This window comes from Amblyomma maculatum, chromosome 3, assembly GCF_055883805.1.
Source record: "Amblyomma maculatum isolate TAMU_Amacu chromosome 3, ASM5588380v1, whole genome shotgun sequence".
In the NCBI taxonomy this organism is placed as follows: domain Eukaryota; kingdom Metazoa; phylum Arthropoda; class Arachnida; order Ixodida; family Ixodidae; genus Amblyomma; species Amblyomma maculatum.
In genome coordinates, this window is record NC_139346.1 from 141,377,257 (window position 1) to 141,505,538 (window position 128,282).

Below are 128,282 nucleotides of genomic sequence, written 5' to 3' on the forward strand. Positions count from 1 at the left end.
AACTGCCACCATCGGCATGGGAGACCTTCGATCGAACAAAATTCACGCGCCAAACAAAGGAACACCACAAGGATAAGTCATCTCACCTATCCTCTTCAATATAGCTATGATAGGTCTAGCACGAAACCTAGAGAAGATTGAAGGCATCAGGCACGCCATGTATGCAGACGACATAACAGTCTGGACGAACACCGGTTCCCTCGGGGAGAAGGAAGAAAAACTACAGGAAGCGGCCTCCTGTGTACAGAAATATCTCGGAGAAAGAGGACTCGCATGCTCGACCGAGAAATCGGAACTGCTTCGAGTGTGGAGAGGCAAACAAAACCGGGCCGTCCCAACCAGTGAGAACCTGAAACTCAACATCTACCTGGAAGGAATGCCCATCCCTGAAAAGACAAAAATAAGAATATTAGGTATGTGGGTTCAATCGAACCAACGCAGTAGTCACACTTTTACCATGCTCAAAACAACAACGCTACAAGTGACACGCATGATCACCCGCATCACCAACAGGCGGCATGGCATGCGCGAAGAGGACACACTAAAACTAGTTAGAAACCTGGTAGTGAGCCGAATTATGTACAGCCTGCCCTACCAGTGCCTCAACAAGAGTGAAATACAACAAGCGGATGCCCTGCTACGCAAAGCGTATAAGACGGCGCTCCGATTACCGCGCAACACGTCCACAGAAAAGGTCATGGAGCTTGGATTGCAACACATTGGAAGAACTACGCGAGGCGCAGCTTGAGTCGCAAAAACTCAGGCTGCTGCAGACAACGACTGGAAGAGCGCTCTTACAAAGACTCGGATACTGTGAGCAGATGCGAGAAATAGCGAGGACGGTAACGATCCCCGACGAACTTCGCAAGTCCCTCAAGGTAGCTCCAATTCCGAGAAACATGGACCCTAACCTCCACCAAGGTAGAAGAGAAGCAAGGGCCGATTTTATTCAAAAAACATACGCTCCTCAAGACACGACTGTGTATGCAGACGCGTCCTCGAGAGGAGGACAGAACAAAATTGCAGTGGCCACGGTGGTCAATTCGTCTCTACGCGAAGTGACCAGCGCCTCTATCCGACACTGCACAGCAGCAGAGGCCGAGGAAGTAGCCATTTCTCTAGCGGTGGCGGAGGGCTATAGAGCTGGGCGGTCGCTAACGATACTCACGGACTTTCAAACAGCCTGTCGAAATTTCATGAATGGTAGGATTGGTTGTCACGCGCTTCGTATACTCCTCGAAGCGAGCGACAGAATTAAAAACCACGAAGAAAACAAGACCAGACACAATAATATATAGGTACCGGGGCACATGGGGGTGGCAGGGAACCAAGAGGCTGACAGGATAGCTCGAGCATACACTACTTTCCGAGCATCCGACGGGTCCGCGGAGCTTTTGCCAGCACCCAAGGCATACTCGGCCATACTAGAAAACTATAGAGGAAGAAGAATGCGATATCCCCCACCGCACAGTTCTCTCACCAGAGAGGCAACTGTCATATGGAGACAATTACAGACGGGTTCATACCGAAACCTACACATACTAAACAAAATGCACCCTACCATATACGCTGACAGATGTCCGTGGTGCGATGAAACACCAACACTATATCATATCACATGGGCATGTCAAAACATAGATGTGGTCCCCAAAATTCGAAACCCGAGTGCGGAGCAATGGGAGACTCTGCTGTCCAGCGACCGCTGCGAAGACCAGCAAGGTCTGGTACAGCGAACCGAACGGGCGACAGCAGCCAGCGGAGCCCTGGACTGAGGGCAACTGACCATTGTGAAAAAGTGGACGAAGTCGACGGAGAAGACTCTTGTGGATACAACAAGCAGACATCTCTGAAGACGTCCAAAAACCGCCAAATAATATAGGGCTAAATAAAGTTTTTCCTCCTCCTCCTCCTCCTCGTGTGCTCCGGTAGCTGCGCGCGCTCCTGCCCCATCATTCGCCGCTGAGTGTACCCCCCCCTCCTTCTGCGAGGCTCCGGTGGCCAAAGCACCGGCTCGAACGGGGGGGCTGAAAGGGGGGCGGAACTGGTTACGAGGCCGACGCCGACGCCGCCGCGAAACCCAGGAACGGCCGCCAAAGAGCTGCGCTCTAAAAAACTGTGTTGAAATAGCCAGCACAAGTAGAAGGGACTGTATTTGTCAGCTATGACGCGATGCGCAACGATAAAAATAAAATAAATTGTGAGAAGTGGACGCGCTATGCAAATAGAATGGTACCAGCACTGCGAGCTGTGGGCCACTTATTTTAAGCAATTAAGCAGTGTGGGGCCCCGCAGACACTTTTGCCGTTTTCAAACTGCGTGCGGCTTTTTTCTATTTGTGTTTGTGTTTGCTCGGGCAGCGCGAGTGCGCATGAGCGAACTGCCCATTGGATGGGGCGGCATGTTATCGGCGTGGAGGTGAGTGTAGATAAGCGCGTTGGAAGCAAGGTACGCGGCTTTTGCCTGGCTGGAGGCTAGCGAGGAGCGGCGTGCGAACATCACGGGCCAGCGGGATGTAGGTACTTGCCAGACGAAGAGAGAAGCAGTGCCTGCAGGAATGGCTTAGGCGTATTAGCGTGAGTTGTTGCCACGCGAGGAGCAATGCTTCTTGCACCGCCGTTGGCACCTGGGCCCTATCGCTCGCTCTATTCGCACTCAATGTGTTTTGTCTTGCCGCGGTGAAGCCCTGATCCCCGTGCTGTTTTTTTTTTTCGGGGTACATTGTCGCGCTCCTCGACAGCATGTTTCTAGCGCAGTGGCGCTCGATGTTCTTTCTTTTCATTCGATGCTTTTTATTTTATCCGGAATAAACCGGTGTTTTTAAGAAATACTGGATTTGCCACTCGTCGGGCGACATCATGGCTCGCGGACCCGTTTTCTTGAAGGTGAGGCCTTCATCTGGTGCCCAACGCGGTTTTCATTCGAGCCTTGCTCTGCCCCGCGAGTTCCGCTACTCGTTTAGCCTCAGCAAAAGGACGTCAGGAGCGTTCACACGGGGAGTGAACATGAGTCTAGTTCACTGCGGAGCCGGCGGTGGCAAAGTTCAATTTTCAGATTTATATGTCGGTAATGTAACTTCGATGCTCGAAAAGCTTCAGCTGTTTTCGAACCTTATTGAATCCAAGTCCCGATTTCTGGAGGCGCTAGAGAGCAGACGTCTACCTCGCATGGAAGTACCAGCTACAAAGCTATCGTGAGAAAATTCCCCTTTACTTCGCAACGCAGCACACTCGTACCGCGATGACCACCTTCAGTTTAACTTGCCAGTACCTCAGTACAAAGGCTACGCTGATAAAAACCTGTCTGCGATTTAATTGCTCAGCTTAATGACTATCAACAGGCAATTGCAATATCTGATGATGCGTTACTCACACCGGTACTTCCGGCTGCATTAGTAAGCTCTGCAGCAATTTGGAGGAGGTCACGACGTCATTTCAGTTCGAAGCAGGACTTTGTGGAACGCTATAGGGTAGAATTTCTGCCAGCGGGCTTCAACTTCCGTATAAAAGACGAGCTTCGCGCCCGACCTCAGGGTGAGAATGAGAATCTGCGGCAGTTTTTTCGCAGTTTCCAGGAGTTGCATGACCGGGCTGATCCCGGAGTGCCTGAGGCAGACAAGGTGGCCCGAGCTTTCTCTTAATGCCACCCAAAGTTCCAGCCCTACTTACAACCCCAGCCGTACGAGGACTTCGAGGAGCTGTCTAGAGAGGCATCCCTCGTTGAGGCTGTGCTTTTGTACAGGCCACAGCAATGGCAAGAAAACGCATGAAAAACTGTGTCGCGTAGTGACATGACCCCGTATGAGAAAGGATGTCCTGACGCAAGTCAGTACTTGTCATATTTGTCAGACAGCAAAGCCGAGGGGAGGGAACCCACCGGTCCCCATACAACCCGTAGAGAGCCGATACTCACGGGAAATCGTTACCTGCGACGTAATGGGTCCATATCCCAGATCAGCGAAAGGGAATCACTACCTGTTAGTAACCACTGATTACGTATCGAAACGGGTAGAATTGTACCCGCTGCGTAGGCTAGACTTTAAGATAATCTGGGATAAGCTGCTAGACACATTTACCCGCTTTGGCTTCCCAGCTCAGCTTAACATAGCTACGTATTTCACGGGTAGGATATTTGGCGACACCATGCCTGCAGCACAAAAAGACGCCCTACCACCCTCAAGCAAACATTATAGACACAGTGATCCGAAATCTCAAGACTACGATGGTGGCATTCACGAAGCGGCACAAGGACTTGGACGCTCGTATCCAGGAGATGCCCTTCGCCTAAGCCCAGCGGCTATCCTTCTATTCTTCTTTGTCGCTAACTCAAGTTTCCTATTGAGCATGCTCTGAATGCGTCGGATTTACCGACTCTGGGTCATTTTAATTTTGCGCATGATCTTTCCAGTCGCTTAGCCGAACCCCTGAAGGAAGCTAGGGAGAACTCGGACCTCGCCCGCTTGGAGCACTGCAACCAGTACAACAAGGGAAGGCGACCCTTTTAATTCACAGTCGGCGACCAAGTTCATCGCCGCATGCATCCACTCAGTGGTACAGCGAAAGGGTTTGCTGTTTCTCTCGCTCCGCGATGGACTGGCCCTTGCATAACAAAGCGCATGTCTCAGCTTTCGTACTTCATTCGTCATATGTAGGGTAGTCGAAAAACCAGACCAGTCAACGTGGTCGATCTCCGAGCGTACCACGGGCGTCCATCAACCACATAGAAATACTTCACCTACCAGAGACTACAGCTACCCGTACCCGGCGAATGCCTTCAAGCGGGCAACACAGTTTTTGTACTTCTCCCCTCTCCTTCTTTCTTTCGTTATTTGACAACTCGGGATGTGTCCTGCCTTGAGAGGGGGGGAGTGTAGGGCCCCGCAGCCTTTTTTGCCATTCTTAAACTGCGCGCGGTTTTTTCTATTTGTGTTGGTGTTTGCTCGGGCAGCGCGAGTGCGCTAGAGCGAACTGCCCATTCGAGGGGGCGGCACGTTATCGGAATGTAGGCGAGTGTAGATAAGCGTGTCAGACATGCGGCTTTTGCCCGGTTGGAGGCCACCGAGGGGTGGCGCGCAAGCATCAAGGGCCAGCGGACTGTACACGGCTGATGGAGTGAAGACTTGCCAGACGAAGAGAGAAGCATTGCCTGCAGGAGTGGCTTAGACGTATTTGAACGAGTTGCTGCCACGCAAGGACCAGTGTTTCTTGCACCGCTGTTAGCGCCGCGGCCCTATCGCTCGCTCTATTCGCACCCAGTGTGTTTATCTTGCCGCGGTAAAGCCATAGCCCCATTCTGTTTTATTCTTGGGGGTCCATAGTCGCGCTCCTCGACTGCATGTTTCCAGCACAGTGGCACTCGATGTTCTTTCTTTTTTGAATGCTTTTTACTTTATCCGGAATAAACTGGTGTTTTTTAGAAAGAATGGATATATCACTCATCGGGCAAGACCATGGCTCACGGACACGTTTTCGTGAAGGCGAGGCCTTCAGCAGATATAGTGTTTCTTAGTATGTTTTCGTTTCTATTCCAGCACTTCTCAGAAAGAAACTGGAATAATACCGTTTTTGCACCGCCTTAAAATCAGCATTTCTCATAGATACTAGCTATTCAAGGAGCTTTATATCAATCTTTACTGACCGCACGTTATCATTGCTGCATCAAATTTTTGCTAATCATACAGAGATTTCATGTAACGAGTAAGTGTTCATTTTGATAATTTTAGGGCCACACAGCCAAGGGCGACGCTGCGTATGGTGACTTCGTCCCCTGCTTATTCGGGTGCCGTCGGCGTCATTAGAATCAGGTCCTCATACATGGCACACATATGAATATTTATGTAGTTGTAGGGTATTGTAGATTGTTATACGCATCTGCATGATAATACCCTAAGATTCTAATTGCAAAAATTCGTTTTAAGTGTTTTCTGGGCTAGAAACATACCATAAATAACAATTAGCCTGTGTTTTTCGGAATTGTGAGAAAACTATAAAATTTGGCTTCGTCGAAAAGTTGTCGAGACCTTATCGAAACATTTACTTGATCTGCGAACTGAGGCTTCCCACCCTCTAACCTTGTTCAGTGCTCTTTCATACCGTATAGCCATCTTCTTCCTCTCGTTCTACCTGAACTATAAAATCTTGCTAGATATTTTATGAACCCTTTGATATAAACGGACTATGTTTCGGATACCTAGGTAGACTTTGCTTAAGTATGTCCTGAGTTCGCAACATGTAATTAAAGGCCAGCTCTGGCAATTTTTCGATGCCCGCAGATATCAAAGAAATTTGCATCAGACTTTCCCCTCAACGTCAACATTATTTGTTCCGAAAAGCACAGTTGAAGATACTATAGTTTTCCCTCAAAGTAATTTTAAAGATAGTGCTCCGGGACTCGCGCTACCATATAGGAAAATTTTACGGCCAAATATGTGTGTGACGACGTCACAGTCGTGCGAAGGTTTTCGAGTAGACGACGGCGACAATGAAACGGTACTACTGGGCGCGGCTTCTACGGTGTGGCGCCGCCTGTACGATCCTATTAGATGCTAATGGCATGGGGCAGGGCGACGGTGGCGCTATTCGTAAACAGCCTGGCACGATGCAGGCACGGCAGACAGCTTGCTTGCAAACGGCACAGAACTTGGAATCACTGTCTTGTAGTTTCAGCTCTTACTTTAATGCATTCCTTTGCAGTCGTGAGTGGTAACTAGGGTTGGGCTGTTGGCTGCCCGATTTATTCTACGAAAAATAACCCGTCGATTTGCCACCGATTTCTAGGAAGAAAAACAGCTTCGCGACAAATTGAATCGTGCGATCGGGCGCCCCCTCTACAACAGCTGAGAATGTATGTATGCTCGGAACATTTCACGCGGGCCTGCTACCAACACAGGATGGTTCTGTTAGAAGAGTTTGGCCTCACGAGTACAAAGCGATTATTGAAATGGAATGCTGTGTCAACGATCTTTTCGCACACGATATAAACTAAACCGCCTGCCGCAGTCCGCCGGTGCCGACACAGCGGATTGTTTGCGAGCCACTGTCAGAAAGAAAGGCATGCTAAAATATTTTGATCGCTTAAATAATACGTGATTGGATAAATGAATGTAAAAAAAAATCCTTACTGAGGATCGCTGATCTGCAACGAGATTCTGGGGATAACTGCGATACATGCGAATTTCTGCCCGCAGCTCACAGCGGCCGATATGTCGCTCAGCTCATCTGATCTCGTACTCTAGCTCCGCTGCTAAGGCGTTGTCGAGATTACATCTTTATTTTCCTCTCAGATAGTTAGGTTGACAATAAGACTGTTCCACGAACAGACCATTTACTATAATTCTTATCAATTCCGAAGCGCCGTCCGCTGCGGCTTCGGTGCGAAACAGCTTAGGCCTAGCGACGACTAGGCGCAGCGCGCTGCCAGAGCGCCGTTGTCCGCCGCACTGGCGGGCAGCACCGTTGCGGTGCGGCAAGTGTTGCGAATAAGCGAATTTGTCGTTTACGTTCTTGATGCGGCTGGGGTCGGTCATATATTGATTTACCGCTTAACATTTATTACGCCGAGCAAATGATCCTAAGAAGACGGAGGCTGCGCCGTCGGGCGCGTACTCTCGAAGGTTCTATCCGTCGATCGACATACTATAGCCAATGTCTATATGACTTGTTGCTCTTGAAACTTGGTTTAGTGTCCACCGTGCACGTAGTTGAAACTGCATGGCCAGCCTGTGCGCTTAAAATGTTTTCATCCGGCTCGGCGCACCTTCTATACCCTTCCTTAAACAAACAGCGGCACCGCCGCTGAGTTTCGTAATAGACAGTCGTGATCAGCAGGTTGGTTACGTATGGCGTATTAAGGCCGATCTACATGGAGCGATGTTCCCGCGGCAAACCTTGCGAGCTGCCGCCCGGCGGCCATTCGCACCGATCAAGCCGGACCAGATATTTTCGCCAGAGGCCGGGCGAACGGCCGCGCTTGGGCGTGACCACCGTGAGATGGCAGCACTTGCTTCCGCTCCGCGCCGGCTGCAGTTCCTAAGCAGGGGACACATGTGCGAAAGCTTGACCGGCATGCCGCAGCGGACGTCTCTTGCGAACTGCCGCACAGTGCCAACAGGGACACATGGAGAACCGTGCTTCCGGCGAGCGAACTCCCTCAAGCTCCGCCCACAACCGGCGGTGTCACATGGTGTCACCGCGCAGTGGGGTCGGGAGACTGTCTGGCTTGATGAACTTCACATGACTTCACGCTCGTACAAAAGACAAAACAACGATGTTATCAGAAGGATTGCCTGCTGTACTCGTGCAACAACAGCATGCCTGCATACGTACGAGGCTTTCGGCCACGGTGCCACCCGCGGGGCGCCGGGCGACGAAATGCACCGATTCATACCTGCCCTAGTGGTCGCTAGGCCTAGCCAGTTTCGCATCGCATAGGGAGAGACCGCGCTTCAGAACGGGCCAACGCTGTAATAAAGGATCGCATTTCCTCACCGATGTACGGAGACGGCTATCAATTATAATAACAAAAACCTAAGTGCGCTTTGCGCGGCGCATTCAGCAGCGGAGGTGGTGGTGGTGAAAACGTTTAATAAAAATAGTTACATAAAGGTTGCTCTGGGGTCAGACTTAGTGCCCTTCCCCTCAGAAACACTAGGTGGAGTCCCTAGCACGGGACCCCAGTGGCTTCCGCTGCCGCCATTGCTCGTTTGACCAAGGCCTTTTGGGCTTCCAGGTCGGAGCGAGTATACGTTTGGCGATCGACCGGGCAGCAGCAGTAGTTCTGTGAGAAAACTCGCTTGTGTCGCAGTTATCACTCGTAACAGCATTTCAGTGTTGGCCAGTGATCTTCACAATTTGCTCGTCTTGACAGTCCTGTGTCCAGCGACTTTTTATTTGCACGATGAAAATATACTAAAGCTATTTCCGATGCCAGCGGACAGCGCACTCGGGTGTCAGGGTCACCGGGTCGCCCGCTCGGCAGCTCAGCACCTCGACGGCAGAGCCGAGAGGTGTGCTCCACGGCTCCACCGCACAGCCCTCCTACGTCACCGTGACCTTGCGGCTGTTTGCGCTGTCATTGGCTGCCGCCAACGTGCTGGACGCAGGCGAAGGGCTGCGATCTGCCGCTAAAGGGTGCTAAAGTTTGTTGTTCCCGTAAATAATAAGCCAAATGTCAATACTGAATCGTTCTTGAGGATCGCTGAGCCGTACCGAGTGGTTGATATAGAAGCAACAGCTGCTATGCAAGCAAGTTTCTGCTCACAGCCAGCTGCCGCTGTTGCGGCACGACTGCGGCACGCCACCTCAGCTAAAAAGTGGAGCCGAAATTAATCATATTTTGCTTTTATTCTTCGATAATGGAATTAACAGTTAAGCGGTTTTATGAGCAGACCATTTATTACAGCACGAAGGAATTTCATACTGCCGTTTCATGTGCCATCGATGCGAAACCAAATAGGCCTAGCGACGACTAGGAAGCAGCGCTGCGCCAGCGGGTGGCACCGGTTTGGTAAGGTCGCGCCATAAGGTGCTGTAAGCGTTGTGACTTTGCCTAGCCTGATGATACAGCTGAAACTGGACCTTTATCGACGTTCCGCTCAACAACACTCGCTCAAACCCTGCTACGGCCGTAGCAAACGCTGTTGCTACGGCGTCGGACGTACACTCGGAGGTAGTATACAAGCGCTGTCGGGTGCAATTTTAGACCCTGCCTATTTTATGTGTTGCTCTTGAAACGTCATTTAGTGTGAAAAGTGCGTTGTTGAAGCGCACCCAGCTGGTGCATTTTCTCACTCGGGCGTCGATGCTGCCGACGCCAGCCGCCAGTTTTTCGCAGCATGTGGTCGGCACGGCGACTGTGCACCGCCGTTCCGCCGAGCAGCATGAAGTTCGCGGGGAAAGTTCACTCCATGTAGGAGGTCCTTAAGACATCAACAGGAATGTGTAAAAAGTGTTTTCGCTCCGAGCGCAATCATTTTCCTATCATATAGAGGCCTATTTTTGTGTACGTTCCAATTTTTATCCTTGCAATTATTTGCCAAATCCACTAATTTTGTTCGTCTAGCAGCGCGTAGCAAAAATGATATCAAATTGAACAGACGCCATCCGATGGGAATGACATAAATGTTTCATGTGGCAGGCATATTGCTGTGTAGACAATAACATACTATCAACCAGGCGGATTTCGGGTCGCTATTGGGGAAAAAAAGAGGGGAGGGATTTGTAATATCGATCGCTCGCCATCATAATGCCGGCCACTTGCATCGGGTTTGTGAGTGCTAACAATTCTATGGAGTTCATGCTTCATACGCAGTAATTTAGCCGCATTCATGATCGCTCTGTCGTTCTGCCCTCATTGGCCTTGCATCCCAAATGTTGCTTGCTTTTTTTTTTATTGCATTTGGATGACTATAGCCCTAGCTGTCCCTGTCCGATAAAATCGAGGGCGCCTCACAAAAGTCACAAATATGTTTCACATGGTGCTGTACGTGACAGCGATTGACGTTCGCAGTCCTCGGCACAACGGCAGCGGTGGGTGCGGCGCAACTGCACGCCTATGTAGTCATCATCTGTCGTCACGCAAGGTACTGCTCTCCGGACCCCTTGCAGGAATTTCAATTTTGATTCAAGTTTATTGCTTATTTAAGATTATTGCTTGCGTATACTAAAAAAAGATGTGATCGCGTAATGCGATGACCAACCTTTCAGCAATAAATCAATCATTACCTCAGTATCTTCGAAAAATCGCCATAGTTGCCCTTTAAGGCTTGACTTAACGCATTGGAAGCGTTTTAAAGTGACCGTGAGGCAACTAAACAACACTATAAGGTAATTTTATGCAGATATTTATAGAAGGAGGAGGAAGATGAGGAGAAAGGCAGGGAGGTTAACCAGTAAAGGAACTGGTTTGCTATCCTGCACTGGGGAGAGGGGTAGGTGGATGTAAATGATGTGGGTGAGAGAGGGATGGGTGAAGACAGTACAGTCACATCACAGACATGTCACATCACATCATATCACAGCCATGTTAAGTAACATAAAGGTTATAGCCTTTCGATGAGTCATGTGCTTTTCATAAAGCGGAGCAGTGCCTGGGAGGCCTTCACCGCAGACGATCGCCGTTGCCAGGGGCCTAGGATCTTAATTTCAGTCAGTGGGCGTCCATCTAGACGCTCCAACATAGACACTGTCTTTCTTCGCTGTATATTGGGCACTCACAAAGAATGTGGCCTATAGTCTCGTCGCACCTGCAGTTTGTACATGCAGGGCTATCTGCCATACCTATCACAAAAGAATAAAAGTTTGTAAGTGCTACACCAACCACCAGGCGGCATAGCAGTTTCTTCACATCGGGGTAGGCCAGGTGGAACCCGGAGCTTCAGGTCAGGGTCCAGGGATTTTAAGCGGCAGTTCGCAAACTGGCCAGAATTCCACAAGGAGAGCGTGTGTTCCTGCGCAAGTGCGCGAAGAGATTTATAGAAATTGTCGAACCTTCTGATGCGTACTAAAATTTTCTTTGCGAAGTTTGTCCTGCCCTCGCAAAAAAATATTAGACTCCTACAGAAAATGAACGGAACGCGATTTATAAATTAACAGCAATAAACTAGAAGCCCGCCGAGCGAGATCTGCAATTGTATAGATTTTCATCGTGATGTTACACAATGCGAGGAAATGTGTTGAAAATATGTTGCAGAATCTGTTCAAGATATATGAGTATTTGTCGCTTTCTTGAATGTCACGCAGAAGACATATACATTACTCGCTTTGATATCTTGAGCAGGAAATTAAGAGTAAATATTACGATGATTAGTTAGGTTTATATTAGTTTGAACATTTAATGATATGTTCATAGGATATGTTCATTAGAGGGGCTATCAGGCGAATTCTGGAGTCATGGTGCATTAAATAGCCGCGAAACTCTGTTTGAAAGGCATCTCAGTGACAATTATTTCCCATCTGTGATGATCACTTCTACAACGAAACTACTGTAACTGTTCCGGCGACTACCACGAAAAGGAATATACGCACTGATCAATGTCCTTTTATAACTCTTTGTGAAATGAAATCCGCGCTTTATATGCAGCCTTCATTGTGTCTGAGGTCGTTTCGTACAATATTTCCGTCGTCTTGATATTCATGGCATATATCCATTAGGTGGAGTTTCTTTTTTGCATTTAGAATTTCTTTACTCTTGTCCATGTGTCAGGAAATATTTTCGATTTTTAGCCCCAGAAACCTGACCCATTTATCATTTTACTGTTTTATTGTTTGGTATTTTTGTGTGTTTTGTGCTACTTCTGTCCGCGCCGTAACACAGATGTATAGAGATGGCACAGAAGTAAAGAAGTATATCGCAAATGTAGTGCGTGCATGGTTTTATCGAAATTAAAATATCACGTATTATTGTGGCCATAGTTGAGCCGTTTTTCCCCTGCCAGCATATTTTGTGAAAAACGCGAGTTTAGAACCTAGAAAGAGAGCCAAATATACACGTAATAAGGTATTAGGTTTTTATTTGCACGCATAAACACAGTCAAACACTCACAAGGTTTGGACTACACGTTAGAATTTGCGGTAGCCTGCCAGGTAAGATACACCGGTTGACACACGTCTTATCCTATGAAGCATAAATAAATGTAGAAAAAAATATGGTCTTGGTAAGAAGACTGAAAATCAATAATCCGATTTACTAGAAAGTACACGTGTGCAAAACGTGACATTTTGCCTCTTATACAGCTACTGTGGAGTACAAAGTCCAGCATGTGGTTCAGAACGCCTGCTACGTTGTTGAGAAGATGCCCAATGCAGGAGGTATATCAGCAAGATCAAATGAAAAGACACTGAGTAAGTATTTCAATGTGAACGTGCTGCAATAAAATCGGCTTGGAGAGAGCATTTTAATAAATGAGTCAGGCTTGAATCATGAATCCAGCGCAAACATTGCGAATGGGTGGTAGATCAGCTGAATTACAAGTAGGGGGATTTATTCAGGAACTAGTGGAGGCAATTCAAAGAAACATTACTATCTGCAGTTCAGGTGCGTGCCGGGAGCGAGGTAGCTACTCTACCTTCCCCCTCCTCTCAATCAAACAGTTAATTATTCATTAACTATATATGTTGTCATGCACCATTAGTAGTAAACACAGCTGTGCTCTTGTTTCATTTCGCTCACCTAGATTTTGCTCTGCTGCCCAAAGCAGCAGCCAATAGACTTCAGGCGAAATGAAGGTCTTCGGTCAAGCTTCTTCCACTCTCCCAGTTCTTACAACGTAGATTGTACTGTACTAGCAGAAGTCTCTCCGCTGCTTTGAATTAGCGTTCGCAAAAGCCGGACAAAAGTTTCATATATGAACCGTTTGTCCACTTCAGGCCAATCATTATACCTCATCGACGTGTGCTACATTTTTATTCCGGCTTATGCGCCTTAAAAACTGTAGCACAGTTTTGTTTTTCGTATCCGCGCGAGCTGACTTTCTGCCTTGAATGCGCTGTGGCTTCATCCTGGCAAATGAGGTTTCCGGTGAAGTTCCGCCATGAACGTCGTCTCGTATATCCTTCTCCCAGCGACGCTGCCAATATATTTTTCAACGTAAAGTAGTGTGCAACCTTCACTTCTGCCTCTTAGTTCCACTTCTCGTCTCTCCGCAGTACTGGGGTGTATCTCTGGCGCTTTGAATTCGTTCTTGCTCTGCGTTAATGTAGGTTCAGAGCACGATTTGCAAGAAGGATCGGATCGAGCAGGCTGAGACGAAACTAGATGGTGCGCACTACGAGGTTGACGGTCTTTAAAGTCTAGACAAAGCATTGCCATGCGTTAGGCCAAAGAACAAGACATGATAGATGCCATATGGAGTTTAATGTCTGGTAACCATAGTTCGGGGTCTCAGTCCCACGCCAGTGCCACCTTCGTCGTTCTGCCTTTGATCATAATACCTGCCTTTAGACACGTGATATTAAGGGTCACAGTTTTTGTTAGGCATTCACAGGAAGACACAACAACTCATTTCATATCGGTTTAAGGCTTTACTCTCCGTGTTTTATCAAACTGAGCTTTTGCACACCACACATATAGATATTGTGTTGTACCCTAAAACTCTACATATATATCTGCATGTTTAAGGATAAAACCGCTAACTTTCAAAAGCCCCTGCAAGAACGCCTGAGACAAATTACCGATGTTTCAACAGGAGGACATGCGTTTGTCAGGGTTACCTCTCAAGGCTTTTCCTGCACGGCGGAATGGTGCAGCGAGAAGCATGTGCGGTCTGCGACCTAGCTGTTGCGTCCGTATTGTCCCGGCTCATGTGCATCAACATGACACACTAATAAAGAAGTTCCGGTAAGATCTGTGCTCCCGTAGAATACACCACTCTACGAATGCATGAATGATGACCCACTTCCATGTCTTGAAACCATAAACAAACCCTAGGGTTTGAAAAATTTACTTTTAATCATACGCGTCTTTCGTGGTGCTGCCTACCACGGCAAGTGACAGAATGGGGTAGCTGAAGAATAACAAATTATTAGAGCTGCTCACGTCCACCTATCTATCTAGGGCTCTATTAGTAACTTAAACAGGGTTGTTTACAATAAGAACGCCGAGAAATGTTTGCGGGAAACACAGTCTGCGCAATTAGCTGAGTGTCGGCTACGCTGCCTGTCATCATTTTTGCCAAGCATGCAGCGCTTGCCTGCTCTCGCTTTCTTGTTGCTGGCCGCTGGCTTTTTGCTCCGCGTCTCCCCCAAGAATTTGTCCTTACTGCATCCGCCAGCATTCGATGTCTTGCGGAGTAGATGAATAATTAGACCAGCCTGCATCAATCTTAGAAACACGTTTAGCATTGAAAAAGCCGATTATTTGCATTCAGTTTTGTCGCTGGCCTTTTTTGAGATGGGATGGGAATATAAAAACACAATTTAGTAAATATCGTAAAAAAAAGGGAAGCTAGTGTGAGAGTGTGATCGAGTTCTATCTTACCCTGCATGTAGTTTTCCATTAAGCATCAGCGGTACTTTTTCCTGTCAGACCATGCGCAAAGTTAACAATCGCGAACTACACTGGTATAGCAAGCTTCAGTGGTGTCCATGGGGGACAAAGAATACATCACTATTTTACAAGTATGCTGCGTGGTCGCCTCTGCACGATATGTACTCTGCCGTGAAATTTCGCTTTGCGCATTTTATTCAATGGCTATATCCTTTCGATGCAGATGTCGTCGTGGGTTTGCTTCCATGTGCTTGACTGCAACGCGCACTACTAAGAGAGATACCGCCAGTGATGACAGGGTGCTTTACAAGTAAAAAAAGTAGTCCACCGATGCGCGATGATGTCTACGTGTGCTAATTCCCTTGTTATATATTCTTGATTTGCCGAGGCTAGTACTTTGAATGGATAGAAAACTCTTTCCGCATGTAATTTATTACGTCTTTTTTTTCTGGTTCGGTAATTAACGAGAAGTGGTATATATGAGGACTAGAGTCACGAAAGCGCACGTGGGTTGTGAAGGAAACTGTAGTGGAGAAATCCGTATTAAGTTCTGCCATCCGAGTTTGCGTAACGTGCACTGACACTGCAGAGCGCAAGACAGCATCATTTAGCTTTCCAACTTTCGTGGAAATAAAGTAAGCTTGATCAGGGTTTGGAATAGCAACCATGAATGCTACTAAGCCATATCGGTAAGCATTTTTTTTTTTCATATTTGGTATCGATCGCAGCCCTCCCAGGAAACAGTGGTAGTACCTCAGTGTGTAAGGAAAAAAAAAACGATATTGCTGTACAAACAATAGGCAACTTATACCACATTTCGTTTTAGTGCGCTAGCATTTCGAGACTGACTCACCGATTTCACCCGTATGGCTGCCTGACGCCTGCTTGACCTGCAATAAAATAAACTAACATAAAACATCTTATCGTCGAGATGGAATATCGAACCCACTGACAGCTTTGCTGGCCATGCAAGTGCGCCGCGCCGCCTCTTCTTTCATTTTTAAATCAGCATCTACACAAGAAGGCGTCATCCGTATTTGACTGGCGAAAACAAAAGTTTACATTATTTCGCTGCTTTAAGGTGTTCATGGTAAGGCCGCCATTCAGGTGCCGATTTCTCAAATTCGATTATTTCATCATCTTGGAATAGCTTCCCCAGAATACTCTCTCACTGGCCGAGCGTGAAGATATGCGTCACACATCTTCATCCCACTTCGCTATACACTATGAAAACCCAAAGTCACATGAAGATTGCATGAACCAGAGCATTCTTTTTGAATAGGAAGGCACGGTCAAGCGAAAAATTCAACTACTCCTAGGGAGGGCTATAAAAAGTGTGTTCCATCGCTTCAAGAACACATGCTCATTAGTTGTTTTTTTCGAACATAAAACAGGGCAGCTAGCACTGTGAACAATAATCCCCTTTCTTGCTGGCCCTTGGTTTCCTGCTGGCAAGGTTTCCACTCCGTGGCCGTAAGAGAAAACATTTAGCTGCAGGAAATTTGACCATTTTTTTTAGTTCGAGGTTCTTTTTTCAAGGTCACTCGCATGGATGGAAGTTGATGAAGACAGCAACATATCCAAAGCATTGCGCGACGAAGTGGCACCAAACCACGCGGAATGTTAGGCTACGCTGATGGCATAGCTTAAAAATTTGGAGGACGCTTAAGTTTCGCCTTTAAGCATGGAACGCGATAGCGTTACCGTGCCCCGTTCGCACCGTCTACTCAATTGCTTGTCGCGCTTTTGAGAGACACGAACACGTAGTTCACATGATACAACACTCGTTAACTTTTTAACCTTGCCGAAACGCGCGGGTCTCAAGTTGCAGTCGTAGTTCGTCGGCAACATCGTTGCCGATCCGAGCCGGCGCGATGAAGATCTCGGAGGCCATACCCAGTCTATCTTATTCCGTGCGCCACACACATGATGGCGCTACGTGCACGCCAAGCGAAGAGGAGGTACCGCAGAAAAGTTATTTGCCACTCTCTTAAGTGCGTGTTCTGTAATTCTGTAATTTACATGCTCATAATTATTATTATACGCCACAATACACTTATCTAAGGGACATTTCTGAGAAATCACCGCAATCAATAGACGCGTCCATTTAAACCATCTAGCTGGCGTGGTGGAGTGGTTAGCGTGCTCGTCTCGCACCCCGAAGGCCCACGTTAGATTCCTTAGGTCGGCGATTTTTCCTACTCGTTTTTATTTATTAATGCTTCTGAGATTTTTCGCTCACGGCCAAGGCCGGACGACGCGGGACGACGGCCGCCGACGACGACACCGACTTTTCTGAGACATGGAGTCCTTAACGCTTTCGCGTTAAAAACAGGGCCAGTGTGGATGCCGAACGTCAGACATCCATGCGAAACTGTGAGACTCCCGAGTTTGGTTTTTTATGTCACCGCCTTCATCAACTTCTCTCCGTACACTTCACCTTCAAAATTTAGACTAGAGACGAACCCGAAAAGCTAGCGCAACTATCTCGCATTTCACCTAAAACCTTTAAATCAAGCGTCATTTTTGAAGCGAAAGCTTTACTACATCACCTCGCGCCAAGGTCAGCGACGGCTCACATTTGGCATTCAATGTGTCAGAGGGCAAAGCGTGGCTTTAAGCAATGACCATACACTACCCATATGGTGTCGCAGCGTATCTCGTGGCGTGATACGTGACGTCAAGCACGCGGCGTATATAACGCCTGTGCATCGCCGTAGACGTCAGTTCACCAAAGATAATGATAATGCATAAAGAAAAATATGTCTCCACCTAGAATCGACCACTATCCTTCCGATCCCCGGAGGAGCTCGCACGTCACTGTTTCACGCCGGGCTCGTGAGAAAAGCCGCGTATATCTCGTTGTCTAGCATGAGGATGATTGTAGCGACAATAATGACGCTATAGTTCATCATATTGATAATGATGTAGTAGCAACGATGAGGATGACGATGCATTTAGTTTATAATGATGACCCCACCGGGGTGGTGCTGTGGTTGCGGCACTCGACTACTGATACCAAGGGCGTGGGATCACATTCCGGTCTCGGCGACCGCTTTTCAATGGAAGCGAAAAGCAAGGCCTCCGTTTGCTGTGCGATGTCAATGCATGACAGGAAACACCACGTGGTCGAAATTTCCAGAGTCTTCCACTATAGCGTCTCTCATAGCTTGAGTCACTTTGGATCGTTAAACCCCACAAATAAACCAAATCAGTTTATAATGATGATAGTAGCGATAGTGATGGAAATGATGAGTAGCAAGAAAGGACACCAAGCGTAACGAACCTTCGCTTCGTCTGGGTGTAGCAGGGGTAAACCACGGCAATTCTTATTGCATTTTGTTTTATTGCTATTGTGGCAACGAACCAAAATCAGACCGTACCTACTTCAGACACAGTAACTTCAGCTCCGGTGCCACATCGCAGTACTTTAAAACCAACACTCTTTATGTCTTTGGTATTCAATTCCTAAATTTTGAGAAGTAGTCAGGGGTATTCTGCTCATCCAGCCTTGTTTAATTATGTAGGCACCGGCAACTACAGCATTGTGATGGCGCCAGGAAAAATGAGTTTATTGAGCAGCCAGCCATTTTGTCACTGTTACTTAACTGCTCCCTGAGCTGCAGGCTCAGCAGTTGTCGAGGCAGATTATTGGCACGGCTTTGTCCACGCGTGGTGTAATTTTGTGTTCCATGCAAAAGTCCCACATTGCTTCTCCGCCTCACCGTCTGCACATTGCCTACAAACCACAAACAGAGGAAAGAATGAAGGTTCCACGCGATACAGGTGTTGCAGATTCGTGGCAGAATCGGCAAACAGAACGAAGAGGACCAAGACGAGGTTTTGGGAGCGCGCGTGAGAGAGATATATTCAGCGCCATGTTGGCAGATTTACAAACGTAAGGACAGCCGGGATTAAACGCAGCGTAGAGGCGTCCTGGTGTTCGCCCTGTTTCTTCTATAATTTGGTGGCGAAACCCGGGAAGGTAATGTTAGCTCTTCCAACAATCCTTCCTGGAGTTTGCGAAAAGAGCGCCAACCATCCTCCAGGAAGATACCAGGAGCTCCACCGGCGAACCCAACCGGAGAGGGAAGAAAGGGGCCTCAATGAGACATCGTGGAACGCATAAAAAGGAAGCGCGTCATTCAGCGAGAATTGCAGACCCGGCTGTGCCATGAAGCAAGTAAGCTAGTCAAATCGAACGTACAGACTATTCTTGACTTAAAGCTCATTCACGCCAGGCCAAAAACCTGCAACGATGGTCTGCGTGTGGTGAATGAGAAAATGCATGCTCTGAAAGTCAACGTTTGTGTAGAAGACGTCGTAGCAGCACATGAGTACGAGGAGACAGCCACACGGATAATGAGGCTTCTCAGCTGACATCGACGATCTTCAGGCGCCTACTCCCGGTGCTGACAGCCGTCATTTTACGAAGCCAGAAGATGCGCTCCCTGCAGCAGCTGCGTCGTCTACGAACGCAGTTTCACTGGAAATTTTCACACAACCACCTTTCAACTTAAGCATCGATTCTGCCATTGAGCTTAAAGAGAAGCAAGTCGTAAGTGCTACCGCTTTTACGTCGATGCCAGATTTTCATTTATTCGAGTCAACCTCAAAGGCATCCACGGAGGTAGCACAGTACAATGAGGCATCACAGGAATTCATTGATAAGAGCGATTTTAAGTGGTCCCAGTGCGATGTCAGCATTCACAGAGGAGTGGCTACAATGCGGTTGAAACCACCTTTGGGCCAGACGTATTGCAATTGCAAACCTACTTAGATGGGGCTCTCTGACACCAAAGAAAGCATTGAGCACATTAGACGCATTGAACGGTATGCAGACGCCTCTGTCCAGCGTACAAACGAGATTGTTTTCGGACTGCCATCGGAAGACATTGAAAGAGCGCAACATCTTGGTCCTCTACCTGATGACTTTGTGCAAGAGAAATAAAGCCAACAGCAGAGAGGCGCCTTCGAAGAACTCAGAAGTGGAACTTTTGAAAATAACGGGTGCGGAAGAAAGATGCTTCGACAGTGATCCAAGCAGACACGCCGACTTTTGTACAGCTTGCGAAAGAGGCCGAGGTGGCAAACGAAATTCTTGTCCCCAGTGTTATTGCACAAATGAAAGAACGAAGTCGAGCAATGCTGCAAGCTCTTATGCAGTGCGCAAGGAAGACGAAGGAAGGCAACGAATTACCGAATAGTCTGGTAAAGTGGAGGCGAGGGTTTCACAAGCACAAAAATAAAGCAACGCCAGTGCACTGAAAACGAACACAGTGGAAACCCTGAGCGTTGTGTCAAAGTGTTGTGCTGTGTTGCGCTAGAGTGTGTGCAATAGTTTTGTCAGCGTTGATATTATAGATGCGCGTCTAGAACTTCGACCTGAAATTCCCGCCTTAAGATAACAAGTTTATGCATGTGAAGAGAATCGATAGTGATTCTGCTTGTACCGGGGAGCAGGGCCTAAACAAGCAGATGCCATCCCACTAGCTCGCAGCGAACTTTTTTCGCCAAAATACCACGTTTCCAGCAATTAGAGCAAGTGATATCACTGCCGCTGCCTGCAGATGTTGTGCTCTGGTTGTCACCCAAGAGACCAGGAACCTGGGGACATCGTGCAACATTGATCGGTGTCTTATGGTTACGATAAGGCGCAAGCGTATCAGGGATTATATCAAACTGTTACAACTATCAGGCGGACCACGACGCTAAACTGATGAACGAGAGCGATCAACGATATATTGTGCTCACTGAGAGCCGACGAATCAGTGCAGTCGGTTGGTGAGTGTACAACAGAATGATGTTCGGAAGAAGTCGGGAAGAGTGTGGGCTGCGGTGTGCAAATCGGACCTGCTCTGCAATGCCCTACGCATCCATCCTTGTTCTGCACTGTTGGCGCTACTAATGTGGAAGTTGGAAACCCCTGTTCCTTGATTATCTGAAGCCATCAGTGACAAGCGAGATTTTAGTACCGACTTCACCCTGGTGGTCATCAGATACCATTGATGTGACAGAGTTCCAGCTTCGAACTGTCTAAAATCAGGGCGTGGAGCGTGCTGCAGATTCGTGGCGTAATCTGCAAACAGAACGAAGAGGACGAAGACGAGGTTTTGGGAGCGCGCATGAGAGATATATATAGCGCCATGTTGGCAGATTGACAAAAGTAAGGACAGCCGGGATTAAACGCAGTGTACAGGCGTCCTGGTGTCCGCCCTGCTTCTGCTATATTTTGTTCTTTGTCTTGCGCAGATTCATTGAATGCACTTTCGTCTTTATTATTTGCTTCTGGGTTAGTTTCGTTGGTTGCTCTAAGGGTATAACAACAGGTTCAAACTCTGCCACAAAACATGACGAAAGAGATTTAAGAAGGCTGTCGAACAGCGCCCGCGACTGCTCTTAACGACAGCTACAGCTCTCGCTACGGAGTCTCCTAAGCGAATGATGCTGGCCCGTACCACGTGGAGAGGTATACGCCCTCAGTAATACATCAGGGACTCACTTTCTGTGCCCCAAACATTACACACACGCAGGAGGTCCATATAGCACTCGCCGCTGCGAAACCTATCTCTAAGGTTTTCAATACCGACTCCTGGGGAGCTTGCCGGAATCTAAAACAAGGACGCATTTCTCAAAGTGTCACCAAACGTCTACGTAGTTGCGAGTACCAGGGTCACCGGGAACGCGTGTCGTTATCTGGACCACAGGATATGCGCGATTAGAAAGAAACGAGGCTGTAGATGCCTCAGAACACGCGCTCAGCCACCGGGTGTCACCTCGACAATCGCCGCCTGAGTTATTTGAACCTGCCCCGGTGTAATCTAAAATACATTGTTCAAATATATCAAACCCATTAACACTTCTTTTTGGGCGAGTTGTTTCGGCGCTTGTGCCTCGTCTCTTGTCCTTAGTGGTCGTGTGTGTTTGCGCTCTTTCAAAGTTTTCCAAAAATATCAAACCCAGCACAGCCTTTTTCATCCCCATGCGAAAGGGCTAACCAAGCGCAAGGAGTGTTAGTTCCTTCGATTATGTGCCACCAGGGTACTGTGCCCTACCCGGCTTTTAACGGAGAGTGCCATCATTGTCGGTGCGCGTTCTCGGACAAGTACCACATGGTATGGGCGTGCCCATCTTATCCCGCTTACTCCCCTTTCCCCTCAACTGTCTGAGAGAGCTGGGAGGCTACCCTGCTCGGCTGCTGTATACCATAGAAAGCTAAAGAAATATAGTGGCTAGGGCCCGAGCTGCCGCGGAAACCACAGGGCTTCCGCACTAGGGACCCCTCCCAGAGTTTGTAAGGGGCTAGCGATTAAAGCCAGTCCCCGCTCTATAAATAGCCATGAATAACTGCTTTCCACCACCACCACCAGTATGCTTGGCTAACAAACGACAACTAATGGGTGGTGCCCAATCTGAACGAGCCGCAAAGCACGCGGGGTAATTACGACTTCCGAGTCCATCGGTGAGACGCGCATCTGCTGCGCTGTGCTTGAAACTCGGCATTGACAAGCTTAAATTCGATTTTTCACTGGTCTTATAAGCTGGAATGAAGTCGTATAAAAGGTCATAATGATCTACCTACCTAGTATGACTCTATTTAACGTTTCGTATTTGAAGAAAACTAGTGCAGATCGTTTGCCATTATAAAACGTGTGTCGTCTGTTGGGCTGAAGTTTAGCATGCATCATTCATTCGGCTGACATTCGTTTGTCATTGATGATATCATGCAATCGCTACATATATTTCTACAATAAACTAGGGTAAACATTTTAAGAGGTATGTAGCTAGCAGGTTAGAATAATTAGACTGCCGGCAGCCCATTATACGTAGGAGCGCACTGTCGCTCAAGTTGTAGCTGCGACGGTGAACTGAAAGCATGTAAATCCTATAAGGACTTTGACCACTTTTTTTGCAGCCTTTACAAAGTTTTCTCGTGCTATGCTGAACTGACCGAGAGAGTCAGAGCAGTTAGGATGTCTTGGCTTGCGGTGTACTGTAGCTGCCTGCACGTACGGCCAGTACACCGCGTTTTAGTTACTCAGCTGAAAGTGTGACATGCGATTCTAAGAGTTTGTTGTGCTCATCCTCCAGAAGATCTAGATTTACTTATCAGTGCTTCAAAACCTTAGAAGTGCGCACAATCTTTGCTATTTTAACCTACACTCTCTTGACAAACCAACTGATGTTTTTCACATATATGCTACAGTTCTTTTATTCAAATACTGTAGGAGGTAAAATGTCAAAGAACGGTACTATGGTTGGCATTAAACTGTCAATCAATAAAAACGTTAGAGGAATCATGAAATAAATTAAAATCTTTCACTAGCATTTGATTCTTGCTTTAGTTATATTGCAAAAATGGAGTGCATGATGTACGAGTTGCATTTTTAGCACTGAGGTATTCATTTTGCATGCACGCATCATACTCAAGTATGTATGCAGCTAGGACTACACGGCCAAAAACCTCTGCTAATGCATATTGAGTGCCTGGATGGGCTAGTGATGTAGCTATCCCGGCAGTGAGAGAGACCTACTTGCCAAGGCTGCACTGCAGAGGAGAAAACTCCATTGATAAAAAACAAACAGGCATAGTGTGTGTGACATTTTATGCAATTCACATACAACTGTGGAAGCTGTCCTAGTTTGTAATTACCACACTTGATTTCCCAATACTGACTGCTGCATTATATCGGTCGAAAAAGGGAATCACTAAAACAAAATCTTTGTTTTAATGGCATCTCTTCAAACCTCCAGAAGCTTCAGGATGTGAAAGCATTGTTTCTTCCAATCAAAGCGGGGAGGGCCGGTAACTATTTTGCGGTTATGTACCTTGTGCTTGGGGTCTGTTTGGACAGAAAAACTATATTGTGTGCATTCAGATGTTTCCAGTAGGCACATAGGCTGTAATTGTATACATACTGAAATATGGGAACGTATAACGTCTGCACTATATGCAATGTGTTACAAGTAAAGGAAGCACGTATGAAAGCCAGGCATAACGTCAACTTCTTTTGGGGTTCTTCATGATGAAAGCATCAGTTGAAAGCAAGGTCTGAAAGCTTAGCACAGCTTTGCTGCTGGCACCAAGAGCAACAGCCAGGTACAAGAAAATAGCCAAAAGTAAAAGTGCCTCATCTTTATTATACAGCCATGAAAGAGCAAAGGTTCTTGGAGTGGGAAACCTTTCTCGTACTGTAATTACACCTCATATTACCTTCCCTAGTAGAACTTTTTCAACAAAATTTTACCACCATGTAATTAATCATCTCCAAGCAAGGCTGCGAGTAAGGAATAGTAAATTGTGACAAAACGCCTATTACGGGTTATAGAAATGAGCTTCAATAGACCTGTGGATCAGTAATAGTAAGCACCCTCACGGACATATAAAAGCTGTTAGCTAGGCCAGCCTCGGCTTACCTTGATGAATTCTGCACCTCCTGAAATTGCCAATGGCTAATAGCACCTTAGTTTCCTTCTGAAGGCCACGCAGGACACCTCTCGAATGAAAATAACGAAAACATCATGTATGCAGCACCTTGTATTGTATCATAAATAGCCTATGTAGACATTCATTTAATTATCGCATACACGTTTGGCAGCACCTACGTCATTATAAAACTGCTTTGGTGAACAGAAAACCATTGTTTTATACCATGTATATCTCAGCTCTCAGCTTTTCTATGTGCCATACAATGAAAGATGCAAAATAGGTGGACAATGTTCTTGCTGTCCTGAAGTGGAGATTTCCATGACTCTGACCCAGAGTATAGAAGAATGCTCGTAATATTGTCACGAAGACAGGGATATATGGGAATCGGCCACAGGGGCAGATACACACAGTCAAGACAGAGGTTCACGGGAAACGGTAACACAAAGACACAGGCTCAAGAGTCCACAGTCCCAGCTAGCCGAAGCACGCGAGAGTCTCCATCTTCTTCGTCTTTCAAGCGCTACCTCAAATCGTCAGGTGGCATTGTTCCCCCCTTCGAAAAAAAAACCGCAAGCTCAAAGAAAAAACTGATCCGGATGGCAAATACGACTTTCAGCTGGTGAAATACGGCTTCATGCGAAGCACATGCACTAGGTCAGGCGAGCACTGACGACTAGAACTCGGTACAGTTCCGTCTGGAATAACCTCGTACGTAACTTCTGAGAGGCGACGCAACACTCTGCAGGGTCCGAAGTAACGATTGTGAAGTTTTCCTGACAGGCCTGGGCGCCGGACAGGTGTCCACACCCAGACATTGTCACCAGGCTGGAACACAACATATCCATGTTGGTCGTTATATCGGCGTGCATCTGTTCCTTGCTGTTTTGTAATGTGATTACGGGCGAGTTGGCGAGCTCCCTCAGCGTAGTTGGTGAATTCTTCTGCGTCAGCGGTAAGCAGCTGGTCGTCAGCCGCACATGGCAGCATAGCGTCGAGCATGGTCTGTACATCGCGTCCGTATACTAGGCGAAACGGAGTGAATCGAGTTGTTTCTTGGACGGCCGTGTTATATGCAATAGTGACATAAGGCAATATCTCGTCCCATGTTTTATGCCGCACATCTACGTACATGGCGAGCATGTCCGCTATTGTTTTGTTTAGTCGCTCAGTAAGGCCATTAGACTGAGGATGGTAAGCAGTAGTCATTCGGTGATGTGTCTAGCTTAGTTGGAAAACTTCTTCGAGAAGACGCGCTGTAAATGCCTTGCCACGATCAGTGATGACGTATGAAGGGGCACCATGGCCTAGGACAATCTGCGTCATGCAAAATTGTGCCACTTCGGAGGATGTTGCACGTGGCACCGCCATAGTTTCTGCGTAACGTGTCAGATAATCTGTAGCCACGATAATCCACTTATTGCCAGCTGACGATAGAGGAAAAGGGCCGAGAAAGTCCATACCAATTTGGTCGAATGGTACTAGCGGTGGGGGAATAGGCTGCAGGAAACCCTTTGGCTTCAATGGCGGTGTCTTGCATCGCTGGCACTCGCGGCAACCTCTAACATATCGATGAACGGTGGCGGTATGTTTGGGCCAGTAGTAGGCCTGGCGCACTCCGGTAAGAGTGCGTGCAAAGCCCAAGTATCCATCGGTGGGTTCACCATGGCAAGCATGAAGGATTTTATTGCGGTGATCTGCAGGGATGACTAGAAGATAGGCTCGATCACTGTTGCCGGCGCTTTTCTTGTAGACGATTCCGTCGCGCGTACAAAAGGATGACAAGTTCTTAGCAAACAGTCTAGATACTGTAGAATAGAAACCCTCCAGATGATCAATCACAGTTTTGAGGTCTGGATCAGCCCGTTGCCGGGCCTTTAAATCAGATGAACTGATAATACCAAGAAAATGGGCGTCTTCAGCCGTACTGTCATGGGCCACCTCCACGGGTGATCGAGACAGTGTGTCAGCATCTTCATGTTTACGTCCAGATTTATAAACGATAAAGTAATCAAATTCCTGCATACGAAAACGCCACCGTGCAAGACGTCCTGATGGATCTCAGAGACGAGCCAGTCAACACAGAGCATGATGGTCTGTCACAACTTTAAATTTACGGCCGTAGAGGTAAGGTCGGAATTTCATTGTGGCCCAAACGACGGCGAAACACTCCTTTTCAGAAGTTGAATAGTTTGATTCTGCCCGAGAAAGCGTGCGGCTGGCAAACGCGATCACTTTTTCTTCGCCTTGCTGGTGTTGGACCAGAACAGCACCCAGATCGACGTTGCTGGCGTTGGTGTGAATTTCGGTGGCAGCGTCCTCATTGAAGTGTGCAAGAACGGGAGGGTTGTGCAGCCGTTGTCGCAGCTCGGTGAATGCCTCCTGCTGCTCGGAAGACCAGACATACGGGACGTCATCACGTGTCAGGCACGTCAAAGGTTCTGCAATCTTGGCAAAATCGGCAATGAAACGGCGATAGTACGCGCACAGGTTTAAGAAACGTCGGACTGCTTTCTTCGTGGTAGGGATGGGAAAATTAGCTACAGCGGCTGTTTTATCAGGATCAGGCCGGACACCGTCAGCGCTAACCACATGACCGAGAAATTTCAGCTGCTGATATCCAAAGTGACATTTTTCCGGTTTGAGTGTCAAATCGGCCGAATGAAGAGCGTCCAATACCGTTCGCAGCCGCTTAAGATGTTGGTCAAACGTTTCTGAAAACACGATGTCGTCGTCCAAATAAACCAAACAGGTTTGCCATTGAAGACCAGCAAGTACGGTGTTCATCATTCTCTGGAACGTCGCTGGCGCTGAACACAGACCGAAAGGTAATACTTTAAATTCATATAAGCCATCGGGTGTCACAAAGGCAGTCTTTTCCTGATCGCGCTCATCCACTTCTATCTGCCAATAACCGCTTTTTAAATCAATGGAGGAAAAGAACTTGGCGCTGCGAAGACGATCGAGCGAATCGTCGATACGGGGCAACGGCTATACATCTTTTTTTGTGATGTCATTCAGTTTCCTGTAATCAACGCAAAAACGCAGCGCGCATTCCTTTTTCTTAACCAACACTACTGGCGACGACCACGGACTTTTAGACGGCTGAATAACATCATCATTAAGCATTTCCTGGACTTGTGTCCGAATTGCCTCACGTTCTTTGGCCGAAATACGGTACAGCTGCTGTCGAATAGGTCGGGCATCATCAGACGTTAAGATGCGATGCTTGCTGATAGAAGTTTGCCGGACTTTCGATGATGAGGCAAAACATGGGGCGTACTCCAGCAGTAAGGCACGCAGGTCGCGTTGTTGACAGACAGAAAGGTCGCTGCTGACATCGATGTGGTCTAGAACACTAGGAGCATCAATAATGTCAGACGCAAAACATTCAGAAACTTCGTTTAACAGTTCGCCGAAAGCGATGGCAGTAGAGCGATATAGGTGGGAGATTCATTCGTGAAGTTCATGACGAGGAGCTCAGAGTGACCATTACTGAGAATAATTAAGCTTCGAGCTGCACAGATGCCATGAGAAAATAAAAGCGAACGGTTGCCTTCAGCAATTATCGGCCCGTCACGAAGCCCGTCGCACACAACACTCTCAAACACACTGGAGCGGGGAGGCACTGAAACACACTCGCCTGAAACTCGTAGGGCGCACGTATGTTGGCCGTCGGTGGGGCTGGCAGCCGCTTTCTCCGTTGAGAACGAGACCGTTCGCTGTCGGAGATCGATTATGGCGCCACATTCTCGCAGGAAATCCACACCGAGAATCAAATCACGAGAACATTCCCAGAGAACGACGTAGCTGACAAAGAACGTTGACGTACGAATCTGGATTCTAGCCGTGAACTGTCCAATAGGAGTAATTACATGATCCTCAGCCGTGCGTATCTGCGTGCTACACCATGGTGTCATAACCTTCGTAAGATAAGCTGCGAGTTTCCCACTCAAAATCGAAAAGTCTGCCCCGGTTCCACTAAAGCGCTGACGTAATGATCATCGATGCACACAGGGATGTCCAGCGATAGCCGGTCTCGTGAACCAAATGCTGTCGTGTCAGCTCCAAAATCCATATCTGTTCTAATTGGGGGGACTTCTTTGCGCTGACGTTTAGCGGCCCCGCCCCCGGAGGTCGCTCTACTCAGTTTTCTCGGTGGGGGCTTGGCGAGCGACCAGGCGGTGCTCGCGGGAAGTCACCAGTTGTTGAAGGGAGTGGCCGACATGGGGATAGAGACCTGGATTGTCAGCGCGCCATCCGGAGGCTCTCTTGTGCGAGGTTGTCTCCAATGTCACGAGGTAGTTGACCGAACATGCGTCTAGGTGCGTTGGTGTAAAAATCCTCCGGTCCGAGTTCCCGATAAGGTCACCACCGGAAAATGTGACCAGGTTCCCCACGGCGGTACTGAGGCCATGATGTTAATGTGCCTTCTCGGTTCTCATACCATGTCAAAGCATGGTCTTCCAGGCAGAAAATGGCGTTCCGTAGCTTTAAGTTTTCATCCCACTGATTAAAGGATGCGACTCGTTCGAACTGAGTTAGCCAATCCTCAACGTCTTCATGCGCAATGCTATGGAAAAATTTCGGCACTCGGGTGTTTTGAAGGTAAACAGGAGTACCTTGCATGACCGACGTAGTGCTTTACGTGGCTGGCCGGAGGCTCGTTGTTGAAGTGGTCTCCAAGGGCCCGTGTTTGGGAGGAAGGCCCAGGTTCCTCCGGCTGACGCAATGAACTGGCGTGTCCAAAGGCAAAAGCTCGGTGTCGTTGATTCGCAGAGGGGTGTGCGACATTGAGATGACAAATACCCCACACCTCCACCAAAACTGTCACGAAGAAGGGATTTATGGGTATCGGCAACAGGGGCAGAGACACACAGTCAAGAAAGAGGTTCACGGGAAACGGTAACACAAAGACACAGGCTCAAGAGTCCACTGTCCTAGCCGAAGCGCGCGAGTCTCCAACTACTTCTTTCAAGCGCTACCTCAAACCGTCAAGTGGCAATATCAATCCTTGCAACCGTCCTTAACAGTCTCCTTAACTGTTCGCTAGATGGAGTTAAATCAGCAAATAATTGCTTACACAACAATGTATAAATCTTACAACTGCTAACGTTGACGCGCTGGCCTAGTCAGGCAACGAGACCAACCATCGGCAGCCAATTGGTCAGCGCTGGCCGTGGTTCTAAAAACTTGCATTTAGAAGAAATGGCCGAGGAAAAAATTGTTCAGTACTTATAATATCATATAACGCTGTAGGAGGCCAAACGACACAATTTGCAAACCTTTTAAAGACGCCGAACAACGGCGTGCTGCTACCATCATCATGCGAAAACAGCTGTAGCGCCTAGCCAAAGTAGCTCGAGCGAGGACTTGGAGCTCCTGAACGAGAGAAAACAGCCTAATGTACAAAATTTCCTAGCTTTCACAGTGCTATCCAACACTTACCATTAACAAAATACTCGAAATAAAGCCTCGTGTTTCCCGTGCAGTTCGCCGTCGACGGTCAGCAGGCGGATCGCAGCGGCCACTTGTTTTCGCTGTTCACAACTCGATGGCACTCAGAACATCTGTATCGCGTTCTAGTTGAGTTGTCGTAGTTGGAAGCCGAACACAATACCACATTTCTAGCAAATTGAGCGCAAATATGTTGAGAACAAAGGTTGACACCGCATGCCTGCAAGCAATGCCATAGCAATGCCAGCAGAAACCAAACCACAAATACGATCCGGAAGTCAAAATTTACGTGATAAAGCCTCGCCGTGACGCAATGTCCGCAATAACTTGGACACTACCTACTTGAACTGCCTAGTTGTAGCAGAAAGGAAACCGCACCAGCGGTGCGGAACGATATGCTGCCTCATATTTTTTATAACGTTGTTTTTTGTCTCAGGGCATAATGGAATACCTAAAAAAATAAAGGGGGTGTTAAATGAAAGAAAAAAGGTTAGTTGTTCGAACAAAGTTCAAGAGAGAGCGATGATAAGGTCCTTGAGTACATGCAATGTATGAAGATGGGTTGTTCGGCGAAAGGACCACTGCCGTCAGGTGCCGAATTCTTGTCGGCTTCAGTGCCGGGCAAACCCACAACAAGTGGTGAATATCTGCCTCGTGATCTGGTGACTTGCAGACAGGACATCCTAGACGTTGATATAAATATCGATACTGCGGCCATGTTTGCCTCACCGCAGGTGTGAGGGCAACCCCGACCCGGATCCTCCGTAGCGCAACCTCCTCAGCGCGGGTAAGACGGCTGGGGAGGGTTATCGCACACGGGGGGATAAGAGCACGTGTGCGGCGCCGGAGGTGCTCCTTTCTTGTGAGAAGCAGAGTGGCATCATCCATAGTGAGGAAGCGTGTCAATGATGAAGGTAGAGTCGCCTGGCGGGTTGCAGAATCTGCAGAGGTTTGAGAACTGAGTAGGTCACGTGGGACCCACTCAATTCGAATGGTTTGCGAGATCCGAGCCGCCAGATGATGTATATTCTGGCAGATTTCTGTGCTGCGACTGACGCGTCGGAGGGCGTTGGTACGGATGACAATTTTAGCTTTAGGTAGTAAGGTCGTGACGGAGGGAGAGTGAAGGGCCACTTGGAAAGCAACCAGCTCAGCACAGAAAGAAGAAGGAGACTCAGCAAATTTATATCTGGATGTGCTATTAAGCGCCGTCTTACAAGGACAATGAATTGCAGTTGTTGTTTCACATCCGTCAATGCTGGCATCTACATATGCAATTATTGAGCCTTGGGGCAGCTTGGTGTCTTGCTCTGCTATCCTTTCACGAAGGGATGATGCCGCATAAAATGTCGTTGGTCTATGAACGTCAGTAGGTTTGTTTTCGCTCAGCTGAACAAAATTCCGTGCGGGAAGAACTGGCGACGTCGCGGGAATATGGTGTGCGATGTAGCATAGGCCTGAAGTGCTCGCGGTGAGTGCAAAAGAGTCGCTTTAAGGCTACGAGCATCACGGCGTTGCTGTACTAATTCATCTATTGTGTTGAAGTGAGCGTTCTCTTGTAGTGCCACGACCGGTGTGATGCGGGGAGACAAGTAATGGTTCTCATAGCCTCTCTATTTAATGCTTCTAGACGATCCCTTTAAGCTCTTGTCAAGTGCTAAACTGTGCTTGATAAATGAGGCGTGGCTGCAGAACCGCTGTCACTAAATGCCGTGCGACTTGGGATCGAGCGCCACCGGATTTAGGGGCAATTCGTCTTATCAGGCTCAAGGTCTGCATCGCCTGCTTTTTAGCCAGAGAAAGCCAGGCGGTTCCCTTTCCCGACTGATGAATCGATAATCCCAAAATTTTCAATGTCTCACTTTCGTGAAGGGGGATTCCAGATAGTTGGAGACGGATCGGCGTCGCCGCGAGTTTAGGGCGACCCCAGCGGTTGGCGACCGACGTCAACATAATTGTGCTCGTGGAAAGCTCTAGGCCGACAGATTTAACATAGTTGGCAGTAATATCCAAGGCTGACTGTAAAGCTACCGCTTGAGTAAACATGTCCTGGTGTGTACTCCACACCAAAATATCATCAGCATAGATCAAAAAGTTGACCTCAGGGATATTATGTAAGCGCCAAGCAAGGGGAATGATGGCGACATTAAACAGCGTTGGTGACAGTACCGAGCCTTGGGGTACAATGCCTCATATTTATACTTTACTCTGTGTCGCCAAAAACATTGCTCATAAATTACACTGAGTATTACTGTATAGCAAAGAGAGGATGACCGATGGTCGCTAAGAATAGCCAATTGGATTTCAATGGAAGAAACGTGTAGTAGGGGGCGGCAGACAATTAGGTGGGTGGATGAGGCTAAGAAGTTTGTAGGGGTCAGTTGGATGCAGCTAACGAAAGACCAAGTTATTTGGAGGAACATGGGAGAGGCCTTCGCACTGCAGTGGATATAGTCCGACTGATGATGATGACGATTGCTGAGAGTAGGTTGTTGCAACTATTTTGACAATAGCACTACACAAAAACAGCATATTTATTCACAGCACTATTGTTACTAATACCACCGATTGTACTGTCGATAGTAACACTGTCGATTGGACTATCGATTGCCCCTATATATACTTAAAAAAGCTATCGACAATATTAATAGTCAATTTACCGATAGTTTTGCATCACTAGTATGCACACATCTATCAATCCACCCACTCACATACCACTTATCCATCCATCCATCCATCCATCCATCCATCCATCCATCTATCCGTCCATCCGTCCATCCATCTGTCCGTCCGTCCGTCCGTCCGATTGGGATAACGTTTGTATATTGAAATACATTTTCATCGAGGATAAAATAACAACATGCAAAATTCGTGCCAAACATTGCGCCGTCACACGCTTTAGCTTTATCGTTTTTTTTAGATCCCGTACGCATATCAGCTGTCAGCGCGGCACCACAGAACTCGAGCCTCACATAGTCGCCAGCAGGCATATATGGAATATTCGTTGGCTGTCGAGCAATATTCCATGGTCACAGCCTGCAGCATCAGTCTTTGCATGGTGTGTTAAACGTAGTGTTAAAAACCTGTCAGTTAAGCCAGTCGCTCCCAGGTTCGTCTTTTTTCGAACGCTGTCACCTGCTGGCCTTAAATATCTGCGACGCCTTCATAAAAGCTAAGAAAAAAATATTCTCCCTTCAGACTAAGCCCTTAGTATGAAGCTGTGCAAAATTTAAAAAAGGCGTAGCTTTCCGAGTGGTGACGCGTCAAGGTGACACCAAAAACATTGAATTTGGACGTGTATGTGCGATATGTGCTTTTAATACTGCAGAAATGAAATACCATGATTTTATCTTGGTTGGTTGCAGAATGTGAACTTTGGGTCAAGAAAGAAAAAGAGGTTCGACACCAAAGACCCACTTACAGTGTCGAAAGCGAGGAGGCATGCTCGGAAGCAGTTAAACTTCTTTGTTCACCTTTGGAACTTGTATATTTTCAAAGACTATGTGATCCGATCTTGCCCTGAAACGTCATGCGTAGTGAGCGAGCTCTTCGTGATTGTTGAAGAGAAATAAAAGAATGTTTTAACACCTTTTGATGCTTTTGTACTTGACTGTGCGTGTTAATGTGCCCATCTATTTGTGATGAAAATACAGGGTTTTTCAGGGAAGACTTTAGGTAATTAAAATCAATAAGGATTATATCATGCAAAAAACAGCCTCGGCGAAAACTCTCTGCCGTGAGAGGTGTGATTTAGTGAAAGAATCGTTAAATATATACGTAAATAACGGAAACATATTCAACTGTTTAATTAACTCTGTTCTGTATTTAGTCCCAGTATGGACCTCGAAGCCATGGACACGATGCAGTCTCAATCTTTAAACGGGGGGAAGTTGTTCTCTAAATCCAGGCAGCGCGAGCAAATCTGTTCCTTTTATTTTTCGAAATAAACCAAAATGTAGATCATGAGCAGCGCTTGAAGAATAGCGCAGACGTAACCTACGCTGTAAACGTATTGGAGTGCACCATATTCGAAATGTCTGCCCTAATTCTCCCTGCAAGATTGCAGTGTGAGTTCTACCTCGGAGGCCAAGCCTTCACCGTAGTGTGGGGCCAGGAGACGACGAGAACATGAAAGGAGCAGCCACGGAGGAGTGGCAGAGAAAGCGGTTATACAAAACATTCACAGATGCAGCTGACGCTGCGAACAACAGCTTGCGAAACGTTGATTTCTCCAGTCAGCTACTGTGACCTGGGTTCTCGACTCATATTTAGAGGTCTAACCAGACAGCATCAGCATCGACTTGGCCTTTCTGGGCGGTTGACTTTCTCTACGCTGTAGAAAATAATAAAGTAGCGCTGAGGAAGACGGAGCGCGAGAGGGACAAACAGATGCCCCGCTTGTCCCGTCTTCTTTAGAGCTGTTTCATTTTTTTATTCAGCATGTACCCGCTAGACAGTACTATTTGCCTTCTTCTGAGTTTCATTACGTCAATTGTTGCTGCATGCCAGTAGCGTGATCCGGCTTTATGATTTGGTCTCTAATCAAAGAGAAGCGACGGGACCCACTTGCGATTGTCATTCTCGAGGTACTGCACATGGCATTTCAAAGCAATCCGGTTCTAAACTGAAGTTTTCATTGTTTTGCCATTTTCACGTTTTTGAAAGGCGGAAAGACGGATTTACTTATTGTGCTCAAGGTTCACATTCACATTTTTGATAACGACATTTTTCGCAAAGGATAAACCAAATTTGCATACCAGTGCACATGACTCGGCTTGCAGGATGAAATGGACGAAAAAACACTTTAATGAAAAAGTAATCCATAGAAAATTCTGATTTTCTTGGATGACTTTTTCCCTGTCGAAGCGAAGGTATTCATTATGTATGTCACCGTAGACGTACCTCTTGTGTACCTAATCATAAAACTTTCATTAAACAACAAAGGCGATAACATAAATGCAAAGGGCTGATTCTCTGCTTTGGAGTTAGTGTTCTTCACGGAAACGAAGGTACCACGATCAAATAGGACTATAATGGCAATATTGAAAAGAATACGCTTGCTTAGGCGCCATGATTTACGTTTTTTTATGTCTTCCGTCAACAAGAAAACGGCCAAGAGAAATATTATGTGGTTCCGAGAAAGTGGCAGAAAAAAGAGCAGGTGGATATTACAATACCCAAGCTGTTTTCCTGGCAATGATTAAAGTAAACATATTTTGCATAGGCATCGCGCATCGCTTAAGTCGGAAGAACGTGCTCGTCCGAGAAGAAATTCCTGCAAGGAAAGAAAAACTGGAATTGGGGGACGTTCACTAAGATATTCCAGAAATAACATGCATCGGCGATGTCAAACAATCCTTAATGCAGATAGCTTGTTCGTGAAGTACTGATGTCGTTATGTTTGCTCTGGAAATGTATGCTTGCAATTAGGGCCTTGTTTTGCATTGAACACCGATTTTATCGCCTACACTTTTGCGCTACGCAGTCCTTCAAATAATTTATATACTGCACGAAGAAATCGAGGAGTGATATAATGACAGATACTTGTCTCTACGGCGTAAAAAGTGCTATTGTCTTCCTAACAAGCTAGCGCGGATATTTTAGTGCCATAAGCAATTTTATATTCGAGAAATTGAAACATAATTTATTTGGTAACGTTTTATTGCGCATAATCCAGGGCCACAAAATCTAATTTCGACCTTTAGGGTGTGACACGACAGCGTTTAGTAGCGGCCGTCAGCGGCTGATCTTGCGGACCGTCAATCGTGCGCACTCAACCCTAACCAACATGTCCTTTGCAAGTAAATATATTGCTGCGGACGAATAAGGAAGATGAAGCGGGCAGTGGCGCGGACAGGAGCGCTCGAGCTAGGCCCGGAAACATTTCATTAAACGTCATCTCACTGTCATTGGTTATCTCTCTGTCCTCTGTTCTCCTGTTTTCATCGCCTTGCCGCTTCGTAACATTTGGTGGAGGTGCGGGGTATTTATCATCACCCCTCTCATCCTGGTCCGGAGCTTCGGTGCCCTGCGACTTCTTGCGCCGTCGCCTGAAGGTCAGGAGGCATCGCATGGCAGTTCCCCACCTGCCGGACCCAGCAAGACCTTGCCGTTCCTCCGCCCCGTCCCCCCCACCCCGACCACAAGACACGACGAAGAAGAGACTGACCCGAGACGCCACACATGACCACAAGACACAAGAAGAGACCCGAACGACCATATGGGACCCCACTGACCAGATGTACCGATCAAAGACCCCACGATCCACGATCCACGACCCAAGACCCAAGACACCGCTACACCTCAAGACATCGTCCCCTGCCTATGCCATGCGGTGCGTGCCTTGGCCTCCGCCATCGAGTCGTGGGAACGTGTGACGCGGAAGTGTCCTGGGCCAAGGTTCATCAAAAATCATCGTGCCGGCAAGCCGTTCTATTCTTCCTTCTTCCTCTTCTTCTTCAAGCATCCAGACACGCCCATCATCATTCCATGGACTCATCAACATCAGTAAACATCCTCGTCCATGATCGGGACGATCGCTCGGTGGCCCCTGGTCATGTTGCGGACGAATAAGGAAGATGAAGTGGGTAGTGGCGCGGACAGGAGTGCTCGCGCTAGGCCCGGCAACATTTCATTAAACGTCATCTCACTGTCATTGGCCATCTCTCTGTCCTCTGTTATCTTGTTTTCATCGGCTTGCCGCTTCGTAACAATATAACTACTTTAATATTTAGTGTCTCTCTCATTTCACACCAACTTATAAGCATTAATCGTTAGGTAGACACTGTGAAAAATTCCTCGGCATAAATGTAAATCCTCGCTAGCATTACGCAGCATGATGTGCCTGCGTGCCGTAAGAATGGCATGTCTGGTGAAATGTTTTTTTTTTCAGCGCAATTAATTTACTTTACATATAGATCCTAAAAAGCGCATGGGTCATGCTGCGACCTTGTAAACACAATTCATGTAATGTTTACTGAATTTTAAATTGCGTTGATTCCCTTGGGAGGTGTAAATTCTCTTCTGCAAATTTGAATTTTTCTCTACACGTCACTGGTTTCGTAACACTCATCGTTCAAGCAATGAGAGGCAATTATCCTGAAGGTCAGCGTAAGCTCGTGCCAAGAACTAAAGATGGCAGCGGCAGTCGCAAGCATTCTAAAATAAGCATGCCAAAAACTGACGTTTAAAGTTCTTCAATTTAATTTTAATTCACTCAGTTTCCGCTGAATAGAAATCCTAAATATATGATCAACGCGCAAACGCGCATAGGAACATGTCCGAGCTGGGTAACTTACAAACACGACCGACGCAATTTGCGTATTCCCTCCACTAATATCATTGCTAACATGTACACAGCTACCAAAGTGCTTCACCGATCATTAGGGTTGAATTCCTTACTTTCTTTGATGTAATGGAATAGAAGCAGCGGCACGTGTGCAAAAATTTGGCTGATACGTGTATCTTTAGTCATCATTTCAGGTCCGGTGATTAGCACCGTTTCATTGTCTTCATATTCCAAGGAAGAGAAGGCTCTATCATATATGAACGTTATATCAGGCCTCATATTTACTGCTGCCGGCAGCTGAAGGGCACAACACATCAGAAGTTGGCTGGACTGTCGACAGACCTAATGAAGCAGGTTGGAGTTTCAGCTGGTGAAGCATTTTGAACTGATAAGTGGACCTCATAAAGAACATGCGCTACAAAGTACGGATAGTGCTATGCCTCTTTTTCTGCTGCGTTATCGTTTGATTGGGATATGAACATTCACATTGCTGAAAATAATTGAGGTGCAATGAACTAAGAAAAAAATTGATTGTTTTCGTGGCTTACATTCTAACTGCTTCTACAGCGTAGCAAGAAAATCAGCGTGAAAGTCATTGCGAATGATAGACGGCAGTTTAAGAGCGGTCATCAACCCCTCCTCTCATTTCTTTTTTAAATACAGGGAGGCAGAACCCGTGTATGGAAATACGTGTTTCTTTCGTGCATTTCTATAGCCGGTCTCCTCGTATGTTTGCCTTGAGATTCCGTGGTATTTTTTTTTTTCTAATGCTAATAAATACATTTTAAGACCTACCCAGCTTCCCGAGGAATCTGTTCATTTGCCCGAGCTCCTGATAGTCAATAGTGAAAAGTAAGGACAATAGTATGTGCATCTGAGTGGCCCAAGACTGTCTGCGAGTTATGAGTGACGGCGCAGTGCGGAGCTTCGGATGGCTTTCAACCACCAGTGGTTTCGCATGTTGGCTTTGAGCAACGCCGCAGTGAAAAGTTTCAGGTCACGTTAGACAATCTGATTCCTTAAGGTGCTATAATTGCATGCTATATGAATGTTATTTTACTTTCCCTGAATCCATAAGTTTATGAACTGTCGTGATTTGATTTCGCGACTTTTTTCCAGTAGCCGAAGCCACTGAGCTGCTGCACGAGCTGATTTAGAAAACAGGCTGAAGAGGGAGCAGCATTATGATCCCTTAAATGCATGACTAACATAAGGGGGTCAATAAACTTTAAATATCGAGATGTATACTACAGGTGAGCAACAACACTGTTTTGGGAGATGTCCTGAAATGACTCTCGTAGTTCTCTTATTCCGTGACGTGAAATAATTGGCCAAACTAACGTGCTTAATACAAGAGGACACCCTTCACATGAACGCAGTTCACCTCAATTACGAATAACGTGGAAGAAAAGAAAAGGGCACTCTGTTTACAGGTCAGCAACAAAACCGAGAAAATTTTTAGGAAATAGAAAATTGGGTGAGCCGCAATGCCTACTATTGAGTGAGACTTTCGTTTGCTTCTTTCTCATAAAGAAAGTGCACCACCTATTCGAAAGAGCGGGAATGTGTAAACCTTCCTAATTATTTGATATCTGATTATTTTACTGCATTTTTGTACAGCCCTTTAGCGAAAACATAATTCAGACAGGAAAAAACGCGCAGTGGACCAAACAAGAAGGCCTCTCATTCACTTTCTTTGGAAATAATTTTGGCACTGGCAATGAATATACCAAGATATTGAAATGTGCCGCAAAAACACAGCATTGTAAAACACAAAAAGAGCCATTTCATTCGCGAAGTTCTAAAAGGCGTAACTATATAACAGCTAAAATCTAAAAGGACAAAGAAGGAAAGTGACGCGTGAATTCTCATAGCTTCAGGCAATTCTTAAAACACTGCGACTAGAAGGGAAGAATTCTTGAGAATGCCTGTAGTGATAGAAACCAAGCATAGCGTGGCAGAGCTTTTGTTTGTAGTGCAGGTTAATAGAAAATCAATTGAAAAATTATTTTATTTTGCTTTGAAGGTAACTGAAAAACGGCAACATGTTGCCAGTAGGATCCGAACCCACGACTTTCGTATTTTGCTTGCGGTGTTCTGCTAATTGACCTCTAACAGCAGCTGTGCAACCTTTTATTTTAAGTATCTTTTCGTAGCGTGTAGCCTAACCTCAAGAGTAATTATAAGTGTGAGTCTTGCTCATATCATAACAAGGTTCATATCATAACTACGAATACTGCGTTGGAAATTGGGTTATTGAGGAATGTTATACTGAGTGGGTGGGGTAGTCATTCGAAAATAACACACACGACAGCGTCGTCACAAAGTTTCAGAACACGGAGGCTAACACAATAAACAAACATTTCTTGAAGGAATCATTGTGAGCCCAGTGTGATGTACACTAAATGTGTCAATCATGAGGCACACTGGCGATTATTTCTGTGAATGAAACTTTAATGAACTACAGCACTGAGGGGCATTTAACGTTCGCAGTAGACTAACACAAACCTATCAAGAAACTGCACCATACAAATAGTCAGCTCTTACAAGAGTGCGCAGAAATCTTCGGTAAATTTAATAGCTGGTCGTAGATTGGAACGCTTTGTCTAGTGTATCTTGCCTTCTTAAGTCACACGTGTAGCGGAAACTGCAACACTTTACAGCTACTTGCTTGCTTTATTCTACGTCTAATGCCAACAGATCAATTTTCACATAACTAGCCCATACCATTTTCTTTGCATATCATTTCTAGTTCCGGCTGATGCAGAGCAGTGGCAAATTATTACTCTTGCGCCCATCTCAAAAATGATAAGCCGCGTCCACGCAGCAAGGTCTGTCTCAACGTGTGAGCATCGTTTTAGCACACACGTTTAATTACTTTCTACCTTCTTTACCTACATTAAGTTGTAGGTGCAGGGAGTGTATCCTTTCGGATAAGAATGTTGTCTTGAGACTGCTGAGTATCAATGTAGCTCCCTTTGTGTGGTACCACCGTCAAGGACGTCACTGTAAAAAGGTTGCAAAGGCCATTATACTCACAGGTCAGAGTAACAAGTAACTCATATCTGTTAGCAAAGCAGCAGAATGAAAAAAGCCTCTAAAAACTAGAGGTCCACTTAATTTGTTTACTTCGGAGAGAGACAACACAGAGACAAACGGGGCAGTTTGGACGTTTTGGTAAAGCATGACATGGAAGTATAAGCGCAGATCAAGAAGAGGGCAAATAACAGGAGACACATGAGTGCTAACTTGCAAAACTTGAAGCGACATATCGCCATGACTAGAAAAGAACTGCAATACTTGCAATGGCACTGAACTATTGCTCGCTGCGCATATGTGATGGCAGGCGATGACTTTCTTTATATTCCGCTCTGTGTTCCGAATTAAACTTGCAAATTAGCGCTAGCACTCCTCTGTTTCCAGTCCTTTCTCGCCCTCATCTTGATATGCGCTAGTACTTCAGTGTCTATACACATAATTTTTGTAGAGCACTCAGTCAGTGCATTGCCCTCCCAACAAAGGAAAATTTCACTACAGCTACTTGTTGGCACGGGAGCACAGCGATACAACGTTACAAAGGTAGGTGTCATCATCATCATCATCAGCCTGATTATACCCACTGCAGGGCGAAGGCCTCTCCCATATTTATCCACTTAACCCGGAAGGTAGGTGTAACTGGCACATAACCAGCAGACCATCGACTGTCTTCTCAATTTTGTTTTTAGCCACTGATGCGCACTGCCTGACTGGTCTACTATATGGGTGCCACATACTGTACAAGATGTTGGGAAATTAAGATTTGAAGTAACTTTGAAAACGAAAAATATAACATAGATAAATGAAAATTCATGATGATAATCATAATTTCATTTCTATAACTGCGTGATTCTGCAATGAACTATTTAAGCAGATATTGGAACCGATACTTGAACAACTACCGACATCAAAATGTCTCGTGCATGTTTTCTTCTTGAAACTGCATTATGCATTTGTTTGCTTGAAAATACTACCTTGTATAATGTAGGAGCATTAAGTAACTAATACCAGCAATTCTTTTAGATGCTTTTTGGCTTCAACTGAACAATGGCTTAGGTGAAAGTATTATTTAGCAAAGGAAGGACAGAAAGAAATTGCAGTACTATTGTCAATGCATACTTTTATACACCACTATGATTTAGCCAGCGTTCTTCAGTGCTCAGCTTGATAGCATACAATGCAAGATATGTCACAGGTATGTATGGAATGGAGGTATACGTCTGAATGGACTGGCTTTTGCAGAAACTTTGAGAGCCCCTGGGTGAGCTCATTTTCTTGTTGTGGCCCCAACAATAGTTGTCAACTAACAGAGAACTGTCCCATGAACCCACATGGCTCATAGCACATTAAATAAATGAACAGTAATCACAACTGATTTCCCTAAGCAAAAATGCCGCAGTAGACAACACAATGTCATCACGAACGCTATATAAGCACAAGTGCAGAAGAATTGTTGGAATCAGATGAGAACTTATATGTATATGTAAAAGTATGTGTATTATAGATTATTGCAGTGCGCTTACGAAAGTGTTATGCTGCAAAATAGCACCATAATGTGTTATGAGCGATGCTGTATTCATACAGCAATTAAAATAATCCATGAGCATAAAACGTTCTTCTAGCTTTGCATTTTGCCCCCCCCCCCCCCCCCCCCCTCATGATGCCATAAATTTCCTACAGTATGAAATCGTAGTTAAGCATTTTGGTATCGAATAGATTCAATCCCACGCATGCTTCTAGACCCCGGAGACTGTGCGGGCCTCCAGTCTGCTAGACATCTGCAGTTTCTTTATCTCGCATACATCTAGCTAGAATATTTGCAGCACGTCCTGTACCGCTTCATCATCATCAGCCTGACTATATGCACTGTATGGCGAAGGCCTCGACCCTATTCCTCCAATTATCCCGGTCATGTGCTGGCTCCATTCCCTTGACCCCTGAAAACTTCTTAACCTCATCCGCCATGGGAACTTTAAGCCGCCCACTGCTACGCTTTCGTTCCATTGGAATCCAGTCTGTTACCCTACGCGACCATCGGTTATCCTCGCAACGCACTACTTTCCGGCTCATGCCCATTTCTTCTTTATTTTTTACTAGAATGTCAGTGGCTTGACTTATTTCTCTGACCCACTTTGCATGCTTCCTGTCTCTTAACGTTACCCTTGCATACCTCCCGTCCTTCAACAAATCTACAGTTACCTGGTCCTCTGCAGCTGCTTTCCTCCTTTTCATTGTTTCTAACGCTTTCCTAACCTCGATCTTCGTCACTGATGGAGCGTCTGACTGCTTTTTCCTACTGCCAATCTTAATAGTGTTGACTGTTCTGGCAGATCAGTATAGAAATCCTGGGCTACTTGTCCACATTCGTGATGACGTCGCCCGCTTTGTCCCTAAGCGCATAAATCTGCTATGCTCAAGTTCTTCTTCACCGCTTTAAAGCTTCCCCCGTTCTTTACAGTATGCTCAGTTTTCTCCATATTGTACTTACTTATATCGGCCACTTTCCACTTATTGATTAGCTTTGATATCTCTGCCAATTATATCTGGTCTGCTGGATTAGAAGCTTTCGTACACTGGCGTTTCTTATTCAAATACTTTGTCTGCTTAGACAGCTTACCGGTATCCTCTCTAACTATCCTGCCGCCCACTTCTACAGCGCACTCAGTAATGATACCTCTGAAATTATTATTCATTGCTTCAAGGGTAATATCGCCATCCTCGGTTAGAGCTGAATATCTTTTCTGTAGCGATATCCTGAACTCTCCCGCTTTCTCCTCACCGCTAATTCGTTGATGGACTCCTTTCTTGCTAACCTGTTGCGTTCCTTCCTCAGATTTAGACTAATTCGGGACTTCACCATTCTGTGGTCACTGCATCGCACTTTTCCGACTACTTCTACATCTTGCATGATGGCAGGGGTTGAACACAGCTTGAAGTCAATTTCATTTTTAGTCACCCCGTTAGAACTTTTCCATGTCCATTTCCGTTTCTTCCGTTTGCTGAAGAAGGTATTCACGATCCTTAAGTTATTGCGCTCTGCAAACTCAATTAGTAACTCCCCCCTGCTATTCCTAGAACCAATGCCATAATCACCCACTGCCTGGTCTGCTGCTTGCCTTTTCCCTACCTTGGCATTGAAGTCACCCATTAGTACAGTATGCTGTGTTTTTACATTCAGCATTGCCGATTCTATATCTCCGTAGAAGCTTTCAAATGCCTGGTCATCATAACTACATGTAGGTGCATAGGCCTGTACAACCTTCAGTTTATGCCGCTTATGAAGCCTAATTACGATTCCTGCCATCCTCTCATTAATACTACAGAGTTCATCTATATTACCAGATATATATTTATTGACAAGAAAACCGGCTTCTATTTTCGCCTCTCCGGTAAACCTCGATAACACTGCACATGCCCGTCCTTCAGAACAATATATATGCCTCATTAGGCCTCCTCACCTCACTAAATTTTATTACATGCCATTTCATGCCCTCTAGTTCCTCTAACAGCAATGCTCAGCCAGCTTCACTAGCTTGGGTTCAACCGTTATACGTTGCCAGGGACAGTTTCCAATGGTGACCTGTGCAGCGGAGCCAGGAATTCTTAGTAGCGGCGTCAAAGGTCTGACCGCCGTTGTGGCCAGCGGCCACGCAGCCGCTGGTGACTGAGGGCTGGGGTTTTATAATAATTATGATGGAAGGTTGCGGCCAATTGCCGCACCACGGTGGCCAACACCTGTTCTGGTGGGGGAGTGCGTTGCCGGAGGTGCTCACCGGCATCAGGTTGCACCCCAAACCTGTTTCTGCAATTCGATTGACACGCGGATTTTTATTTTTTATTTTTTGATGCGGTGAAGAATTACGCGGCACCGAGATTCGGACCACGGTATGCGAAGGAGATGTTCTACCTCTACGCCACCGCTGCGAACGCCTAATGGACACCAATTTTACTCTTGGGGGTACGCAGTTCCTTGTAAAACGAAGCCAGAACAGATGCCTGCTGAAGGCCGGCTGAAACCAACCTCAATGGTTGGCTTGGAGGTGAATGGAGAACTGCATGAATATGTGGACGGACGGCATTATTGAATCATCAATGGCTCAATGCAAGCGCTCGCCTACAAGACATCGCCCGCGTCCCTTCAATTTTTTTTTATTCCATCACAATAGCTTCTACAGCTAACTCATTTCTCAGAACATAAAAGATTACGTCGTGCTGTTTTTTGCACTCACGTGCATAAATTATGTGTCGCCACGCCTGTCTGCGAATATCCCGACGTATTAAATGTGCCCTTATGATTTTTTTCTGTTTTATTTTAAGAGAAGGTCGTATGTGTCGTGGTGGCATTTGGCGAGGTACACATATCCTTCGAATCTCTATATATACTGAGTGACAGCTTTTTCAACATGGATAGTAGAAGTACGGCTGCCAGAATATGCCCTTCGTTGCATCTTTGTGCGCCTTCCTAGGACTCTTTTTCGCATGCACTCTATACCATCAAACCGCTGTTGCATTTGACGTGGAAGCAAGAAAGGTAAATTGAAAATAATTTTTATCCCTTAAATATACCGATACGGCACATTTGCCATGCTGCCCATTGGGATGTTAGTCATTGTTTTTGTCTGCATATTCTAAGGTAGTTGTAAACCGTATTTTGAGTTGGAATCTCCTTTCTTAACTGGCCTCAAAGTTTGCACACAGCGAGATCACAAGGCAAGAAATGATTACTGGAGAAAGCGCTAGCAAGTACATAACAGCAGAAGTAGAAATCGAGAATATTTTGACCGACCAATCGCATTGATATGGAATTGTCTTTTTGATGGAATAGAATCACTATATTATTCCACCCTATGTCACACCAACGCCTTGCACTCATTTTAACGCGATAATGTAAAGGCTCGATTCTTCAGAAAACGCGATGTCGAAGTTAGTGGCATTGGCGTTGTAAACACAAACTCACGGGAATGTCTATGGCAGGCCGGCGGTAGTTGGCAGCGGGCAAGGCCTTGGACTGGCTGGCCATTAGATTGTGCGACATAACGAGACCACATAACATTGTCGAGTTGGCAGGCGCTGCCAACATGGACTTTGCAACGCAATGTAGCAGCGCGAAAAAAAGAACGTGGACGAAACTGAAGACACATGAGCGACAGAACAGGGGCTTATCTGATCGCCCATGGTTCTTAGTTCTTGTCCTGTCCTCCGTATTTTTTGACCTCCATCCCCATTTTCTTTGCGCTCGCCCTTTTTCTGATCAATCTCCAAATAGTCCGCACCAAGTTATCAATCAGATTTGGTTTGAGATGAGAGGCCGCACTTAGAATACAACCCTCAGGACCTTTGAATCCCGATTTAGACATGCTGTGTCCAGGCCACGCAGCACAGTCATGTGGCTTGCTAACGCGGGTGGCCTTTCATATAATCCAGTAGCGCACGAATGTTTGCTAATGGCTATGCGTGGGATAATACAGGGACAAGCTGAAAGATTAATGATACTGGAGAAGCAACGCGCATGTACATGGACGAAGGTGCACAAGGAGAGCCTGCAGGCCTGCAGATGACAGCTAATTATGTCGCATCATGCCCATAAAGACTGAGTTTAAATGTTAATTCCTCCGCCCCCTCCCCATGCATTTACTTTTCTAGGTGCTCTTTCCCCCTCATTCATACTGGCTTTTCATGAGAAGTGCGAAGGCTGATGCAACGTTTACTGGCAAAGAACGCTGTGTAGAAATAGACTACATCGAAGATGACGATAAGAGTGACATTGTTATATTGGATGGCCGTAACCACACAAAAAACGATGACTGGTAAGTGTGTTTATTTAGCGTATGCGCGTACGGCGTAAAGGTAAGGCATTCATGTCGACAATGGTTTGACTCCTGGTGCCATGAAATTCACCAAGTAAAAACATCCTCGTGTCAATGACATTACATAAGCAACACACGTGTGCGACCTGATCCTAGTGTTCACCACCGACAACCCACTTATGAAAGTATGGTTTGGCCACCTTGATGTCGCACTTATATCCCACCTTATACGTGAATACGCTACTGATTCCCTGACCCTCACATTCCAACAGATCAGCACTAACTGACCAAAGCGGCACAGAGTGCAAAGAATCTCTAGCTCTAGACATTCCGTCATGGGAAACTAAATCTCGCAAGGTTTAGCTCTAGAGCCTTACACACAGTGACGTTAGCTAGCCTAGCAGTGCTATTCGAGGAAGTAGCGGGTGCATAGTAGTGTATGCAGCTACATCCAGCCATTATGACGAGTTAGTCTAAAACTAAGACTGGGAGTAATGAAAACGTAACGAATACCACAGAGGAAGAGTTATTCCTGAGGTTCATAGGACTGATTTACCAGCCATGAATGCCTTATCCCGCAAAGCAGAGAACATGAAATGGATGTGTAAGGGTCTTTGTTGCGTGATAAAAGCGCAATATACCTTATAGACCTTCTCCATATTTACAAACAAGGCGATCGAGGCGGCGCTGCAGTCGTCTGCGATCCCACAGTAGGCAAAAAGCACGAGGGCAGCACTGTGGCCGAGATTTTCAAGGGTGTTATTGTCATGCCCAGGCGCATTTTTGGCAGACTAAATAACCATATGCTAAGGGAGTTTACATGAACCCGATGAAAATCGAGTCATTAGCCTTTAAAGGGAAAGGGCAAAACGTAGAGGAAGATTGAAAAACACCAGTCACGCGTCTCCCCGCTGGTCTCTCATTCAAAACTCGCTCTTTCGAATAATATACTCGACCCGCATTTTGTCACGTTCATGTACACAAGGCGCCTCAGCGGTGAGGAGAAAAGCGGTAAATGGAAAAACTTCACTTACACGAAGTCTAGCATCCGGTCCCGCACGAAATACAAGACAAAGTGGGTTCAAGGTGCACAAGCGAGGCATTGCTGCCCGCAAGGAGAAGTGAGCAGTACATTGTCATATATTTGCTGTTTTCGCACAGCAAATTAACTGCGGAACACGCCGACAATCACAAAGCTTCGAATTCTTACTACTACTTTCAGTCGAGCAAGCAGGGAGGAATTTTTCTCGCTCGGAATCTGCGCGCAACCCACGTACGAAGTATTCTGCTCAAAACATCGTTGCAGACATGGATGATTCTTCATACCGAACGGCAAATGAGCGTCATTGGTAAGAACGAAGCCCCTGGCTAGCGTCGAGTGGCTTTGGGTGAGGATGGAAACAGCAGTAAGGGCATTGTGCCTTGGCACAGTACGGATTTTCTTATGCTTGTGTTACTTATTGAAATCACCGCGCTGAGCCTCCGTTGTTTTTTTTTTTCTGTTCTTGCACAGCTGTGCGTGTTAATGCTCACAATTTCATTGCGGGTATTCAAGCTTTTTACTTGCATTACAATTATAAGCGGCCACGGCCGGGGTAACTTCATAGATAGGGCGACCGAGAGTTCAGTCCCCGGCACCATAGCCACGTTTCAATGTAGATAAAGTCAGAATGCGACAGTGTTCCACGCAGTACGTAGTGGATGTAAAGAACCTCAGAATGTCTAAACGACGAGCACATTAGTCGCTCGGCGATGCTGAACCCCATAACTCGTATTCACAATTACCGCTGTGAATACAAATAAAACCGCTCGGTATACAAAAAAATGCAGTTCGAAGCGAACTAATCAGCTGCTGTTAACACGCGGCGGCGATCTTCGTTACGAAATAGATTAACATAATTTGAGGTAAACACAGCGAATGTTCGCCATGCAACATAACCACAGGGACGTTCAACACAGATCCTCACGCAGCAGCTCCCTCGCATACGTACAACAAACAAAGTGAACAAACGTGTCTGAGGAATTGTTTACATACCTAAACACATCTACGGAGGAGGAGGAAGAAGCAACTTTATTCAACGCATTTTTTATATGCAAGTATACTTCAAAACGTTTATTTGCTACCCAATTCTTGGCCGATCCCACTCTGTGGGTATGTGCCATGCGTTATTTGGACAACAACAACTACTACTAAGCGTCAAGAAGGTCCTGGGCCAGGGTCACCAAGGCCAACTGATCATTCAGCTGGTCAGATGCTAACCAAGCCCGCCACGTTGGGGGAAGAGGGTGTGGAAAGTGGGGTGATTGAATTGGGACAGGGCATGAAAACATGCAATGTTCCAAGTTTGCATAGTGTTCGGAACAATTTGGGAAAGCGGGGGAATGCCTGAATTCTCTGGGAACTCTGCGCGTTTTTTTGGGGAAAGAGATTCTTGTTCCGCCTCCACCAGTGTAAGGTGCTGCTCATTTGTTCTATAGAACTGGCGGCTTATCCTGGGACAGTTTTTAGCTACGTGCCCTCAACCACGACAACAATAGCAGCGAATCTCCCTTTCACGATTCCGGAGATCGTCTCTTTTGTTTGATCTCAATGCTTCCGCAAGGAGGGCCTCCAGTATGACTAGCCTAACGGCTAGCAGGATTACGCTTGCGTGTGCGCTTACTCCGTTTGTCTCTGTTACCAACCTTACGTTTTCCTCACTGGAGACCAACAACTCGTTGCGCTCTTCTCTGCGGCTGCCTCAGCAGCCCCTTCAAAGGTAGCTGGCGCTTTCGACAGGACAAACCTGCGCACTGGATCCCTCAGCCCGATGATAAACTGGCACTTAATATACTCAAGAAACAGCTCTTTGGCGTGCTTTTGATTAGCACTATCAGACCCTGGCTCTCGCCCTAGAGTCTCATGGTCAAGGAAGCGAAGACGGGAAGAAAACGCACGTGCGTCTTCTCCCGGCTTCTGTCAAGCGTCGAGAAACCACCGGAGCTTTGCAGTGGGAGGATCCCTGTCAATGTACTTGAACGTTGTTTCTTAGATTTCGCAAATGTTCTCGCGTTCCTTACTCCCTCATCTCTCCAGGCAAAACCATAGGCGGCTCCGGGCAGTCGACATTTAGCCATTCCCAGCTATTGTTCTTCAGTTAAACCGCCCATTTTTCTTGTTCTAACATATCGAAAAATTCTGTCATAGATGACCCTTTGTCGTCATCAGTGAATTTCTCTACCTTGTTAGCTAAAGCAAATACGCTTGCTTCAAAGTACTGCGCACTCGAATGGGTTACTTCCATTTTTAATTAAATTGTCAGTGCCTCAAGCTTCTCTCGCTGGGGGTACAGTGCAGCTTTTGCCCAATGATTTAAGCGTGGACACTTCTGACACCAATGTGATGAATTGAGTTACTTAAAGTGGTCCTGGTCCACACTGGGCATGAGGGGATGGAGGCACAGACGCCGGATATAATTTTTAACATATTTAATTCAAAACACCTGGCTCAATGTCGCTTACGGCTCACATTCCCTGGGCTGCGTTGCTGCATCGGTGTGCTGTGGCACGGGCTCCGAAGAAGGGCTGGGTGTTCGCCATGGCTAGGTGGTAGAATGCCGAGTGCTGCTGTTGCTGTTTTCGTTTCCAGCTTGTAGTGGGATGAGCTGCCAGGCGTAGAGGCAGGATTACAGGAGCCGAACGGCGGTTAGACCCCGGGCTCCCAGGACGTGGCGCAGCCTCAGTCTTCTGCCATGCTCGTTTTCGTTCAAGCGTCCCATCTGCTGCCTGCGATTGTTTTCCCCCGCTCTCCCGTTCGCCTCCTTCTTTAGGACGTCCGCTCTATTATTGGGTGACCAGTCTCCGGCGCCGCCGGCTGCCTTTGGAGCTCCCCGCGGCTTTCGCGCTTTCGCAGGTCCCATTCCAAAGGAGTCGTCGGTGGCTGGCCATATATGGACAAGCTTTGTGCCGCGTTACCAAATATGGGCAAGCATAGAGTTCGGCCACTCGACGCCGGCATGGCGCAATCAGCTCACCGGAGTCCGCAGCGTCGTGCACGCATTCGAGCCGTCACATTGCATGCTTCCTTCCTACCGCGACCTGATCATCGGCAACGACATCACTATCCGTCAGATATCTAGATAGCCACCCCATCAACCCCCTCAATCGAAGCATCCCTAGGCACGGCGACACTTCTCAATGCATCGTCTTGATTCATCCCTGTTTCGACATCCAGACTTTCCTGGCTTTCCTCGTATCGCTGCTATCAGCTGCTTAGTTCAATTAGGCAGTAGTTTTGGCCTCACCACCGGTACCAATCTCACCACCCAATAACTAAAATTACCGCTCTCACGTAAAGTTACCTGATTTCCTGGGCACACTCGATGGTCGTCGTCCGGCAGCAACTAAAATTACCGCTCTCACGTAAAGTTACCTCATTTCTTGGGCACACTCGATGGTCTTCGTCCGGCATCTTCGGCAATGACATCGCTACCGATTGAATAACTAGGCACGGCGACACTACTCAAGGCAGATTCAGCCCTCTTTCGACATGCAGGTTTTCCTGGCTTTCCTCGCATCGCTGCTATTAGCCGCGCAGTTCTACTGGCCAGTTTGGCATCACTGCCGGTATCAAGTCCACCGCCCGATGACTGCAATTGTACGCTGCAATTGTACCTGATTTCCTCGGCACAACTGGATGGTTTTCATCCGGCATCATGGTCAACAACATCGATTCTCGTCAACTATTTAGACAGCCACCCCGTCCACCTCATCTATCGAAGCATCACTAGGCACGGGGACACTGCTCAATGCATCATCTTGATTAAGCCCTGTTGCGACATGCAGGCTTTCCTGGCTTTCTTCGTATCGCTGCTATCAGCCGCGTAGCTCTACTGGCCAGTACATTTGGCATAACCGCTGGTATGAATCCCACCGCCCGATGAATACAATTGCACTCTCCCCGCCACCGTGACCTGATTTCCTCGGCACAACTCGATGGTCTTTGGCCGGCATCATCAGCAACGATATCGCTACTCGTCAGCTATTTAGATAGCCACCCCATCAATGGAAGCGTCACTGGGTACGGCGTTACTGCTTAAGGCATGTTCTGGTTGAGCCCTCTTTCGACATGTAGGCTTTCCTGGCTTTCCTCGTAGCGCTGCTATCAGCCGCGCAGTTCATTCAATGACTACAATTATACCTTTCCCTGCAGTGACCTCATTTCCTTGTTACAACTCGATTGTCTTCTTGCGGCATCATCGGCAATGACACGGCTACCCGTCAGCTAATTAGGCAGCCACCCCATCAATCGAAGCTTCACTTGGTACGGGGACACTGCTCAATGCACCGTCTTAATTGAGCCTTCTTGCGACATGCAGATGTGCAAAAATATTGCAATGTATACTAAAAAACCTAATGACAGGTGATTTGTAGTGTATGCGTGCCCCGGAACCTTATGCGAAACATTGTTTGAGTGCTTTTCGATGTTTCTCTTATTATGCGGTAGGGACATGGAATCCAATCCCGACCCCCAGGCCCTAGGTGCCCACTCGCTCTCCCCAAACCTTAAAATTTAGATTATGGCCCTGCCAAACACATGACTGTTCTGTTCCAGTTATTCAGATTTGCACAGCCGTTCGTCACAAAGCGGGAACTGCCAAACTTAGTTTGCGACAGACATAAAATTCATTAAAGCCGCTCAAAACATATAATTCAGACATCACCGATATTCGCAAGTGATTGGACAATCTAGAAATCAAATACGATTTATTCAACCGTCTCTTAGATTAAGGGGCGACTACTCAGGCATCAGTAAAATAGCTATAAGCTTTGAAACTGCCGCTTGAAATCGTTTCCGGATGATCTAGAAGACTATTCTCGTCAGGATAACCTACTTTTTACGGCCTTCCCGAATGTCAAAAATCCTGGCTTGAAAAAAAAAAAAGAAAAACTAACAAATCAGATTAAGGTTGTGTTCGAGTCATTTCCCGTTGATTCATTTCATCGTGCCCACCGTTTGGGCGATTTTAGAGCGCAGGTCTTTGGCACCCTTACCTGCTTGTCTCGTAGTCATCGCCACCGGAATCGCCGTCATCCCTCGTAACAAGCTGCGCAGCTGGGGCAGTGGGCGCTCCTGCTATCTATTCGCCGCGCAACGTTCCTATGGGCCCACGCGCTACCTTCCACAACCTCCCGATAACTTAATTGCTTGCTTCCTTCATCACAGTCAGGAACTGTTAGAGGAGTGTTTCTTGAAGGAATATGTGTGAAAAAAAAGTTGTCTGTAATTGTACATACATGTCTTGCTCGAAATATTTGCCTCAATCTAACGAAAAAGGTGAAAAAGCTGACGAGCGGCGCTAAAATTTTGCATTCGGACATAACGTCATCGTGGACAAATGTTTCTTCTAATGAATGTCACCCAGTTAATGCAAAGCTTCCTAACTTTAAAATTCGATCTAAAATGCTTTCACCGCGCCGTGAGCTAGAATCCTACAATGTCACAGTAAACGAAGATATTTCGGTTGCTACTAGGACTGTCGGCGAAGAGCTAATTGATATTGCTAAATCTCTGCACCAGTCAGCACCACAACCACCAGTCAATTCTAGCTAAAATAATAAACAATTCATCAACAACCGGCTGTACACGTATGGCAAAACATCGGATTCCGCCACGAACTTCGGAGGTGCATAGATTGCGCTGCCAGTCATTCAGATGCATCATCTTCCGCCATAGTTTAGGGGTGCATGTTGGACAGTGGTCTAATTCTCCGTACATTACGTAACTGTCTCTTATATTTACTAAAGCTAGGAGTGTGCAAAAGAAACATTATGCATTACCATCTATTATTATTACATGTTTTGTGCACATCATTGCTCTCGCAGATACATAGCTCACGCCTAACATTCAAGATTGAAATTTTTCACAACGCAGTTATACTTTTACCATATACAGATGTCATCGGTTGGCTCATCATGGTGACGGTGTTCTACTCATTCTATCTAAAGACATTTCATCCTCAATCATAAATATTAACACTGTCCTTTACATAGTCGTGGTCTCGGTAATTCTTGACGATCGAAATTGATACTGGTCGCATGCTGCCGGTCGCCATCAGCATTGCCTTCTTTTATAAATGAACTCCATGACTGTTTGTAAAACATAACGACTTTCTTCTGTAGTCCTATGCTTCTACTCGGTTACTAATTTTTCGAACATTTCCTGGAACACTAATACAATGCACATTCTGTCTCCCTTCTCTGTGCAGGGTGCTGAATTCATTAACCTCTCTTTATTCTCGTTGACACAGCTAATAACTGAGCCGACTACAATATACCCTAATGCCTCAAACACACTTGATCTAATCCTGACTAACGACCGAATTTCGTATCAGACATTATTCTACTCCCTGGCATTAGTGATCATTTATGAAATACTTTCAATCTCAGTGCTGTACCCCCCAATATACCAAGGCAAAAAGGTTATACGCGACTATAAGAAATCCAATTTCATTGCAATAAATGATGAACTGTGCATTTTCATGGAATCTTTTCTTTCAAAATTCCATGATCGTTCCATTCAGTCAGACTGGGATGTCTTTGCAGATGTAGTTATCCGTCTAACAAATATATTCCAGTTCACGGCAGCTTCTAATTCGCATGAGCAATGGTAAAAAGCATACATAAAACATTCTCAAACAAGAAAAAGCGACTTCGTTCATCAACTAACACTCGCCGAGCTGCTTACAAAAGCTACCTCCAAAACTTGCATAACGACTTTGAAAATACCAAAGACCCCTTTTTATCTTATGCCCTACCGAACGTACTGCAAACAAATCCCAAAAACTTCTGACGAGTAATCAATACCACAGCCAGGAATACTACCTGTTTCTTAAACTCGTGTCGCGAGTCACTTAATAATGATATATGTGCTACAATACTAAAAAAGGCTTTTGCTAATACTTTTTTCTTCCAAACCTGTAGCAGTCTTCCTAGTATATGTCATCATGGTTACCTCGTGATGCCCCCAGAGACTGTTGACATAGCTGATGTTGCTCGCCTATTTAATACTCTAAAAGACCAGTCTCGTCGAGGATACGATTTTCTTAATGCAAACTTCTATAAAAACGCTTGTAGCTATAGCTCAGTTACTTTAACCTATATATTTGAACATTCAGTGGTCAATGGTACACTGCCTGAATAAGGGAGAATTGGGAATATCTGGGAGCTATCTGGGAGCAAGTCCTCTCCTTTTAATTATCGTTCCATATCAATTTCTAGTACATGTTGCAAATTGTTTGCGCATATGATATCCGCCACACTTGTGAACTTTCTTGACAGTAATTCAGTTTTGTCGTTCGTACAGCATGGTTTCCGCAAAACATATTCATGTGAGACTTAACTAGTTTCTTCTACAAAAACCTTACATCCTATTGCCGCGAACCACCCAAATCTTTATTTGTTCTTTTCGACACCCGCCAGCATGTGGCCTTATCATTTTGAATCTAGCGCGCGGATCTATTCTGTACTCTTTGCTTGTTCATGCTCGATGTGCGAGACGCGGCTTTATGCTTTCTTTGTTGTGGTAGATGATTCGAGATGTATCTCGATGGGTTCCAGCCACGCGCTTGTATTTCTACATTGTTCCCGGTTACGCTGGTCACTGTTCGCGGTTTTATATAGATGTTTGCACGCCGATTTTAAATTGAGTGCTGACGACTGAAACGGAGATTCTTAGTTCGACAACCGACGAACATGATTGTTGTTATCACCTTCATAATGACTTAGTTCATTTGGGTGCAAGGCAGCCCGATAAAGACTCATTCGAGTGCAAAATCAGTGTCTTTATTTGTGGCTACCGGGCTTGTCACCACTACCTGACATCTGGTGGAGGTGCTACCTTTGAGATCCGGCATACCTCTTCAAGTGAAGTGCTCGGCATTGTTCCTGTCGTCCTGGGAGACCAGCCTACAGGTGACCGAGCCAGCCGCCGACTTCAAGGGCTCCAACCCGAACACGGTCTGCTGCTGGACCCCGTTCGAGCCCGGAAGAAGGTCTCAACGTCGACAATGGCCCCGGCTACTACACCGGTCATCGTTTTTCAGCCTTAGGAGCCCTCCATCTTCTGAGGACTCCCCAATGAAGATGCGGAAGACTGAATAGACCTTTTCGACTGCGTGGCATCATTCAGTGCCTGGAACGACGCTTCGAAACTAAGGCAAGTCTACTTGGCTCTTCAAAAACCTGCACAAACCTGTTTCGCAAATAATAAGACTTCTTTGTAGGACTGGGCGACATCCAAAGCGAAGTTTTTGACAGCCTTTGCAAGATCCGTCCGGAAAGAAAGAGCCAAGGCCCTCCTCCAATCAAGAATTCAGCTCCAGAATTCGTCATTCCTGGTATACGTTGAGGAGATGAAGCGCCTCTTCGGCCGTGCAGATCCCGACATGACCGAGGAAATGAATGTGAACATATTTATGCGAGTGTGAAAGATCGTCTGTTTAGCAGGTGTACTTCGCCAGCCGTTAAAAAGTGTTGCTGAGTTTTGCCAGGAAGCAGTGACTATCGAATGAACCTTAGAAGCAAGGACGTGACTCTACAACCGGCCTCTGCTGTCTGCAAAACTTCGTGAGATCATCCGTCAAGTCGTTCGTGAAGAACTGCGCCGACTCGTGCCATCGCAAACGCAGCCGCAGACTGCGTCGAGCACGGACGTCATCCGTGAGGAAGTCCAGCAAGCATTGGGCGTTCCTTAATTGACTGCTCCGACAGATACCCCGCAAGAAACAGCAATGAACTATGCTGCTGCGTTACGTTGAAATATTTTCAGACATGACCCTCCACGCCACCCCCCTCAACGCTACAAGGCTGTTACTGAACGCTGCCCCTTGGCCCCCTTCCGCCAAGCTTACAAAAGATCCTCTAGCCACAGAAAGATGCGACACTTGGAAGGCTGCGAACAACCGCCCTGTATGCTTCACCTGCTGTGAGGACGACCACATTTTACACCACTGCACGTACAGGCGCATCGGCCTGCGCGGCTTCGTCATCGACGCCCATCTGCAGGGCAGAGTCATCAAGCCTTCGGTACGGCTCTCATTCACCGTACAGGGCACGCTTTGTGTCGCAAGAGCACAACTATGATGACAGCGCGCGGGGAAGATCCCGTAGCCCTTTAGGGGAAACAAAAGGTAGCAAGCCTTGGAGGTGAGGTTGCTCAACGGCGAAAAACTAAAGGTCCTCCGCCGACGACGACGATAGGTGATAACCCGCTTTTACGACGAAGCACTTTACAACGACTACCCCGACGATCATGCTCTAAAGTGACACCGCCTATACGTACAACAACAGTGACGACAGCATAACCAGAGCGCAAGCCTCAATAAACGGCGGAGCCAAGATCGTACACCAAGGCCCACGTGCAATAAGAGGACTCAAACAAGTGACCTTAAAGTTGTTGTCGACGGTCGCACAGTCATTGCCCGAGTAGACACCTGAGCTGTCTATTTAGTCATGAGTGGACTGTTTGCCTCCCAGCTCAGTAAAGTAACGACAGCTTGCGATCATGGCCCGCTGATTCGCACCGCTGGTGTTTCTACAGCAATGTTCACACGACGTGATTTTAGCCATGGACTTTCTAAGTCAACATAGAGTGATAATCGACTTTCGATTCAATTTCATCAAGTCTCGATGTAGAAATTCATACCTTCTACGACGGCTACGATGCAACACATCGCTATAAAACTCCTCGATGGAGAATTGTCCGTGCCGCCCCGATCAAACGTCGCAGTCTGCGTGGGTAGGTCAGACATCGAAACCGCCGAAGGAAACACTCAGTAGCTCCTGAAATGTGGTCTTTTCATCGAAAGAGGCACCGTCAAAGTCCTGAGATGACACGGTCATTTGCTGTTAATAAACTGCACAGAATACCGGCATCTCAACGAGGGTACGACGATCGCTTTCCTCGACGAGCCAGAAGACGCCCAACATGTCTTAGTCCTTCCCAGCCAACTTGAAAACGATGCACCCAGCCGAGCCAAGCAGCCCACCTTCGGCATCAACGCAGCCGTACCTCGAGACAAACAAGATCAAATTCACACTCTTCATGAAAGCTACAGCGAGTGCCTTTGTTCAGCGTCGATGGTGAGGCTAACTCCGTTGGCAAAGCACCGCATCATCACGAACCAACACGAACGACCGCTTCGTCAAAACCCCTACCGTGTATTGCCGCAAGACCTTCAGGCCATGTGCGATAAAGTTGAGAAAATGCTTCGTGACGACATGATCCAGCCATCGAAGAACCCCTGTGACGAACCAGTTTTGTAGAAGAAAGACGGCCCACTTCGCTTATGCGTCTGTTATCACTAGTTGAACAACGTTAAAAAAAAGATGTCTACCCGCTCCCTCACATCGATGGCACTCTAGACCGTCTCTGCAACGCAACGTATTTCTATTCCATGGACTTGAAGAGCAGCTACTGGCAAATTGAGGTCGACGAAAGACACCGCGAGAAGACAGTGTTTATCGCATCAAACGGCCTCTTCGAGTTCAAGATAATGCCCTTCGGCCTTTGCTTCGCACCAGCCACGTTCCAGCCAGTAATGGACACCGTACTGGCTGGCTTTAAGTGGCCGATTTGTTAGGTATACTCAGATAGCGTCGTTGTCTCTTCGAGTTTTGAAGACCACCTGAAATGGCTTCGAAGAGTGTTCGATGCAATCAAATCGTCAAGGTTAACATTGAAACCTGAGAAATACCATTTCGCCTTCGAAGAACGGCGGTTTCTAGGTCACATCGTTAGCAAGGATAGCGTTCGCCTTGACCCAGAGACAACCGCTGCGATCGCATTGTTTCCATCGCCTGCCAACAAGAAAGCTGCATGCAGATTCCTTGGGCTGTGTGCTTACTATCGCCAATTTATCAGAAACTTTTTGCACATCGCTGGCCCGTTGATGCCGCTTACAATGAATGACGTGCTTTTTAAATGGGAAGCGCCACAAGCAGAAGCAATCAATGAACTTAAGCGCCGCCTACAGTCGCCTCCTGTCCAAGGCCACTTTGATGAAAACGCCAAGACCGAAATTCACACCGACGCAAGCAGTGTGGTCCCAGGCGCTGTTCTCGTTCAGAAGAGCGCCGGACAGAAAAAAAGTTATAGCCTACGCTAGCAGGTACCGTCTTTGCCAAAAGTAACCAGGCTGCTCCGAAGGCTGGCGGAGCAAGCACGCGTCCGTGTGGCGGCGTTGCGCTCGCTGTGGCTTATCGGTGCTCGTCAGCTCCGAGGGTACAACAGCTGACGTAACTTCGCACCCTCACGCTCGCCCATTGGATGATAAAAACTAGGCGCGCATGATGTGCGGGCTACGGTTTCACGCGTGCAAAGCCTGGTAGTGCCCAGCGAGGGCGCTCAGTATAGCGAGGGGGCTATTCGCTCTCCTCGGCAACTGCGGAAAATAGAAAAACAGGTGATAGTAGACACAGTAGCACAGGACGAATATGTGCTAGGTTTGCCAGACAGTGTCGCCCTGAAATAAGCGTTCCGAGAGTGAGAAAGCAATCATGTGCATATAATGGCGAAGCGTGAGTAAGGTTTCATTTTAGTTCTTTACTTAAACCAAAACTTACCTACAAGCAAATGCAAAAAATGTGTTCGAATCAATCATTGTACATATTTTTAAACAGCCACCTCAAGGAGCTAACACAATTTTGCAAGTCTAAAAGAGAGATAAGATGGCTTGAAAGGGTTCACAAGCTTTCCCATATCTTTGTACCGGAGTTACGACCCGTAATGTGGCACTACGCAAGGCACCTTGAAGGAAGCATATTGAAATTTCGAGGTGCGTAATCATTCTTTAATGCACAGGAGCATCAAACACGTAGGAAAGCGCAATTCTGCTAGTGCGTTTCAGCAGCGGATTACAGAACATAAGCACGTATAAATATGCAGCGAGAAACGTGACATGTCTGCTTCAGGCAGTTGCCGAGAAGAGGGAATAGCCCCGTCGCTATACTGAGCGCCCTCGCTAGGCACAACCAAGCTTCGCACACGTGAAACCGCAGCCCGCACATCATACGCGCCTAGTTTTTATCATCCAACGGGCGAGAGTGAGGGTGCGAAGTTACGCCAGCTGTTGTACCCTCGGAGCTGACGAGCACCGATAAGCCACAGCGAGCGCAACGCCGCCACACGGCCGCGCACTTGCTCCGCCAGCCTTCGGAGCAGCCTGGTTACTTTTGACAAAGACGGTACCTCTCAAAAGTCGAAGCCAATTATTAAACGCCGAGGAGTGCCTCGAGATCATCTGGGACACTTCAAAGTTCTAGCCGTACCTATACGGTCGATCATACAAGCTGGTGCGATCACCACGTGCTCTGATGGCTGGAAAATTTGAAAGACCCCTCCGGCCGCCTTGCCACATTGAGCCTACGTCTTCAACAACTTCATGTGACTATAGTCTACACGTCTGGCCGCAAGCAATCTGTCTCCTACTGCTTATCCCGAGCTCCCGTCAACCGCGCCCCTCCCTCCCCTCCCTCGACAAAACACGACGACGACGCTTTTCTTGGACTAGTAAGCGCCAGTAGTTTCGCAGAAAACCGGCGATCAGACCCTCAGTTGAAAGACCTGGCCGATTACTTGGAGGGCAAGACCGCTTCTCTTCCGACTGCGTTCAGGAGTCATTTATCATCGTTCGCGTTAGGGAATGACGTCCTCGTCAAGGAGAACTTCGCACCCAACAGGACCGCGAAGCTTCTTGTTGTACCTAAAATTTCGCAGGCGTTGCATGATGAGCCCACAGCTCGGCATCTCGGGTTTGCGCTCACGTTGCAGCTAATCCAGGAGAAGTACTACTGGCCGCGGTTGCCTGCTGACGTTGCCCATTACGCAAAAACATGTCGTAAGCGAAGCAAAACATCCCCGATCAGACCTGCTGGGCTACTCAACCCTATACTACCCCCGTATAGACCATTTCATCAAATTGGCATGCAGCGGCTCGGCTTCTTTCCAGCTTCATCTGCGGGTAACAGGTGGAAACTCATGGCCACTGACTGCATTACCCGCAACGCCGAAGCGAAAACCCTGCCTCAAGGCATCACGGCAGAAGTCGCCGAAGTCTTCATTGAGCCCATCCTCCTGCGACACAGCGCCCCCGAAGGGGTCATCACAGACAGGGGATCATCATTTACGGCACCGCTCACGCAGGCTATCTTTAACTGCAGTCAAGCGACCCAGCGGAGGCCAACTGCCTACCATCCACAGACGAATGGACTTACAGAGCACCTCAACAAAACAGTCGCAGACATGATCACCATGTACGTCGACACCCAACACAAGACCTGGTATGGCATCCTGTCATACATGATCTTCGCTTATAACAGGGCCATCCAGGAGACAACCGGAGCGACCCCGTTCAAACTTGCGTACGGCAGGGAGCCCATGGCAATGCTTGGTGCGATACTGCCGCACGTGACAGAAGATTACCTCGACGTCGCTACCTATCTACCGCGTGCAGAGAAAGCCCGACGACTCGTACGCCTGCGTATTAACGACCATCAGCGCTGCGACGCCCGGCGCTACAACTTACGACAACGCCACGTAGAGTACAAACCAGAAGTGTGGGTATGGATGCCGATTCGCCGACGTGGACTAAATGAAAAGGACACACAAAATCCTTCGGCGCATAGCACAACTTGACTACCAAGTCATCCCCGACAGCACGACCACATCCCAGCGGCACCGGGCGCGTCCAGAAATTGATCGACTATGTGGTGCACCTGAAGCCTTATTTCAAGCGCTAAGGTCCCGTAATTTTAGTCTCTGGTATTTTTTTACCTCTCTGTGTTTATTTTAAAAGCATCGAGTCGATGCCCATTTAAGGAGGGAATAATACCGCGAGCCATTTAAATCTTTATTTGTTCTTTTCGACACCCGCTGTCATGCGGCCTTATCATTGTGAATATAGCGCGCAGATCTCTTCTGTATTCTTTGTTCATGCTCCTTGTCGCGAGACGCAGCTTTATTATTTCCTTTATTGCGGCTGATGACTCGAGATATATTTCGAAGTATTCCAGCCACGCGCTTGTATTTCTGCAGTGCTCCCGGTTATGATAGTAACTGTTCGCGTTTTTATAAAGATGTTTCTACGCCGCTTTTAAATTCAGCGCTGACGAGTGAAACGGGCATTCTTAGTTCGACGATAGACGAACACGATTGTTGTTATCGCCGCTGCCGATTGCTTAGTTCTTTCGGGGCAAGTCAGCCTAATAAAGTTTCATTCCAGTGCAAAGCCAATGTCTTCATTTGTAGCTACTGGACTTGTCACCGCTACGTGGCAGTATACTGGATAAATCATCAGTCGTTGATTGCATCTTTTTAGACTTCTCGAAAGTATTTGATATGGTTTACATCATTTGCTCGTTAACAAATTACGTTTCCTAAATATAGACACTAATTTGTTCAAATGGGTCGAATCCTTTCGCACCAATGGCTCACAACATGTCTCTGCTAACAGCTACAACTCATCGTTTGCTAATGTACTATCAGGCGTTCCACTGCGTTCAGTCCTCAGGCCACTACTGTTCCTGATATGCATAAATGATCTTCCATCCTATATGTCATCTAACATACATTTATTTGCTGATGACTGTGTTAATTTTCGTAAGCTAAATAACGATAATGATAATGCCAAGGTAGGGAAAAAGCAGACAGGAGGCCAGGCAGTGGGTGACTATGGCATTGGTTCTAGGAATAGCAGAGGGGAGTTACTAGTTGAGTTTGCAGAGCGCAATAACTTAAGAATCATGAATACCTTCTTCAACAAACGGAAGAACCGGAAACGGACATCGAAAAGTCCTAACGGGGAGACTAAAAATGAAACTGACTTCATAATGTGTTCAACCCCCGCAATTATGCAAGATCTAGCGGTAATCGGGAAAGTGCGTTGCAGTGACCACAGGATGGGGAGGTCCCGAATTAGCCTAAATCTGAAGAAGAAACGCCACAGATTAGTAAGAAAGAAACCCATAAACAAATTAGCGGTGAAGGGGAGGGCAGAAGAGTTCAGGATCTCGCTACAGAATAGATATTCAGCTCTAACCGAGGATGGCGACATTACCCTAGAAGCAATGAACAATAATTTCAGAGCTATCATTACTGAGTGTGTGGTAGAAGTAGGTGGTAGTATAGTTAGAGAGGATACCGGTAAGCTGTCTAAGGAGACGAAAGATTTGATTAAGAAACGCCAGGGTATGAAAGCTTCCAATTCACCAGACCAGATCGAATTGGCCAAGCTATTAAAGCTAATCAATAAGCGCAAGGTGGCCGATATAAGGAAGTATAACATGGAGAAAATTGAGCATGCTGTAAAGAACGGGGGAAGCCTTAAAGCGGTAAATAAGAAATTGGGCATAGGCAAAAACCAGATGTATGCGATAAGGGACAAGGCGGGCAACGTCATCACGAATATGGACAAAATAGTCGAAGCAGCCGAGTACAGTAGCCAAAGTAGTCAGGACCGTAACGAGATTGGCGGCAGGGAAATACAGTCAGACGTTCCACCAGTGACGAAGGACGAGGTCAAGAAAGCATTAGAAACCATGAAAAAGGGGAACTCAACTGGAGAGGATCAGATAACTACAGATTTGCTGAAGGACGGGGGGGGGGGGGGGGAGGGGGGATATCGTTTGCTAGAAAACCTGGCCACCCTGCATACGTAGTGCCTGGTGTCATCGACGGTACCGGAACCATGAAAGAATTCAAACATTATCCTCATTCATTGAGAGGGGACTCTAAGGGCCTTACAAATTACAGACCAATCATTTTACTGTCTGTTACGTATAAGGTATTTACTAAGGTAATCGCTAATAGACTCAGGACAACTTTAGACTGCAATCAAGCAAAGGATCAAGCAGGTTTTCGGAAACGGTCCTTTACTATCGATCATATCCGTACCATCAATCAGGTAATAGAAAAATGCTCGGAATATAACCAGCCCTTATACATAGTATTCATTGATTACGAAAAAGCGTTTGACTCAGTTGAAACCTAGGCGGCGATGCAGGCATTGCAAAATCAAGGGGTAGACGAGCCGTACGTGAAAGTGCTGGAAGATATATATTGTAGCGTGTGCAACAGCAGCCGCTAGGCGGCAGCTCATCGAGAGTCTCGTGCGCGGACTGGAAGAAGTGGTCTCGTGGCGTTCGAGAAGAAGCTGAAGTCGGCTGCTGTCTCTCAGTGCTCTCTGGACCTACTCTTCTGTGCCTTCTAGGTCAACCCCCCTATTAAAACCAACCTTCTGGTTACGGGCCTAAACGGCTACGTGACACTGGTGGAGGTGAGGCCTTGAATTACATGTCTCGGGCCTCTCGCAGCCGCTCATCGAGTCCCAACCGGCTTCCGCTCGTGTCGACACCCGTTCATCGCTGCAGCCGTCGCCTCCGAGGTCTGGCGCCAAAATTCGCTCCTCTACCTGAACCGACGCCAGCTGATCAGCAGTTCGAGACTTCTGTAATGGCACAGGCAAGTCAGCACCAGTTGCTGCTTCAGCAGCCTCGTACGCCCTCCAGTTTCCATGGCGCTACTGGGGAAGATGTCGACGACTGGATCGACCAGTTCGAGCGAGTTGCACAATTCAATCAGTGGAGCCCTGCTCAGAAGCTGCACAATGTGTATTTCGCCCTTGAGGACTGCGCAAAAACATGGTATGAGAATAGGGAAGCCAGTCTTCAAAGCTGGGATTCCTTTCGCCAGCAGCTGCGGGACACTTTTTCCAGTCATGACCGCCGTGATCGCGCACGCCGCCTCCTAGAAGCTCGTGTGCAACTACCAAACGAGAGCGTGGCCATGTTCGCTGAGGACGTGACGCGTCTTTGCCGACGGGCTGATCCCGACATGACGGAATCAGCGAAGTTGCGCCACCTGATGCAGGGCGTAAAAGAACCCCTCTTCGCTGGTCTGGTTCGGAGTCCACCTCAAACCGTCGCGGACTTCATCAATGAAGCTACCCTCATTGAGCGAGCCCTGCAGCAAAGATACCGGCGCACGGAGTCTGCCTGTGGTCAGCCCTTCAGCAGTGTGGCCACATTGAACGGATCCACTGACGATCACTCTCTGCGTGAGCTGATCCGCGAGGTAGTTCGCGAGGAGCTCCTCAAGTTCAACCTTGGATCGCCTAACCCGACTGCCGTGGCTGTCACCGAAGCCGTGCGGGAAGAAATACGTCAGACATTGTCCCCGCCTGAGTCACCGTCGGAGCCACGTTCTATGAACTACGCAGCGGCTCTTCGTCGGCCGGCAGTGCCTCCTGCGCAACAGCTTCGATTCGAAGCACAGCCGCCACCCACTTTGCAGCCACCGTTCTACCAACCGTCCTTCCAGCCGCCATACCAGCAGAGCCTCGTCATACAGCCGTCCGCTCCTCAGCCACTATACTACCAGCCTTCCTACCAGCCACCGCCCCAGCAGAGCCCCGTCATGCAGCCACCGGTTCGGAAGGCAGACGTCTGGCGCACTCCTCGCCAACGGCCGCTGTGCTACCACTGTGGAGAACCCGGCCACTTGTATCGTCGTTGTCCATACCGTGAGCTCGGTCTTCGGGGTTTTGCTCGTGATTCCCCGCGTCCCCGGGTCGGCGAACGCCCTCCAGAAATCGAAGAATATCTGGCAACCCGGGCAACCTCTTCGAGCGACAATACACAGTCTTCGCCCGCGCGCTACTCGTCACCCGGCCGCCGTGAGTTTAATCATGTGCCGAGGCGCCGGTCGCCAAGCCCACACCGGGGAAACTGAACGCGGCGACCTAAGGGGGGCAGGTTGCTGACGAACGAAATCGATGTCCCGAAGACCCTCCCGTGACGACTCAGCCCGATGCTGTGACTACGATGCCTCCGCCGCTCCATGAACCCGAAACTCCCAATCAACCTCAAGCCGATCACGTTGTTAGCTCCGACCTTTCCGTTCTCGTCGACGGACACCCAGTAACCGCTTTGGTAGACACCGGAGCAGACTTTTCAATAATAAGCAAGAATTTCGCAGATCGGCTCTCCAAGGTGAAAACTGAATGGCTGGGGCCGCAAATTCGTACTGCTGGCGGTCACCTTATGACGCCGATCGGACGATGCACTGCCCGAGTAACAATCGCGGATTCAGCCTTTGTAGCCGTTTTTGTTATCCTGCCGCACTGCTGCAAGGACCTCATACTCGGCATGGACTTTTTACGTGAGCATGGGGCCATTATTAATGTTCCTCGACGTACTGCAACGTTTTCGACGCCTGCAACAATGACCGCTGACTCAGAACGACGCCACGCACCTTTACGCATCGTTGACGCGGATGTATCCATGCCGCCACGTTCGTCTGCTCTCGTCACAGTCAGGTGCGACGACCAGTCCTGTGCTGCCGGTGTTGCCGAACAGAACACAGAGCTTCTGTTACATCATGGAGTCTGTGTTGCACGCGGTATAGTTCACCTGACTAATGGCCTAGCTCACGTGCTGATTACGAACTTCGGAAACGAACGGCAACGCATCGCTAAAGGCACCACGGTAGCTTACTTTGAAGGTGTCGCAGAAGCTGCCCACGACTGCTTTGTTCTTGAGACCAACACGTCTGCCAGCCAAACGCCCAACTTCGACCCTGATGTGAATCCCGCTCTATCACCGGCAGAGAAGGAAAGACTCGTCGGGCTACTCTTTCAGTTCCAAGACTGCTTCTCATCCGCCTCCGCGGTTAAACAGACGCCCTTGACCAAGCACCGCATAATAACCGACGACCGCACCCGACCAGTCCGACAGAACCCCTACCGAGTGTCACCGCGGGAACGCGAAGTCATTGCTCAACAGGTCGACGAGATGTTAAATGACGGTGTCATCCAGCCATCGAGGAGTCCCTGGGCTTCGCCTGTTGTCCTCGTTAAGAAGAAAGACGGAAGTTTAAGGTTCTGTGTGGACTACCGTAAGCTCAATCAGGTCACAAAAAAAGACGTCTACCCGCTGCCACGCATTGATGACTCATTAGACCGGCTACGCCACGCGCGCTACTTTTCATCGCTTGATCTTAAGAGCGGTTACTGGCAGATCGAAGTCGATGAACGTGATCGCGAGAAGACAGCGTTTGTCACGCCCGATGGACTTTATGAATTCAAAGTCCTACCTTTCGGATTGTGCTCCGCTCCAGCGACATTTCAGCGAATGATGGACGCAGTTCTATCTGGTCTTAAATGGCAGATGTGTCTAGTCTACCTGGACGACGTTGTTGTGTTTTCACCAACGTTCGAGGAACACCTCCAACGTCTCTCCGCTGTGCTACGGGCTATCAGATCTGCCGGCCTCACGTTAAAACCACAAAAGTGTCACTTTGGCTATGAAGAGCTCCTGTTCTTGGGCCACGTCGTCAGCCATCGAGGAGTTCGTCCCGACCCCGCTAAAACAACAGCCGTCACCAAATTCCCTACTCCATGTAACAAGAAGACAGTTCGCCGTTTCTTGGGCCTCTGCGCCTATTACCGCAGATTTATCGAAAACTTTTCACGCATTGCCGCTCCGTTGACACGTCTCACCCGGGATGATGTCACCTTCACCTGGACGGACGAACAGCAAAAGGCATTCGACGAGTTACGGCACCGCTTGCAGACAACACCTGTGCTTGCCCATTTCGATGCGAATGCCGAGACTCTGGTCCACACGGATGCCAGCAACGTGGGTCTAGGCGCTGTACTCGTCCAGTGGCAAGACGGTGCCGAGCGAGTTATCGCATACGCAAGCCGGACTTTGTCCCGTGCCGAATCAAACCACCGAAAAAGAATGTCTGGCCGTTGTATGGGCGGTGATGAAATTTCGACCCTATCTTTATGGCCGGCACTTTCGGGTTGTGAGTGACCACCACTCTCTGTGCTGGTTAACAAACTTGCGAGACCCCTCCGGACGCCTTGCACGATGGAGCTTACGGCTACAGGAGTTCGACATGACCATCGTGTATAAGTCTGGACGTCAGCACAACGACGCTGACTGCTTGTCCCGTTCACCTGTCGAGGCTGCGCGGGAAGACGAAGAACCAGACTTTCCCCTTATCGCAGCCGTCGACGCGCTCACTGTTTCGCAGCAGCAACGTAATGATCCGGCCCTCGCACCACTTATTGATTTTCTAGAAGAGCGCACTACAGAAATTCCCCGTCTCTTCGCCAGAACGCATTCGTCGTTTTGCATGCGAAACAATGTTTTATACAAGATCAACTTCGCTCCGACGGGAAGAGATTATCTCCTCGTCGTACCAGAGTCTCTTCGCGAAGAAATCTTACAGGCATGTCATGACGAGCCCACCGCGGGTCACCTAGGGTATGCTCGAACTCTGGCCCGAATTAAGAAGAGTTATTATTGGCCAAACCTTGCGGCCGCAGTACGCCATTACGTGAGAACATGCCATGATTGCCAGCGACGAAAAACACTGCCTGTGAAACCGGCCGGTTTACTACATCCTGTTCAAGTGCCAAGATAGCCATTCGAACAAGTTGGCATGGATTTGTTGGGTCCTTTTCCAATTTCTGATTCCGGCAACAGGTGGATAATTGTCGCTACAGATTACCTTACGCGTTACGCTGAAACGAAGGCCCTCCAGCATGGTACGGCAATCGAGGCAGCGAAATTTTTCATCGAACGCATAGTCCTCAGGCACGGCGCCCCGAGAGTTATAATAACGGACCGAGGCACTGCTTTCACTGCCAAGCTACTGGAATCTGTCATGCAGCTAAGCGGCACTACCCATCGCAGGTCAACAGCCTACCATCCACAAACTAATGGCTTGACAGAACGTCTGAACAAAACTCTCGCCGACATGATGTCCATGTACGTGGATGTTGAACATCGGTCTTGGGATGACGTCCTCCCGTACGTCACGTTCGCGTACAACACGGCGCAGCAGGAAACAACGCAAATGACGCCTTTCTCCTTATTGTATGGCCGTGAAGTTTCGACAATGCTCGAAGCCATGTTGCCCCACGACGGCCGTGACCTCGAAGTTGGCGCCGAGGAGTTCACTCAACGCGCAGAACAAGCGCGACAGCTGGCGAGGGCACGCATCCGGAACCAGCAAGGTCGAGACGCCCAGCGGTACGATCACCGCCACCGTGTAGTGACTTTCGAACCGGGCGACAGAGTGTGGCTCTGGACTCCGATTCGACGTCGGGGACTATCCGAAAAACTTCTGAAACAGTACTTTGGCCCCTACAAAGTGCTCCGTCAGCTGAGCGACGTGACTTACGAAGTGCTTCCGGACGGCTTTTCTTCTACTCGTCGTCAGCAGAAATCCGAGGTTGCTCATGTCGTGCGCATGAAACCGTACTTTTCGCGAGAAAATTAGCGCACCGCCTACCGCATGTTTCTTCCTTTATTTTTTTTTATTTCTGCTTTTGAATTCATCAAACTCGCATTTATTTTTTTAGAGAGGGGGGTAATGTAGCGTGTGCAACAGCAGCCGCTAGGCGGCAGCTCATCGAGAGTCTCGTGCGCGGACTGGAAGAAGTGGTCTCGTGGCGTTCGAGAAGAAGCTGAAGTCGGCTGCTGTCTCTCAGTGCTCTCTGGACCTACTCTTCTGTGCCTTCTAGGTCAACCCCCCTATTAAAACCAACCTTCTGGTTACGGGCCTAAACGGCTACGTGACAATATAGTGGCTGCACAGCAACCATAGTTCTGCATAAAGAAAGTAACAAAATTCCCATAAAGAAAGGTGTTAGGCAAGGAGACACAATCTCCCCAGTGCTATTCACAGCTTGCTTAGAGGAAGTATTCAGAGACTTGGAATGGGAGGAGTCAGGGATAAGGGTAGATGGAGAATACCTCAGTAATCTGCGGTATTCTTCGCACACAACTGTTCGACCCAGCCTCCATCAGAGTCGCCACCAGTCACAATGCCTGAAATACAGATTAATGCAAACGGTATCAGTAACCTCATTGATTCTCTAAAATTGTCTTCATCGGCAGGCTCTGACCATATCAATAGCAAACTACTGAAAAACACATCGGAAACCTCGTCACAGATATTACAATTAATCTTCACCCAGTCTTTCCAATCGGAGGAAATACCGGACGATTGGAAAATCGCTCAAATCATTCCAGTCTTCAAAACAGGTGACCGCAAATCAGCATCCAACTACCGTCCTATCTCTCTAACCAGTGTCCCATCCAAACTTCTCGAACACATTATATCCACGAACCTAATGGCACACCTTGAATCTAACGACTTCTTTTATCCTCAACAGCATGGTTTTAGAAAACATCTCTCATGTGAAACACAGCTTGCTGAGTTCATACATGACTTACTAGAATCCATGGACAATAACCTTCAAATAGATGCTATATTCCTCGATTACTCCAAAGCATTTGATCGCGTTCCCCGCAGTCATTTAGTTCAGAAACTCTCATCCCTAGGAATTCCCGCCAACCTAATCCGCTGGATTAAAAATTTTCTTTCAGGACGCAAGCAGTTCACTTCCGCAAATGATAGCCACTCACCTCCCACCAATGTAACATCGGGAGTCCCACAAGGCGCCGGACTGTCACCGCTACTATTCCTAATTTACATTAACGATCTCCCTTGTGATATAAAATCAAAATTACGTCTTTTTGCGGATGACTGCGTCATATACAGAGAGATTAGGACGACCAACGACTCATGTTTGCTTCAATCTGATCTTAATACACTCGCCTCTTGGTCTAATAAATTCCTCCTTCCTTTAAACATTAGCAAGTGTAAATCCATGACTTTCACGAGGAAACACACTGTGAATCAGCATCAATATAGTATTGGCTCGCTTTTAATTACCCCCGCATTATCCTACAGATATCTTGGCCTCCACCTAACACCATCACTATCATGGGTAACCCACATTCAAAACATTTGCGCAGAAGCCTCACGCACACTCGGTTATCTGCGACGTAACTTGAAGGCCGCATCCCCGGAAATAAAGCAACTAGCCTATATAACTTTCATTCACCCCAAACTAGAATATGCGTCCTCCATTTGGCATCCATCACAAGCGTATCTCGCCACCGACCTTGAAGCCGTACAGAATCGCGCCATCCGATTTATAACATCTTGCTATTCAAAGAAAACCAGTATCACAGCACTGAGACAATCCATCGCCATTCCATCGCTCATGTCACGCCGTATCATATCTCGCCTATGTCTTCTACATCACTTCTATTATCATCCCCGTACGAGACATGCAAAGCTACACCCCCCCCCCCCCCCCACAGGACATCTAGCCGCCTAAACCATAATCATAGCATTGCACGTATCAACTGTCGCACCTTAGCATTAAATTCTTCATTTTTTCCGGACGCAATAGTACTGTGGAACACCCTGCCAAACAACATCGTATCATACACTGATCGCAAATCAATCAGGATAAAATTAAACGACCATCTTTCGTAAAGAAATCGCTGATGACGTCGGCTGAATTGTGGGCGCGCGGGGAAGGCAGCGCTTACCTTGTCTTGACTTTTTTTACGTGTGTTTGTAGTTGTGCTGACGTTGCCATCGATGACGTACCCACCGGCTCAAGTTTCACCAGTTTCGTGAAAGCGTTTTTCTCTTGTATAACATATTCGGCGCCATTTACTTACGGTATTTTGTTCTTTTTGTTTTTTAAAAATTATTTCGTCTAACCCTTGCATTATTTCTCTTGTTTCTGTTTTCTTTTCTTTTCTTGTTATTTTTGTTTTCCTGTTCTTGTTCGCATTGTATATTGAGTTTGCTCCCCCCTTATGTAATGCCCTCGGGCCTTTAAAGGTCCACGGAAACGGCCCCCAAGAAGACACTGATAAACGCGTTCAATGTGTAGAACGAATTCTTTTGAGCATTAAACCAAAGTATAACTCCTTAGAACAAAGCCAGTGATTTATTATTAATTTTTAAAAACAGCGTTTTTTGAAATTCGCGGGCGCAGAGGATGTCGTTTGGCGGTGTCGCATGGAACTATTTCCCAGGACCGTGACGTCACGGGCATGTTGACTGGCAAGCAAGCCACAAGCATACCAGAAGCTGCCATTCGCTGCGGCCACTGCAGCCATGACGTCACGGACACACTTCCGGTAGCTGCGAAAGTCGTCTGCTCGTGCGCTGCTCGAACTCTGTGCGGGCTGTTACAGCTCGCCGCCCTTATCGGTTAGGTGGCCATTGCCCATTAAGTGCAACCGAAGCGACGCAGGGATCGGCAGAACGAAGCTTCATTTACAAATATCTTATTTATATAACGTGGTTTCAGGAGTATCGGAGTGTCGTCCGACGAGGCGTCAACAACACGGTCAAGCACCGCACGATGGCAGCACCTCCTTGACCGCCGTAAACGTCGCCGCTGTGGCCCCTCCTCCCGCATACCGTTCGCGACCGACACGGCGGATCGTTAGCACCGATGTCCGAAATAAAGCGTGCTAAAATTTGTTGGCGTCTGGAATATTGAGCCGAATATCAAGTATGAAGCCCTCGTGAGGATCGCTGACCAGCAGCAAATTGCTGGTAAGAACGACAGCCGTGATACAAGCTAGTTTCTGCTCAAGCCAGCTGCCGCTGGTGCATTTCGGCTGATCCGATCTGCTCGTACTAGCTCTGCAATTAATGCGTCGGCAGAGTTAGTCCTATAATTATTTTACTATGGCAGGATAGGAATCACTATAAGGCAGTTTCATAAGTAGACGATTTACGACAGCGTTGATCATGTTCCAAAGCGTCGACCGCCGCGGCTTCGAAGCGAAACAATAGGCCTAGCGACGACTAGGGACGGTCACGCACGGCGCCGGCGTTCGCCGCGCTCGCACCTTCCACCCCCGCGGTAATTGTGTAACGTACCTCAGCCTGCTCGCGGCATCCCGTGCTGCAAGCGTTGCAAACTCGTGTACTTTCATAGCTAAGGCCGCGTATTTTTTGGCGTTCTGCTCAGCAACAAGCCGTTCAAACGATACTGTAGGCACGACAAGGCTTCAGTACGCAGTCGCTGCGCTGTCGGCCGTAATCGAAGACGTCGGGCGGCACCATATTCTATACATCGATCTTTAAACGTGATACAGTGGGCAAATGAATAACTTTGTGAAGCAGACCCGCTCGTACGTTTCGCGCACTCGGGCGCCGACGAGTAGCTTCCGTCAACAGACGCCGTCATAACCTCAGTTAACGACGCAAACCGAGGTCGTCAAGCTCGGTTTGCGGTAACCGCGGTTAGTGGTGCAACCATGATTTGGTCCGCCGTGTAACATAGGATAACCACGGGTTCGCGGTTACACTAACCGTCGCTGCGCGAACTGGCGAACTCCTCAGGCGTGTGCAAGCGAGGACGGGTTGGCGCGAGTACGCCACCAGCGAGCGAGCGCGCGGCAACCGGAAGTTCGTCGAAGTGACGTATGTCTGGGCGGAGCTTTGAACTTGCTTGTATTCTTTGTTTTTTTATGGCTCCCTTCGGCGTACGAGTTGAGAGGGAAAATTGGAAGGGTCATTTTTAATCGCCGATATCTCTGGTGTTGCAGAAGCTAGATCGAAAATTTTTGCGGGAGAATGATGGGTGGTTCAATAACTATCAGTGTTATGGCGTTGTTTACCCTTCTTTGTGACCCCTTTCAGTGGACCTTTAAGGGAAAAATAAATGAAATAAATGAAATGGAATGAAATTTGCTGGTGACATTGCCTTGCTAAGCAACTCGGGGGATGAACTGCAAATAATGATTGATGACCTAGATAGGAAAAGTACAAAGGTAGGCTTGAAAATCAATATGCAAAAGACTAAGGTTATGTTCAACACCCTCGGGAAGGAAGAGCAGTTTACATTAGGTAGCGAAGTACTGGAAGTAGTAGGCGAATATGTCTACTTAGGACAGGTAGTAACCGCAGATCCGAACCATGAAAAGGAAATAACAAGAAGAATAAGATTGGGATGGAGGGCATTTGGCAAGCACGCGCAGAATATGACTAGCAGCTTACCGATATCACTCAAGAGGAACGTATACAACAGTTGCATCTTACCTGTACTCACCTATGGGGCTGAAACGTGGAGGCTAACCAAGACAGTTCTACTTAAGCTGAGGACAACCCAGAGGGCTATGGAACGAAAAATGGTAGGGGTAACATTAAGAGATAGAAAGCGTGCAAAGTGTGTCAGAGAAAATACTCAAGTTACCGACATTATAGTGGAAATTAGGAAGAAGAAATGGGCATGGGCAGGACATGTAGTGCGAAGAGAGGATAACCGATGGTCGCTTAGGGTAACAAACTGGATATCAAGGGATGTAAAGCGTAGCAGGGGGCGGCAGAAAGTCAGGTGGGCGGATGAGGTGAAGAAGTTCGCAGGGGTCAAGTGGATGCAGCTAGCACAGAACCGGGTTAAGTGGAGAAATATGGGAGAGGCCTTCGCCCTGCAGTGGGTATAGTCAGGCTGATGATGATGATGAATGATATTACCATCCTGCAGCGCAACCTCACCACTATAGTTAATTGGTGCAATCAGTAGTTGATGAAACTAAACTCTAACAAATGCAATGTCATGCGTGTCGCCCGTACTGATAACCCGTCCCTGTATACAACCTGAATGACTGTGAACTCTATAGCATCAATGCTTATATATAACTAGGAATTCAAATTTCTTCCTACCTAATTTTGAGGCTTCGTATATATTAGGTTGCCACCAACGCTAACAAAACGCTAGGTTATCTGCGACTAATTGTTCCCGCACACCGTCTACTTTGAAATAGCTTTTTATAAAACTTTAATACTTCCCAGGTTAGAATACACATCAGCAGTATGTGATCCTAGCCATAACTACTTAATTACTACTCTTGAACATGCTCACAATAACTCTACTCGTTTCATCCGTTGTAGCTATCTGTTCTAACCGAGCAGCACGTTTCACAGTAATGAAAACTTATCTGAGTCTTCCATCCTTGGCTTTATGACGGAACGTTTGCCGGCTAACCATATTCCACAAACTATATTATCATCGCACCTTAAACAATAATTTCTTTCATAGACTCTATTACATATCGTATCGCATTGGTCATCCGTACAATGTAGCTATCCCCTTATGCAATAAAGATTATTATGCTAATTTCTTCTACTTACTTCAAAAGAATGAAACGATCTTTCAAATGAAATTATATCTACTGATACTCTACGGGTGTATTTATTCAGGGACCCAGATGGATTCAGCTACTCAGGATAAACTTGCGACAGGTTGTCAGGCGTAGCGTAACACGAAGACAGCGACTAATTGTTTCGTCCTCGGGCGCGCCAGCACGCGATGCATGCTAGTGGCTATAACGACGAAGATTGGCACATTACAATACAAATAATTTTCTCAAAGTTTTAGCTTGCCCTATATAAGCCCTACCTGTTTCGTGTGTACTAATAAAGTTATTGCCGATTTTATAGCTAAGATTGTGTATATAGAATCTGTTGTTTATGCACCCGCTTTTTAGATTATTTCATCAGTATTTGTTTTGTCCATACACCTATGAAATGCCTATATAGTCCTGAGGACAAAGTTAAATAAACAAGTAAACAAATGAATAATGGGTAGCAGCTAACACTTCGGAGTAATCGTACAGCATGAAGGGCGTCGGGTGAGATGAGAAAATTGGCCACAAGGGGCATAGTTGTGGCGGCCAAGGAGAAGAACGCCTGTTGCACTGTAACAAACTCAACACAACATGACGCATGTGGTCTCGTAAATTGAAGCGTGGAAGTCTGATTATGAGCAGGTTTGCGCGGACAGTAACTGCTGTCCCTGCTTCTCAATCTTGGACGCTTGCATCCACGTAAACAGCAATGGAGCCATGAGGCAGGTGAGCCTCTTGCTCTTCAAACCTTGTCGAAGCTAGATTCGGAGTTAGGAGACGCCGCTCTGCAATTATCTGTTGCCTCATTGCCGTTTAGGTGTAAAAGCTTCTAGGAAGGGAGAACTGGCGTTCACGGCAGAAGAATGGGGGGGGTGAGATCTGAATACAGGTCGGCTCAACCCGTTTAAGGAAACATTCATATAAAAGTCAATACCTTGCCTTTTTTGCCTAAGAAAGCCACGCATTCACTGATATTTATTGGTGAATCGCCAAGCTCAAAATTTAAGCTCGTATTTTCTTGTAGTGGGGTGTCTGATAGACAGAGATGAATTGTACTTTCTGAAAGTTTACGGCGTTCCCAGCGATTGGTGACCGAATGTTGTTTTCAAGAAAAGGTGCAGTATCTTTGTAGTCATAGTGCAATGTTTAAAAAATGCTGATATGCACAAAATTGTTATAGTCGTGTATGTCAGAAACGAATACTGACAAGCTTCACAGCTTTTAATGACAGGAAAGTAGCATACAACGCAGCTTTATTTGCAGAAAAAAACTCCATATCAGCAAGCTCTGGCTGTGTCACGCCATATTTCGTCCACATCTTTCGGCAGGAGAGAATCTGCTGAGTAGGGGGTCTCTAACAAAACTGAAGTCCTACAGGTATCTATCATTTGCAAAGACTGACTTCAATAGGCCTGTTCCCCTTCACTGTTATACAGGATGCAGCGGAGATGATTTTGCCATCGATGAAGTCCTTATTTATCTAGTGCTTCCTTTGCATGCAAGAAACCTCCAATTCTCCACACGCCGCTATCATGATCCCATCATCATGAAGGAACCTATTTAGGCCGCACTGTTGAGTAGTTGGTCCATCCAGCTGCTCGTTAATCACCAGTACAAAGAGTCTGTCGAAATGTCTCAGGATGCACTCCACATGCTGCCAGGCATTTGCAAGTGCAAGCCAAATGCGAATTTCAATTCCGAAATTCTCGGCTGCAACCCCACGCCTCCCTTTGTAGCATTCCTTATACGTTGCACATGAACATGACGAGAACTAAGTCATGGTGATGGATAGTTTTCCACAAGCGACGAATTGTTACCGGGTGAATTCGCATTCATCGACTGGACCCATTTGTGTCGCAAAAGAGCACAGCACGAGTGCAGCTGCAGGTGTCACCGTCATGCGCTTCTGCTTACATCGGTGAGCCGCTATAGGTCCTTTCCCTTGTGCATGCTGACACCGTGATGGCAGACTTCTGCTTCAACGGTCAACGGTGAGCGTGAGCCCTTCGAATGCTCTAAAATAGCAACAGCTACAAACGTTTTCTGAAATCAGTTATAATAACGGAATTGTTTTTTCGCACCGAATTTGAAGCGTTTTATCTTAATATGATCAGATGTGTCTTATCACAGAAAAAGTAGCCATATTCTGTTTGGGAGTGCTGCTATTTTGGTTGTAAGCCAGTAGGCAAGTCAAAATAACAAAATTACGTTCGTATCTGTAAAACGCTGCTGCCCTTCTGGCTTGATGCCGCCTATGCCCGAACATAAAAGAAAATAAACTGAAAGAGTCCTACGATTGCATGCTCATTCATAAAACTCTACCGAACTTAACGAGTTAGAATCGCAGGAACGTACTAATATTTGTCTCTTTCTGTCCAATACCGGCAAGAATATTAGAACAGTTCTCCCGCAGTTAGCCTTACTCCTATTATATCAGTTTACTCCTACATGTACCTTGGTATTGAGTGAAGTAAAATTTAACCTGGTTCCACGACATCGTCAAGTTACTATAACTCAGCTAATCAATTTCCACGGTATTTACGACGGAACAATTCATTAACCAACGTTCCATAAAACTTCTTGCTTACTTAACAAGGACACGTCCAAAATCCTGACCTTGTGCTGCGTACACTTTCTTCTATGCTGCACTTTTCAGCAAGACCGAACTTGTCCAGAACCATTCTGCCAGATTCATTTGGTCTAATTACTCTTACAAGAATATTGTTTCTCCACTTAAACGATCAGCTCCATCTACCCACACTAGCCGGTTGTCGCAAAATCTACCGTCTCTTCTTGAATCATAGCTTTTATCGAACTATATGGCAAAGCTTCCCCATCACACGCACTAATAGAATTTCCCGAACTACCCACCGCAGTGTTCTTTAACGCCGAGCAATATCGCATTATATTGGTTGGCCTTTGCTCTAAAAGCGAGAGCATGTTGATTTGGGCTAGTTGGTTGAACTCCATTGATCATCACTCCTTTCACTTCAAATATGCCGTAAAAGACCTTCTGTAAACAGACGCCATAGTCGAAGGCTCCGGAAAACTCGACCAGATGGGGTTCTTTAACTTGCATTACTATCGCACAGCAAACGGGCTCCTTGCTTTTCACTTCCATCGAAAAGAGGCCACCGCGGCCGGATTTCGATCCTGCATCCTTGGGCACAGCATTTGGACGCCCTAACCACTGAACCATCACCGCGGGGCAAGGAATAAATAAACTGCCGTGTTCGGGCGGAGGAGTATATATATGTGAGCATGAGTTGCAGCATACACGCCTCACACTATCGCCTAAATGCTTCGCCTTCATTTCGCAGGTAAAAGTTTTGCAGTAGAAACTTTGCTGAAAAAAGACTATTTCAGCGTCACGAGATTTCTGTTTGTAGTATTACTCGTATGAGGGGGAAGAGGTAATTTTTCAAGACGTAAGATAATACGTTTTGTTTCAGGGTTGCCAAGATGTACAAGGCCACTGTGAAGGACCCAGAATGGAATGTACTTCAATATACGCCTCTTGATGATGAACTCGACACAGGTATGACTAACACATGTACTCTGTAATTATGTCGCATTCTTGGTTCGGTGTAGCAAAATGATAAAATGAGTGGAAATCGCCCACACTTACTACATTCCTGTCTAGGATAGTATACTTTGCCAGAGCAAAATTAGTTTGTGTGACGCGGCAGTGTTTTTAGCACGATCTTAATAGCTGCGAACGTACAGGACCTAACCCATTTATTTTTTTTATAACAGGCAGTACACATGTGCAACGGAACCTAGAGGCGCTCAAGTCGACACTAATAACCTTACAGAAACGAAAAAAAAGAATCAGAAGGGTTCAATGCTGCCGAACCGAATATGGAGCGAAAACATTATCTGTGGCTGACCGAGCGCTCGTCTTCTCCCTACTTTTTTCCTTTTACTTCTTCTTCGCGGCTGTTCAAGGTCATTCGTGACAGCGGCCATGGACTACGCTACGGGCCGAAACCTGGGGTAGTATTGCTTTCGCAATAATAGTCCCGCCGCTATGGCTCAGTGGTTGGGCCGCTCAGCTACTGAGGCGACCGACCCGTAGTCACTGCCGACTGCTGCGGCCACGTTTCGATGGCAGTGAAAGGCAAGGCTTTCGTCTACTGTGCCATGTCAGTGCACGGTAAAGATCCGCACGTTGTCGAGCTATCCGGCTCTCTGCTATACGCCAACCTGGTAGCTTGAGTCGCTTTGGAACGTCAAGCCCCATAAACTAAACGAAGCCAGGCCAAACCACACTGGGCAGCGTAATGAAGACACCCCCGCCAGTGGTCATTCAGCGTCCGGTGTGAAAAGCAAAACGTTTACTAGGACATTCGCATTAGACCTCTGCTTTCCAGTCATGCTGGTGAGAAGAATTTACGCGAGAAATGATGTGATGATACGGGGAGAGTGCAAAACAAGAAGCTCTCGTCAAAAAGCCAAACCAAATATAACAGCGGCAAACCTGTCCTCATTGAAAGCAGGGACAAGTATTCGAAAACATTTTGCAAAGGACATATTTTAGGTGCTGGTGCATTGGAGCCATTCTTATAGGGGTCGCCACCAATTTTGGAATAGCAACTGCTTATCAGATCTTATTCCTGATGTGCCAAGCAACAAAACAACAAAAAATTCCAGCTCCCTCAGAGCTACACATATCTTTAAGCCTTTTTTGTTTCGTTTTTCGTGAACAGCATGCTGATCTGGCAACATTATACACTGAAACACGTCTCTAAAGCGATGGAAAGCAACATATGAAAACACCGTACGTCGAGCGCCTTGCGAAGGCGCTTTTGTACAAACTGCGAGTGCAACCCGATGACGCAGCAGCGTAGTATATAGGGTGCGGTGCGCTACATTCTGGTACCCAATACCCCTTCCCGTCTTAGCATCATCGTTTGTGCTGCTGGGTCGTTGTACCGCCCAAGTCTTGCCCCGTCCAGTCGCGTAACGAAAGCAGACAATAAGCCCATAAGGCTTACAGCACCGTGTGCCGGAAGCTTAACACAATGGTACCAACCGCGAGCGCGGCGGACGGCGGCGTTCTGGCCGTCTGCTTCCCCCTGAAAATAAACAACAAAAATATAACCATGAAGATGGCGCATGTGCTGTATGTGGTAACTCCAGTGAAACAATTGACCATATTATACTCGAATGTAATGGTATCCATCCGGAAGTTGATGCAGGTGCAGTCACTATTCCTGAAGCTCTGGAGTTTAGAGATACCAGTGGTCGGGTAAATAAACCGGCAATGGAAGCTAGCAAAAAACGACTGGAAGATTGGTGGCTTAAAAGCAGCGAAGTGGCATAATGTTAGTAATGTAGAAACAAAAATTTAATAAATAGAATGACGGTATAGGTAACCAATCTAAAACGTTAATTAAGATATAGGGAGAAAAATGAGCATAATAGCTACTGCTACCACCCGTTTCAAAGGGGACTCTCCTACATTCCATCCATTCATCCACATCCACCTACTTATCGTCGCTAGGCCTAGGTAGCTTCTAGTTTAAGCCACAGCGGACGGCACTTTTTAATTGGTCAGCGATGTGTTACAGTAACTGGGTACTGAATCATAAAACTTCGTTGCCCTCAACATTACTGTTTCGTAGTAAAATAAATTATTTTCGGCGATCCCTTAGTACCGGAGCTATCGTATAGAAGAACAGGTGTCAATGCACCGGAGGAAGCTGCTATGCGGTTGTAAGCAGAAACTCCCAGCGCATATTTCAGCACTGCTCAAGAAGCATTCATTTTGGAAGTCCGTTACCAAATGCCTATTATTACTACGAGAAAAAACAAATTTAGGATGCTTTTCTGACACCGGCGCCAGGAGCATATTTCAGCACTGCTCAAGGCGCATTCATTTTGGAAGTCCGTTACCAAGGGCCTATTATTACTACGAGAAAAAACAAATTTAGGATGCTTTTCTGACACCGGCGCCAGGATCCGCCGTATCATTGACGCGGACGGTTTTCGGAAAGAACGGCATGTACTGCCATCGCGGCGCTGTTTACGGCGGGAAGGGGGGGAGGTGGGAGGCAGTGCTGCCAGCGGTCGGTGGCGGCGACCTCGCTGAAAGGGGATCTGTGGGCAAGTACTAAATCGCGCTTCACTGCGTTAGTGTTCTGTTTTCGAAACATGCTCAATAGGGTAAGAGAGAGATACCCTTAAATGGAGAACTAAGAATTTAGCTGGCGTTTAGATTTCGCTGACATGCTACTCCGTACAGGATGGGCAATTGGGGAGGAAAAGATGGGAAAAAATGGTGAGGAGAATAAAAAAAAAATAAAGCGGGAGATAAAATGCGGCCATTAAATGCGTTGTAAGATGCATCGTGGAGTATTGGTATTAAATCAAATGATGAAATGCATAGTCCGATAAATGCCCTTATAGTGTTCTAAGTGTGAGAAATGCCTGAGGATAACATTCAAGGTGAATTTGGATTTTGTCTAGAAGTAAAATTTCTTTCAAATACGTGAATAAAATTTCATTATGAGTGTTTGTTGCCTAGGGCAGACAAAAGGACCTAAAACAATCTCCATTGTTAAAGGCACTGGGGAGAGCTTTTCCATGTTATGTTCATAGTACGCACGCTCGTCAGTGTACGCAGGACACTCAAGCAGGATATGTTGCACAATTTAAACCGAGCCACAGCTGTCACAATGCGGATAGTTCATTTGATCAAAATTGTATCGGACGCCATTTGTACAGTTCAGGCGAAGTCGGTGGTAAAGAGTTTCTCGTTGGCGAGGAAATTTTGGAGGGAGTCTTGATCTTAGATATTGGTCAACTGAGTAACAAAATTGATAGTGATTTGTCGGCAAGCTCCAAGTCGATACTGTGCTTCGGAACAAATTTGTTAGCCAGTTGGGATGCATAAAATTCAGTAAAGAAGGTTCGAATGTATCTTTGATGTTGGTGGCCTTTGCGAGCCGCTTCATTTGCTTTTTCATTGGCTTTAATGCCGCAGTGGCCTAGTATCCACTGAAATGTTATGCAGTAGCCTGCGGCAATAGCAAAATGGGGCAGATACCCGATGTCATAGGAAAGAGGCTGATGATCGGTTTTCTTCAGTAGGTTATACAGGATGTGCAGAGAGGCTCTGGAATCAGCGAAGATTACCCATCGTCCGTGAGTTTGGCGCAGGATATAAGAAACAGCTTCTTTAATGTCATGGTGCTGAGCTGTCGTAGATGAGGTCTTCCGCTGCAGCCGATGAGACAGGAGATGGTTTGTTGAGGGCACATAAAGGTCACAGGAAGACGTGTCTTCAATAGTTGAACCGTCAGTGAATATATGTGTACTATGCATATTCCTTGGCTAAGTAGACGAGAGAGGCTAGTAGAAGTGCTGCCAGTGGTTGCGACTCTTCGCATCCGCGCCAGGAACAGACATATTCACCTGTACAGGCGATAGTGTCCATGAGATAAAGGTGAGTGGTAGGAGATTTCGAGGCTGAATAATAGTAGGAAGAGGCAGAAACTATACAGCTTGACCAAAGCCAGAGTTGAAGTGAGTTATGTGGACACGGTACAAGAAGTGCTTCTTCCCTTGGACGAGATGTCGGAGATGGGTACGCATAATTTCTTAGGCGGGAATCACACCTAGTGGGAGACATCCTGTATCAGCAAGTGTTCCTGATAAAAAGGACCCCTTTGGGAGCCCAATGCATGTCCGCAAGCAGTTGTTCAGCGTGGCTTCAAGAATCTTCTTGCTTGTTGAACATAATGTTTGAAGCACCGGTAAATAGTAGCACGACGCTCCTTCACCATAGGCCTTTTCAAGCAGAACCTTCGACCGGTAGTTGCTGCCGCATAGTGTTCCCGCAATGAATCTGAAAACCTGTGATGCTGCAGTGATCCTCTCGCGGAAGTTTTTAATCTGAGGTGCCCAAGAGAGATTCCTGTCAAAATATACACCTAAGAATCGGTGTTATTGTACATACGATAGTGACCGGCCATCCAGAAGGAGCGGATATCGAGTCATTTTCTTGCGAAAGCCATAGCAAAGCTCTTTTCTGATAAGAGACGAAGACCACGGGGAGCCAGGTACATTGAGACGTGCGGTAACGCTCTCTGAATTCGTTGCTGCGTAGAATAACGCGAGCGTGATGCACTCCATATGTAAATATAATCTATAAAAATTGTTATGCGTGCTCCTCGTAGAAGGTTTCTTGTTATATGCATAAAGGCAATATTGAACAGGAGAGCGCTAAGCACAGCTCCCTAAGGTACGCCCCGCTTCACTGCGTGAAAGAGAGCTGGACCATGTGGAGTGCTCATAAAAATTTTCCCCTCCTGTAAATAGCGCACAATCTAGTTGTAAAGCTTTCCTCCAAGGCCAAGGCTGGCCAAGGCTGCGAGAATAGCATGATGAAACAAAGAGTCAAACGCAGCCTTGATGTAAATGAAAACGCTTGTCGGAACGTACTCAGCGTGAAGGCACTTTTCAAGTGATCATACAAGTGCGATGACATTATCAGTCGCAGAACTATTTGTGCGAAACCCGTTGTTTTCGTGAGGATACTCATTTCGCCTCTCGAGGAACCAGGTGATGCGTTTGCAGATCATTCACTCCATAAGCTTACCTATGCAGCTCAGTAGGGCGATGGGTCTGGAGGATGCGTAACTTATTCGCTGTTTAGAATGTTTCAAAACGGGCGCAATTTTCACCAACTTCCATTCCGTTGAGACCTCACCAGACATCCAGGAAGAATTGTAATATTCCAGAAGTCGAAGATGGGAATTGTGAGGTAGCTTTGCGATTGCGGTATCAGTCACTTCATCATGACCCGGAGACGTCTGCCTGTGTAATTCCGCGATAGCTGAGGATAGCTCTCAAATTGTGAAAGGTAGGTCCATCGCTGGCACTGCCACCTGGGCAATACCTGACAGACCATCTGTGGAGTGTGCGGAAGGCCCTGACCCCCTTGGCAGTAGTCGGCACTATTTTTCTGAGACTTCTTTAATGGATTTTTGTTCTTGCAGAGATAGTGCTGTGAAAGGATGAAGCTGTTGGTGGTGCAAACGCATACCGTGAACTATCTGCCAAATTTTGGCTAGTAGTTGGCACACATTCACTATAGAACAAAAGGCACGTCATCTCTGTCGACTAAGCTTATCCAGGTATCGTCGAATGTGGCGTTGTCCCCGTCGGCAGGCACGAAGGTCTTCAAGATGTTTTTTTGCGTAAAGCTGTTATTTCAGCTAGCCCGCGAATAGCGCAAAGTATTTGAAATGTCTCGTCATTTGAAGGTAAACTATCGCTTTTAGCTGCGATTCGTGTGCTTCCTCTCAGGCAATAAACCATTGTCGATATTAGTTCCTCATTTCGAGTTGCGGCAGTAATTCGTCTGCTTGCAACATCTTTGTATGCATCCCAGTTTGTAGATTTTATAAGAACTTTTTTGGCGCTCTATGCGCACAGACACTTAATATGAGGAGTGGGTAATGGTCACATACACGTGTTTCCAGATCGGTGCACCAGCTAACGTTGTGGGCAGCTGAGCTTGTCACAAAAGTCACGTCAATGCTGCTGGCAGTCGTCAGGCCTCGGAGATAGGTTACGCTGCCGTCATTTAGCAGTTCAATTGAATGTTTTGCGCGAAGTTCTGCAAACTTGGCATTTCGGGCACATGTGTGCGAGCTTCCCCAAATTTCATTGTGAGCATTGAAGTCTCCGCAAATAATAAGTAGAGTAGGCGTCCTTATTATGAAGTTTTCAAGCCCCGAAGCATCGAATGGGCTGCCTGGCTCAAGATATACTCCAATAAGAGTGTACTCTTGTATCGCAATTACTCTTACGGCGCACTCATATTCGTTGTAATTGTGGGACGGGACTTCAACCGAGGAGGCCGGGATATTCTTGCGAAAGCCTATCAACAATAAGTTTACGTCATCTGGTTGTTGTAAATGATGGAAATAGTATCCGTTTAGTCTGAAAGTTTCCTCCAAGCGCAATTCAGAGACCACTATTAAAGGGAAGTGGTACGCTTGCGCAAGATGCCGAAAATCAGAGACTTTCGAGCGTAAACCCCGAGCGTTCCACTGAAAAATGGTTCATGCGCAAAATATGTTGTGAATGGTTAACTGTGGTGAAGCTCTTCCTGTCGAAGCCATGATTACAGATGTTTGATATTACGTCTCTGCGAAGCGTAAGAGGCCAACAGCAACGGTTCTATTGATAGGACAGCTTCTACTTCTAGGAGTCCTCGTCATGAGGAGTTAGCGCGGACAAGAGCCTTGATCGCGGCAAACATCATAGGGATCAGAAGGCATGTGATGTATTGTTCAGTGCTTTCACTTTGCTGCCTTTCGCTGGTCTTCTTGTTACGCTGCACTACCTTAGGATGATAACTACAGAGGTTGTTTGTCGGGTCTTGTGCGGAGTATCGCTGCTGCTTTGTTGGAGAACAGCCAACGGACTTCTCCCGCTTCTTTTTGGCTGCAGCCGCATATGTGTCATAAGATGTTTTTTCATGTTGTGGTAGCTGTTTTTAGGATAGCTCTAACAGACTCGTTACATATTCGTGGTCGTGTTTCGTGTCGGCGGCATTGATACGGCACAGAGCACCTAGGAAGCCTCTTGACGTGCTTCCGCCGGTGGCCAGGGACCACCCGATCGTCACACGTCGAGGGCACAAACCAGAAAAACACTGAATACTCTAAAACTTCTAAAATTAGAGACCGGTCTCAAACAGCCGGCCAACTAATCATTGTATTCTTCTTTTTCTTCAATAAGGTCATTGAGTGTTGCAATATGTTTCAGTTTTGAACTCTCGAGCCTGGTACAAGTGTTATCGTTATCATCAATAAAGATGGCTGTGGAGGCAGCCAAACGACGCCTTAAGAACTGGATAAGGCATACTAGATAAATAATGTTGGTGGCATTGCGCCATGGCGGGACAGACTCTGTCACAGTAGATAATTGACTTGGCTAGGACTTTTCTGGTCCACCTGGTAAAAAAGGGACCTCAGTACCAATCCAAAATCCAATGGCGTTGCGTTGAAGCCGGTGTGAACGAAAGCAACGAGTCAGGACAATAAGACTGCAACCAGAGCGAAGAGAGCATGAGGACAAGTGACAACGGTGAGCAAAAATTGACACGACAATGGGACAAGCTAACCACAACATGGCGAGGCACCTCCTACTGAGGCGATAGAACTCATGTGCCTGACAGGCGACTTTCGAGCTAATTTGAAGCTTTCTAAGCAGCGTTTTGAACTCTACCTCATCGCAATTGGCCAAAGAGCCAAGTCCTCAGAACAGAAAGTTGCACTACTGCTAACGATTACCAGGACACCCGTTATTGAGGTATATAACCCGTTAAACTTCTGCAGCCCAACCGAAGCGGTTCCAGCGCAAGGCAATAACCTCCCCATAGTGCTTCAGAAGCTCTATTAATATTTCGCACCGTAGCGCTCTGAATTGTATGCTCGCTATGTTTTTCGCTGTAGAAACCAGCAAGCATTCGAACCATTTGACGCTTCTCTGACCGATATCAGGCGAAAAGCGAAAGAATGCAACTTTACGGACCAATATAACAAGATGTCTCCATGACCAGATAGTTTTCGGCGTGGCTAGGGAGGAAGTGCGCACGAAACTACTAAGGTTAGAACAGCCTACTGCCGCCGCATTTTAAATGAAAATGCGAGTTAGTAGGCGGAAAGAGGAGCATGTAGCCATAACCCAGCGCCCTCCTGGAATAAGGAACACATAGTATAATAATTATAGTGCAGCAAAATACGCAGAATGTTTGAAATATTAGGAGTCGTTGCTATTTTCTAAATTGCATACAATTAACACTATAAGCACGCAGGCCATGCTGAGTGTAGAAAGATTGAAGCTCGGCCACATGATGCCAATATTGGATATTTGCAGAAGGTGGACGAAGGCCATATATTGCTAATATACAGTCACTATGGCGCCTACTTAATTAAGGCCCCGATGAAGTTATATAAAGTCCTGTTGATGCCAGGCATATGGCCCTGGTCTGTCTATATAAGGTCATGACGATGACATATATGTCCTTTATCAGGCCACATAAGGTGGCGAGGATACCATATATGCCCCTGATCAAGCTATATAAGGTCCCGTTACCCGTTCAGATATGGATTATATGTTGCATGATATGGCCAAATCTGAGCCATATAAGGGCAACATTTTGCACATATATAACCTTATCTGGCCTAGATAAGGTCTTATTTGCTGCCTTATATATTTGTATCTGGCAGCATATGTTTCATATCTGGAGCAGATATGGAATTTCCGTAAGGGGCTGCCATTTGAGTAACTCACTTGAAGTGTGAGAATCTGGAAAGGCATTAACCTTGGTGCAGAGTTAGGCACGCTACTCATTGGCCACTAGAGCACCTTTCTTCTTTATTGCATGGAAAAAGTAGCAAGAAAGAAAAGGCACATCAAATCACTGGGCTGCATAATGCGAGCCCGCCACACCCCAGCAATTCCCCACCATTAAAAATGCCAAAATTCAAAGAGGCATGCACAAGCATCCAAATACGGTATCCAGTGAGACGGCTCTTCCATGGCACGATATACTACCCGTGGCAAAGCGTACTGTTCCCGGAATAAAGCTTTCGATTACCGTAGACACTCTTCATGGCGGTCCACCATATGACTTCCATAAACTCAAAAGTGCCATCACCATAAGTCATAAGTAAACGCACATGTTCCAGAATAACACTCCATCACAGTGCAGGATAAAGCAATATTCAGTGGTCTCTGGCATGTTATACAAAGGGCAATGCACTAGCGACGGTATAAAAATGCCCTTATCTTGAAGCCATGCCTTCAGAGGAAGCATTGAGGCGCAAATTAAATAACGTTTTTGTTGCTGATAGATGCGCTTCAAAACAGTAGTGCCTAAGAAACTAAGATAATGCTGCCTATATAACTGTCGCGTCACACCCTTAAAGATGAAGTGTCTCCAGGTCTTCAGTTTTTTATTACTCTATTTTTCACACACTTATATTTTGTTAAGTTTTGTTAAACAATGTATTTAAAACTTCGAGTTTACAAATAAAATAAACATTTTGTCAAAGCTTGGACTTAGTTTTGATGTATCGAATAAAACTTTAAACATCGAAATTCCCAGACCTCAAGTTTAACCAAAGCTCGCAAAATTTGTTTTAATATCCATTGTAAAGGAAAGAGTCAATAGTCTCGTTTTTTTCTCTCATAAAGGTAGCACTTCAAAAATAGAAGCGAAACTTTATGGGCATGGCTTTGACATGTAGTAAAATTGAGGGATTAGTGATGTAACTAGCAAAACGCATGTGCAAGAATGTGGATGTACAAGTTGATTCGCGCGGGGGCCATTCAAACTATCGCATCATATCCTTAAGGTCGGAGCCCAAAGGGCAGCTCCGGCTATTTTACATGTGCAAAAATCGAAAGCAAATTTTATGTCAATATACTTCCTAGTGCTCTCATACCCCAAATTGTCAAATTTCTCCCCTCGACGCGGGAGCTGTCTCTAATTGAATTTTCCAAAACTCCTATTGACTCAAGCCATGTCGCCCTAGTTCAGGTACTTCAGATATCACATAGCAGACACCGGGGCTGGCACACACATTTTCCTTTGAATTGGATGTATTAAAAAAATAATGGGGTGAAATTTGTGCTCTCCTCCAACGAAAAACTTTCCATGCCCTGCTGGGGAGTAAACATGAAAATTATGACCTCCCCGTCCCCGCTCTGAATCCGCCACAAACAGCGCTTCACAGATTTAACTCAAGGAGGTGTCTAATCCATGCCATTTTCCTCCTCACAAACTAAAAAAAAGCATGAAATAAAAATAAAAACATAAAAGCATCATTTATCGGGTGTGAGAAACCATGACTGCAGTTCCGAAGATATACGCTCACTGCTTTTCGAATTTATCACTGCCCTGCAGATGTAAACTATATGACATCTGTGTTTTTTAGCACAGAGGCGATATGGCTTATACACAAATGCGGTTTTGAGAAATGTTTGCTTTGGTTAATAGGATTTAAGTACCAAAGTGACTTTGGCTATGAAGGATGCCATGTTGGAGGCTATAGGATGTTTCGACCATCTAGATCTCTATAGCGTGCACTGCATTGTACTGTGTACGGATGCCTTGTTTTTTTAAACAATGCGTCGCTTTGAAAGTGTGAATTAGAGTTTTGTCGAGGGAATGCAAATATCGAGAAAATACAAGGTTAAAAAAATTAAAGAGCACTGCAGAATCTGCATTAGAGTAATGCGAAAGCACGGATGCTGCTGTTTGTTGCTTCTGTTGCTTCTAGTTGCTTAATTCACTTCTTGTTTATCCATTTTAGCCTTTGATGCTTTCAAAATGCGCACCAATCTCTTCCTATACCTTTTTTTTTTTGCTCTACTTCCGGTTGCGGGATGTCACGTCACATTAATTAACTTCTTGTTTATTCCTTTTAGTCTTGGGTACTTTCAAATTGCGCGCTAATCCCTTCCTATGCCCTTTTTCGGCTCTACTTCCGATTGCGTAACGTCACATTAAATCACTTCTTGTTTACCCATTTTAGTATTCGCTACTTTCAAATTTCGGGCCGATTCCTTCCTATGGCCTTTTTCGGCTGTACTTCTGGTTACGTGACGTCGCATCCTTGACGTCACCCTAACTGACTGCTTTAAATAACTACTTTAGTCTTTGGTACTTTCAAATTGAGCGTCAATCCCTTCCTATGCCCTTTTTCGGCTCTACTTCCAGTTTCGTGACGTCATATCCTTGACGTCACATTAATTCACTTCTTGTTTGCCCTTTTTTTGGTCTTCGGTACATTCAAACTGCGCGCAAATCTTTTCCTACGCCATTTTGCGGCTCTACTTCTTGTTGCTTGACGTCACATCTTTGACGTCACCCTAACTGACTGCTTTATATAACTATTTTAGTATTTGGTACATTCAAATGTGGCACCAAGCCATTCGCTAATGAGACCATTTTCGTCTTTACTTTTTAATTTTCCTCTAATAATTGCTTAAAGAACCGGCTGGCCTAATTATTTTTTCTGCAGCAACATTACGTCAGCCTCTATCGATTCACACCACTCATTAAACTCTGCCACTTCTCAATTACCTGCAACGGCTGCGGACACCATTTTGCGGATGCGGTCTGCGGACACCGTCTGCGGACAGAAATCTGTGAACATAGCCAAGTAACGCTTTCGCGTTTATAACCACATACTACTACTACTACTCAAGCTATAGGGTGTAATCAAGCGATTTCTACAGGCAGCCCACTGCTGTTGATGTCAAAGATTGGCCGCACGCATGGGGCACGAGTTTCGCAAGTGGGTTTCACGGCATCTGCGCACGTTCACGCCGATTTAATTTCGTGCTATTAGCTGCATGTGACGTATTCGTAGCGGAGCTGGTAATTTACAATCATGTGACGTATGGGTCACGGGAGCTTGCGCTGCAAGATGTAAAAATTCCTCAATGATGACAGCGGACGTCGTGTTGATCAGCAGGGCTTAGACACACGGAGGGAACACAAAACGCGACCACACAGATGCATAAGAGCAAACACTGGTCCATGGATAAGAAATCGTGGAACAACATCCTCGGGGAAAGAATATGCTGAAATTGTGTCACTCCCCCCCCCCCCCCTCATGGCTTTACCATAGTTTCGAAAACGATAACAAAAAGCAGTAGGTTGTAGGCCATGCAACTCTCAGCAGGTTTAAGTCGGGTTCATCGTGCTAGGACCCACCGTCTGTTCTAAAAACTTGGCCGACTTTAGGTGGGACATCCATTATATACCAGGCGTTTCAGGAAAGCCTGCCCTATTTTTTATATACAGAGACTCCTTGGAATAATAAAAAAAAAAGCTTCTGCGGCGGAACTGTACCAAAGTCAGCAGCCATTAAAACCCAGCGCAATAATGATAACAGATACATTCTTAACTAATTGTTTTTTTTTACTTCCTACGATTAACCTGCGTCTAGTTTCAATTATACATTCATAGGTGCCATTTGTAATAATCGCATCATTTTCAAAAACATTGAAAACTTGATTGCCCTGGGCACTTTGGCTCAACGAATTGCGGCTATCTCGTTCATAATGAGGTGCACATTCGAAAAAACCTCGCTCTAAGCCGAACTTCAGCGCCGTCAAACAATGGAACAAGTGCCACGGGACCTTGACGGTCCCACGTGGGCTGCGGTGCTCATCACTGCTTGTTGCTTGTTCCCACGCCGTAGAGAGAAGGGCCCATGGCACTTGCCAATTAATTTACGACGCTGGTTTTGGGCTTACCGTGTGACATTTTGAGCGAAAGCTCTAATAATTCCTGCACAACCAAGAATTTCGCTTGGCTCCGACTCAGTGACCCTGAAACCAGTCCAAAGTCAAACCAAGCCCACACCCCGAACCTAGACTATACATGTTAGATTATACAAGGATATGGAAAGGCGCAGGCTTTCTCACACTTCTCGGAGCACACTTGAATCGCACACCAAGGGAGGGAACCAGGTGGTGTGGAAAGAAGAAAGAGGGAAAGAGCGGTAGAGGAGGTGCATCATAACCTCGATCAATTGGGGACCTTTAACGTTCCCTGACGTCGCACCGCGCAAAGATGCCTTTGCGTGTCACCTCCATCGAAACGCGAAACGTGGAGGCATCCGTGCGCTGTGCGACATCAACACAGTGAGCTTACTGCTTAAACACCTGAGCAGCGAGGATGCTATTGGGCAACTAAACGCGGAAGCACGTTAAGATCGGAGGGGCTTCGCAAAACCAAGTATGACAGAAATTTCGTTCGATACAACCTGGTTTAAGTAGGGTTAAACTTCCGTCATGTTTTCCAAGCGCATGTCATTTGGTGCTTATTAGAGAACTTTTCTTGAGCCATAGCGCCGATGATGATCGCGTTTTTTTTTTTAATTTAAAACCTGATATGGCATTGCTAACACACGGCTAAAGATCTTTACTTGGATCTAGATGCTAAATATAACAGTAAAAAGTAAATTATCAAAACATTAGATCAACAGCTTACTAGTTAAACATGTTCCGCGGCTTCCTTATGGCTAAGAACAATGGTACAATTGCTCCGTGGAAGCAGTATTCATAGCTCAAAAAAACGTTTTTTAAAACCTAATGGAGGTTTTCCTTGAAACACCTGGTATATACCGAGAAAGGGCCCACCGAATTGCCCGATGAGGCAGTTGTTGACTAACGATTGTGCGCCTACGAAGTGTAGCACAAATGCGGGACCGGCTGCGTTTGAACCTGCATGCGTGAGACTTAGCAAGCACTGTTAATCGAACCGATTTGCATTACGTCCAGCCGTTAGTCAGCATGTGCATCTGGGCTTATGGAAGCATGCAGACACAGGTTAAAAGCTCATATTGATGAAGTCTCAATGGTGTATAGGCGCACACAAAGAGACTCTATGCAGCGAAGCGGCCGCGTGTAGTTGTGAGAAAACAGAATCCGATGCACGCTGTAGGTAAGGGTCACTTGTTGCGAGGCGTTTTTTTTTTTTTTTTATTTATGGGCACTTGGAAATATAGAGCAAGAGTAGTTTGACAGAGACCGAAGCTACATGAAGTGCGCTTCAGACTGCGTCAAGCAACAAGGAAAGCTGAAGATATGCAGTGCTTTCTACAACACTCCACCGTATCAGTTACACTGACCGCCACCTTTATTTTTTGTAAAATATCTTTCTTCTTCGAAGAACAAATTGCAGAGCCTGAGCTAGCAGGAATGACAGGTATTATTAGTTTAGTTTTGTTTATGGGGTTTAACGGCCCTTTCACGCAAGCTAGGAGGAACGCTTTAGTGAAGGGCTCCGGAGATATCGTGAAGGGCTCCGGAGATATCGACCACCTGGGGTGCTGTAACATGCACAGACATCGCATAGCACACGGGCGCCTTACTTTTCGCCTTCATCGCCTTTTCGCCTTAGTCTAGCGGCAGGCATTATTTATATATCAACGTTCCCATAAGAGCGTGTGCGAATATGTCTCAAGATCTGCAATCTGCTTTTTCTGTCGTGAAATGTCGGCTAGTATAGACCAGAAAGCAGCGAAAAAATTGAACGCCCCCATTTTTAAAGCGTTGTGGGGCAATCTATATGCACCACCTTGTGACGACGGCTCAGGACTGCCAAGTGAGGCGGTTACGCTTATGCGTAGCGCTTTAAATTTTACGTTTCCTTGAAGTTTTCGTGCCTGGCTACTCCTAAAATAAGTAGTAAATGGCTTTTTATTATAACAAAATAAAATAAAAATAATAAAGGAAGGAAAAGATTTTTTGCCTACCCCGGTATCTGCTATCGAAATGAACTGAGCACCTGAACTGGGGCGGCGGAAATAAAGGGATAGTAAGGACGCTGGTAGGAGAAATCAAAGAGGTGAGCGACGGGGAGAAAGGGTAGTTTAGATTAAAAGGTAAAGGAGTATATTACAATATTTAAAAATTCAATTTTGGCCTCACGGGAAGACTGTTGTGCACATTTCCAAATAGGAATTTGGGTAAGTACACGGTACCTTTGTGTACAAACAAACTGCGACTGCAAGTTTTTCAATTTCATTTGCAGGTACAACAATAATATATGCCTCGTGCAAGCAAACACTTGCAGAGCGCAGTATATTTAGCCTTCGTGCGATGTATGCAGAAATCGTTTTTCAGTGCCTTAGTTGCTGTTTAGCCCTGTTCCGGTGAAGACGTCCTCTGAATCATCTGAATCAATACCTATACAAATCGTGCTAAGCCGCCGGCTGCGCTACTTTGAAGGTCATCGAAAGGCGATACTGTTTCAACCTTGATTATTGGCAGCGGATAATTGCCGTTTAAATGGTCTCAGTGAGGTTACGTACACCTCACACTCCGACTATTGCCTAAGAAATATCTTGCAATACATTTGCCTACAAAATTTATGTCCCTTTAAAATGTCTAAAAATAAATATTTAGAACTCCGTACTCAGTTGAACACAATATGCGCATTTTTAAGGCGAAAGCACTAAAAATTGCTTATGGAACGAAATCTTGTGCGCGAGAGTTGTGCGCTCGACCTGTGCGTCAAATCTGGGTGCTGATGTGTCACTTGTCAATCATCCTGATGACATCAAAAATATAAATTCTTTCTCTACCGGGAATCGAGCATACATCCCTCGGATCCCTAGCTGAGCGCTATAACCAGCTAGCCACGCCCGGGATTATAAAATGCACATCATAATTTTTCTTGTCTACAGTGAGGATGATAGTAGCTATGACAACGACGCTGAAATTAGTGATGATGACAATGATGACATTAGAAGTGATAATAAGCTGCATTCAATTGATAATGATTATGAGAGCAGACGAGAGCAGCAGCAGCGCTATAGGTCTTCGCATTTCTGCAGTGTAGATTCAACAGTGTTCTCGGAATTTTTATGCGCGAGCATTTGAGGAGACGTATCGGGGAGAACGTTCAGAGGATTAGGCGTGATGTGAAGTCCTGGCAACAGATAGTTGTCAGGTGAGATGTCCAGGACCTAATAATGGCATGTCACGAGCTGCCAAGACAGGCAGCTACTTTGAAATGGGAATTGAACCTATCGAGCCATGGATCCTGAATGAGACATGCTGCTCGTAGGCCACGCAGGCATGTTCACACGTGTTTGTTAAGCGGGGCTTTATATATATGTTAAAATACTTTTCGTATTACGTGGTTGCTTATAATAACATTTTGATGACTAATGTGAGAGAATGAGAATATCCGCGTAACGCTCAGTCGGAGATTGCTAATATATTATAAAAGAGTGGGATTCACTGTCGGAACTCTACGCGCTGTCTACAGTTGAATTATGTCAAGTCGAAAGCGTCACTGTGTCAGTCAACAAAAATCTAAGCAGATGGCAATGACGCCTGCTCGTGCATTCCCGCCGGATCGACAAAGGCGAGCACCATTGATCTTTTTCTCTAAAACAGGTACTGTGGAATACAGAGTCCTGGAGGTCAGGCAAAACTCTTGCTACGTTGTTGAGAGGATATCTCAAGATGCCCCTGACGTTTCTGCAGAAGATGGAAATGAAAAGATTCACAGTAAGTATTTGAATATGCTCCTGTCTCTAGACGATGAAGGCTGATAAAACAGAGTAAGGTGGGCATAATGAAATACGGAATACACTGATGTCGTGCCTGTAGATAAATTGCGGTGCTAAGTTCAGATGAGTACGTTTGGAGGCTAGTAAACAGTGGTACGACTCTACAGAACTATAGTGGTGGTAAGGCTCGCACTTAATCATGTCCGCTGTTGAATTCCTTCCCATTGTTCACCGCTATTAGGGTGGTCGTAGATAATGATTTAGTTAATTTGCCTTCCATGCCATTTTATTAAATTGATCACTGCGTATAAATGCGATAGCTTTAAGCCCCCTTCAGCGCAAATTCCAGCCTTCTCTCGTTGGGCTCTATTGCAACAGACCTGATTGGTCGATTTCATAAAGCAACAAAGGAATTTCAATCCCCCTCCCCCCATCACTCCAGTGAAATGAGAGGTCACACATGGAAAGGAGCTGATAAAATCTGATGGTGAATGTAAATTAAGATCACCGAGCGCCTCGAATGATTTACTTTCGGAATAGAATACTTGCACTTAAATAAATATTTCTTGGACGGGGATTTGAACCGACGATCTTTAGAACGGTAGCCAGACATGCCAGCGACCAAGCCATTCAAGCAAAGTTTCTTTCTTCCATGAAAAACTTGGAAAACTTACAAAAATAAAAATATGAACTGTTCATGCCTCAAATCCCCAGGATGTATAATGCGAGGCCGCCTTTCCCCTGCAATTTCTCACTATAAAGAATGAGAGGATTCAGGGAGGCACACACAGGCATTAAGATACGGTAGCCAACTAAGCGGCTGTTCCCGGGCATCTTACACTCAATGCATCAAAACGCACTGCTCCAGGAATATAGACTTCAATGATGGAGGAGATTCGCCACGACAATCCGTCATTCAGCTCTTCCATAAACTGTACTGTCTCATCAACATGAATATACCACTACGCAAATAACCGTTTTTTTCATCATCCAAAAACCGAATACAATTAGATATGATTTCAATGTCTTTAAGCGTTGGCTGTAATATGTACCAGAAGACCTCAAAGAAAAAGAACAGTGATCACTAGTACCTGGCGGCAATTCAGCCGCCATGGCAAAAATATTGCTGCGCGAAGAGATGATACCTTGACAGGAAGCGTTTATATGCGAATTTTGAAAAATCTTTCTGGTATTGACTGAATGCACATGCGATTACCATGCTTTAAAATGGTGCTGCCTAGAAATCCCTTATAAAGATGGCGGTACAACGATATAAGAAACAAAGAAAGATTCAGTAACGACTTGTGCCCTCTACTGTCCTCTACTTGACAGAGAGGATGCCGAAGTTATCTGAAGAAAAGCGCGCACTGAGTGCACGGAAGGTGTCCGTAACTTCCTTAGAGAATCACCATAGTGCCCCTTCAAGAGCCTGTGCTGGCGGTGCGAATCAGTAAGATGAATTATATATATATATATATATATATATATATATATATATATATATATATATATATATATATATATATATATATATATATATATAAAGGGTGTTGCACAATTAGACGCGCGCTGTAGAATGCTTCTCCCAGCTAAACCGCGGAATCCTTGCAGTTCTGATTTCGCACAGAAATCACATTTTGTCGCTGGTATTTTTTAATACTAAATTTGTTTAGGGTACTTGCCTGATTCGATCAGAAGAAGTAAAATATTCCCATTGCCTGCGGCGGCGGCGACGCCAGACAAACCGCTGCCACAGCGATGGGACTGGTGGCGCCACCTCGAGCTGCTTACAACAACTTTGTAGCAGGAAAAGAGGGGGCGAACGTTTCTGGCAGAAGGTTTGAGTTGTTGTAAGCAGCATGAGGTGGCGCCACCAGTCCCATCGCTGGGGCAGCGGTTCGTCTGGCGTCGCCGCCGCCGCAGGCGATGGAAATATTTTACTTCTTCTGATCGAATCAGGCAGGTACCCTAAACAAATTTAGTAATAAAAAATACTAGCGACAAAATGTGATTTCTGTGAGAAATCTGAACTGCAAGGATTCCGCTGTTTAGCTGGGAGAAGCATTCTACAGCGCGCGTCTAATTGTGCAACACCTTGTATATATATATATATATATATATATATATATATATATATATATATATATATATATATATATATATATATATATATATATATATATATATATATATTGTTGTAGCAGACCTTGAACAGGGCGATGCGTCGTCAACAGTCAATGGAACGTTCTGCGATCAGTCGTGAGACGTGTCAGCACACGTACGAGCGTCGAAGCGAGCTTCGTTGTCGTTTTCTTTCCTGCCCGTCACGCGCGTTGAACATGCTTGTCGTCATTCTCTTCAGCAACAGGCGCTGAACATATCGGAGCCCAATACCTGTTTTACAACTTCCCCCGGGCGAAAAGACGCCATCCTGGCGGCTCATGGCGACGTGACGGTGGGCGGATCGTAGTAAGGTTTCAGGCGGTTACTGTGTACTATTTCACGATTTCGGCGACGGTGGTCAGTGGATGGCGTAAGGGGTTCGATGAGGTAGTTAACGGGGGATGTTTGCTTGACAATACGGTAGGGGCCCTGATGCTTGCTCAGAAGTTTGGATGAAAGGCCGGGACTGGAGGAAGGCACCCATAGCCAGACCAAGGAGTCTGTACGGTAAGTAGGAAGAAGTGCAGATTGATTTCGGTGGTTTTCTGCTGTTGCTGGGCGTGAGAAGTGAAGGATCGGGCAAGCTGGCGGCATTCTTCGGCATACGTTGCAGCTTGTGAAACAGTCGTGAATTCGGAAGAATCCGGTCGGTAAGAGAGAATGGTGTCCATGGTACAAGAGGGCTCACGACCGTACAGGAGGAAGTATGGCGAGAAACCGGTGGTTGCTTGTGTGGCAGAGTTATAAGCGAATGTGACGAATGGAAGAACGCGGTCCCAGTTTGAGTGGTCGGAAGCGACATACATTGCTAGCATGTCGCCCATGGTGCGGTTAAAACGCTCAACCATTCCATTTGTTTGCTGATGGTACGCGGAGGTGGCGCGGTGAACGATTTTACATTCTCTAAGAACAGCTTCGACAACTTCAGAAAGGAAAGCGGGATCTCTGTCACTCAGCAATTCTTTGGGAGCCCCGTGGCGAAGAATTATGTGATGGAGGATGAAGGAGGCAATGTCTTGGGCTGTATCAGATGTCAAAGGCGCCGTTTCGGCGTAGCGTGGGAGATGATCGATTGCAACGATGATCCAGCGATTGCCTGTTGATGTGCTAGGAATCGGGCCGTATAGGTCTATTCCAACACGCTCAAAGGGCTGAGCTGGGCAAGTCAGCGGCTGCAGAGGAGCGGCGGGTTGGCTAGGTGGGTGTTTTCGGCGCTGACACTCTTGGCAGGACTGGATGAACCGACGAACATAACCGTACATCCCACGCCAGTAGTACCGCTATCGCAGGCGAGTGAAGGTTTTCAATAAGCCGGCGTGGGCACACTGGGGAGCGTCGTGGTAATGGGAGCAAATCACGGAGCGTAGATGGGTCGGAATTACAAGCAGCCACTTTCTACCAACCCGAAGGTAATTCCTACGGTAGAGGAGCTCGTCTCTGATGGCGAAATGGTGAGACTGGCGACGGAGAGCGCGGCAAGGAGGTCGTGAAGCGCGGCCAGATAAACAGTCCAGGAGTGAAGCGATCCATGCGTCTTTGCGTTGCTCGGAAGTCATATCGGTGGGCATGTCGGTGGGATGTAGAACGGATATAGCAGGAGTGGCTTCAGATGGCAAGGGAGAACGTGAGAGAGCATCAGCATCGGCATGTTTACGGCCAGAGCGAAAGATGACGTTAATGTCGTATTCTTGGAGCCTCAGAGCCCAACGGGCCAGTCGACCAGAAGCATCTTTCAAAGAAGACAACCAGCAGAGGGAGTGATGATCGGCGACGTCATCAAAAGAACGGCCATACAAGTAGGGGCGAAATTTTGCTATTGCCCAGAAAATAGCGAGACACACTTTCTCGGTGACGAAATAGTTTGCTTCAGCTTTTGTTAAGGTCCGACTTGCGTAAGCGACAACGTACTCATCAAAGCCAGACTTCCGCTGAGCGAGTACTGCGCCGAGGCCGACGCCGCTGGCATCAGTGTGGATTTCCGTAGGAGAAGAAGGGTCGAATTGACGCAGGATTGGCGGAGTGTCGCGAAGGCTTCATCACAGTGCGGATACCAGGCTGAAAGATCGTGGCTGGACAGAAGCTTGGTGAGAGGGTTGATGATTGTGGCGAAATTGCGAACGAAGCGGCGGAAGTACGAGCAGAGGCCGAAGAAGCTGCGGAGTTCTTTCACATTAGTTGACTTGGGAAATTCTGCCACAGCGCGTAATTTTGCCGGATCGGGAAGAGCGCCATCCTTGGATACGACATGTCCGAGTATGGTCAGCTGCCGTGCTCCGAAACGGCACTTCTCTAAATTTATTTGGAGGCCAGGGTCGGTCAGGTATCGCAGAACTGTCTCAAGGCGCTGGAGGTGAGATGGAAAATCTGGAGAAAAGATGACAACGTCGTCATGGTAACAAAGGCAAGTGTGCCATTTGAGCCCTCTGAGTAGGTTGTCCATCATGCGTTCAAGTGTGGCAGGGGCATTGCACAGTCCGAATGGCATGACATTAAACTCATAGAGCCCATCGGGTGTGACGAAAGCGGTTTTTGGGCGATCGGCCTCTGCCATCGGCACCTGAGCCGGAACGCAGGTTTATTGAAGAAAAGAACTCAGCTCCCTGCAGGCAGTCAAGGGCGTCGTCGATACGAGGGAGCGGATAAACGTCCTTGCGCGTGATCTTGTTCAGTCGGCGGTAATCTATACAGAATCGGATGGAACCGTCTTTTTTCTTGACCAGGACGACCGGAGACGCCCAAGGGCTGTGCGACGGTTGGATCACGTTGCGCTGGAGCATGTCGGTCACCTTTTCGTCAATAATGCGGCGCTCGGCGGCTGAAACACGGCACGGACGCTGGCGCAAAGGGGAATGGGTGCCGGTATCAATACGATGAGTAACGGTAGTTGTGCGCCCCAACGAATGTTGCTGGGAGTCGAACGAAGCCGCAAAACGTTGTAGGATGGCGACAAGCCGGGCTGGTTGTAAGGGCGTCAGGCCAGCGTCGATGGACCGGTGAAAAACTTCGAGGGACGATGGAGTGGCGACAGGAATAGGTGTTATGGCGCTGATGTGAAGGCTGGCGATGGTATCGCCGAAGGGATAGGTGGGCGTGGAATCGAGCAAAGCAACACTACCCAGTGACTGGCCGTGAAGTAAAGTGGTAGGGCAGGGGCACGGGTTACAAACAAAAATAGCACTTGAGTAGCGAAAAATTGTCAGCACAGCATGGGGCAGCAACACGGAGTTTTAGTCAGCGCATCGTAACGAAGGTGTGTAGATAACAGGGGCGTCGGAAAGAGCAGCACAATAAAGAGGCACAAGCACTGAGGAGAAAGGCGGAACGTCGGTTTCCTCTGCGACGTGCACGGTAGCGGCAGCAGCAGCGGGTGTGTCGAAAAAAGTGTAACTGAGGGGTGATAACTCAAGTTGAGCACGGGCGCAGTCTATTATGGCGTTATGATTGGAGAGGAAGTCCCAACCAAGGATAACGTCGTGTGATGAGCGGGCGAGGACGAGGAATTCTATTGTGTATTGAACGTTGTCGATAACAAGGCGGGCGGTGCAGGCGGCTAATGGTCGAATGTCCTGAGCGCTGGCTGTGCGAAGAGAAATTGCAGGAAGCGGCGTCATCACCTCTTTGAGTTTGCGACAGAGAGCGTAATTAACAACAAAAACGGATGCGCCAGTGTCTACAAGTGCTTCGACAGGAACTCCCTCGATGAACATGGTAATAATGTTGGCTTGTACGTGAACAGGTCTTGAGTTGGTCCCTGATGGCGCAGCTCTTGCCTCCGGAACTGCGGCCGTTAGTTTTCCGTGTTAACGGCTGATTGGCGGCGGAGCATCGGAGAACGGGAACGACGGCCAGGAGAAGGCGAGCGGTGGGAGCGGCGATCGTAACTTGAAAAGGACTGCGGAGGAGGCTCAGGGCACACAGGCGAGGGGGACGGAAGAAGATTGTACATTGGCTCACGTGTATAGTCGAAGGGACGAGGGCCACGATTGCGGCACAAACGAGCCACATGGCCGGCGACTCCACAGGCGTAGCAAATAGGTTGATTGTCTTGTGTGCGCCAGAGGTTGGAAGGTGCGCCAGGGGCTGTGGTCGACGGCGGAGAACCGGACGATAAGGGGGGATTGTAGGTTGCTCAGTTTGGTGACGTCCCTGAGGCTCGTATAGGAGGGGAGGCCGGCTGTACACAGGGGCGACAGGGGGTGGTGGCCGCACCAAAACATCAGCGTACGTGAGAGGAGCCGCCACCAACGGCTGCTGAGGAGGTGAAGGGAGAACCTCAGCGACCTGCTCTTGTATGACACGCTGAAGAGTGGTAGTGAGCGGCGGCGCAGGCGCAGGTGCTGGCTGGCAAGTGAAGGTGGACAAGGAAAGCTGGTGTGCGACTTCCTCACGAACAAACTGTTGAATGTGCTGAATTAGCGACTGCTGGTCCTGGGCACCATCCCCGGAGAGAGCCAAGCTGGAAAGAGCGGCCTGCTGAAGGCCAGCACGTCGTGTGGAAAGCCACCTCTTGCGCAGCTCATCGAAGCTTTGGCAGAAGCTAATAACGTCGGACACAGTTTGGGGGTTTTGGGCGACAAGCATCTGGAAGGAGTCATCGTCAATGCCTTCCATAATGTGTCCGATCTTCTCGGCGTCGCTCATGGTAGGGTTTACGCGCTTGCAGAGGTCTACGACATCTTCTATGAAACTGGTGAAGTTTTCGCCGGTTTGTTCTGCCCTACTTCGCGAGCGTTGCTCGGTGCGAAGCTTACGTATAACGGGAGGGCCAAAAACTTCGGTCAGGCTGGTCTTGAGAGCCGTCCAGGTAGAAATGTCACTCTCATGGTTGCGGAACCATAGATTGGCAACGTCGCTCAAATAGAAAATGACGTTTGTGAGCTTCACGGTGTCGTCCCACTTGTACGCACTTACGCGTTCATACCACGCCAACCAGTCTTCTACATCCGTGTCATCGGTGCCGCTGAAGATGGCTGGGTCGCACTGACGCGCTGCACCGGGACAGATGACAGGCGATGGGGTTGGCGGTTGGCTGGCGGTCTCAGGCATCGCGGAAGTGGTAGGCAAAGCTCGGCTGCGAAACTCCAGGTTGAGGGAACTGCTGGCACCTCCATCACTTGTTGTAGAAGACCTTGAACAGGGCGATACGTCGTCAACAGTCAATGGAACGTTCTGCGATCAGTCGTGAGACTTGTCAGCACACGTACGAGCGTCGAAGCAAGCTTCGTTGTCGTTTTCTTTCCTGCCCGTCACGCGCGTTGAACATGATTGTCGTCGTTCTCTTCAGCAACAGGCGCTGAACATATCAGAGCCCAATACCTGTTTTACAATATATATATACACATGTGTATTTGCGCTCATATTGTATTCTTATAAGTAAACGTTTCGTAAGTAAAGTTCTTGAGTAAGTTTTAAAGTAAATATTGCCCCCTTCTTACGACCGTTCACCTTTGTAAGTGCCAATTTATTTTTTTCTCGTCACGGTAGATGTTGCAAACGTTCGCATCAGAGTACGTTATTTTATCATTTTAGTAAGATTGGGGTTTATTAGAGATACTGTAACCCCAAGAGGAGCAACGTAAGCAGTCCGTGGACAGCCAGGTCTTGCAAACGCGTAAATAGCAGTGACGTTGAACGCAGTGCTCATAACCTTTATCATCTTTACTTTGTTGTTGTTATTCCTTTTTATAAACTTGTAATGAAGCACATCAATATTGCAACGAGGTGTCCTCCAGGCCGTAGCAACATGTTGAGCCTGCTTTTCCTTGCCATTGCGACCATGCCTTCCGTAGATGATGTGCAAATCTCGTTTTTGTGCCTTTTCCTGAACTCTTTTTGTGGTATAGCCAACCGTCGGTTCCAGCCCCTTTAACCAGCGCGGCAGTGGCTTCACGGCCTCCGCCTGAGCCGTTACCATCCATCCAGGTTGTCCTATCCCGCGCACCGCTTCCTCAAACGGCTCCGCTTCATCCTCCCACTCCGCGCTATTACAACCCTTCGCGTATTTTGGACTATCGCCCATTTTGCTACAACTGTGGTTACCCTGGATATGTGGCCCGTCGGTGTTGTCGTCGCATGGCCGCACATCCCGAGCCTGCGTCTTCTGATTACTTCCCTCTGCTGCTTTATTTTGCGCTCTCTTCGCCTGCGTAAGCCACTGAACAGCATCCGTATACGACCCATCGTTCTCCTTCTCCACATCACTGGTCACTGTCGCCAATGCGCCATCGACCACCACCTGCTGAAGAGGGAAACTAAGCTCCGCGGTACCTTAGGCAAGAACTGCGTAGTCTGCAAAAAGCTCAAGGCCTCATATTTTGCCCACGAACTTTATAGTGATCTCTATCGATGGTCTGTCTGTATATGCGCTGGTCTATACGGGTGCTGCAGTGTCAGTGATTCATTAGCGGCTCTGCTGACGATTACAAGTTACGACGTCATTTCACGTTTTGACGCTCTGCACTACTAGTGAAGAGAGGATTGCACCTTCAGCACAATGCACAGCGCATGCCGTCATTGAAGGCCTTTTGTACATTGTCGAGTTGATAGTTTCGTCGTTTTGACCCGACGACATCATCCTCGGATGGGATTTCTTGTCCGAAAACAACGCCGTAATCGACTGCGCCAGAGCGGAAGTTTAATTTTCTGCTCTCTGCGTCGCACTGCCCGATGACCACCGTTCAGTGTGTTCTCAAAAGCTCACCATCGCTGAAAACGTCGACGTAGCACCAGAGGCTCGTGCCCTTGTGCCTCTTTCGTGTCCTGCCGTGTCAGCCGTTACTGTTCATATTTACGCCGTCTGCATCCTTCATCCACCGCAAGCACCTGCCGCGGCCGTCTGCTGTTCTTAATGTTCACGGTGGCTTCCTACATCGATGTCCTGCAGACCGACCCGCCGCCTGATTCTTCCGAACCGTCATCGTTGAAGCTCTTCCTTCCATCTACCAGATGCTCCTTGTGGCTCTTTTAAAGACGTTTCGCTCCGCTTTCGGCGCCGCCCACACCCTCGGCCTCGCCCTCGGCCGCACTCCCACAGTTGCGCATCACATTCAAACCGGCTCTAACTCGCCCTTTCGACAACGACCGTATCGTGTGGGCCAGCGGCAGAGCGTCGCGTAATTAGGGAAGAATTTAAGGACATGCTACGACGTGGTGTAATCCGTCCGCCTCAAAGCCCCTGGTCTTCACCAGTGGTGCTAATAAAGAAGAAAGATGGTTCAATTCGCTTTTGTATTGATTACCGGCTCCTCAACAAAATTACCCCCAAGGATAATTACCCCCTACCGCTTTTAGACGACGCTCTTGATTGCCTGTAAAATGCCGAGTACTTTTCATCTCTTAATTTACGTTTCGGTTTTTACATTCCGGGTGAAAGGGGGTTTTACTATGTTTTAACAGGGAATATAGCCCTCTGTAAGCTGCACAGCGAATAACACAAGACCACAGCCAGTGTAGGCACACACATGCGAGCTTGAGCAGCGCAGCGGCGCTTCGTTGTTCTCATCCTCGTCTTCGGAAATCCTTGCATAGTTCAGTACAATATATATATATATATATATATATATATATATATATATATATATATATATATATATATATATATATATATATATATATATATATATATATATTTATTTATATATATATATATATATATATATATATATATATATATATTTATTTATTTATTTATTTATTTATTTATTTATTTATACACATTTGAAAGGGAAACGAGGGACTCCTTAATAAACAACTTAAAGGAGCGAACAGTCTACCAGTGCAAGGCAAACGTTGGGTTTCTTCCTTTTTATGTTTACACTGTTGGCATTGACAGGAATTAGTGTTGTGGTAATTATCGAGATAGAGAATATTAAATGCAAAGCGGAAGGAAAAATTTCCAGTAGTTTAGCTCTGGTTAAACCTGGTAAGCTGCACAAGCAATACTGCAATATTGCTTAAGGTTCGGCATGTAGTGTAGCATCGCCGATGCTTCTCCTTGTAAGACCACATAGCAACAGATTTACCTCGACGCGAACTCCTATTTCTCTCTTTCACTTTCACTCCTGTTAGCGATCGTCTTTTATTGCGTATTTTATTACGGCGCAATCCGCCTTTTGCGCGAGTTTTCTGCGCATGCGCCAAGTCGTAGCTATGACCGATGGAAACACATTGGACGTCGTCGCCGCCAGTGCACGGGGGCTGGCGGCACCGGGCGGCATGGTGGCCGCCACAGGCTTGGCAAAGCGATGCCAACCCTATCTGCCGCATACGGTTGCCACACTATAAGCGTGCCAAGATGCAAGACGCGGTTTTTCAGGTTTCCTTCGGCGAGCCGCGGCCAACAACGACGTGATGCTTGAATTAGGGCCATGAAGCGTCAAGATGTGAATGGCCGACCTTAGCAACCGACTACGTACTCTCGACTGTGCGAAAAACACTTCGTTACAGGTATGTATGCATCTAAAGGAAATGTGCATGATGAAAAGTATCTAGCGGAGTCTGCACTAAGCCTGCCACCCACTAGTGATAGCCGTAATGAGAATTTGTTCGGTGCGTCTGATGGCGATGCATTTTGTCGTTTGTTTTCTTTATGTGCGAAGGGGCCGGGTGGTGCAGATATCACAGGTGGCTGTGAGCGCTTGACCGTAATATTTAGCATGTTTAATCGCGACTGCCGCCTGACTAAAAAGAAAAAAAAATTGGGCGTTTGTTGCGAAGCACCGCCGTTCGCAAGCCTCATGACCAGCTCAACCACTCGGCTCGCGAACGGCAGTGCATTAAAACGCCGTATTTTTTTTCTTGTTAGTGAGGTGGCAGTCACGATAAAACATGCTAAATATTACGGCCAAGCACACACAGCCGCCTGTGATATCTAAGCTACCTAGCCCTTTCGCACATAAAGAAAAGAAACGACAAAATACATCACCTTCAGGGCCCGGCGCAACTACAGCAATCACGCACCGAAGAAATCCTCATTGCAGCTATCACTGGTGCGTTACAGCCTGGGTGAAAACTCCAGTAGGTACTTTTCATCATGCATATTTCGTTTAGATGCATACATACCTGTAGTATCTGTGTTTTTGCCGATCAGAGCATATGACACACTTGACACTCTTGCACGACGCACAGTATTTTTCTTTAAATTAAAGGCTCGCCTTCGGGCACGCCAAAGCTTCTGGATTTTGTTCCTTTGGTGTACGCAATCAGATGCACTTCGTTAGGGAGCTTGATAATCGTCGTCTTCGTCCAACCGTTTGCAACGGCAAGGAAACCGCTCGGCACAACAAATGAGTCTCCTGGAGGGTTCATGCTCGCTCACTTGCAGAGTGGATCGCTCTGGACGTAGAACAGGGTTGGTTCCTGACCGAGATGTAGGAGATGCACATGTGTCACCAAGTTGTTGATTCGGTAGAAATCGCGGCGGAGGCAGAAAGGAACTTTGTGGATCCTTTCACAACAGAATGACCATTCTCTGTGCACCGAGAACCTTTTCACCACTGCAACCACATTCGTTCTGACTCGTGAGGGCAGAAACCGGCTACAGCGCTAAAATGCCGCGTGTTTCCTGCAGGTGTGCATTCCGGCCCGGACAATGCCCTTTTCAGGGGGCGTGTATATGTGCCTCTCTACCGAGCTTCGTAGATGAAATCCTATGGCTGACGCTTGTAGATGACGCGAGGAAGAAGCGACGCCCATTGCACCATGCCGGCGCAGCGGTGCCCGCATTGTGCTCGGTAACTCAAGACACCCCGCGCATATGCGCCGCTCGAAGTCACAGGAGACGATTCCACCTAGCTCTGCAGCATCAACAAAACCCTTGGACCCTAGTGGTGAGTCCCGACCATCGCTTTAACGCACGTGCCTGGATTTCGACGCGCGCATGCAACATCGGACCTTGCTTGCATCGCATGCGGTGAGAGAGTGCGATCCGGGGAACGCCAGGAGTGTGAAGTGCGAGAGGACGGGAGAGAGCGGTGCGTCAGCTTTCGATCTATTGCTAACACTCCCCCCTTCCTCCCTTCCCTTACGGAGCGGTTCCGGTGTCGACGCAGCTGCTGCGGCTCAAAGTCAAGCGTGGCGTCCGTCGTGTATACGCGGCGGCTCGAAACCTGGCGCAGTATTGCTTACGCATTAAAACAACGAGCCAATGGTGGGAATCGAACCCATGATCTCCGAATGTCGCGTCCAGTGCTCTTCCAACTAAGCTACATCGACAGCTAAAAAAGGAAGAAACCCAGCGTTTGCCTTGCACACGTAGACTGTTCCACCTCTTCCACCTTTTGCATCTGCACAGGCCCGTCATCATCGCTGGCCGCTGCTAGGAGCATCACGAGCTGTGTCAGGTTATCCTTGAAGAACAAGCGATTGTTGAAGTGCTGTCTTACAAGTGGCGGAGATGCGATTCGTATTCCCCTCCTCTCGCATTGACCTACCTACCGTCGTACCTGGAGCTCCATTCCGGCCTTCGCTTGCGTCAACGTCCCTCCGCTATAGATGAGGGCAAAGGTGCTCGCTCAACCCCGGCGTCTCCAGCTGCTGTTGCGGCTACCCCTGCTTGGACCATCAACAGCCGCCAACGTGATCCCAGATCTTTGCAGCTTTCGCGGTGAAGATGTCGACGACTAGCTGAACAACTACAACAGGGTCAGTCTTTAACCGATGGGATAACCCTCGCAAACTGCTGAACGTCGTCTTTTACATGGCTACCGGCACGAAAACCTGATCCCTCAATCATGAGGACGACATCGGCGACAGGCCGACCTTCACGTAACAGCTCAAGAAAATTTTCTGCATTCCTGCCGTTGCCTCAGAACTGGCGAAGAAAAAACTCGCCGCTCGTCTCCAGCAGCCAGACGATTCGTATACATCGTAGATTGAGGACGTTCTGGCTCTTTGCCACCGTGTCAATGCTGCTATGCCTCGATTTGAGCGTGTTCGCCACATACTTAAGGGCATCAGTACTCTCGCTTTAAATGCCTCCCGGGCGTAGATTCCATCATCAGTGTGTGACATTACATCGATCTGTCCACATCTAGACGAGCTTCGGTCGTGCCGCTTCGTGCAACACCCCAACTGATGGCGGCGGCTTCATTGATGGGATTTGCCTTTCCTCATACGTACCAGGATACGAGATGAGCTCTACGACCACCCCACCCCACCCCCTGGATCTCCGACTCTCCGACCAGCTACCTCAGATTTGTACAGCATCGTCAAAGATCACCTGGTCAATTTCAACTTCATTGTGGCCCTTGCTACGCCTCCCATTGCCTCTCGGACGCCCACTTATGCTGAGATAGCTTCCCGCCTACCCGCTCTGATTTTTCCGATTTGCCCAGCACCCGTGTGCGGTCACGTCGCTGCCATGGCACCATAACCTCTAGTGCCCCGTCCTGTTCCAGCCTGGCGCCCCTCCCGCCCTGTGTGGCAATGCAGCGGTGGCGTAGCGGTAGAACATCCGCCTCGCATGCAAGAGGACCGGGGTTCAAATTCCGGGGCCGCCCAATTCTCCACCGGATTAAAAACAAAATCCGCGTGTCGATGGAATTGCATAAACGGCTTTGGGGTGCGTCCTGATGCCGGTGAACACCTGCGGCAACACACTCCCTCACCAGAAAGGAGTTGGCCATCCTGGTGCAGTAATTGGCCGCCACCTCTCATAACAAGCTCCATAAAACCCGGCCCTCAGTCACCGGCGGCTGCGGAACAACTGACCACGGCGGCAGTCAGACCTGTGATGCAGCAGGGGGTGGTATGAGTTCCTGGCTCCGCTGGACAGGCCGCCATTGGAAACCGACCCCGGCAACGTTTAACGCTAGAACCCTAGCTAGTGAAGCTAGTTTAGCAGTGCTGTTAGAGGAACTAGACATTATGAAATGGGATGTCATTGGGCTCAGTAAGGTTAGGAGGCCGAATGAGGCATATACTGCTCTGAAGGATGGGCATGTACTGTGTTATCGAGGTTTACCAGAGAGGCGACAACTAGGCGTAGGTTTCCTTGTCAATAAGTATATAGCGAGTAATACAGATGAATTCTACAGCATTAATGAGAGGGTGGCAGGTATCGTAATTAGGCTTAATAAGCGGTATAAACTGAAGGTTGTACAGGTCTATGCACCTACATGTAGTTATGATGACCAGGAAGTTGAAACCTTATACGAAGATGTAAAATCGGCAATGCGAAAAGTAAAGACGCAGTATACTGTACTAATGGGCGACTTCAATGCCAAGGTAGGGAAAAAGCAGGCAGGAGACCAGGCAGTAGGTGACTATGGCATTGGTTCTAGGAATAGCAGGGGGGAGTTACTAGTTGAGTTTGCAGAGCGCAATAACGTAAGAATCATGAATACCTTCTTCAGCAAACGGAAGAACCGGAAAAGGGCATGAAAAGTCCTAACGGGGAGACTAAAAATGACATTGACTTCATAATGTGTTCACCCCCGCCATTATGCAAGATGCAGAGGTAATCGGGAAAGTGCGATGCAGTGACCACAGGATGGTGAGGTCCCGAATTAGTCTAAATCTGAAGAAGGAACGCAACAGATTAGTAAGAAAGAAAGCCATCAACGAATTAGCGGTGAGGGGGAGGGTAGAAGAATTCAGGATCTCGCTACAAAATCGATATTCAGCTCTAACATAAGATGGCGACATTACCCTAGAAGCAATAAACAATAATTTCAGAGATATCATTACTGAGTGGGCGGTAGAAGTAGGCGGTAGGATAGTTAGAGAGGATAACCGATGAGCTGTCTAAGGAGACCAAAGATTTGATTAAGAAACGCCAGAGTATGAAAGCAATTCCAATCCAACAGACCAGATCGAATTGGCCGAGATGTCAAAGCTAATCAATAAGCGCAAAGTGGCCGATATAAGGAAGTATAACATGGAGAAAATTGAGCATGCTGTAAAAAGCGGGGGAAGCCTTAAAGCGGTAATGAAGAAATTGGGCATAGGCAAAAACCAAATATATGCGATAAGGGACAAGGCGGGCAACGTCATCACGAATATGGACAAGATAGCCAAAGTAGCCGAGGTGTTCTATACAGATCTCTACAGTAGCCAAAGCAGTCAGGACCGTAATAAGATTGGCGGTAGGGAAAAACAATCAGACGTTCCACCAGTGACGAAGGACGAGGTCAAGAAAGCATTAGAAACTATGAAAAGGGAGAAGTCAGCTGGAGAAGATCAAATAACTACAAATTTGCTGAAGGACGGGGGATATCGTGCAAGAAAAACTGGCCACCCTGTATACGCAGTGCCTGGTGTCATCGGCGGTACCGGAACGATGCAAGAATGCAAACATTATCCCCATTCATAAGAAAGGGGACTCTAAGGACCCTAAAAATTACAGATCAATCAGCTTACTGTCTGTTACGTATAAAGTATTTACTAAGGTAATCGCTAATAGAATCAGGACAACCTTAGATTGCCATCAAGCAAAGGATCAAGCAGGTTTTTCTGAAACGGTATTCTACTATAGATCATATCTGTTACGGGATACGTGGCCACATTTCCCGCGTCGGTTGCCGCCACCAGCAAGATGATTAATGGGGTTATGCCTCCTTAGAAAGTACCCACGTGTGCCAGACTGATTATTTTACTGTGCCCTACTCAGACCTTCCTCGGCGATCTTCCTCCCCGCCGGACTCCCCCGATGTTTCCCAGTTCTTGCGATCTTCTCGACGCCAATGCCTTTCGCTTTTTCGCCGCACATCACCACTTCGTCCAGCCTCGCAGCCCTTCGCATCTAGAGCGAAAACTAACCGAAGCTGTTTCGGGGGGGGACAGCTGTATCGAGTACGAACTCTGAAATTCCTCCCGGACGACCATAGAACAGGCTAGCAGTAATTAGTGAAAGACTGTGCGTTGAGGCCCTCATCAATAAGGGCGCCATTTATTCTGTCATACATTCTATTCTCGTCTGCGCAAAATTATTACTTCATACATCAGTAAGCAACTTCCTGGAGCTCATGACACTCTTACGAAACCTAGCGATCAATGTACAGGGGCCCTCATCGATAGCCAGGGGCATCATATCAAACTTGTTGTGCTTCCCTCGTGCGTTCATCTCCCGATTCTTCCGATTCTTCACCACCTCGTGTGTTCGCAGCAATTGATTTCGCATGTTCCCTGGACGCGAGCTGTTTATATCTGTAGCATTGGACTATGCTTTCGACGGCGGCGCGTCACTTATGCCTGTTTCCACGGTAAGCATCCAGTCTAGCTGTTGCCTCGTACCTCATCTATTTCACCCGTAGCTGCGCGGTGGTTACAGCCCTGAATACAACTGGCCAGCCATTCTTACTGCCAAGAGGCGCCACTGTTGGCTTTATTTTTGACGGTGATCTTGTCCCCGTCAGCACACTTTGCTGTGCACCACCGCCTTCTGCCAAGCCACCCGTTTGGACTTTCTCATCTGCGCTCGCAGCAGCCATCAACCCTTACCTCACACTCGAGCCGTCAACAACTCTGATTGAAGTCGTCTTGCGACACCGAGGATTGTTTTATGTCTGCACGCCGCTTTGGGGAAGAGCTCTGTCGCCTCTCATCGCATAGAGACGGACGGCACTGCTATTGTTCGGCGACGGCCGTATCGCTATCAAACGAAACGTGATTGAAGAGCAAGTTGCCGACACGCTTGCTCGAAATGTCATCCGGTCATCCAGGAGCTCTTGGTCCTCGTCCGTTTCTGCGCCAATACCGGGCGTCAATACGGCTCAGTCCGTTTCTGCGTCAATACCGGGCCATTAACAAGATCACCCGCAAGGAAGTTTACCCTTTGCCTCGCATTGATGACGCATTAGACTGACTCCAAAGCCCTGAGTATTTCGCCAGTCTCAATCTTCAATCGCAATACTAGCAAATTTTCATCCACGATGCCGACAAGGACAAGGCCACCTTTTCTAACTGCGACGGTGTCTACGAGTCTAAAGTGGTGCCTTTCGAAATGTGCAATGTACCGGCCCCCTTTTAGCGCATGATTGACACCGTGCTCCGCGGAATGAACTCGGAAACATTTCTGTAATATCTCTACGACATCACAGTCTTCTCGTCGAACTTCACCCAGCGCTTACAACGCCTCACCGCAGTGCTCACGTCCCTTGACCAGGTGGGGTTTCAGCCTAATACCGAAAAATGCCACTTTGCCTTAAGACTATCAATGTATTCGGCCATGTCGTCCGTAAGGCGGGAATCCAGCCTGATCCCGACAAAATTGCAGATGTCGTTAATATTCGTCGGCCCAAACGTCAGAAAGGCCTTCTAAGCTTTCTTGGCTTGGCGTTCTACTTCCGCAACTTTATTCGGAAATTTACCCTCCCTTGTGACCCCGTTACACAAACGTTTCACTTCCTAAGCGCCTTACAACTGGTCTACTGAATGACAAGAGGCCTTCCAAGCTCTCAAGTAGGCACTCATTTCCACTCCTGTGTTTCGTGCTTTTTGGCGCGGACGCGTCTACCATATTTCCCACTGACACCAGTGGTCACAGAATCGGCGCGGTTCTGTTGCGCCGTAACGCCGTATCTGAAGAGCAAGTAGTCGCATACGCCATCCGTACGCGTACTACTGCTGACCGTAACTACACTATTACGGAAAAGGAGCGCCTCGGCGTCGTTTGGCCGATTAAACAATTTCGACTTTATTTCATGGTCGCCACTTCACCATTGTAACAGATCATCATGCGCTCTGTTGGCCATCATCGCTGAAGAACTTAGCGGGTCGTCTTGGTCGCTGGGTGCTACATCTTCAAGAGTACACCTTCAGCATCACCTATTATTCTGGCCGAAAACACCTCGACGTCGAGGCCCTATCTCGCTGCCCTTTGCTTCCTGCTTTCACGGCTCCACCTTCGGCATCCTCTCCTCCTGCCATGCGAGTTAACCTTTTGCTAGCTACCTGAATGTAGCACCCATCGCTATGGCTTCACTCGAAGTCAACGATGATTTCTCGTTCCTGCAACTGACTGACCATTAATGCCGCCCAATTATCGCTCGTCTCAGTGGTGAATCAGTGATACCAAATAGTAGCTTGCGACGTCAGCTTCGTCTGTTTCGATTTCAACATGACACACACTACCGTGACGTTTATCCCCCTGTGGGTAAACGCTGGGTATCCGTTGTACCTCGCTCCCTTCGTCTAAACATTTTGAAGGCACACCATGTGGGGGGGGGGGGGGGGGACGAGGGCATTGCTGGTCATTTACGCCACCATAAAACATGCGACCTCCTCCAGAGCTGCTACTTCTAGCCTGGACTTTCTACCACCGTTGCCAAATACATTTAATCCTGTCCGTCTTGCCAGCATCGCAAGCGTTCAACACCTCTTCTTGCTAGCTTGCTGCAACATCTACCTTGCCCATCTGTTCCTTTTGACACGGTCGCAATTGACTTGTTTGGCCCTCTTCCTTTCACGTCAGGCGGCAATCGTTGGGTTGTCACCGTCATGTCACCGTCACCGACCATCTGACGCAGTACGCTGAATCCGCCCCTCTTCGCTCCGGCGCCGCGTCTGAAGTCGCCGATTTGTTTTCTACGTGCGATTGTCTTGCGCCATATTCTCATTAGTGACCGTGGAAAGTTATTTTTTCTCAAGATTTTGAGGGAATAATGCGCGCTGCCAACACCGTCCGCAGTTTGGCCGCCGGACTTGGTATGTTTACCATTTCAATTATTGGTGATGCACTTTTGCGCACGCGTGTGTTCCGTAGAATTATCGGTAGCGTTGAGCCATCAGGTGTTATTATTTTCTTGTTATCTTAAACCAGTTGTAATCTATAGCATGACGCATGCGTGTTACCTATTTGAGTTTTGGTTTATTATAAGATGGTCACCCTCATAAGTACTGATACTAATCGACCGAGCGTATAAATATAGAATTCTGCCTGTAACCTAGTTTCTTTCGGCAAAGGCCGGTCCCGCGGCCGACGCGTCAAATATATTCTCGTTTCCTTCAACACCTCTGACGTTTTTCCCCATTGCACCGCAGGCCAATATTTTGGCGATGATTTCTTCGCTCACATCAGCCAGTTTGCGCACGTTGCGGATGCAAGTTGTTGCTGCAACTGACACCTTCAATGTTTACTGAATTAGTAATAATACTTTACTGCCTAATAAATAATAATAAAACAAAAAAATGAGCGCAACACGGCTGGCAGGTGTACGCTACTTCTTTGCTCCGCTGCTTCAAATGTTTTCTTTTTAACCCTTGGCATGGAGCAAGCGGATACACCCGGTTCATGTACGCAACTGAATTGAATGTATAGGCCGCTTGGAGCAGTGCAGCTCAGTGAGTGCAGGTGCAGTGATGTAAGGTACAAATATCTCGGGCCATTTTAACGCGACTGCGTTGCAGGCCTCGTTTTTCAGAAAATCAGACTTGGGCGTTGTGGGCGAAAAGTCACTGGCGTGGCTCTAGGAGGTGGCAACTGGCAGGCGACATTGATGAGGACTGATTGGTCACGGATTGTGTGACGTCAGGAGACCACGTGACAAGGCCGAGTTGGCAGGAGCTTTATGTCAGGTAGCTCTTTTGAGCTCGGAATCGAACCGGGGCCCTTGCATCCTAAGTTAGACATACTACTCGCAAGCAGATTCTTACGGTTAAGTTTAAGCAGGGTTTTTATATCTAGGTCGGATGGTCTTGCGGTAGCTCACGACTGTATGGTAATGCGTTTGTATGAGATCAGAGAGGTACAATGTAAAGATGTAATGGTTAGGCGAGTAGCAAAGTGGAGGTGCGTGAACTAAAATCCGGATGTGATACCGCCGACAAGAACCATTAAAGGTGTGGCGTCGTAACCTGTAGGCGAAGCCAAAATAGTGTCCGCAAATTTCTTTCCAGCGGCTCGTGATTCGTCATTTCCGAGGAGCCAAAACCTCCTGGACTGTAACAATGATCAAAATCCCGAGTCTTAGAAAAAAAATTTGATAAAGTTTTCTCACTTCTAAGCCAGTGCCACCTTGTCTGAGCTGAAACCGCATTTTCACTCTTTAGTTGTCCTGATTACCAGCCAAAGTGGTTCATTTGTTTCGGATATCCTTTTCTGTAGAGACCACAGTATCCCAGACACCCTCTAAACATTTGAAAATGGGTATTCTTATTCATTACCTAGCAACATGTATACAGCATACAGTGTACATAAACATTCAAAGCGCATCAGTACTACATCAGGAATGAAGCATTTGGATGTGTACGTATGACACCTACGTTGTGCATTTCACGAAGCATATAACATGATTATATCTTCGTTAATTGCAGATTGTGAACTTTGGCTAAGGAAAGCAAAGGAGGTTGGACATCAACGTCGAACTTACACGACTCAAAGCTTGGAGGCGTGCAAAAAATCATATGACGTCCTTTGCATGGATATGAGACCTGTCTATTCTCAAAAACTATGCGATCCGATTTAGCCCCCAGTCTGTCTTTTTTTTTTGTTTTGCTGTTATAACCCAGCCCAGTGCAGGATGGATGAACTCGAACTTTTATGCTGTACTTCAACGTCGAATGTAAATAAAGCAAGTTCGACCTCCATTTGGTTCGTACGTAATGAAGGCGCACGTGCTGATGCATCCAGCCTTTTACAAATAAAATTTTGGGTCCAACGCTAGGAAGCTGTGGATATCTTAAAGGGGCGTCAATGTGCGATTAACGTCAGTGTATCATTTCTCACGATTGGTGCGAGTAGGAAATAATTGATGTATTGATACCAGATTTGTAAAACTTCCTCATGGCAAATGTTCTTTGAATTTGGGTTTTCTGAAATTCCCGTCAATAGTGACATACACCTATGGTTTTCAGTTAAGTACATTAAAAATATTCCACCAGACATCGGCAATGTTTTCTAAGGTTTTAATATAAAGTACAATGGTGGTATTGCGACAAATATATTTTTACGTACTCAGTACGTAACGGGGGTGTTTATTTTTCGTCTAAAGCGCTGCGAGTTCCCAAGGAACACCAGCACACACCACTGTGTCTTCTCTTCCCTCTTCTCCCCAGCTTCTTCTTCCTTTCTGACGCCCCGAAGCACGTGACACTTCCCCCTCGCAGACGAAGCACCAGGGCAAGTAGTTTAAGGAAGGTGCCGGGGATGGAACCTTTTTAGCCGAGCCACATGCACCACCTGAGTCCGGCGTGAGCATCGGCTACTTTCGGTGCGGCGGGAAGTTACATAGTTCACGTCACTCAGGCGCTCCAAAACGACAAACGGGCCGCTATAGCGAAACAGCAGCTTCTAGGCTAAACCACGCTTGCGCAGCGGCGTCCACAGCAACACTAGTTATCGGGCACATAAGAGACATGTGGGCGCCGGTTGTCATAACGCTCCTCCGAACGTTCCTGTGAGTCCAGGATGCGGAGGCGGGCAACGCGGCGAGCGTCTTCCGCTCGACATAAAGTAGTGGCGATAGACGGCTCGTTGTGGAGGGAGAAAGGAAGGATGATATCAACACAGCTGCCGAGAACTGGAGCATACAGGACGTAAAACATACTGTAGCCAGTCGTTCCATTCTGTGCAGTGTTATTCGCGTATGTAATGAAAGGGAGGATGTCATCCCATTTCTTGTGATCAGAGTCCACGTACATCGCCAACATAGTGGTCAGAGTGCGGTCGGTCCGTTCAACAAGTCCATTCGATTGTGGGTGATACGGCGTTGAATGACGGCAATCGAAGGCGCATAGACGAAGAAGTTCTTCGATAACTTCAGCTGTAAATTGGCGCCCACGGTCACTGATCAGAACTCGAGGAGGGCCATGGCGCAGAACGAGAAATCGCGGAAGAAATAGGGATACTTCGTGAGTGAGATGATGAACACATACCACTATCCACCGGTTACCGCTCGAAGATCGCGGAAAAAGGACCCAAGAGGTCGATTCCTACGTGCTCAAAGGGTGCGGTCGGAGGCGCAATAGGATGCAGCGGTCGCGGTACACGGGAAGTAGGGAGCCTGTACTGCTGGCACTTGACACAACTAGCTACATAGCGCTGAATGGCTTGACGCATCTTCGGCCAGTAAAACTGTTCCTCTGTGCGATGAAGGGTCCGGGCGACACCCAAGTGGCCCAACGTGGTATCGTAGTGCATCATTTCAAGAACGGGAATACGGAGGTTTTCCGGCACGACGAGAAGAAAGCGTGCACATCCGGGGTTGAAATTATTCTTGTAAAGCAGGCCAGCACGAACGCAGAAACGCGCATCTCTTGAACCTTGAGCGGCAGAGAAGAGTGGTGCCAAAGTCTGATCGTTGCGTTGTTCTGTCTGGAACAGTTGAGGGTCAGGAAACGTTGCCGAGATAGGCGCCAGGTAGTCATCAAAGTTGTCATCATCACTACCAGTTGACGAAAGCGGCAAGGGTGACAGACAGTTAGCGTCAGCATGTTGACTGCCGCTTTTGTATGCCACAGTGCAGTTAAACTCTTGTAACAGCAATGCCCATCGAGCGAGCCGGCCACAAAGGTCACGAAGATTTACGAGCCAACAGAGCGAATGGTGGTCAGTGACGATGGTAAAAACATCGCCATATAGGTAGGAACGAAATCGTTGCGCCGCGAAAACTACTGCGAGGCACTCTTGTTCAGTAACGGTGTAGTTACGCTCCGCCTTGCTCAACGAATGACTAGCATAAGCTATCACGTGCTGATCGGTACCATGGCGCTGGATGAGCACTGCGCCAACGCCCACGCCACTAGCATCGGTTTGAACTTCGATGGGGTCAGAAGGACAGAAGTGACGTAGATAGGTCCTGATGTCAGAAGGAATTTGAGATGGCGGAAGGCAGAGTCGCAGTCAGTAGTCCAATTGAACGGTGCATCTTTGTGCAAAAGGCACGTGAGCGGGTATGCGATGTCAGCGAATCTGGGCACAAAACGACGAAAATGGGAACACAGTCCTAAAAAGCTCCGGAGCTGCTTCACTGATTTCGGTGCTGAAAAGCTGTTTACAGCCGCAATCTTCTGAGGATCCGGCCGAAAACCATCCTTATCGACCAAGTGACCAAGAACAATTGTTTGGCGTTTGCCAAAGTGGCACTTCTTAGAGTTGAGGACGAGGCCTGCTCTCTGGATGCAATCAAGAACAATGGCGAGGCGGCTATTGTGTTCCTGAAAGGTCTTGCCGAATATCACAACGTCGTCCAATTAGCACAAACAAATTTTTCACTTGAGTCCCCGCAGAATGGTGTCCATGAATCGTTCGAACGTGGCAGGCGCATTGCACAATCCAAAAGGCATTACGTGGAACTCATAGAGACCATCGGGTGTCACAAATGCCGTCTTTTCTTTGTCGCTTGGGTTCATCGTTATCTGCCAGTACCCCGATCTCAAGTCTACCGAAGAGAAGTATGACGCCAAATGAAGACAGTCGATTGCGTCGTCAATACGTGGAAGCGGATGTACATCTTTTTTGGTGACGGCGTTAAGGCGGCGATAGCCCACACAGAAACGCCATGTGTTGTCTTTCTTTTTAACGAGAATGACTGGAGCCGCCCAAGGACTTGAAGATTCCTGGATAACTCCACGTTGGAGCATGTCATGAACTTGTTCATCAATAAGCTGACGTTCGGTCGGAGACACACGATAGGGCTTCTGTCTGATAGGGCAAGAGATTTCAGTATCAATCGAATGATGGATGCGAGAAATTAGAATCGGTGGCTGATGATCTCTGGCGAAGTCCAAAACCAAAACATGCTTGGAAAGCAGGTCAGTCAAAATTCGGCGCGCCTGTGCTCCCAAAGATGTGTTTATCATTGCCTGGATTCGAGACTCTGGAAAATGGGATGTTTTTCCTTCAGGAGCATGGTTACTTAATTCCGCCACGTAATTCGACACACCTTCCTCGTAATGAGCGAGCCTCATGCCACAAGGCAACAAGGCTGGCTCGTCTGGATAGTTTACAGTCCACAGCAAGGTGTGGCCTCTGGTGACTGAAACTATGCAACGAGACACCAAGACACTGTTCTTTGCACAGGCTAGTGTTGTAGGTTCCACTACGGCGTCGAAATCTTCGCATAAATTCGTAGATGAAATAACTTGAATGAATTCTCCGGACATCGCAGGTACAGCTGTATCTTCAGACACAGAAAACGCTCCTAAATCGAGCGACGAGGTTTCTACAAGGGCCGACATCAACGCAGCATTAAGCGAAATCTGTCCACTACGGCAGTCTAATGTTGCACCAGACTGTTGCAAAAAGTCTATACCTAAAATTAATTTATGTGTGAAACGAGGCAAAACTATGAATTCGGTTCGAAACGCTTGGCCCCCAATCCCAACTTTCGCATAGCACACACCCAAAGACACCAATGGTTCACCGCCAACACCACGGAATACCACAGCTTGATTCACGCTAAACATCACTTTATGTTCTGATCGATTCTTGAATGCTAAACTCATAACAGAGACTGTTGCTACAGTGTCGATTAGTGCCATAGTGTGGATGCCGTCAATGGATACTTCCAGTTTGTTCTTTAACATAAACACAGGCAGAGGTATTGGGAACGTTGATTTTCCGGCGACCTCACCCCTACCGGCCGTGTCTCTAGTTTCCCGAAAGGGAAGAACGGCGCCGAGGGGACGATGATTGTCGCTGTCCTTGGGTTGGCCGCGTCAAGCTGCGGTTCGAAGCAGGCGATCCGCTTCGTATCTGTGCCGGACTGTATGTATCCAGGGCCGGTGTTGGATAAAATTATGTGTCGAAATGTTCAGAAACGTTGGGCAGCGGGCGATTATCTTGTGGTAGCAGGCCCCGCCGACGGCAATACCGGGAGATGTGTCCGGTCATACCACAGATATAACACACAGGTTGTTGGCGCCACCGGTCCGAGTAAATGTGGCTAGAAACTTGTTCTGGTTGCCGGTAGTAATCGGGACGGCGTTGCTGACGAACCACCTGGCGTGTGTAGGTGCTCCTTCGGCCCATCCGTGGCTGAGAAGTGCTTAAATCGTTATGCTATCTGCTCTCGCCAAAGCGTGACGCATTTAAAGCCGGAGTCCAGGAAGTGTATGGGGTCGCGGGTTCTGCTTGCAGCGCGACCGTCATACAGGTGTTCGTCCCGGCACGCAGAATTTTTGTCAGGCAATAATTCTTCCCGCACGATCCGGCGTATCAGATTAGCCATTAACTCCGGAGCACTGACGTCAACGCTCGCAACAGATGTGAAGTTGGCCAGTCGCCCAAATTTAGGACTAATGCGACGCAACTTCAAGTTTTCGAAAGTGCGGCAGTGCCTTATGAAGTCAGCTGTAGAGTTAAAATTGTCTTTGCTGATAAGAAAATTATAGACATCTACAGCGATACCTTTGAGCAAGTGCCCTACTTTCTCTTCCTCGGACATTCGAGGGTTTACAATCTTGCACAATTTCTAATATCCTCGATATATGCGGTGCACGTCTCGCTAGGTACCTTGGCCCGCTGCATCAATGTTTGCTCAGCGCGTTTCTTCTTCGCGGACCCGTCGCCAAAGCACTCCTTTACCTCTTCTGTGAAACAATTCTAGCTGGTAAGTGAGTCTTCATGATTGTCAGACCAAACTAGGGCAGTGCCTTCTAAGAAGAACACTACGTTCGCTAGTGTCACGGTCGCATCCCAATGTTTGTAGCAGCTCACCCGTTCGTAGTTGGTTAGCCACTCGTCGACGTCCTCGTCAGATTTTCCACCAAATGTGCACGGCTCGCGGTGGTGCTGCCAGTTGCTCACCGCAGGTGTTGTTCGATCAGCGTCGCCGTCTTGAGCCATGTTAGATGGTAGGCGTGGCAAACCAGCGAGTCGGCGGCTTCGTCGAAGACAAGGGGGATCCGTGTTGATCTACCCCGCACCTCCACCACAATTCTTCCGTACTCAGTACGTAAAGGGGGTGTTTATTTTTCGTCTAAAGCGCTGCGAGTCCCCCAAGGAACACCAGCACACACCACTGTGTCTTCTCTTTCTTCTTCTTCTCCCCAGCTTCTTCTTCCTTTCTGACGCCCCGAAGCACGTGACAATACGAAGCGTGACCATGGAGAAGGACACAAAGAGGTAACCCTCATTTTGGTAACTGATTTCAAAGCACGGTTTAAATCGAGAGCCGCAGAAATATGCGCCCAATCAATTTCTAAAAACTTGGTTTTAAATTATAACGCCCAGGTTTTCATGCTTGCATGTGACAACCAGCGGGTTGTATTTAAGTTACGATAGGCCATAGGAAAGAATTGAGAAAGTACTGGGACCAGGAAGACAGTGATAGAACAGCATTCTTGGAAATAAATACTGTGATTGTGAGATTGAAGCATTCATCACTGAACTTACATGCTGCTGATGATTGCGAGCCTCCACTTCCTAGCTAAAAGCTCTAGGCTATGGCCAGGTCCTCAGACGTATCATCGGCTGAAGGCTGTCACTTGGTTAAGTAGATCCCGTTGTCGGGCTAGGTGTAGCTAGGTACGATACATTTGCCCGAAGAAAGCACAAATACGACAGGACCTGGGACAAGGGCAATCAGCTGATGTTATCCTCGAAACATGGTAAGGGTGCTAAAAAGAGAATCCAATTGGCTTCGTAGATTTTTAAACTTCATCTAGGATACTGATAGCATGCATAACTGTAGCAGGCAACCGTAACCGCGGAGCGACCCATAAATGGCAACAGAGTGTCATAACCTGGCTTCCACCAAGGTTTAGCGGCCATTTACCGTCACGTCTGCAAGCAGACCATATAGTATTCTATCCCATCGTTTAGCGCAGCGTGCCACAAGAGCACGCCAACCTAGTCTTCATAGGGGACCCCAGCTTAAGTTCCGGAGCGCGATGCCAGCGCCGCGCCTCCTCTGCGTTGTCGAGGCTACTGGGGAGATGCGCTGCGAGAACCTGGCTTCCACCATGGTTAAGCGGCCATTTTACCGTCACGTCTGCAAGCAGACCATATACTGTTCGATCCCATCGTTTAGCGCAGCGTGCCACCAGAGCACGCCAACCTAGTCTTCATAGGGGACCCCCGCTGAAGTGTCGGCGCGCGATGCCTCCTCTGCTTTGTCGAGGCTACTGGGGAGATGCGCTGTGAGGGCTGCCGGCCAGACGGCGGCGGTAGCAACTGTATCACGCGCGCGTACCCGCCTTTCAGTCCTACATTGGAGTAGAATGGGAGCGGTACCGGGATCGCGCTTTTTCTCAGTGGATGTCTTCGTACGAAAAGAAAAATATTTGATTCGGTAGGTTTTGGTCCAAGAATGTTGGTCTCATTGCCTATTATGAAGTATGAGATGAGAGGTGAACAGACTAAAGGTGCATTGAAAAATGGAAGCGGCCCATTAAATTCTAAATTAACTGTTGCTCGCCGGAAAGCTTTTCTCGTTGGTTCAGAAATTTATTTTACTGAAACACTGCATTATACAGCATGAATGCTTTTCCAACTCGCGGGCAAAGAGGTCGAAACAATTGAGTATATGCCCCACTGATGCATGAGATTACTTCATAATAGTGTACATTAAGTCCACCGTAACTTGTTTTCAAGTGGCCATAAGCTCCAGCTTTGCAGGGCTTAATCCGTCTCGAAATAAAAGTTTTCATTGGATGATCATGCCTGCTATGAACAAACAAATGTGATCTAGCGTTGACTTTTACCGCGATCTTATAAGTTCTATTAGCTTCCCAAACGTTCCTCAGAAATGCTAACCTTTTTGGCACCCCTGTCCAATCTTCCGGAAGCGGATACAAAGAAACAGTAACACACTAGAACTTGTTTTAAAGTTTTAACATTGTCTTGCATGTGTTTGCGCTCTAGTTATTCACGCGTGCCTGTCGCGTCCATTGGTTTTGGCAGTGCCGGCTATGAGCAATGCGTTTTCACAGCCAGTTGTACGCCTGTAAACCTATATTCTCCCAAAACTCAAGGCCAAACATTACATGAGAACCGAATTGCATGGGTTTAGCCTCTTCAGAGCTAGCTTTTAAAGGGCCACTGTCCAGGGAATGCCCTTTTAAGCAAAGGAGCCCAATGTTTCGATCAGGTACCGGAGATAGTCTGTGCAAAATGCTACAGTGACACGCGCGCCGCAAAGCATCGAAAATACAATTCAAAGCTCTCTCATGCTCTCCTCCGGGAAGCCAGCTTCCCCGTTTCCTGCGCTGGCCCGACGGGCCACAACAATGACGTACGTACCGCGAACGATGTCCATTGATCCGTCTCGCTGACTGACGGGAGAAGGATGGGTGTCTACCGCTCGCAGCGCGCTTTTCCCTCGCCACGGCCAGACTGAATCCAGCGGCGCGCGCTCCCTCGACCGTTTTTTTTTTCGCGCTCGCGGAGAGCCACGCCCCACCTCCCGCCAAACGCGGAGGTGGAAGGGGAATTTGTATTGCGGAGGCTAGACGACCGCGGGCAGGAGAGTGAAAAACCTTTGCGAGGGAACGGAAGGAGAGATGCATGACAGAATCGGGTGATTGCGGTGGCTGTAACTGCGTTATTAGTTACTCTTTTCAAAAACATTTTGCGGCCTTGCGTTCTAGGGGCGAAGTCTCACAGTCACCGGGGAAGAAAATATTTTCGACCGGAGGGTGGACAGTGGGCCTTTAAGCCTATCTTCTAGTTTAGCCTAGCTATCAAGAGCTTAAACATTCCGCTGCCTCGGAATAATTCAGTGGGTGACATTTAAATGGATGAAGAACACGTGTCTGTTACCAATATGTTCACAAGCAATTAACTTTCATTTCGAAGAGAACCCGATTACTTATACCAATTCGCCATGCAAAAACAAATAATGTGTGCTGTTCGTATTTGACTGTGCAGAACATCGGTCAAGTGCATCATTTATCGAGTGTTTCAATCGATTCGTAGTGCTTATAGAGCATCCGATATTTCGACCATATACCAAAGATCAAAGGACCATCACACTCTGCCGCTAAATGTATATCGCGACAGCGTTTCACACACACACGGGAGATGTTCTCCACTTTTTATTATTAATTTCTGTTTCCTTGTTGTAAAGAAGGAGATGACCTGGCGCCAGTGCACCGGTGCGAGATGCGAGGACCAGCTGGACGAGCTAGGACCTGCAAGCGGCTATCTGCACCTAGCCTTAGTAAACGAGCTCGCCCTACAATAAGGTTCGTTATATTTTTTTTGGAGATGAGATGACTGATCCTGGAGCTATTCAGTCGAACACTTGTGCTAGGTTAGGAACCTCCGAAGCCTAACAGCTTGCCGTTCGCTCGGGTCTTCCCCCCCCCCCCCCCACGCGCCCCACTTTGCTCCCTCTGGCTTGGTCGTCTCTGTCGTTTACATCCAGCGAACACTCAGCGGTGTAAGAATGGCCATCGCTTGGGCGCCGAGTTTTTGGTCGAAGTGTGCAACTCGGACTAGACAGAGCCGGCTTCGAGAGCCCTTTGCAGTCGGAGTAGGGAAATGTTTTATAGTCCTTTGAAGATGCGTCGCATGTAGATGCCCCAGAAACGAAGACGGTATGGGGACCGCTACCACTCCTCGAACTGCACGTGTGGCTCCCACTACGCGTTGCTATTGTTCATTTATTGCTTTTTTGTGTCGGTTCGCGGCGCTATAGCCATGTATTCAGACACTCAACAGTTTCGATGAAACGCGTAATGTGGAAAAATAAAAAATCAATTTCACAAGCGCTGGCACCCTATTGGCTCACTCCAAAATCCTCGGATTGGCTATCAGGAACGGAACCGTAATTGATGCCTAGGATGTGTCCCAAAAACCCAGGAAAATAGACTTAAGGGGGTGTTTTGGCGCAAAAGGGGGAAAGCGCGCCAGGCCTCGGCGTCCGGCTCCACGGCACAACAGTAGTCTCCCTATTTCGGCCACCTCTGGACTGCCATTTGTCTAACCGCCTTTTCATGACCTGCCCTGTATTTGGCCCTGTATTTAATAAACGACCTTTATTGAAGAAGTATGCTTCAACTTGCAACGTGTCTCCGGACGAGCGGAAAAAGGAGCTTGGCGCTCCTCATCATCTGTGACCAGGATCGTCTGAGCGGCTTCCTGAAAAGTTTAATACAACACGTTCGAGAACTCCCGAAAAGCGAGAAGCTGTAGCAGCGGAGTACGGAGCACGGTGATACTGGGCCTGTGGACGGACCCGGTGCACTTCGACGGTACAGGCAGCGGGCGACCTCGTCTAACCGGAGGACCTGCAGTGTCTACCTACGAGATCCCTCGTGAGCCACAATCCCCCGGAGAGCAGAGAAACCGAGCTCTCGACACGGCTGCCATGTGAGCACGAATTCGGTGAAAAGCAGACGGGCTCCACCTCGTTTTCTCCAGGAGCGCGATGTCAGTCACTACCCGAGCACAGGCGCAGCGCGAAGGAGGGTATATGTGAGTGATGGGAGCTCTGACGGGGCAGAGTCGGAGAGCGTGGCGACAATAGGACAGGGCGCTGAGGTGGCGGTACATTTCAACAAACCAGGGCAACATGTGCTTGAGAGAGAAAGAGCTGGAGGTTGAAGCGTTGAGACTAAAGGTTCAGTTGCAGACGGTAAGGCAAAGGGGTCAGGGTGTCTCGGATAATGGCAGCCGAAGGGCACAATTGGGCAAGTATGCCGATGATTTGAGAGCAGTCTTCGCACCGATGCTACTGTCGGACGATTTCATCCCAGCCTGGTTTAAAAGCGCCGAGAACATGATAAAAAGTTGTGAAATCCCCAATTATGTGGTGTGATCAATCATAACGCCATTCTTGAATGAGAAAACCAGAGCTCTCGTTGCCATTCAATCCATGGACACGGTCATGGCATTTGATGAGATTCGTGAGCTAGTGCTCACAGAGATGAAACTGGCAGCCGAGGAATATAAGCGAAAGTTCTACGCTTGCAGAAAGGATTTTGAAGCTGGAGACAATTCGTCACGAAGTTAGAAGTGACTCTAGATTATTATCTGCGAAGCCGCAAAGTCAAAACTCAGGTGGAGCTCCGGGCACGAATTGTCGTGGACCGCGCAGAAAACATTGTGCATGAAGAAGTGCGCAAGTATATTCTCCAAAAGAAGACGAAGCAATTAATTTAAATTCAGTAGGCTGGGGCGTTGTCAAAGAGCGGGAGAAGCGCCAAGATAAAACGAAACAAGGATCAGCGAGGGAGGTAGTCAGGGCAGTCAAGTTAAAAACGACCCCAGGGGGGCTCCGAAATGCTGTGGCTGCGGCAGACTTGGTCACGTGCAATGGTATTGTCTACCTAGCCCGGAAGAACGCCGCGAACACGACACTAAGCTAGCTGCGAGTGCGGCTTACGAACCCTTAGGCCAAGCCAAGGAGGCAGTGAACGGGGTAGCGCAGATATCGCGGATCACCTGGGTAGACCTGGTTTGGAGTGCGCTGCCTTTCAAGGAATGCCTTGATTCTGGCGCGGACATCACAGTGATGAGGAAGAATGTAGTGCCGGAGGAAATTCGGAAGCACGGAAGCCGGTAAGTAGAGCGGTGCGCTTAAGGGGTGCGTTTGACACACTGCTAGACGAGCTCTATTATGTCCCACTGTGCCTACCCTCATGGTATGGCGGGACAAACATTCAGCTAATGACATTATGCGCTGTGACCGATGAGTTAGCGGCTGAGGTGGATGCTCTTCTGACCCTGGATATTTCTGAGGCACTTCAAAAAGCGCAGGGTGAGGCCGCTGACCTTGAGGTTCAGATCATGCGAGCGGAAGGGGACATTCCTCATGTTGGTCAAAACGCAACTCAGGAATTGGGATGTGATGCAAGAGAGAGTGCTGAGGAGAGCCTCGCGTCAGAGCGCGCAGAGTTTGTGCCGCTACAGCCAGACGAAAATACGGCTGACTTTACGTTTGCCAGCGAACAAAACGAAGTTTTCTCTGACAGACTCTTGGTCGAAGTCACAGTCCGCAACACATAAAATGATAACAGAAGGAGTTTTTGGGGAGATAAAGGCCGTCTCAGGATCATATAGTGGAAGTAGCATCATCATGATAGCACCAAAAGAATCCGCTCACCTGCCCCAGCAACAGCGCGTGGAGCTGGGTCAACACCAAACGCGGTTCTCCGAAAAACCAGGAGAGTGCATGCTCGAAAACACAAGAGAAATTTCATACCAGGTGCCAAAGAAATACAGTTCACTCAAGCGGGCGACTCTGACTCTTTCTCTAAGGTTTCAAATCCCATATGTGCGGGTTCAAGATCAAAAGAGGGCGACAGGAACAAAGGAAGTAAGCACAAGAATACTGCCACTGGTTGCTGCGCAGACGTTTCGGAAGTCGAAGGTGAAGGAATGTACGGGAGGGTGAACCAACCTATGCGTTTGGTGGCTGCAGGCTGTTACTGTGTGCATTGAGCTCGGCTGACTGGCTGCTTTGATGTTAGACTCCTTGTGATTGTACAGTTATGATTTTACTCAGAGTGAACTCTTTTGCCTCTTCGCCCCTGAGTGCAGTGTATAATGTAAGAGGTGTTGGGTATGCGAGCTTGAAACTGTTTTCGTGACCATCAAGCGCCGTTCTAGTGTCGTTAGAGCACAGGGAGCGGCTTCTTACGAGTGCTCCTGTCATTGCTCCTTTTCGCGGCGCCTGTGCTTTGGCCGTGTCACTGTGAAGTGAGCGGTGATACTCTTTTTTATATTAGAGTATGGCAAGCGTCCCCCAGCATTCTTGGCGGGGAGGTGTTAGGTTACGATCCTCCGACGCCTAACAGCTTGCCGTTCTCTTGGGTTCCCCCCTCCCACCCCCCTTTGCTTCCTCTGACTTGGTCCCCTTGGGCCGTGTACGTCCGGCGAAAGAATGCCTATCGCTTGGGCACTCAGTTTTGGTCGAAGTGTTCCACTCGGGCTAGACAAAGCCGGCTTGAGCCCTTCGGGGTCTGAGAAGGGAAATGTTTTCTGGCCCTTTGAAGATGCTTCGCGTGTAGATGCCCCAGAAACAGATACGAGATAGGGACCGCTACTGCCCCTTTGAAGATGCTCCGCGTGTAGATGCCCAGAAACAGATACGAGATGGGGACCGCTACTGCCCCTACGCGCTACTATTGTCCAGTGAGTGCTTTTTGTGTCGGCTCGCGGGGCTGTAGCAATGTATTGAGACACTCAACAGTTTGGAGGAAGAAGGGGGTGCGGGAAAATAAAGAACAGCTTCACTAGCCCCGGCACCCCATTAGCTCGCTCCAAAATCCTCGGATTGGCTATCAGGAATGGGACGTTGATTGATGCGTAAGATGTGGCCCAAAAACCTGGGAAAACTGACTTAAGGGTATGTTTTGGAGTTGAAATGGGGAGATCCCCCGGGGCATTGGCCGCCTCTGGATTGCCACTTGTGTAGCCGCCTTTTCGGCATCTGCTCTGCATTTGGCCCTGTCTTCAATAAACGGCCTTTACTCAAGAAGCTTGCTCCAACTCACAGCGTGTCGCCGGACGAGCGGACGAAGGGGCTTGGTGCGCATCGTTCGACGGGGGCCTTTGAAACTAAACTGCTTGCTATAGCGATGCCATCTATGTCATCCAACGAGCCGCTTCATCTCCCGCCCTGGTGCACTTTGTCAATGGGATCCTGCCATTTTCAGCGGCACCGTTGACCGCAAGGTGGAGGACTGGCTGGCCTCCTACGGCCGGATGATTGCTCGCAACTAATGGGACGGCAAAACGAAGCTTACGAATGTCGTCTTCACTTATTTAGGCAGCGGCTCAAAACCACCGGATCCTACTCACGAACTTCTGATACCCTACTCGCCAGGAAAACAGCGTCAACAGAGATAGTTGCCCCGATCTGGCATACGCGCTAGAAGGCCTGGAAGCCAATTGGCACAACACAGGGCTGAGCTTCGGCAGTGACCATTACGTCTGCGAAATCACCACTGGAATAGGCATCTATAAGCGAAATCTGAAATAGTTGAAATTCATGCATTGGCCTCAATTCCGGCAAGAGGAAACCACAGTAGCTACTCGGGACGTTGAATAATGGATTAAATGCATGAATGAAAAATATGACCGACACAATAAACAGATCGCAGTGACTGATGAGGCACCGGAGGTGGATCGCCATCTCCTGAATCTATGGAAAGTTTGA

At 47.4% G+C, this 128,282-nt stretch overlaps 1 protein-coding gene across 1 annotated transcript; it reads left to right on the forward strand.

Moving 5' to 3' along the window:
- The first annotated feature begins 40,688 nt into the window (after nucleotides 1–40,688).
- Nucleotides 40,689–114,713, forward strand: LOC146196214 (uncharacterized). The gene is made up of 5 exons (XM_084598120.1): nucleotides 40,689–40,730; nucleotides 45,831–45,994; nucleotides 77,515–77,600; nucleotides 94,016–94,129; nucleotides 114,547–114,713. Exons 2-5 carry the CDS (start codon nucleotides 45,864–45,866, stop codon nucleotides 114,696–114,698), a joined length of 483 nt encoding a protein of 160 aa, XP_084454246.1. The 5' UTR covers nucleotides 40,689–40,730; nucleotides 45,831–45,863; the 3' UTR covers nucleotides 114,699–114,713.
- The last annotated feature ends 13,569 nt before the right edge of the window (nucleotides 114,714–128,282 follow it).

Coding starts and splice junctions, on each gene's coding strand:
- LOC146196214 (XM_084598120.1), top strand. CDS start 45,864: ATGAGAAGTGCGAAGGCTGATGCAACGTTTACTGGCAAAGAACGCTGT. Junction 45,995..77,514: donor CACACAAAAAACGATGACTG/GTAAGTGTGTTT, acceptor GTTTTGTTTCAG/GGTTGCCAAGATGTACAAGG. Junction 77,601..94,015: donor TGATGATGAACTCGACACAG/GTATGACTAACA, acceptor TCTCTAAAACAG/GTACTGTGGAATACAGAGTC.